A 144,179-nucleotide genomic window follows, 5' to 3' on the forward strand; every position below is an offset into this window, starting at 1 on the left:
GTATCCTCAAAGCAAGTGTGCTTAATATCCTCAACCACATTTACCATATAAGCATAATGATGAGTTACATAACGTTCAAAACCAAATCTTTTAACAAGGTATATGACCCTACTAGACCTATGCACCATTGGACCATGTACTAGAGGCTTTACATTACTATGTGCTCTCTATACACCTAGTGTCTTGACTAAAGGAATACCTCATCGTCCAAACTTTCTAAACCATTGGAATCTCCATCAAATTCCAAATGACTAGTAGATACATCATTACCATCCAACACTTTCTTCTTCTCTTTGTCTTTACCTACAACACTTTAGATGCACTTGAAGATGTGGGGCTCCTCCTTAGTCTTCTAGACCAAGGGCTAACTGTTTCTTTATACACATAACTATCATCATCATCATCATCCAATGATCACTACTAGATGCATACCAACTACTAATCTCATTTAAAAAAAACATCCTTGCTCACTTTGAACTTACCTATGACAAGGTCATAGAAATAATACCATTTTTGTTCTAAAGAGTATTCAATAAAAATACATTTTTTGCCTTTGGATCAACTTCTTGTGCAACTCATCTAGCACATGAAGACATGCAATATAGCCAAACACTTTCAAGTGTGACACATCAAGCTTTTTGCTTGTAAATAATTCTTTGGGGGCCATTCCATGAACTACAGTTGTGGGAGTTTTATTGAGCAATATGAACAGCTTCAAACCAAAAATATTTTGGCATATTCTTTTCAGCCATTAATGCTCGTATAACTTTTGTAATATGCCTATTTTTTCTTTATGTAATCCCATTTTACTATGGGGTATACTTGCAAAAGTAAACTATCTCTTTATCCCATGAGACCTTAGAAAGTCACTAAACTCATTAGAGAGGTACTCTCCCCCTCCATTTGATTTTAAACACTTAACTTTTAAGCATGTTTCTATTTCAACAGCAACCTTGAAAGTTCTAAAGTGCTCAAATACATCACTCTTTTTCTTCATGAAATATATCCGTAGCTTTCTCAAAAAATCATAAATAAATGTTACAAAGTATTTGCTATGACTAAGAGATATGTTCTTTGTAGGCCCCAAGATATCTGTATGCACAACACCAAGTATATTTCTACTCACATCTTTGTCATGCAAAAAAGATTATCTTACCCGCTGTCATGCCGCTACGTGCACACCATGTGAAAAACTCTAGAGTGCGGCTTTCTTATTGATCTAGAGAGCCAATACCATTTTAGATATTAGTGTTAGTGTTCATGGTTCAAAAATATTAGATTTTTGGACAAGTTTAGTCAATTTTTTATATTTTAGATATTATCTCTTGTAAAAATCCATAAAACTGTAGACAACTTCTAGGATGACATGTAAAAGAAAATAGGTAACTTTCAACCATTTTGAGAGGATTTTATGTAAAAAGAAAGATTAGTGAAATTTCGCAACACACGGTCATTGTTTTCAGGCAGTCAAAATGACTTTGAAGTGGGAGATGAAAAATGAGTGATCTGGCAGAATTCTAGCTAGGTGTACTGATATTTTACCCCCCTTTCGAAGCCAATGGAAGCATCAGATTAGTAGTCTGAGTAGCATAGAGAAATATATTTTTTTATGTACATTTTTTGTCTACAAGAGTTTTATCTTCTCATAATGTAGAAATAAACTGACAAGCTTCATCTCTATGAGTATTCTTCTACATCATCCATTTCTTTCTGTGGGTATTCTTCTACATCTCCTATTTCTTTAAGCCCCATCTCTTCCACCTACTCCTCTCCCTGAATCTCCCCTCACCCTGCTATCTCTTACCCTCGTGGTAGACTTTCGATCCCAAACACTCCGACGGTGGTGAACCCGACGTAAAAGTCAGTAGAGCAGAGGTGTGTAAAGATGGGAAATTCTGTTGGTTCAAGTGGTAGTGATGCTTTACAATAGATAATTGCTTTGTTGTAGCAGCAACAACAACAATAATTGTTGTTACAATAGCAAATGTAAACTCGACAAGAAGCAGAAAAATTTGATTTCTTAGCTATGAATGCATTGTAGGCAGTGGGACAAGAATTGAAGCTGTTTAAAGGTCAAAATGTTTCTGCCTTCATCTGGTAAAGATGTTATTTCATGGGGTACCGCAGTATGCATGGAGTCGGTATTTCTCCCATTTGGCCATGCATCCATTGCATGATCCGATTGATGAGTTACATAGAAGATATGCTGATTGGGCAGCTTTCAAGAAAGCTTTGAGAGAAGAGTAACTAAAAAGACATTTATAGATTGGATGGAAAATCCTAATAAAGGGTTGGCTACTACAGCTTTGCTCTTTGAAATTGAAAGTCGATATGTGCAATTGGATGCTGATGAGCAGCAATAATTGGAGAGTCAGAAAATTGATTTGTTTCTGAAGGCTGCAGATCCTGTTTTGCAGGAGAAGCTAACTGATCGTTTAAAAGATGCCTCTTTTGAAATGCGACTGAAGTTAGATTAATACAATATTAGTGAGTTTGGGAATCTCCAATTTTCTATTTTTTTAATAGTAAAAAGGTGGCACCCGGATAACATGCCCATAAGTTTCTCAAAACCATATGATGTGACCTATTATTGGAAAGTGCTTGAAAAATAGAATCTATTGAGCTATGGAGCACTCGATTTGCAGTTATAGTGTTCAAGTTATGACAAATCCAAAGATTTGACCATGTGTCCCAAACTTATGGAAAATTCCCATATTCCCTAATATGGTGTTGATTGGGCTAATGTAATTGAGGTAGTGCATATGTTGGTAAAGAGAGAGCGGATGAAATTAAGATGGGGTATAGGCACCACACCTGCTAGTACTCAAAAGGAGATTGAAATTGTAGCCAAGGCGCCTGTAGCTATGGCAGAACAACCGGCTATACATGTTGGTTCGGCTCTTAAAAGTGATGGTGTGGATAAATTAATCAAAGGCATGCATGATTTGAGGCTGAATTTGACAGAAATCTATGCAAAGGTAAAAACATTGGATGTCAAGGTAGAAGAGAAGGACAGGGAAATAGCCAAAAGGTCGTATAGAGAAGGATACAAGAGAAGATGCATTTGGTGTGACAATTTACAACATGAAAAGTGAGACTGTATAGCTTACCGTAAATCAGAAGCAAAAAGGTTAGTCTTTTGGAAAGATGGAAAAATACATACAATTGAAACTGGTCTTCCAATAAAGCCAAATTTTAAAAATGGTGGCATGCAGAAGAGGTTGGAAGATATGGTTGCAAGGACGACATTTGTTGCCATAGATGTAGCTACATATGGGTTGAGAATTGAACGGAATGATAAAGCTCGTAAGGGAGGCATAATTGAAGCAAAATCTCACATTTGGATATGCAAGCATTAGATTGCATAGACAAGGGAAAAACAACAAAGTCTGAATTGGCTGATGCAAGTTAGAGTATGCGAGGAAGAACAGGATGATGGAGTGCACAAGTGGATTCATTTTCAACCTATGCTTATTTGGTTGAGGCTCATAATCAAGAAGCTCTTGTGGAAGAAAAGAGAAGAAGAGATGAGGACACTCGTACCTCTTCAAGTCCATCTAAATGCATAACACGAAGTAAAATGGAGCAATAGAAAGAGGCTGAAAAAGCTATACATGAGCATGTTATGGAGGATGCATCTCAAGAGAAGAAACAAGAAGGGAAGAAAAGGGGCAAGCAGCCTGGTTACAGGTTGCAATCAGATCTTGAGACTACCTCAAACCTTAAAAAAGTCTTGGAAGATTGCATATTTGGTAGTAGAGTGGAATTCACACTTGACGAAGTTCTTGGAATCGCAAAGCATGAAATTCATGATGCAATTATTGATATACTGAAACAAAAAAGATAGTTTGATGGTGAAGTTTTGCAAGCATTGATGCATGTTGACAAATATATAGAGAAACATATTCAGAGGCAATATGATGATACATGTCATGCTGTTTTGGAACAGGTTGATGTTGAAAATGGGCTAAATGGGAGTATAGATAGCAAGCTTGTGGCTGAAAATGGTATCATGGGTAGTACAAAGCATAGAAAGAAGGCTATGTATAATAGGGATGTCCATCAACAAGCACATGAAGAAGAAGATGTCCATTTTATTCCAAGCAATCATTATTCATGAACGCATTGGGCTCATGCTACAAGAGAGACAATTGTTAAAATGGGAGAAAGAGAGAAGCCTTGCATAGCTATCTTAGATCATGATTTCGAAATCAATGTTATGTAGATCCAGGATGGCGCATGCAGGCAGCAAACAATTCATCAGGGGATCTTTATGTAGCTTGTCTAAATGTACCCATGACTATTGGAGATGTTAGGGATGAATATAATTTTTTTGTGTAGGATTCATGTAGTTATCCGGTGATTTTAGGGCAACCCTATATTTCAGAATCAAGGCTAGAAACAAAAGCCTTGGATGATGGTTCTTCATATGCTCGGGTTCAGAGCAAAGACAATACAAAGGCATTATAGTTTCTCACTGTTTGTGTACATCATCCCCACAATCGGGATATGCTACGGGATAATCCCATGCCACCTAATGCATGAGAGTTTAAGGGTTTTTAGATAGCATTGCTGTAAGTGAAGGCTATGGCAGTGCCTCTAGGAAGATAATTATGCCTCCAAGAAAGGGGGGAACTGTGTTTGTGTCTGGATTGCAAGAATGGATAGCATGTAGTCTTGGCAAATTTAAGAATATTTCAATCATGTGTATGGCTAAAAATAAATATGTAGGATGGGCTGAAAAAGAGCTGAAGACATGTGGTTTGATGGCTAAAAATAAAGGTATTTTAGGGCTATTTTCAGGGCTAGTTGATGTTGATACAGTAGCTAAAATTTTTGCAGCAATTAATGCTGAAAACAAGGTAGAAAAAGAGGTTATTTATATTGGCACTTTAGAGATGTATGAATTCATTCAGGAGTTTACTGAGAATGAATGTTATGGGCTGCAAAAAAGGGCTGAAAGGATACAAAGTACAAAACAGTTGCAAAGAAGGTTAAGCTTGTGGCTTTGCCTTTACCACCTGAAAGTGATGGGTTGGCTGAAAAAGTGACTCAACAACCTAGTTTACGGGATCCACATGGAGTAGGACATAAATTTACAATCAAAACTTTACAAAAGTTAAAAATTGGTGATGCAAGCTTTCTTTTACCTACAGAAAGAGATTATTTCTTGTAGATGTTGGCAAAGCATGGGAAAGCCTGTGCATTTCAGCCATATGAAATTGGATGTCTTGATCCGACATCTATGGTGATCTTTACAGTACCTCATGTGCCATGGAATTTAAAGCTTATTCCAATACCTCAGGTATATTTGCCTAAGCTGCTGGAGATTTTGAATGAGAAGATTAGGATGCAAATTTTGGAGCCCTATTCAGCTCCATATTTGAATCGGTGGTTTACTATTCGAAAGAAGAATGGTTCTTTGATGTTTATACAAGATTTACAACCATTAACAAGGTCGCGATAAGGAATGTTGAATCAGGCTCAATAGTGGATGAATTTCTAGAAGCATTTGCAAGCAAGGCAATTTACTCTATGGGAGACTTATATTCATGATATGAACAATTCCAACTTGCATTAGAAAGCTGGGATACCACTACCATGTAGACACAACCTGGATTGGTTAGGATGTGTATGTTTCCACAAGGAGCAATCAATTCACTGGCACATATGATGAATGCTATGCATAAATTTTTGAGAGAGTATATTCCTCAGTTGACCTTACCCTTTCTTGATGATGTGCCGATCAAAGGATGTGATATCCATGAGAAGAATGAAGATTTGAATGAGTAGGGATGTAGAAGATTTGTGGTTGATCATATTGTTGATTGTGACATGATTTTGAGCCATCTTGAAGAAGTGCATTTGACTCTGTCAAGAGAAAAATCAGTTTTTGGAGTGGAGGAAGTATTGGTTGTTGGGCACATGTGTGGAACATATGGAAGAAAGCCCTCACTACTAAAGATTAATACCATAAGCAGGATGCGGGAGACATGTTCCAATGTATTCGAGGTGAGAAGATTTTTGGGTGCATGTGTCTTCTACTTGATATGGATTCCGCATGCTCATGTGGTTGAAAGTTTCAATGTCTACACCTACTCTTGTGCCTTTAGTATACATGGTAGCATTCATAGCAAGAATTCCATCATCTAAGGTGAAAAACATGTGGCCAACGGCTACTTCTTTTTGTTGCGACCAACTTATACTTATCATTAAAATCTTCTACAAAAAAAAACTTTTGCATTAAATCAAACATGTAGACCTTGCTCTACCATTTGGCCAATAGATACTAAATTCTTTTTTATTGATGGCACATGTAATATATGTGACAAACTCTTTGTCTTGCCATCATGCAAGGACAAGGGAATCTTTTCAATGTGTGAAATTGGGTGGCATGAATCATCACCCGTCTACACATAACCTAGATTTTGTAAATCATGCATATCTCCAAACCATTCAACATGATTGATCATATGATTAGATGTACCTAAATCAACATACCATACATCATCATGTGTCCCCTTTTCTATAACAGCATTCATCATATGCTACATAACAAATAGATGCTTGTATTTATCTTCATTCTATTGTGAAGAGAATACATAGTTTTCTTGCTGCAATTTACCACTATAGATATCATCCTTCTTAGTATAGCAATTTGCTACAATATGAATTATTTTACCACAATAATGACAAATAGTACCAGAATTTCTAGAACCTCTATTTTTCCATCCACCTCTTCCTCTAGATCTTTCCTTGCCTCTAAAGTTTTCATGGCCTCCTAAAACTTGCATTCATTGAACTGTTGATTTAACTTGTTTTGTTGATTACCGCCCAACATGTCCCATACCATGGCCTCTTGAAGAGAATTCACCATGTTCCCTTCCTAAACTTGAGAAAAAAGCTTGGACATGTTCACCACTTTTTTTACATGATTCACCCTGCATATATTGATCTCTTTTGTGATCATGAGAATACCAACTCATCAAAATCTAGAAATGGCTTTTGTACATATATATAAGAGATAAATGATTTTCAGGCCTTCTTATTATTAAGGCTACCCAAAGTAGATGAAAACAAAGCATCATTATCTTATATTGCATCAATCATTGCCAAAGCATCTGCAATGCTCCTCATCTCCAAAACATACTCATTGATAAACATTTTTCATTTCTTCAAAGTATTCAAGTCTTGCTTGAGTTGAATCTGCCATGCCTCTGTATTGACTAAAAACATGTTCTTAAAAATTTCCCAAGCTACATGTAAAGTTTTTGCATTTTTTATATATCCTAGTGTAGTATTATCAATGACTATAGATAGCCAATACATCACATTTTTGTTCTTTGCATTTCATTAGTTCCACACCTTTAATTCATCTGTAGTGGTCACAAGGCTACTTAGCTATGGCTCCTTTTCTTTAGCTAAAATGAACTCATAAGGCCTTTTCCAATAAGAAAGTTCGTCACTTAAAAATTCCATGATGGATAATTGTTATTTTCCAACTTCTCAATTTGATGGGGTTTCTACTATTCTTTGCCATTATCACAAAATTGATACAAAATAGCAAGTAAGTCTTCTAAAACCTTTCACAAAAAGTACATAGCAATATACCAAGTAGTCTTTTTCACCGACTACTCAATAAATAGTACATGTAATCTATAACCTGTTTGTAGATAAAACTTGTGTTTTCTTCTTGGTAAATACATCAGAACTTATGAATTTGAAATCTGTAACACGTACACCCACTTTCAATTGACACAATTGAAATCATAGGATATCCTAAAACTATTATCCGCAACCTTGTAGGTCTAAAATAGGACCCAAAATAGCCTCAAATGGCAAAAAAAGAAATGGATAAGTCCTAAAGAGCTTGTTTGCAAAATATACAATGCTTTACTCACACACCAAATCTGACGGCAATTTGAGATTTTTTACTCTACCACCATGCTTCCAATACCTCCCCAAGCACTATCCAAGAGAAATAGTGGAAGAATGAGAGAGTTCCTTATCTATTTCTTGCTTGCTCGAATCCTTGCTTATTCTCCTTTACTTAAGCCTTCAAGACCAACCTCTCTCAATGGCATTCCTATGACACTATGTCACAAATCATGTGGTGGGGGGACTTGCTTGAGTTGCTACGCCACAAACACACACCATACATACAAGAGGAAGCTCACTCAAAAATACAAGAAGAGAGATGAAGGCTAAAACATTTTCTTGTTGTTTTTTTTTTCTTTTTCCATACAAAATACAATACATATAAATTATAGATAAGATACAATATAAAGAACAGTGGTCTATTAAGTCAAACAGTACAATACTAACTATATTAATCTATTGGCACTATAACTATGCTAGCTGTATAAGTAGATGAAAAAAACTAAATATAATTAGTGATAAGTTAGTGGCCATGTGAGGATTATAATGACCACCAATGTACTAAGTGTAGGAGTGTAGACCCATCTAGCCAAGCAATTTACATGTTTGAAATATGAATTAGTACATTACACTAAGTCATTCACTGACTTATTCTTGATAGATTACATTAAAAACACTTAATAACTCATACTATAGGGATATTATGAAATCATGTAACATTGAAATCTATTTGTTTTGACACTTTAGATATGTAGTGTCTCGACAATTAATAATATAATGATCAAACTTATGAACGTAAGTCAAAAAGACAAAGAGAAAATCCATAATTATGTTATCCATATCTGAAGTCTCTATAAGAGAATCCCAATAGCAAACAGATCAACACAAAAAGTCATCTCCACCATGCTCATTAGCAAAATTTGAAATGAGAAACTCTACAAGGCACTAGCAAGTTATTCAAGTCTACAAAGAGATGTGTTAGCAAGGATTTTCAAGGGGACAACTTGTGTAGATGACTTGTTAAAGGAAAGGAACCAGTCTATCTCAAATACTCTCAACTAAAGATAGAGCCCAAGTGAAAGCACACAATAGAAAGCAAGAGCAAAGCAATATCTATGGTGGATAGAGCAAGAGAGCAAGATAGAGTGACACTGTACATGGGAAATCCAAAAGTCACAATGTGTGACTAGCCTTCCCTTATTCAAGTCACTCAAAGAATAAAGAATAAAGTGATAGTGATAGGCATCCACCACCTAGAGTGTATAGGTGTGCAATCACAATGTGTGAAGTAAATATAGGATGGCATAGGCACAAGCACCTTTACCCCCAATAATACCTCCAACTTGAAGGCACAAGGAAAGAACAAGAAAAAGTGACAAAATATAAATTTACATAAAGTATAATAGGATAAGAAATAAATATAATCTCATTCTACACCTATCATCTTCCTAAGGAACGAAAAACATTCTAATGAGGCTTTTAGTAAGGAGATCTATATGATTTTTGTCAATTGAGATCTTGAGAAGCTTAATAGACTTGCCCTCTACCACCTCCCTACTGATGAAGTGATAATACACCTCAATGTGTTTTATCTTTGCATGGAAGACTAAGAATGGCATCATAGAATCTTAATGCACTATAGGACTAACAATAATACCAATGTCTACCTACTAAACATCCTAACCATAAGGCCTCCTTGTTGCAAACCTTAATGGGGCTGCAATATAATTTACCTCGTTAGTAAATAAAGCCATGCATTTTTTCACTCTAGACATCCAAGAAACAACACCTCCATCAAAAGTAAAGACATGTCCAAAGGTGGAGTTCCTACTATTTGCATGTCTTGTATAGTTAGAGTTAGTGTAACCCACAATTGTCGTATCCTAACCACCATAGCAAATGCTCATATCTATAGTCTCTTTTGGGTACTCATGATACCCTTTACAGTGTTGAAATGTCATTGGCTAAGTATAGCCATATAGTGTGCCACAAATCCCATTGCAAATGCTATATCAGTGCAAGTGGCTATCATGGCATACATCAAACTACTCATTGTGGATGCATAAGGGATCTTGGTCATCTGCTCATGTGACTAGGAAAAATCTTCTTGACTAACCTTCACATGGGAAGGTAAAGGATAATCAATAGACTCATATATTCTACATGGAAGCACTCAATGACCTTTTGTATGTACTCCTTCTATGATAAGTAAAAGGAATCCCTTAGAGTGATCGTGCATGTGATGTGTATCCCAAGAATATGTGCGAATTGTTCCATGTCCTCTATCTTAAAGCTCTTCTTGAGTTTATTTTTCAAAGTATCCAGCTCATCATGAGGTCTCTAGAAGCAATTAATATATCATTCACATGAAGAATAACAATGCCATTCACAAGCCTTCTTTGTGTAGAGACATGGATCCATATAACTATGGAAGTAAGACTATGAACACATAAATGCATCAAACTTATGATACCATTTCCTAGGTGGTTTGTTGTAGACCATAAGAGCTCTTTCTCAACTTGCACATTAGGTATTCCCTACCTTTTTTATGAAACCCCTTAGACTACTGCATATAAATCTCATCATGCAAGTCTCCATATATAAAAAAGCCATCTTAATATCCATTTGATAGAGATCCAGATCTAAGTGAGAAATGAAGGCCAATGCCAAGTGTAGAGACTGTCTTGACTATATGAGAAAAGACCTCATCAAAGTCAACACCATGCTTTTTCTTAAAACCCTTAGCAACCAATCAAGCCTTATATGCTAGCTTGGGATCCAGGGGTGCTCTTCAACTTGTGTATCCACTTGCATGGCAATGCATGTTTCCCATTGGGAAAAGCAACCAAATCCCATGTATGGTTTTTTTGTAATGAGTTATACTCTGATTACATGGCCCTCTCCAAAGAGTGACTATCACCTCTGTACATGGCCTCCTCATAAGTAAGAGGCTCACCAAAATCTGTCACCATAACAAAGTCCATGGTGGAGGGCTCAAACTAATTAGTTTGATATCAATGTCTAGTAGACTATCTCAAAATAGGATATAGGGCATGTAGATCCAATCCAATATCATGATCATGGGCCATTGGAACATCAACTCTATAGGCTATCTTGCTGGTTGCATGGTAGTAGGAGGCTCCTTGTAAAATATCACCCTACGTACCTCAATTATCTACTTAGGCTACTTAGGCATCTTCTCCTTATGGAAAACAACATCATGGATATGGATCCCCATCTCATATGCATCCTTATAACTAAGAAAGATACATTTCATTGATTTAGAATCCAACTTATTGCATCTATCCTTGGGAACATGGCAAAAAACTTCACATTCAAAGTCACACAAATGAGCATATGACACTATATCTCCTCTCTAACCTAACAACCAATAGCAGTGCATGGGGATTTTTTTATCAAGTGTATGGTAGTAGTAACTTCCTGAGCCCAAAAATATTGCAATAAGCCTACTTGGTTGAGCATACAATAGAATCTCTTCTAAATCATCCTATTCATACGCTTTGTAATATGGTTTTGGGGTGGGGTGTAAGGAATGGTCAACTAACATTGTTTTGCGAGCTGTGATCAATGAGAACTCACTCACACAATTGGAAAATGAACAACATGGAGTGCCATTGACTTTGTCGAAGTATAACTCCAAAAAAATAAAAATTTTCTTTACAACTACAACACAACCAAAACACCAACACAAATGAATAGTTATGCCTCTTGTAGCCTTAATTACAACAAAAACATGCTCAATGTAGAATATCTAAGACCTGCAACAATGTTCAAAATGCAAGTTTTGAAAAATTAATTGCATAAAGTCTTCATATCTCTTTTGAGTTGTGATAACAGTTTGAGCCTTAAGTATCAAGTTTTTGAATCTCCAACGAATACAAATGCGTCTCCACAAGCTTATGTGTGAGACTCCTTACTTCTCACATAAGAAACAATAAAATCCAAAGCTAGAGAAGGGCCCCATCTCATTGTAACTCTCTCCTTATATAGTTTTCTTAACAAACTGTTATCCATGATGAAGATATCTAGTCTTTTCATAGCTCCTCCATGTTACTCGTGCTATCATTATCTTCTTGATGGCTAGCTATCTTTTCTTGCATGCCTTGTGACCTTACTACCTTGACCATTTATGGTCCCCCAAGATTGGTTACAGTTGCCCCTGCCACCCAACTTCCTCACAAAAATAATTGCATGCTTGTCTACTTTTACACTCCTCAAGCAGCTCCATGAGATGAGCCACTCAAAATGGTCACTGCCTCTATTCAGCCTTCTCATTAGTCTTGAGACTTGGTAATCAATTCCTCATTCTGTGTAAGTTGCACGCTCTTGAAACTTGGCCACCTTCAAACCTCAAAGACCACTGTATCTCTCTTACAAAAGAAAGCCATCGTGTCACATTGCAGTCGTGCAACATCAACACAACAAATTGCTCCCTCTAGATCACAATGCACAAGACACTCCTAAATTTCACAGGAAAATCACCCCACCGCAGCATCCTCGCTACTATCTGAATATCACAACAAGCACCATCCCTCCTAGAATAGTGCCTACTACTACATATAGAAATTCTTCTCTTGTATAGGTAAGGTGAGCCTCCATAGACCTTAAGCTCCAAAGTAATGTCACTAGATCCCTTCCCATCAGGTAAGACACTAATCGCTTGACTAGAATCATCTATGGTCAATGGATAAGAACTCACACTCCTAGATTCTTCACTCCAATCTTATTCAGTCAAACAAATATTATTCTCCTTAACTACCCTAGGAATTTTCTCCTCACAAACTTTGATTAATTCCTCACAAGTCAACTCATCTCTCCTATATAAAAATATAGTAAACTTCTCTCAGGATAAGCATAACTAACTCTCTTCTCCTCAAAGACTTTTCTCTCAACTAACATTGAACTCAACCTCTCCCATGGTTCTTCAAACCCCAAGGTTAATCCTAACTCTTTCTTTCTCTTGGTCTTCTTCTCTTAATATTTTGCTATCCTCATTGTCTCTTCAAAAGTTTTAGGGTTCTTAACCTCTATATTTACTCTCTAGTCTTCTGACTTTAACCCATTTACAAAATAAAAATATCTTCAATATACCTAGGGGCTATCTCACCTTTTGGCAATGTCAAACTCCAACATTCCCACAACCTTTCAAACTCCCTAGCAAAGTCCTCTATACATTGATTCTCTTTTTGCACATAAGTTTCTATTTTTGCTAAATCTCACTTTGGCTTTCTCTTTTTTTAAATCTAGATAGAAAACCAATTCTAGTGATCTAATAGTCCAACTTCTGTCAAGGTCTTTTCAATTTTAGGCTTCTCTCAAAATCAATTAACCAATTTCATGCTTCTCCCTACAATTGATACGTAAATATCTAAAGTTCATTCATGAAAGAGAGTGAGAGAGATAGTGAGAGAGAATGTAAAGAGAGAAAAATAGTAGGTACAAGGAGAAACTAAGAGAGAGTAAAGTGATGGAGCAATTAGAGAGAGAGAGAGAGAGAGAGAGAGAGAGAGAGAGAGAGAGAGAGAGAGGTATGGCCATGATCTACCATTCTGGGGTGATCACACAAATGTATCCATGTTACATACAAGAGAGAAAGAATTTTTTACACAACATAGAGTGATATTTGAGTAGATGTTAAGAGAGAGAGAGAGAGAGAGAGTAAGAATGTGAAGGAGATAGGTGAGGAGGAGAGAGAACAAGAATGAGAGATGAGAGAGAGGGTGTAAGCAATGGAATGAAAAAGTAAAAGAGAGAGTGTCTATGAGTGAATGAGTGAGTGAGAGGGAGGGAAACTAAGAATGTGTGTGTGTGTGTGCATGTGTGCATGTGATAGAAGGGAGAATGGCGAGCTATTTACAACAAATAGATAGAGATAGAGAAAGAGAGAAAGATAGATAGAAACTATGTCCAGATAAATAGAGAGGGGGAGAGAGAGAGCAAAGGGGATAGAGAGAGAGATAGATAGAGTGATGATAGTGGTGGTGGTGGCAGTGCTAGTGCTCGTGAGGTTAGTGGTAGTGATGGTAATGATACTTGAGGTAGTAGTGATGGTGATGGTGGTGGTTGTGAAGGTGGCAATAGCACTATTAATGGAGACGATAGAGTTGGAGATAGGTGGCAAAAGTGGATATGGAGGTGGATATATCTAGGGGTGGAATAAGTGGACTAATAGATGTTGCCCAGAAAGGCTCGCTCAAAAAGCTCACTTCTTGCCCTTTCCCAACTTCTCATATAGCCAACAAATCTTTGACTGAGGGAGATGCCTAGGATAACAAGGCACCCCAAATATAGATTGGCATGGTCTAAGTATCTTGAAGTCCTTCTCAATCAATGATATTGGGAGGTTGTCCTATGAGAGAAAGAGAACCTTAATTTTGTTGGAAGTTATTATGGGCCTTGAAGTAGTTGAATAGTCTTTGTAACCTTGTAGCGGAGCCTTGAGTGAGTTCTCATTGACCCCAAAAACGTTTATATTTTGGCTGCAATTTTCTAGGACACAAATCTCTAACCATTGGAGAGGGGTGCATTAACGATGCCACTTATTGCTTCAGTATATAGTGCTCTAAGGAGAGGTATTGTGGTTGGAAATAATAATAGTGGAGCCATTAAGCATCATTTCTTCAAAACAAAGCCTTTCGATTTTATACCATTGTTGGCCACTTGGATGATGCATTGGCAAACAAGACTTGTCTCAAGTTGCAAATAACATCAAATTGAAAGAACCAAGACAAATCCTAATGCTTGTGAAACCTTTATTAAAAACTTCCAAGATACTCTATCATAAGCTTTCTCAAAGTTGATATTAATCAAGATATATATTTACTTGATTGCATTATGTAATTGAAAACATTGACTACATTTAGGGTGGGATCTTAAATGCACCTAACATAGATGAAATCACAATGATTTGAATGTAGTAGCCAAAGCAAAAATAATTTAATATGTCAAGAAATGGCATACACCATTATGTTGTAAGCAAATTAGTCAGCATGGTAAGAGGGTGCCAATCATTGGGTACTCCTTTTGTGTTGCCTTTGCAATGACCTTGGTTAGCCCCTCATTGACTTTAGCTAATATTGCCCCTTTCACCCTAAACTAGTTGAGGAGAGAATATAAATCCAATGCCATTACATGTTACAATACTTGGAAAGATTCCATTGAAAAGCCATCAAGGTTAGGGGCTTTTCTTTTTCACCTTGTGAGCAATCAATTCAAGTATCTCTTCTATTAAAGGTCAATCTAGCCACCACCACAAGCTTTTCTCCTATGGGACTTGCAAAGAGATGTACTCTAGAAGGTTCTTGAACCCTCACACGGAAACAACATGGAGCTTGCACGAGAGTAGTAGGCATGATATTGATTTTGGAAAATTGTGACTAGTTAGAACATACCCCCTATATACCAATAGATGGTTTTTTGTTCCAATGACTACATGATTATCTTACACATCAAGAGTAGTTTGTTAATTCCTTAAGATTGATTGCTATCACATCACCTCATTAGCACTCAATAGTTGCACCATATTCCAGATCAAAGCACCAAAATTTTATTTTATCAATTAGTTAAAACAAGTGTAAGGACATTACAAACAATCTGAACATGATCCATCCAAGACATATTATGGCCTAGACCCTCACTCATGGAATAGTGTGATAAATAGTGCCTAGCCCATTTGAGTATAATGAGACTTTGAGAAGAACTAGAGGTGAAAGCCAAACTTTATGCCTCCCTTAACCTTTGGGCCACCTTTGTGTTAGAACCACCTAATCATGTGCCCTTGTAAAGAAACCTTTATATACATAATTGAGGTAATTGTAGTACCCCCTAGTGTAGAGAATAACCTTTTAATTAAACAATCCCTTTATGTCCTAAGGAAACCACTATTAAGAAACCTTCTATATCACATGTGTTCAAGCCCTTATCAACAAATTTGTTGTATAGTTTATAAGGGAAAAAAGCTCCTTTTATTGAAGGGTTTATGTCTGTATACTTCTCTCTTAGGATTTTACCTCTCTGGAGAAGAATCTAGATAAAGGCATCCCCTATGTAACTATAGGTCACAAAAATTAAAAATATGTCATATTTTCACTTGCATGGTATGTCATATTCAAAAAACCTAACCACCTCATGCTTTATATTATACACTTTTCCACTTTGAATTTAGCCACACCCCTATATAAAAGAATGAGTAGGAATCTACCCCTATGTATCTCTCGATCACATAAATTAAAGTTATATTAAAGTTCTCATTGGTTAACTTACATGAAAGCATACATTCACAAAAAGTGACCACCGTCTTGTAGCCTAAAGCTATATGAACAAGAACTATACATGCAGCAAAATCCTCTTGTGCAATTTACATCACATAACTTTTCTACTTTATCTAGAGCAAAATCCATTCAAAGAACCAATACCATAAATTCACATATGGACAACATCCAAGATACAAGGTGATTCTGTCGTAATTAAACTACTTTGATAGAGTTCATGGAATGAATACATTGTAGTTTTACTATCAAAACCTATATACTTAATAATATTGTTGCTCGAACTTTATGACCATTAAATACGATAGAGACACCTTAATAACACATTGTTGTTAGAACTTTATGACCATTAAATAGGATAGAGACACCTTAAAAACACATTGTTGTTAGAATTTTATGACCATTAAATAAGATAGAGACACCTTAATAACACATTGGTATGTAGCAAATAACTAGTTACCCAAGAAGACTAAATAAGTATCCTTGTAGAATGAACTCAAGTGAAGCTATTGGGGACTTCACCACACACATCATGCTAGGTCATTTATAAAAATGAGGATACATTCCTATCAATTTAGATTTAAGTAGTGAGTAGAGAAAGAAGGTGTTGGAATGCACATGCTATCCAAGGTCACATAAGAAGAGAGCCATGAATTGTACACACTTGTATTAGCACCAAAACAAAGTTTCCTTGTTTAATATCCGTATTAAATGTGTTTTCTCAATCTATTTATTTCATATAACTTTGTCTAATAATCTACTCACCACAAGACAAAGCAGATTAGTATCATTCCATCTATCTACCAAGCATAATGCGACCAATTTCACATGTGCATACTCATGCAACAAGTCATGAATCATGTGGCACATAGAGAAAAACTCAAAAAAAAAGTAAAAATCATATCATTTTCACAGTGAATTTTAGTAAATACTATAAATATAAAAGTTCCATGATAGCAACTTTGTTTAATCTATAACAAAAGTGGCCAATGACCATATGAGCAGCATTGAACGTAGTGTCTTATGATTATGTGCATAGTAGTTATCACTATGTAACTGCCAATTGTTGTTAGACATCTCAAATGGTGGCCTTATTCACAACATAGTCATAATTGCTCTCTCTTAAAAGTAAATTCACACTTTCCCTCAATCACAATATTGAGACCCAACACCTCCTTTCGATTAAGAAAAGTATCCGTCCTTGATCTCTAATCATAATCTTTATGGGGCTCTTTTTTTGTTCAAATTCTCCCTAATCTCTTAGGTATCATAGATTACCATATTAGAGAATTTGAAAATTTTCCAAGTCTTGATTTCAAATAAGTGATAAATATTTGACCACATGGCTAAATCTTGATCCACATTTGAAATTGGGATTTGGAAAGGTAACTTATATAGTATTTAGGGTCGACTCCACTTTAAGTAAGACAACAAGATTTGACCATGTGGTCAAATTATAAAGGTATTGGGGTTCCCAAAGTGCATGGAAATTCCCAAATTCCCTAATATAGTGTTATAGCCAAGGATTTATAATTACTTTCAAGAAAATTTTTGTCACATGGTAAGCTCATATGGAAAAGTCTGGCTAGTCTAGATGCACTCCTAGGCTATAGTTCTAGACAAATGGAAATGTAACATTCAAGTAGGGGGGAAGGGAGAGATCCTTAGGCTAGTCTAAATAAGGAATAGATGAGATACTGACAAAGGGGATTGGAAGAGTGAGAGAAGAAGTATAGGAGAAGAAAGAGATAGAGAGAAAAAAAACTTAATATATTGATTTGATTATTTGTATAGGTTGCTAATACACTCATCAACATGAGTCATCACATGATATATAAGGAGATACATTGCTTCATGGGTGGCATGGACCCCAAGACCGCACAATGAATTCATGACATTGCATGGTAGTCCATATTGTTATAAATGCCACATATAGAGTCATTACAACTCTGTCATAGCATATAGAGTTGGTGCACTCATTCCTATTGCTACTCAAGTTCTTGTAGCTTTAGTGGTTCTAAGCCTCCTGGAGGGCAACAACACTATTTCACCATCATGAAAATGTTCCTTTGCTTAGAGAAGCTCCATTTTCTCATCATTACAGGGCAAACAATTACCAGTATCCTGTTTAGTCCCTTTGTCTACTAGAATATAAAAGCCTCCTTTACTCAATCTTGCACTAGGAGAATCACATCAAACTTACCTCTAGGATTTGTCATCTACTACCTTGTATCAGGCTCCTACTCCCCCACCCCATCTAGACCTCCGTGCTTGTTGATGCCATCCCTAATAAAGCTAGTCCTATTGCAAGTGATCACCTCTCCTTGTCTTCTACACATGAAGGCTCGAGATACTCATGATTCCTCTTGGTTTCGTATACTTGATCAAATACCACATAAAGGCTAGCTCATCATGAATGACAAAGGAAGTAGAGTCATTGTCGAGCCACACAAGCTTGTCGTATAGGTATACAAGCATAGCATAATAGATAGATGGAGAGAGCACGACCTTAAAAAAAGAATTACATTATAAGCACTCTTCATGAAAAATTTACACCTCCCTTTCCCACAAATAGATTTAGGAATTCTCACAGTCCTTTGCCACATATAGATTTCTTGATGATTACATGTATATTTATCTTTTGAAACACCTATTCCAGCATGAAGAAGGAATTAAAGGAAAATCCTTGTGGGTAGAGGCAATAGAAGTGGCTCAACATCACATCTTAAGAGTAATGGTTTAGTCTCCTTCAAAATGGACTTTGTAAGTATATCTCTTCAACTTTTTTTTGTTTTGGATTTAGATTTTAAAGTTGGTTTAAATAGTCTATGATCCATTTCCTCCAATATTTATTGCAATTCTTATGTTTTTTTAGTATAGGGAAACTAGTCATATGATAAGCAAACTAGAGGAGTGTGCAATGCACATAGGATAATAGTCAATCCGCAACTTGAGAAGCAAGAAGGAGATAGGAAAATGCACCTTCACAAGGAAAAGCGCCACTAGAGGCACCAAGGACTTCCTAGGGATTAAAAGACTATAAAGCCATTGAGAGGGTGCACATCCTTGGCCTAGATCCTGCAAAACCAACGTGGGTAACAAAGTAAAACAGAAACAAGGGACTTGAGTGATAGGAGTGTTGAACGAGAGAAGGTCAATGTACACATCCAAGCCTTGAAGGGAACTACCATACTAAAAAAAAAAAAGACTTAGAGTGCCATCCTAGTTACCAAGGGCTGCAAGGCAACAAGGTGAAAGCACTTGCAGGTGCTAAGGCTACACCTCATTGAATGGAATTAGAAAGTATTCCAAGCTTACAAAGAATCCCCATAGAAACCCCAGCACCTTATCTAGGCTCGTTACCCTCATTGAAATGATTGTCACATAAGAACACCTGAAAACCATGGCAAGAGCAAGCTCAAACAACAACTCCTTGGAGTTTGATATAATGGAGTTTCCAATTAATATTTAGCAATTAGTGTCACTCTATGACAAGCATACTCGTGTTGAACATAGAGAAAGAGAGGTGGAAGAAATTTTCCACACACAATCAATGAGTAGACAAGCAAAGGAACGAGACTGAATTAGGACAAATCTAGTGCATCTTGGATCTAGCAGGAGGAATCACCACAAGACAAGAGACATGAGAATTAGGAATGCTTGAGGCAAACCTTAGCCCATCTAAGTTCTTGATCAAAAGATTGCTAGACTGCATGTCAATAGAAAAGGTTAGAGGTGCACTAGCTACGACACTTCTAATTAGCTTGGGGGCAACACCCGAGAGAATAGGAGCTAGACAAAAAATACCAATAGTCACAAAACAAGTGGACAAGTACATTGCAAGAGATGGCCCTTATAGCTTTGTTGAGTAGTTTGAACAAGTTTGTGATGCAAACAACCTCATGGATGCAAATAAGAGAGCGCAATCTTTCAGGTTGTGTCTTGGACAAAAAGGTCAGACTTGGTTCACAAGCCTCGATGACATTAAGAGAAACAACTTTGATACGCTCAAGAACTTGTTCATCAAGCACTTCTTAGAGGTAAGGTACTCTCATGACCTAATTTTCAAGCTAATGAATGTGAGCTAGAAAGACAATGAGAAGATTTGAGACTACGTTACCCATGTGAGGAGTCCCTATAAAAGAATCCTTGAACCTAAGAGACCTATGACCAAGGCAGTGTCAATAGTGTCTATAAGTGGGGTAAATAATGAAGAACTATATAAGGCCTTGGCAAGCAATTCAAGTCTGCCAACAAGATCCCTTGGCTAACATGTTCAATGAGGCAATAAGGGGTGGATGATCTGCTAAAGGAAAGAAGCAACAAAATCTTAACACCAATAGGAATCATTGCTTTCCATAGCAAAATATCCACCATTTGTAGCAAGCAGACAACCTTTCAAGCTCAAGAGAAAGACAAGAGTGTGGATTTCTTCTAGAAGATATCTAATCTCAAGCTCAAAGTGATGAAGCTTCAAGATGTTGTGCAAAGACCTACAAGGATAAACATTCAATATATGCACTATTTCAACAAGGGTAGACATCAATCCAACAAGAATACCTAGACCCTTGGCACCAATCATCACCTTGCCTCAGAGAAGTGATGCTCCCATGCATTATGTAGAGGAAGTCCTCAATGAGGAGCTGTATGTCAACCCCTACATCTCATATGATGAAGAGGGAAACCCAGTCCTTATGGACTACAAATCATCCCAATGATGGCAGTGGGTAGAGGAAGAAGATGTGGATCTAGAGGAATGTAGTCACAGGAACCAATGACATGCTAGAATTGTGATCACCCTGGACACACCTCCTCCCGATGCCTAGAAAAGGAACAAATGAACAAAGACAAGGCTCAGTTGTGATGCCCTGAGTGTGGCATAACACACTTATACATTGATTTCCCAAGAAGAAAGGTGTCAACAAGTGGATCTAACATTCCATCAATTCCCTTAGGACTGTTTGGGATAGAGACTCTTAATGATGATGCAACACCCTATACCACTTAATGTGATGACCCAAGCACAAGCGAAGCAAGCCGGGGTGACAGCGCTTGGACCTAGTAACATAGATGTATCTTCCATTGACAAGAAGAACAAGAAGAAGAAGAAGAAGAAGAAGAAGAAGAAGAAGAAGAAGAATAGGAAGAAGAGAGCAAAAGGAAAAATCAATTTAAAAGGCGATAGTGTGACAACATTAGCATAAGAAGATAAGTGCCTGATGTAGAACCCAAGATATCTACACCAAAGAGACTGAGAAGAAGGGAAGAACTAGTAAAGTAGGAGAGTACCCCAATCCTAAGCATCAAATGAAAATTATAGAGAACGTGAGAGGATGGGTAGAAGTGGCTCAACCACACATGGGAGAATCCTTACTAGATTATGAGGACCACGAGATATCTAGCATAGAGCCACCCTCCTCGCCAACCTACTTGAGAGAAGTGACTAGCTATGAACAAGAACCTCACCCTCAACCAAAGAAAACCACCTTGCAGCAGCTCAACCTAGGGATGGGAACTCAACCTCCAAGATGACGAACAACCAACAAGATTGATGCAGGACTGCTATCAATCCTTATGTCAACACAAGTCTCATTGCTCTTGGGGCACCTAATGAGGAAAAATGAGGGGTTGTAGAACACCTTTAAGGCATGGGTTGAGAGACAAGAGAAAACTATGCCACCAAATGGAGCCGATAGCGGCATCCACATAGTATGACACCATCTCCAATGGTAGGATCACTACAAATAAATGCCTTCTAGGAAAGGATTGAGATGCATGTCATCCCACCCATGATGGCATTCGGGGATACAACACGAAAAGGCATAGTAGACACAAGAGCAAGAATGAGCATCCTTAGCCACATTGCACTATAAGCTTGGGAAACTCCATAGATGGAAACTACTAGATTCAATGAACTTTGCTAATGATAAAAATTTCACCCATTCAGAGTGCCTAAGGTGGTCAATCAAGATAGCGAAGTGAAGTTTTATGTGAATTTCATCATGATGGCAGGCACATCAACTATGATATCTTGCTGGGAAGACCTTAGATGAGAAATTCCCGTGTAGTAGAGAACTAGGATAATGGACTAATGTTTTTTGGAAATAGAAAGGATGCATTGTGAGTGAATATGGGCACCCGGAAGACATCACTCATTGACCTTGATGCCATCTCAGCCATGCTCAAAGGAGGATCACAGAGTAGCCCCAACTATGGTCCATTAACTAAGTATGTACCATGTCCAAAGGATGAGTGGGATGGGATGCATGTGCTCACAACCATTGACTTGCCATTCTCTAACGATGAGGATGACCATAGAAGGGTTGTGGAAAAGACAAGCATCTTCACTACCTAAGCTAAATCTCATGTACCAAAGGATGACGCCTTGTCTATGTTACCTCTATGCATGTTGGCACGAAGCTCAAATATGAAACCATCATCCATGACTTATCATATTCTATCAAACAAACTAGAGCTCCACAAAATCCTTATCTAACAAGAGAATTAGCTTCCAACCTTGCAAGTAACCTAAAGCCTCCTAGGGATCTCCTAGTAGAAATAAGAGATGGAAATCGACCTGAGTGCATGATTTGAACCTACTATACAATTGGGCTCTACTGAGAGAAAATAAAAATGTATAGGATCATGAACGAGAGGAGGATGAGCCTTTGGAGCAGGAGAATTCCGATGATGAGTATGTAAATTGTGACTCTAGAAATGAGGAAAGTGGGGAAGAAGTAGAAACCATAAACTATGACGTCGATGGGCGCAAACCATTGAGCAGATAATTATGGACTCTAAGCCCAAAGGTACCAATGCATTTAGGATGGAGAAAGGGGTAATGAGGGTGGATTGCAATTGGACCTAGCTCAAACATCTAAATGCAGTGGATTACGAGTACATGGGGCTAACCCAGCTTGTTGCCACAACTTTATATGAAGTAGGATCAGCATCATCTGAGCTTGACCACCTAGTGAGACTTCTTCTTCTAGTGAAGGTTGTGAATTCAACTCCAATTTTGAAATAAGATATGATAGTGATCCTAAAATTCCAAAACCCCCTAGGACCCAACACACCAAGGCAAGAAAACAATATAAGGAGTCTGATGTTAAAAGAAAAAAGAAACTTTAGCATCTGCCCAAATGATTCAAAAAGTTTAAGAAGGGTGATAGGATAGTGGTGTTTCTAGGGACAAAGAGACAAGGTCAAACCAACAATCCCATCAAAGGACCTACCAAGGTTAAGGAGGTCAACTTGGCTAACGAAGGTAAAAAACCTCGATTAGTATTCATAGCAAATAACCTAACCATGGATAAGGAGGTTAACCTCGTTAGTCTCCTGAAAGAGTTCTCTTATGTGTTCGCATGGTCCATTGAGGAGCTGAAGGGTATTGATCCAAGCATATAACCCACAATATCCCTCTAGTGTTGGATGCAACACCTGTAAAGCAAAGACCATGCACCATGAATCCTAAGCATGCTCATGTGGTGAAGAAGAAATCGATAAACTCTTGAGTGCAAGATTCATATATGAAATCAAGCACACCAATTAGATATCACATATTGTGATTGTACTCAAGAAGAATGGTAAGATTAGAGTGTGCATAAATTGAGCATAAACTACATAAAACTCAATGCAATGACAAAGAGAGATAACTATCCATTGTCATACACCAAGCACATGCTTGAGAGAGTGGCAAGGAAGGAGGCATATAGTTCCTAGATGGGTTTCCAAGCTATAATCAAGTGCAAAGGACCTCGATAATAGGCACAAAACAACATTTGCCATTGAATAGGGGGTGTTTGCTTACATAGTCATGCCATTTGGGCTAACTAATGCCCCACCAGCCACCTTCCAATGCCTCATGTGTGCAATCTTCAAAGGCATGCTCAGGAAGTGATTAGAAGCATTTGTTGATGGACCTATGTGCTCACACTAATTGGGTAGACCATCTAGAAAAACTTTGTAAAGTCTTTGAATGGTGTAGACAGTACGGTCTCTCACTGAACCCTTTAAGATGCTAGTTTTGAGTAAAACACAATTTTGTCTTAGGGTACACTATGTCGAGGAATGGAATTGCCATGGACTTCTCAAAAGTGAAGGTGATTGTTGATCTTCCACCTCTTACTAACTACAAGGGAGTTCAATGCTTCTTGGGCCATATTGGATACTATCAGTGGTTTGTGTTGAACTATGCCCTAATTGCTAGACCATTATACAAACTATTGATTGTATTTGAATGGACACACGAGTGCCAACAAGCCTATGAACAACTTAAAGAGGCTCTATTATCGGCACCTATCCTATGAGTCCTAGATTGGACCATTACCTTCCATGTGCATATTGATCCATCAAAATTTGTAGTGGGAGTAGTGTTGTGCCAACCTAGCAAATATAACATGGTTTTCCTAGTGAGTTTTGCAAGCAAATAGCTCATTGATGTGGAGATGAATTACTCAACAACAAAGCGGGAAGGGTTAGCATTGGTGTTCGCTATTAAAAGTTAAGACATTACCTTTTGGCTACACCATTCACCTTCTTTGTTAATCATCAAGTATTGCTTTATCTAGTTAACAATCCTTGTGCAATTGGACACATTTCTAGATGGCTATTGCTCTTGTTAGAGTTTGACTCTTTAGTGGTTGTGCAAAAGGCCTACATAATCACAAGAGAGCTTGCTAAAAAAAGGAATCATGAATGATTTGCCTAATGCTCACCTTTTCAAAGTATCCAACAAAAAGGAGCTTTACAAAGCAAACCTCATGCCATACTAGGCAGATGATATAGTGCAGATTTGGAGAACGGGATCCCTAATTGCCTCATCAAAAAAGCTAGATTGAGATGACTCATCTTAAATATTCAACCATATCACATGATTGCAGGACAGCTTTATCAATTAGAGTAGGATGAGTTGACAAGAGGGTGTGTCGACGAGAATGAAATGCATGATGTTCTCACTAAAGCACATGGCGGATTTGTAGGAGGACACTGCTCCATGAAAGGTCTTACAGTCCCAATTGTGGTGGGCCACACTATTCCATGATGCTGCTAAGTTTGTTAAACACTGAGATGAGTGCCAGTGTACCAAAGTTCCCATACATTAGGACAAGATGGAGTTGATTCCAGTTATAGCACACCAACCGTTTGAAAGGTGGAGCCTCATCTTCATTGGACATGTTAGTCTTGCTGCTTAGTACTCATGAGCAAAATACATCATACTAGCCATAGACTACCTCACAAAGTGGGCATAGGCTAGGGCAACAAGAAAAAATGATGCAAGAACTAGCAAGTTCCTTTGGGAGCAATTCATCTTTAGGTTTGGTTGCCCCATTGAGTTAGTTAGCGACCAAGCCACTGATTTCATCAATGAGGTAATGAAGCACCTGTTGTCCACCTTGGTCATCCATAGAAAGTCACCATACTATCCCCAAGTTAATGGTCAAGTGAAAGCTACAAACAAAATCTTCCTCAATGTACTAACTAAAACTATCTCTACTTCACGAAGCAATTGGGGCAATAAGCTAATGGAAGTCTTGTGGGCGTACCATATGGCCTCTGAAACGGGAATGCCATTTAAGCTAACCTATGGAATGGAAGCAATCTTGGCAGTTGAGTTCTTTGTTCCAAGCTTGAGGATAGTTGTTCAAGATAGATGGGAAGGCTAGGAGGCATGGATTGAATGTTTGAACAAATTGAAAAGACTATCCAAAGCTCGGCTTATTACCACACATATGCTCATTTGCAAAAAGGCACAAAGGAAGGCTTGGTTTGACAAGTATTTCAAACAACACACTTTTGAAAAAGGCAATTTGGTGTTCCTATATTTGACCAAGGACCATAAGCAAAAAATGTAGTTTCATGGATTATGGCCATTCAAGGTCTATCAGATTAGTAGAACTAGCAATGTGGAGCTCAAAACACTAGATGGGGAGGGGATTGGCTTCTTCAATTGAAGTTGCATCAAGAAATACTATAACTCGCTTGCACACCCAGTGCATGACTCCCCTATGTTGCTGCCACCTATCAACATACAAGCTGTGTCAATCATTGAAATTGACTTGGAAGATGAGGAACCTATTGCACCAACTTATCTACGACTGTGTATTCTGATTGCACAAGACCATGTTCTTGATGCACTAATATATGAGGGAGTCAATAATAGCATACTCACACATGAGGATTAGACTAAGATAATCGGCTATCTCGACCAATGCTAGAATCAACTCGTATGGGGGAAAGCCATGCTAGGAAAGTACATGATCATGATTGCCATCGAGACTAAAAGCCTTCTTGTTATCTTTTATATGCTTCCAAACATTGAGGGAGTGGGACAAGAGACATTATTGAGATGGATCTTCAAGAAACAAACTTAGTGCAATGTTGATTATAATACCCAACATATTCATCTCGCTCTTGCGAATGTTAGGATAATAACGGCTTTTAGCAAGGGCATTCGAGAGGCCTCAGCCAAAACTTGCACTACCACCAAGGCTATCATCTATCACCAATTCTAATGAGGGGGTACACAAATACTGCATAAATTAAATCAAGCTCAAACAACAAAATGAAGGCACGTTAGTGAGCTAGCCAGTGGTCAACATATCCATACAATTAAACACTAACATAGGCTATGGAACTCTGATCTCTAAACCACCTAAGCCTCACACACACTCTTGGAAAAAACAATGTAGAGGGTGGTGCTATGGTCAAAGGACATATATAAGGCCACGATGGGTTCCCAAGACCTTCTTGTGTACCAAGGATACCATCATGAGCAAGACCACAACTTTCGCTCATCCATCTGCCAAAAAAACCACTACTGACCCTGTTCTTACTGAATTGAACTCTATGCTCCCTGTGTAGTAGCCAACGAGTCACCAAGACCCCACAACCGAAGCTAGAATGAAACGACTCCATGACACCGTAAGCAAGAGCCAAAAACTCACCATGCCACCTACCATTGCCATCTCCTCACAAGTGGAGGCCTAAGAGTCCAGAGGCTACAACCCTCCCATATACATCCACGCAAGCTACATCACTGGATTCCAACTAGCAAACTCTATAAACAACTACACCTTTACCCCCAAAAAGTGTGCCAACAAGCACCACCATTTCAAATTCACTACAACAACCACAACACCTCTAAACGTACCAACACTGGACAACAAACAAGCAAATCCTCCAAGTAAAGGTACATCACTGGTAAGTAACATTAAACCCAAACTGCTTGTTGAGCTCTTGTTGAGTTATTTCCCTCGTACTTAGACCTTCCATTGTAGAGTTTGATGAAGACATGGCTACTAATACTGGTGAGAGTATTGTCAATAGCATCTATTGTCTTGACAATACCTTCACCCTATTCACTCACAACTATGACTTCTTGGACCTTGCCTTATTAGATTAAGATACTACAATGGTAGTAAGAGGCTTGCCCTAACTCTTGGGAAGAATATGAATTCATCCATCTTCATCAAGCATGCCTCTATTTCCAAAGAGCTCATTGCCACTCAAGTTATTAAAGAACAGGCCATACACAGCCAATTGATCACATCTTTCAAACGTAGCCATGTGGAAGCCTCCAAGATAGAAATAGCATACTAGAGAAGCAAGTCACATCAGAACATGAATTCCCTCAGAAGTGGCTCACCTTACATGCACAATGGTGGGAAAAACATGGCTGTCAGATAAAGACAAATGTGGAGCAATGACAAGCCACCAAGACCATCGAGTACAATCCCACTTACACAATATCCAATTCTTTGTGTGTGCTAGCCATCATCCACAACACTCCTTTGGAAGATCATGTGCTGCTACATCCATACTTAGATAGAGTCCTATGTGAGGAGGAAATACGCATTGCCAATTGCCTAAACACAGGTGATTTCCTCATAGACATGCTCACTTATATCACACATCTGGGCATTAGACCCAATGACATGACCATATGGTGCCATGGAGTACAATCCAAATTTCTATGATTGGCTTTTGCATAAAGGTCCGGCAAAGTCTCCGTAGTATACATACTGTGTGCCTCTCACCCATTCACTTTTACAAACTTCATTTCCTTCTAATTTTTCTTTTTTGTTTGTTTATTTTTGTCAATCTGTAATAACCTGGTGTATTCAATGTTCTACCGCCCTACCATCCTCACCCATGCAAGCTAGGAGGCATTGCTAATTTTCCCGAGAGGGAAGGAAGTATTTAAATGCAAATACAATCATTTCAAATTCAGTCATTCCAATGCAAATGCAGTCATTTCAAATTTAGTCATTCCATAGCACTATTGAAAATTCTTAAATTTTGACAAGCAAAAGATGTAAGGTTATGTATAATAGTTCAAATCTATCTTAACCACAAATTTTCTCATTTCTTATAAGCATACCAAAAAAGGCCAGAGTCAACTAAAAGGTGGCCTGCAACAGACATGGAAAGCCCCAAATCCCTTTCACGAATGCAAAACATGCAAAGTACAATATGAATGTAGACATCCTACAAAACAAAGACCTGAGGTACAAGTAGAGACAAAATCTCAGAGAGGTGGTGGACGATGAAAAGAAGGCAAAGGAATTGGTGGAAATGTGCTCCCTAACAAAGTATGTGGAAAAATTTGGAGCTAGGGTCAACCACTCAAAGTGCACTAAGTTCCTTACAAATTATGATGGAGAAAAGAAAATAGGGACCATCACAGTGTAGAGTGTTAAAGGGCTGCAAAAGGTGAAGATTCCACTTTCATCAAGTTTAGTGCACAAGGCCTTAGGATTGCCACAATGCCCTTTCAAACCAAAGACAAAGAAAGATGTGGTGGCCCAATTCAATTTCATGAAGCAACATATGGGAAATGATGGAATCAAGTTTAAGGCTATACCAGACCCTGCCTTGCAGCTACAATCCAAGTTCATCCACACACTATTTTCAAGTGCTCGGCACAATGCTGCCATGAATAGAATCTACCTCACCATGTTCAAGGATTTGGTGTCAAGAGACCTAAAGGATGTGGACCTAAATGCTTATACAAGAAGCACCATCCATGTAGCAACTACACTAATCATTGAGCCTACGGGCTCTGAAGAAATCAGTGGGAAGTTGTAAACCTACCAAGGGAAAGGCCACTAGGAGAGCAGCTATGGTTGCCTTTGGAGTAATACTTATGGCCGTTATTAAAGAAGCATTGAACCATCTCAACACCCCCAAAGAAGTAGTGACGGGTGCCCGAGAGCATATGGCCACATCCAAAGCACAAAACTCCATGAGCAAGATAGGATCTAGTGAGTAGGGATGATGGGAGTAGACACATGAAGATGAAGGATCCTAGGCCACTCTTAGTAAGAAAAAGTAGAGAATACAAATCCAAAGAGAAAGGAAGACAAAATAAGAGAGAATAAAAAGAGTAGAAGAGCCCCAACAAGTAGAGTTGGAAGCCATAGAAAAATAGAAAGAAAGAGAAAGCCAAAACCAAAGAGGAGCCACAAAAGGATGATCAAGAGAAGAGCAAGAAAAAGGTCTCTAGAAAGACATGGAGGAGTCTAGAAAGATTGAGGTAGAATGGCAAGCCAAAGAGGAGAAAAAAGCTGAAAAGGAATATCACCTAGCCATGCAAAACTCAATAGAAGAGACATGTAGAAGAGAAGAGGCACCAAGGGAAGCTCCACCCGACATCATCCAACCAAGCATTAGTTCAAGTAGGGCTAAAAGTACAATAAGTGGAGAAGGATACAACTCAGTAGAAGGCAAGGGAAAGGAACCTATCCATCATTTGCCACCACCACCACAGCCTACTCGAGTAATAGAGAGAACCTGGCTACCAATTGTGCTATTACCATTACCACCACTTCCTAGATCGGAGGGGGTAGTAGCTAGATCTCAAATGAAGGCAGACAATGGGTGGAAGCACTCTACTCGATCTTGTCAAGTAGTCCATCAATAGGATATTTCCTCATAGGATCAAAAAAGGCCTACAATATGGAAGAAGAATAAAGAAGGTGGTGTCTAGAGGAAACACCATCCCAGATTTTCCTCATCATCAAGGAATGGGACAAGACTTTGATGACCTCCTTAAGACATTGGAAGAACAAAGGGATAGGAAGGAGGAAGAAAGAAAGCAAGTAGTGCTCGCATTGGACCATTCCATTTAGTATTGTAGAACTTCACCAACTAAGCACATATGTTAATTGGTGCCAAGGGCAACACTTCCTTATTGAAATTCTTAAGGTATGGATGATGCTTCTCAATGCTTTATGGCCAATAACAACAAGGTTCTTCAATGTTTACCCTACTAGAATAGGTTACAATATCTTATCAAAATTCTCTACTTAATAGAGTGTCATTCTAACACACTATCTACATGCAATCTTCCTCCCTTTCAAGAGATGCCCTTTATCTTCCACTATATCTGAAGAAAGACCTATCGAGATCAAGAAAGCCCCTCTTCTAGTTACTAAGCATGCCCTCTTTTAACATTTGTTGCAAACCCACCCTGAAGGCTAATAGATTGTACAACGGCCAATGCATTCCAATTATAAGTAAAAGATCTCAGTGGTCTAGAGAGTCATAAGCTAATTTGCTGATCAATGTATCCTCCAAGTTGAATTCCACAAACATACCACCTCCCATCCAATCTAAGATGCCGCTCTGCTAAACCAACACTCTTGTTGAAGGTGCTCCAAAGCCTTGCAATCAGATCCTCAAGCCTACTACATTGTTTTTTAGTCAAAATTTTAACATGATTAGTTTCTTGTTTTTGGTTGCTCTCATCTTGCTATTCAAGCTACATTTTTAGACTAATCTCATCGCTCTCATGGTTAATCAGCCCCTCCAAATTAGATCGTATACCCCTCCTTTTAAAACTTGACACCCTCAATACAATCTTTCAGAATGCTCTTCTAATCTTGTTGAGATAGCATAAGGTCACCTTGCAGAATCTAACCATGTATTCCTCTCCTCTTGACAACCACCAAGAACTCCTCTTTGCTTCTTGGATCCCCCCCATGATCAAAACCAACAGTTGTCCTACCTCCAATGATCATGTTGATCAAAAGTTGATAATCTTCAATATTTCCAAGCTGACCTTCACACTGGCATCTTTGGAAAATTGTCATTTTCATGCATTGTGGTGCAGGTTCAAGTCACTTATAGCTCCTTTCAAAGGATCATCCTTTTAAGCATGCAAGCAAACCTCACATAGACAACATCTCTCTGCAAAAACAAAACTTAGAGGAGAGAGAAGACTTGAGAAGTGAGAGAAGTAGAGTGTAGAGAAGAGAGAAAGATTGAAGAGGAGATGGAAATTCTAGAAATTGAGAGAGAAAGAAAAGAAGAGAAGAGAGAGATGGCTAACAACCATGAAAGGATAGAAGAGAAGCTTGGGAGGGTGAAAAGACAAAGTTGTATTATTCAAATGATGAATGTACAAGTGTCCTTCACACCTTTTATACTTAGGTCAATGTGACACTAAGTATTATGCCCCATGCCCCTAATTTAGCTCCTTACAATGCCACAAAAGATTTAAGCCCAAAACTTGCCTTTAAACTTGCTTCACTTCCCCTTGACAAGAAGCTTACTCATCAAAACATGCCTTAAAAGCAAATTTAGCCCTTGGGAAGGTGGAGAGGTCTAAACCTTGCCACTTTTCTCCTCCAAGAAGCATTTGAGTCTAAATGAAAAAGGTTTCTCTAGGAGTTAGCTAATTCAGAATCCAACCTAATATTCTTTATTGATATCGCACCTATGTTTGAGTTTCACTAGTGGCTTCCACTTGTGATTTTCTCTAATACAATAAGGGATTCTCAAAGCTTTGAACAAAGGATGTTTGCCGATCCCTATTATTATTTTCCAATAACCACTACATCTAAGCTTCCTCTTCATGCTCAAGATCAAACTCTCTAGCCACCACATTTCTTGTCTTAAAGACAAGATCACACTGATGGGCCATCTTCTAATGCTTTTCCTCTAGCAAGCAAAATGAGTAGTGGAGTTCTCCAATAGCGTGCCTAAAAAGCATAATTAGAGACTCGCACCATCAAAGCAAGTGAAGTAACACCCTTCAATCCATCTCTTCCTTTCCACATTTCTCAACTATGCAAATAGTTTTTTAATAGAAAGATTCCAACTCCAAAACAAGTGCCCAACAAGTATCATTAAAGCACTTGTTATGAGTATATACAAATATTGTAATCGCCTAATCAAGGGATGCTTCAAATTAACATACAGAAAATTGCGACTTAAGTTTTCAAGAGTCTTAGTGATTTCTAGTTGTTTATCTAATCCAAAGGGACAAGTATATACTTTTGTCTAAGAATGGCTTGTGTTGGTTCATGTTTATCTATCTAGCCGGAGATGACTTTAAAATGGGAGAAAACCTCAAGAGTTGCCTATGAAATTGAAATTTGTCTACTTTTCTAACTATCTTGATGAAAGGAGAAACACTATGGATAATGCTATTGAAGCTTGATTTACTCTTCTGTTTGCTATTTCTTGTATACCCAGTGGCATTATTTTGTGCAATTTACTACAAGAAGTGGAGTTATTCCTTGAAACTCAAGAGACCTATAAGGTTCAAGCTACAAAAGTGCAACTAAGTGCAAAAGAGTTTCAATGGACATGCTCCTATTGTAACCTGCTTTGATGCACTTAAGAAAAAGGCCAAATGTGAGTGAATATCCTAAATCAAAGACCAACTTGGCATATAGTCTCTACAATAGCAATCCAACATGCATTTATAAAACTCAAGGAGTAGACCGTCAACCCCCAATTGCCATCCTTCATGGACTTAAGAGCATAGCCAAGTCCTTCCTCCATGAAAGGAGCCTCTAATTTGTCCATGTGTTTCTTATTTAGCTTGCATGGGTAACCCTCAAAGAATGTTTTGATTCTATTATCATAGTCCTAGGGCTTAATATATGGCTAGCCAAAGGGTATTCTCTATGGCCATTTGGAGCCACAGAAATTCTTAAGCCCAAATTTTATTGCTTGTTAATAGGTTAAGCCTAAGTTTTATTGCTTGTTAAGAAGAAAGCCTTTAAGTTTTTGTTGCTTTTCAAAGACCAACCTACCACCAAAAGGATATGTATCATGTGACCACCTTGTGATAGTGTTCTTTGTGGACTATGGTCATTTGCATGATGCTAAGGCCCCATTTTGGAATATCATCAGAACAATTGTGATTTGAGCCATTTGGAGCCATAGAAATTCTAAAGTTTTTGGAAAAGTTAAAAGGTCTAAGCCTCTAAGTTTTGTTGCTTGTTAAGATGAAATCCTTTGTATTTTACATTGCTTAGGCAAGAAGATCTCTAGGTATCTTCTATAAAGGGTGTAAGAATTCTAATTGTGTTTCATTAGCAACCCTTGCCTCCTTTTTTGGGATGTAAATTCTATTTATTTAATACACATCACATTATAAAAAGCTATCTTGATGGAAGCTATTGTTTTTCTATCCAAAGCTCTCCCCATGCAAAGCATATACTCAAATTGTTTTGGTATCCAAAGCATGCCCCATACAAAGAATGCAAGGCAAAATACATGGTCTATGTGGTTCCACATGAGAGATCTCACACATCATATTAGAATATTTAATTACACATATGTGGATTGCCCTTAGTTTCATATTGTACCCATACATATATACATACATACATGTACATACATGCATATACATGGATATTACACACACACACATGCATACATAATATATATACAAGCATATACATGGTTATTATTTATACACATACACGCACACACATAGTATGTATATACACATGTACACATGCATATGTCCACATGTCACACATGTAAATACACATTCCACCATCTAAAATTTCTATGGGCCTACATCTTATTAGAAAGCTTAGAATATGTCTATTATCACATATAGGTGCACATACATGCATGTATACTTAAGTTGGTTACACACCCAATGGCAAAAGCCCAACCCGCACCCAAGTATGGGCATACACTTTTTTGAAACTGGGCGCACAGAGGCAATTGCCCTTTTATATATATATATATATAGATATATATATATCTCTCTCTCTATACTTCGATACAGAGAGGCAGTCATGATTAGTGTTCTGCAGCTTTGCTATAGATTTCTCCTGAGATGTACATAGTCATGATTACTGTTCTACTTCCCTCTAGCACAGCAGCCTTTCCCTCTCATCATCATCATCACCGTGGTCGTCGTCATCATCATCATCATTGAATTCATCAAGCATGATCAGCACCAGAGATGGCGTTGTTGTAGCTGTGATCAGCCCTCTCATCTTTCTCTTTCTCAGCATTGGAATGTTTATGTTTATCCTGCTGGGTACATTTGTGTGCTCTCATGTGAATCAGTCGCCTTATTCCACCATAGCTGGCCATGGTATATGCCTCTAGCCGTAACTCAGATTGTAGCTCAATCACCGAAACATTGTCCTTATAAGTTTTATCTGATTCCCTGTTTACTCATCACGCGCCTTCTCTGATGTGTTTGCTCCTAGCTAGCTTACATGACGAACAGTTTAATGGACGCATCAGTCCTTCCGGACCGGATTTTAGAAGAAACTACTCATGCAACTCATCCTGATCAAAGCACATCGGTGGAAAGAAGAAACGGAACGTTAACGCCAACCAGTATAGTAATATCACTGTGCTGTTATCTAATCTAGTGTTTAGTATTTGAATATACGAATTAATGCAATGATTGTTCCTTGATGATAAAATAGTGAATGTCCGATTTGATCTGTACTCATCCAGTGAGATAATAATGTGTTGCTTAATTATAAGCAAGCTTATCTAGATTTGCTGCAGTATAAGGTTTTCTGAAGCTTATTGCTTCGCTTGTATGGGAGCTATAGACTGATCGATTGGATCTATGCATGATCTTCTTCTTTGCAATGAGTCTCTAACAGTTGTGGTACAATTAATTGCTTGCATTATCAAAGTCCTGCACCCTAAATCCACTCTCATGAATGTACAGAACGACATGGGAGTCTATTCACGCTCCAAGTGATCAGCTTGCATGAGCTACTATTGTTTCACTTATGTATGACATTAGGGCTGAAAGATCTGATGATGATGAATGCAGGGAGCTGAGAAGAGGAAGAGGGTCTTGATAGGGTCTTCTCCTCCACAGTGTGTGGACCAATGCAAGCCATGCAACCCATGTGTGAGGGTCATAGTGCCCATCCGGAGTGCATCGCGGCGCCTGCCGAACGAGTACTACCCAGAAGCTTGGAGATGCCAATGTGGTAGCAATCAATATGATCCATAGGACATATTGTTTGATCTACATTGTACAAGCAAGTAGCAGTGAATCATTATGATGTGTTGGTGAATCTAAACATGCAAAAGGCCTATAGTGATACGTGGTCAATACAATTCAATATGACTATATGAATGATATTGATTGATGTGATCACAGTTCATAAAGTTACAATAGGTTAATCAACCCTTATACACAGATATGCCATTATCCATATATTAAACTTGCACAGTCTGATAAGTTATCCTAACGAGACCTTTGAAGAATCTGTGTGCATGTAGCATTTTATAATTGTCCAGCTTTAAAAAAGATGTGGCAGAAATTTGGGGTGGCAGAGCCGCCGTTTCTTACAAGAACCAATAATATAAAGATAATATAAACATATATTATTGCGAAGCGTTCTTTCTGTGTGATATAATATTTATAGATTATGCGCGGCGCGCTGCGCCAGCCCAGTATTTTGTTGTGTTGCTATCATTTTCCGGACAGCCGAAGAAACCTCGGCTCTGCGCAAGCGTGTCAATACTAACGACAATCTTCGCATGCGTGGTCGTGACTCGTGTAGTGCATGCCAAAAAATTAACAAATATTTTTCAAACGAATATGATAGCATTTGTGCTGTTCGCTTTGTTCGAGAGAGAGTTTGAATTCTTCCGCTCGAGCCCGGATCGAGCGAATGCAGAAAACTTCATGAGAGAGATTTACTGGCCACGCTCTGATCATCTTCTTAAGACACGCCTACCCGAACACCTGCAAGGGATGATGCTTTTGCTCCAAATACTAGCTCAGAGAGAGTAGGCAAGAGCCACATCGGCCTTTTCCCATGCGCACATGGGAATTGCTCACAAGCCGAATGATTAGCGGAGCTTGATTGCATTACGACCCTCCTCGGTCCTCAATGAACCTACTAAGGAGCACGATCAATTGAGTGCCTGACTAGACAAGCGCTCGAACTTACATGAACACATCATGTGAACATGGGTGTCCAACCAAGTGATGCGCCCACTTGGACTTGAACTCAAACCTTATGATTATGAGCCTTAGTACTAAGCACTATGCCATGGCCTGCCAAACAACCATCCATCATTCTTTGCAGCACTAGATTCTATTTTTGGCTCCTGCATATGAAATTCTCACTTCCTACATGTAAATCTTTTGGCCCTTGATAAAAATTTTAGTTTGTGACCTCAATCTTCATCAACAAGGCATTGTTAGCTACATAATGCTTCCCCTCAGGAGTGTGCACAATTGATAATCTTAAACCAACATGTGATGCCATATCAATGAAGATTCACCATGAAATAGCTTAGTTGTTCCACTATTGGTCCCTTATGTTATAGGAAGTATGTAAATCTGGTACACATCAACAAGCAATTGACTCCACATGTAGAATCTCTTTCCGAAATGATCCAAGAACATAAGACTTGAGCTTAGTGCACCACAACATGCACTAGTGCACTAATATTCTTGCTCATAAAAGTGAGCTTAAATGCACTTGCCTACCTCTGCCCTACTATGCTCGTGGTGCACTATGCCACACTTTAGCTCACTAGAACATTAGCTTACTTACATACCACCTTGTGCACTAGCCCCCTCCTCAATACACATGGCACACTACTCAATGCATGATGCACACCACTCATCACTGAATAGTACACACACACACACATAGTGCATGCATGAACAATACGATAGAACCCATCCTTCCATCAGTTTAAGTGGTTAGCCCACCTTACATAGCCTAGTGCATGTAGCCCGCAACTAGGGCTAAGCTCCCCACTAATAGAATAGCATCACATAGCGCACAATGCATACACACAAATAACTAGGACACACAACCCTTGTACATAGAAAAGGAACACATGCTTATGCACCTACTAGTTGTCTCTTTTTTCTCTCTTATTCATTGCGCCAACATACATCTCCACAATACATAGAAAAGGGATGCATGCTTGTACACCCTATTCATAGAAAGGGGGCCAAGGGGAATGAGGAAGAAGGAAACATACACCTCGCATTGCATCAACATACATTCCCACGACACATACATAATTTATTGCATTTAGTACTTGCATTTTCATAGAACACTTGCCATAGTTTACCTATAGCCCGTTGTTGCACCACCCCTAGCCTCTCACTACTACACTACACCATGCACTAGTACACCCATCAATGCACACATGCATTGTGGACATAATCTAATGCATATAGGCATTGTTGGGGTAGTCATCTTTAATTTACCTCCTAAACACCTATCTAGCTACATTCAAGGCATCCATCTTACATTGCACCTTTGTTCGTTGCCTCTTGTGTTTAGCCTCAACCCAGTGCCCTTGTGCACAATTATGACAAAAAATTATATCTAGAGTAAGCAAATTAGAAGCTTAAGCTTAAATTCCAACTACTTAAAGATTCTTAAGCCTTTTGCAATGTTGCATCAGTGATATGCTAGATAATGCATCCAAGCTCAAGTTTCTCAAGGAATCATTGAGGATCCTCTCATTTTGTGCCATGAAATTCAAGAAAATAACTAAACATCTTGAATGATCTACGGTCACAATTAGTGAATAAAAAAACTCAATCACAAGGCAAGCTCAAACAACCAAGACAAAGTCAATTCGGCACTCCTTAATAATAGTGGCACCAAAAAAAGATGTCACGGAGTGGTAATCAAAGATTAAACCTCTCCCACAACTCGAGGATAAGAAAAAAAAAAAGGAGTGTCGAATGGATAAATGATTGTGCCTTGACACTAAACCCAACTTAAAATCTTTGAAACCACATAATTGAACACTAACAAACTATCAAGTCGATGACAATAAGCCTCTTATAGCCTCACAATCACAAAAAAAATTAAGCATCTCTTTCTACAAAACAGATTGAATGAATGTCTTGAGCTCCGTTTTTTTCTAGTTTATTTCTACAAAAGTCTTATAAGAACAAAATAGTCACCTTAACTTTACAATTATGACCACACTACTGAACTCAACCTTGCATATGCTAGCTTTTTCTAGGACATCGATTGCTCCACAATATGTGCAATCCAAAGGCCACCCTCCTCCAACTTCTTGCCATGCAAGAGTCTTCACATTAGCTATCACCACAAGAGGAAAGGGACCCCCAATCGGCTAAACATCCTTCATTTATATAGCTTCTCTTCTAAAAATCTATTGTGCTCTTCAAATGAATTTTTAGCTTTTTAAGATTTTTCCATTTGTCCTTCGATCCAATTCAGTAATAGTCCCTTTTCCACATGCAACATCACCAAATGATCCCATGAAATTTTAGACACAATTGAAGACATATGCCTTTGTAACTCCATATTCGGGATTTTGGGAATTTCCCATCAATATGGGAAAACCAAATCAAAATGGATTTCATGAATTTTGGGAATTTCATTAATTTGGAAATTGGTGCAATTAAACATATTACTGCTTATGGTTGTTTCCAAGAGATTGAAAAAAACTCAAAAAGGCAGTGTTAATAAACATCTTAGTTTTAATATCCTTAAAATATTCAAGGAAAATCTTCAGTCGATGGATTCTTGTAGACTTTCTTTAGCCTTCAATACAACCTTTGGGGGAATTTTAATTTTTTTGGGAGATTTTGTACCTTTCTTCATCAAGAGAAGACAATGCTATCTATTGTTTCCCATCATTCAGGATCTTTTTTGTTACACATCCAATATTTATCCCAACAATTAAAATACACATTTGCATTTGTAGCATTTTGATGACTACAAACTGGTGCCCAATATTGTATACGTACCTTGTTGAAGTTTTTGGAATGTCTATTTGTATCGACCTCACTTTGTGCAACACCAAGCCATATTGGATATACTGGATCTGAAGGTCTAACAAGCACAAAGTCATCTTCCTTAACATCAAGCATTGGTTCAAATGCATGTTTGGGTTGTTTACTCAAAGGACCACAGTAGTGATCATTCAACTCTTCCAATCCAATGAAGTCATCTGCATTATCTACATCTATATTGGTTACATCACTTTGTGTTCTTGGCCAAAAATCTATGAAAAATAAATCTTCTTGGACATTTGGAGTTTGAAGAGCGTAGATCATATGTTTCCAATAATCAATCACTAGTGTTCTAAACTTTGTGAACTCTGCTTTAGGTCCTTGTACATTTGACCATCTTTCCCAATACTTCAAATAATCTTTAACTCCACTTACTACTTCTTGATGATCCTTAACGTACTCAAACATGGGCAGCAACATTGGAACACCCTTTGGAAGAGTAGGCTTTCCTACAAGGTCTCTCTTCCATAATTCAATGCCACCTTCTCTTGGTAACCAGTCTGGGGACTTTGGATGCATCTCGTATTGCATGACAGGTGTATCTCCATGCATATAAAATCGAAATTGAAGAGGTTTTGAGTGACCAACAAGTGTATCTTTCGAATCACACAAGTATCCCTCAATGTATCTCTTAAAGTCAGGCACATGTGTCAATAAGAAAGGTGTAGGACTAGTCAGCTGGCATGATTGAAAATGTTGCATAAGATGAGGAAAAGTGAAGGTCATGCTCGTCCTTAGCTTCTCTGAAAATTTGCTGAACATTGCATCGATGTCTTCATGTGTATGACCCACCATGAGAAACCCAAGCTGGATCATCTTGAATGTTCCTCGTGCAACAAGCAATGATAGATATGCAAAGAGATAGCGATTTTTGTTTCTGACCCACAATTATCAAGTTGAAGTAGTAAGTTCTCTGGCAATCGTTTGAAATGATGATGGTCATCATGCGATGTATTATCTTCCATGCATCATTTCTTTTGTGCAACACCTTGATGATGGTCTGGTGCTTTTTTCGAGTTGAGGACATTTAGTAGCACAGAGGTTGATCTTGGCATTCCATCTACTTGTAGATCACCGTTTGCATGCCTGTGTAGTCGCTCCAAGTTCCTAAAGCACAATGACAATGAGGCAATTGTGAAGTTAGGATCATGAGGCCATAGATCGAGTGAGAAATGTCCATATCTACCTTCTCCATGTCCATGTGTAATCATGCATGTTAAAGAAACTGGTAGTTGAGTAGATCTTTCAGTCTCTTTTGATCGAAGCCTTTGTCAAGATTGTGGGAGAGAAGGAAGGAGCTTCACTTGTAGCTTTCTTGCTTGCACAATGGGGGAATACACACAAAGGTGGAGGCTGAAAATTGTTTTTCTCTTCTTAGTTGTGTAAGCCAAAAAGAAGTCTAGTACAAAGAAATAGAAGAACCCTATATATGGGTCTCAAACCAAACTCAACTAACTAAGGTGGCATACTAACTGAGCCACAAACTAGAGTAGATAAGGATAGCTGTCATCTAGCTATTATTCATGGGCGGCCGCATCTGCAACTGACAAGTCAGTGACATAAATGCACAACGATCACCCTGGCATATCACGAGTGGAGCTCGATATCTCAACACTCCCCCTCGAGCTCAATCCCAATTCCTGCACACCAAGCAGGTCTCTGAACTTACGTAGCTTCTCTGCGCCCAATGCCTTCGTAAATATGTCAGCTACCTGATCCTCTATGCTGACATAAACTAGATCAATAAGACCTAGTAAAGCCCTCTCCCGCACATAGTCATAATGCACCTCAATGTGCTTTGTTCTAGCATGATAGACTGGGTTATTTGCCAAGTGTATACTACTCATGTTGTCACAATAAATGACAACTAGCCCATCTATAGGCTGATGCATATCATAAAGTAGCTTATGCAACCAAGCTACCTCACATGCAGCCATTGCTGCACCCCTGTACTTAGCCTCTGTGCTCGACAAGGCAACTGTAGGCTGTTTCTTGCTGCTCCAAGTGACTGCATCACTCCCAAAAGAAAACACATATCCACTGGTAGATCGTCTATCAGAAATACTACCAACCCAATCAGCATCAGTGTATCCATGCAACTGTATCTGAACCCCAGTCTCATAAAATAGTCCATACTGCAATGTGGACTTCACATACCTGAGTATGCGTCTAGCCGCATCCAAATGCGGTTTCCTTGGAGCCTGCATAAACTGACTTACCAATCCAACAGCATAGCTCAAATCTGGCCTGGTAATAGTCATATAAATCAAGCTTCCTACTATGCGCCTGTAAATAGTAGGGTCTTCCGGAAGCTCACCTACATCTGTGCTCAGCTTCACATTCTACTCCAAAGGAACTGAAATAGGCTTACAGCCTGTCATCCCATATTTGGACAACAAGTCCAATCCATACTGTCTCTGCAAGAGCTGTATCCCACTTGGTGATCTAATCACCTCAATGTCTAAGAAATAACGCAGCTCTCCCAAATCCTTCATCTCAAACTTCTGCTTCAATAGCATTTTCACATGAAGGATATCTTCATCACTATCACCTGTCATAATCAAATCATCAACATAAATGACAAGTAGCATAATACCTTTCTCTGTTTTTCTCACATAAAGTGAGAAATCTGCCTTGGAAATCTAAAAGCTAATAGTGACAAGATACTGTTCTATCTTGTCAGACCATGCTCTTGGTGCTTGCTTCAAGCCATACAAGGCGTTCTTCAACCTGCAAACAAACTCAGGATGAACAACATGCACATAACCTGGTGGCTGCTCCATGTAGACCTCTTCTTGCAAATCACCATGCAAGAAGGCATTCTTTACATCCATCTGATGTAAAGACCATCCCTTTGATGCAGCCATAGCAATGACTGCTCTTACTGTTGCCATCCTTGCAACCGGACTGAATGTTTCTTCATAGTCAATGCCATATGTTTGTGCATACCCCTTGACTACTAATCTTGCCTTGTATCTGTTCACAGAGCCATCTGCATTGTGCTTCACCTTATAAACCCACTTACAGCCAATTGCATTCTTACCTTTAGGCAAAGGTATCAATTCCCATGTAGCATTTGCTTCCAAAGCATCCATTTCTTCATCCATGGCTTTCTCCCATTTTTCTTTTCCTATGGCTTGCTCAAAAGAAGTGGGTTCTGGTTCCTGTATCACTTTGACCATACATGCATAGTGAATGGCTGTAAATCCATCATATTTCAGCCTATCCACAGGATACCTAACTCTGGTTGACCTGCGCAAAGTAGGTTCACTCCCAGGTGCTCTCAAAACATCCCTGGTCTTCCTTACTCCAGGTGTAACAATAGAAGGAATACCCAACTCATCATCAATGCTCTGTTCTGAGCCACTGGATTCACCATCCACATAAGAGTGATCTGCATTCACATCAAACATGGGCTGATCTACCTTCTCTTTTCCTTTTCGTGACACCTGCATACCACTATTTGCACTGCCTTGAGAAGATTCTCCTGATCTCGATCTGCCTGTCCATGGCGAAGAATGTGAACCACTGCTAGAGGACGCTCCAGGTCCACTAATATTTTGTGACTGCTGTTGTGAATTCTGTGCAGCATTACTGTTTTGTGCATCTACATTATCAATCACATTTACTGGTTTATACCAGCTACTCATCTCATCAAAGACAACATCTCTGCTCACTGTAAACTTACGAGTAGAAGGGTTATAGCATCTATACCCTTTTTGCTCTGCAGAGAGTAACCAATAAAGATGCACTTCTCAGCTTTTGGATCCAACTTGGATCTCAACTCATCTGGCACATGTACATAGGCAATGCAACCAAAAATTTTCAAATGAGAAATATCTGGTTTCCTACCAGTATACCTCTCCTCTGGAGTCATCCCATGTATTGCTGCAGTGGGAGTCCTGTTCATTATGTAGACTGCTGTAGCAACTGCTTCAGCCCAGTAAAAATTTGGCAAGTCTTTTTCATTGAGCATGGCACGAGATACCTCTCCAATATGCCTATTTTTCATTTCTGCAATTCCATTTTGTTGTGGGGTATGACTGCATGAATATTGCTGCTTTATGCCATGCTCCTGCAGGAACCTTGCAAACTCATTTGAGAGGTACTCTCCCCCTCCATCTGACCTTAGGCATTTTATTTGCAAACTTGTTTCTTTTTCAACCATAGCTTTAAGGGTTTTGAAATGCCCAAAAACTTTACTTTTTTTTTCATAAAATACACCCAAACTTTTCTGCTATAATCATCAATAAAAGTGACAAAATAATGACAGCCTCCAAGAGATGCAGCTTTAGTAGTCCACACATCAGAGTGGATTAATTCCAATGGCTTCTTACTCTCTTGAACATGTCTAGGAAATGGTTTCCTTGCCTGTTTTCCGAATTGACAGGCTTCACATATCTTATGCATTTCTGCAACCTTGAATTTGGGCAATCCTACAACAATATTTTGGGCTGCATTGATTTAAGTCGCTGTACATTAACATGACCAATGTATTTATGCCAGATATCAATATATGCAACTACACCGGTCCCATGTGCAAACATTGCTGCACTCAATTCAGACATGTTTGCATCCAACGTAAACATTCTGCCCTTCTTCTTTCCTTTTGCTATCAAGCGACCTTTATTTTTCATATCCTCAACAAAGCATCCATGAGGATTAAATCTGACCTGCAAGCCCTGTTCAACCATTTGACTAACAGAAACTAGATTCTTGGTGATATTCGGGACATGAAATACATCGGACAGGTATTTCTTTTTCCCATCCTGCATAGACAAAGGAATTTTTTCAATCTGCACAATGGGATGTGCAGTATCATCACCAGTCTCCACAAATCCTGGTTTTTCCATTTTCCTTGCATCCTCCATCCATTCTACATGACCTGTCATGTGGTTTGATGCACCTGAGTCAAGATACCATACATCATTGCTTTCTTCTGCACTTGTCATAGAATTGTTCATGTGCTGCACCATAAACAAATGCTCATTTCTGTCATCACCCTGTCTACTAGAAGATGCATAATTCCCTTGTTGCAGTTTTCCATTCATGATGTCATTCTGCTTTTTATAGCAGTCTTTAGCCATATGACCCATTTTACCATAGTAGTAGCATTCAACATTGTTGTTTGCATTTTGGCCTCTTTGCCATCCACCACGACCTCTTTGGCTCCCCCTGCCTCTAGAGTTACCACGTCCTCCTCCATAGGACTGGTTTTCTTGAGTTTGCTGCATATTTTGATTTCTACCACGTCCTCCAAATCGGCCTCCTCTACCTCTGCCTCTACCTCTTCCAGCATTTGAGTAGAAGACTGTTTCTTTTGAAGGTCCTCCTGAAGAAGATGCACCACCATTTCTCTGCTCCTCAGAAATTAGAAGAGCAATCAACTCCTCAAAATCAGGAAATCTTTCACGGACGGAAATGGATGTTCGGAACTGTGCATAATCCTTTCCTAGACCATTCAAGGTCACAGAAACTAAATCATCATCTTCCACTTGCGACCCAATGGAAGCAAGTGCATCTGCAATCTTCTTCACCTTCATGTGGTAGTCATTGATGCTCATATTTTCTCTTTGCACATTATGCAACTCTTGCTTGAGCTGCATTTTCCTGGCTTGCGTATTTGTGCTATACATTTTTGACAAAGTATCCCATGCCTCCTTTGGCATACTTGCATCCTGAATATGCACAATCATAGAGTCTGAAATACTAATAGACAGCTAGTACATAACTTTCCTGGCTCTCTCATGCCATGCTTTAAATGCCTGCATTTGCTGTTGATTGGGAACATCAGGAAGAACTGGTTCTTCTTCATTTCCTGCAACAAATTCCCAATATCCTTTTCCCATAAGGAAATTCGTCATTCTAAACGTCCATGCTTGGAAGTTGTTCTTGTCAAGCTTTTCAGTGACAATCTGTGAGAGAGAATCAGACGCCATTACAGAACACTACAAAAAAGTTCTGTCACTGCAAAGAACACAGCTTCAGCCTCACAAGGGCTAATCTGCAAAACTGACAAAAGTGGTATTTGACCACACAGTCACTTCCTAGTGACGATTTTGCATCAACAGGCAACAAGGATGATTCTGTAACTCCCAATGTCTCTGCACACAAGCATACGATGCAATTTCTACAGTAACTTTTTACCGACCTGTAGAACAGTGGTCGCACAGCATAAAACTGGGCCTTTTCCTGAGTGCGTGCAGAAAATTTTCGCCTCCAAAACAGGCCCCGAAATGGCCTCAAATCAAAAAAATAGGGTCGCCAAGGGCTAAAGCCCTTACCCGCAGCATATACTGCCCTCTTGCTTCACCGCGAAGGGCGTCTCAACCTGAGACAATGCACTCTTGCAATTTCCGGCTGTGCTACCTGCAGAGATCTACTCCCAAAACAGAAAATGAAAGCAACACTGCTCCTCTTACCAGAACATTGCGAGCTTGGCTTGCTTTCTTAAGCTCCTTACCACGAACAAGGCTCTGATACCATGTCAAGATTGTGGGAGAGAAGGAAGGAGTCTCACTTGTAGCTTTCTTGCTTGCACAATGGGGGAATACACACAAAGGTGGAGGCTGAAAACTGTTTTTCTCTTCTTAGTTGTGTAAGCCAAAAAGAAGTCTAGTACAAAGAAATAGAAGAACCCTATATATGGGTCTCAAACCAAACTCAACTAACTAAGGTAGCATACTAACTGAGCCACGAACTAGAGTAGATAAGGATAGCTGTTATCCAGCTATTATTCATGGGCGATGTACCAACCGTATCTGCAACTGACAAGTCGGTGACATAAATGCACAACGGTCACCCTGGCATATCAGGAGTGGAGCTCGATATCTCAACAGTCTTAACCTGGGGATAGCTGTCTTTTGCTGGTCCATTTTATCATTTATGATGCACAAGTTTTTATCTGGATATAATGCTGAGGCCAAGCGCCAATTGTAGTATATGTTCCGACAACTTTGTTGCTGTAGCATGTGACATTGACACTTCTTTAGAAGCACATTTCGCTCTTGAAGACACTTTGTTGCTGCAAGTTGCTCTTTGATCTCTGAGCAACTTGTCTTTGCTAAGGTTACATGCTTGAACTCTATGTTCCAAATACGATTGAAGGTGGACAAGGACATTTGCTTACATCCAATACCACTTAATGTTGTATTTACTTCTGCCCATATATCCACCTGCTTGTAAACATCTGGGATGACCAATTGTGTCTCCCTTGATCCATCTTGCATTGTTCTACTCTTGTGTGGCATTTGCTCTGCATTCTTCTTAACAAAGTCTCTAAGGATGGCTCTTCCCATCTCTATGTGATCCCAAGCTACTCTTATTACCCCCTTGTTTCCATGCATTGCCCTCCTCACGCCATGTTCAAATTGTGTTTTGTACCTGTTAAAAGATGTCTTTGGGATTCCATGAATCTCATACCATGCCCTTCCACATACCACTTGTCCATTGAAGATAAAGCTGTACTTCCTTGTTCCCAAGTAATCAATCATGCATGACGATTCAAACTTGTCATAAACATAGGTTGTACGGTCTTCAAATTGCAATCCCCAAAAGTATTTATGTAATTGTTGCATTACTTCTCTATCAGCAAACTGACAACACTTTTCTTAGCAACAATCAATCATGGAAACCTGTGAAATGGAGTCCATAGAAGTCCTCAAGTTTGCACCTTTAGGGGCAATAATTCGAGGCTTTCTATTAACCATACAATATGATCTCTTCTGAACAAAAATTGATTTTTTTGCAGAAACATAATCTTCATTGGTATCTTTCATGTTTTTGGCACAAGCATCTATAGAGACAAATTGCATATATGATTGTTGTTGTAGCAGTGATGCTCCATCATCAAAGGTGACTTGTTTAATAGGCCATCTTTCCAAAGTGACACAATGGAGGTTGTCATATATGTATGTTCCTGTGGTTTGATCAAGGGCTTTATCTACCACCACACCAACATCCTCTTCTCCTAGCAATATGGAAAAGCCAATAATATAACCCCTGTCCCAACACACACAGTGTTGCCTTCTGTCCATAGCATCACTCTACGTTCTCTCCAACTTTCATGAATGCTAAGCACATCAATATCCTCAGAAGGTAGGACATGATCTGATTCATAATCATCTCCTCCATCATACCACATCTTTCTTTCCCCATTTTGCAAAACCACCTACAACTTCATGAACCTTCATTGCATCAATTGTTGGGAATGGCAAATACGCTGCTACATTTAAACATTTATCAATAGCCACTGAAATATATCCATCTTCAAGTGTTTCTCCATGGCATGTCTCATTTGGATGTATTGCATGCACTCTACCAAGTGCAACAATCTCATGAACAACTAGCAAAATAAAATTCGTTATTCATGATACCTGTACAAGTGAGAAATTGGAGATTTTATCATTTGTATGTTGTCACCTCTCGGAAAGAAAAAAATAGTGATGAAATTGCTAAATACAATGAAGTATCAAATTTCATTGAAACAAAAAAAGTACTTAAACATTAGATAGAATGAGTCCAACTTCCATAATAGAAAGTATTAATGGAAACATTGTACAGAAAGAAGGGGATAGATTTGACCATATGGCCAAAAACAAACTTTCTCATGAACTGTGCCGGCCTAAAGTAAATAAGAAAAGTTTCTTCTATTATTTTTAGTTTCCTTGATTTTACTTTATTTTATTAGCTACCCTTTGAGTACGCAAAAACTTCCTTGTGTATTCTCATTGGGAAAAGATATAGCAGATGTTCAAAACTTGTACTATATCTATTCAACACGAGAACAATGATTAAAATTATTTATAATGTGTATAGAAAAAGATTTAGCCACCTGGTCAAAAATCTATTGTATGTATTTCACATGACAAAAAGGATAAAAGTTCATTGTGGTCTCCATAGAAAAATATTTATCCAAATGGTCAAAACTCAAGTCAAATACATATAACAATGATAAAAGTTCATTGTGATCTTTATGGAAAAAGATTTAGCCAAATGGTCAAAACCTCTATTGCAACTATTTTACACAAGACTTAGGATTAAAATTCTTTGTGATATCCACAAGAAAAGATTTAGCCATATGGTCAAAACATGTATTTAACCTAGATTATAGCAAGAATAATAATTGTTTCTGATGTCCATAAAACAAGATTTAGCCAAATGTTCAAAGCCTTTATTGTATGTCAACAAGAATTAAAAAAATTTGTGATCTCCATTGGAAAATATTTGATCAAATGATCAAAACCTTTATTTCATGTATTCCACATAACAACAAGGATAAATATATTTTTGAGAAACTTTGACCTTGTGCTTAAATGTTGAAACCACAATGACCTCTAAAGAATAGGAGATTTCATTCCCTATGACACAAAGTTATAAATATTGAGGAAATTTTAGCATCAATTAGAAGCTATTTGAGAAGGAAAGATAATTTTTATCATGGTTAAATATTTATAAATCTTATACTACCTACTTATTGATAATAGTAAAATGTATCATATTACATTTTATTTTTAAGTTATACTATTTTAGTTTAAATCATGTTATATTAGTATATCGTACTATGTGCATATTATGGAATATATTATATATATATATATATATATATATATATATATATATAATTTATTAATAATTAATAAACATAATTTAAATATATTAAATTATATTTTGTAAGATTATGTATATTTAATGTATCTAATATGTAATGTGTAATATCATTGAGGATTTTGAACCCACCTTAGTGATAGTTCGAGAGTAGAATCTCTAGTAGGGTAGGATAGAGAGTATGTAGGCAAAATCTCTAGCTATGGAAATATGGACAATATCCCAATGGTGGGTTCTTAAGGAGGGGCGAGGGGGAAGAAGGAGCTGGTCTAGGAGAAATGCCCTAGTGAGAGTTTGAGGGCAATGTCTTCCTCGGTGGAGGTTTGGAAGCAATGTCCCTGGTCGGGTTTCGAGATAGTACCCGTTATAGGGATTTGGGGGCAAAGCTCCCAATGGGGGTTTTAAGCGGTAGGGCCCTTGGTGGGGATATGCAGGCAACACCCCTAGTAGGGGGTTGGGAGTAGTGTCCCTGATGGGGGTTTGGGGGCAACGCCCCTAGCGGGGGTCTAAGGGCAGTGCCCCCGGTATGGGGCTTTGGGGGCAACGCCCCCAACAGGCGGTCCGGGGAGCAGCAACCCCTTGTGGGGGTCTGGGGACAACGCCCCCAGCAACGGGGGTTCGGGGGCAGCGCCCTCGGTGGGGGTTTGGGGGCAACGCCCCCAACGGGGGTTCTGAGGGGCAGCGCCCCCTTGTGGAGATCTAGGGGCAACGCCCCCAGCGGGGGTTCGGGGGCAGCGCCCCTAGTGGGGGTTTGGGGGCAACGCCCCCGGTGGGGGTTTGGGAGAAAGGCCCCCCCGGCGGGGTCCGGGGGTAGTCGGTAGACCCCGGCGGCCAATGATATAGCCATTATGTGATTTTTGGAAAAATCACGACTTGAAATCTTTAATAAAAGTAAAAAATAGACACAAAAATAAGATCTAAATCTACTCGTATTCCGTAACAAGTTATGGTTATTCGAATAGCGTGATACATTAAATGATTCATTTCATGAGTCAGTCTTTACAACTAATCATGATATTTTTCAAAATGAGTTTCTCTTCCCCTCCCTCTCTCTTCCACGCAACTCTCTAACCTGAGTGTTTTCTCTGTTGCGTTTTTACAGTTGTAGGTTTTACATCTCTAATCCTCTGTGTTTTTATCTCTGCTCCTGTCGCCCCTTTCTTACTACAGGTGTTGCAGCCCTAATCTTTGGCGGTTCTATCCCCTCCTCTTCTTTGACCACTCTCCACTGTTTCATTTTCTCAAACTGAAACAGATTGTGTAGTGCAATTTCTGGTTCGAATCAGGGTATTATGACCAAAACTACGTACGTCTTCAAATCAGAAATCTTGCTCCAAGGCTTCAGCAATTCAACAAGGCAGTGAATGATCGCCAGTCCACACCGTGCTTGCTCCTACTTCACGGGTGATTTTTGTTACGTTGGCACACATTACTGACCTACTAATTACAACAAGTTTTCAACTTTTCCCTACTTTATTTCTAATTTTGAGTTAAACTACATTGATAATGACCATTTCAATCCATACAATTACTACAAATCACACTATTACTCTTTTGTATGATTAGTATTAAATAATATGAAGATCAAACACCAAAAGCCTTTTCTTAATAAGAATCATGTATGAAAACTAAATGTAATAAGTATTTTTGTATATGTATTTCTGTAGCAATGAGATTAGGCACTCACTCTTGAGAATTAAATGTCTTCTTCTTCTTCTCGATTGCTTGATTGATCTCCTAGAGCGCTTGTCTTTTTTGTTGTCCAACCACTACCTTGCAAGTGATAGCTTCACTCTACGTTAATATTGAAAACATGACTTCTTGCACTGTTGAAAATACTCTTTTTGTTGTGAATATGAAATATATGATTTGTGTAATGTTGAAAAAAGTCTCTTAGATGTGGATATGGAATAAATGGTTTGTGCAATGCTTTTATCAATGATGAGGGCTTTCAAAATACTAGCCTTTCTTTCTATTCTGTGATGCTATATACCTCGAGATTTTGCCTCAAGGCTAAACCTAGCCTTATATTTGTTGTATTGTTCCGTAATATTAGAGCATTTTATCAAGTTCTTCTACATTCTATTATACTTTACTATATAGAACTTTCCATTATACTGTATTTTCATAGTAAAAGCATTACCATTAGATTTTATGGTTACACTCTTTATAATTTTGCAATAAGCATATGGCTATACAATACTTAATAAATACTCAATATGATTTTGCCATAGGATGTAATTTGATCTTCTAACAACACATATCATGATCTTTCATCAATTTATAGATTAGACCATATGGTCAAAAAATTTCTTGCAATATAAGAAGTACTTTTTGTTATTTTATTCAATGCAAACTGAGATTTGGCCATGAGGTCAAATCTTTTCTTATAATATAAGAAGTAATTTATGTTCTTTTTTCCAATATACTGTGAGATTTTGCCATGTGGCCAAATCTTCTCCTTAAGCTATCTCTTGGCCAAAATAAGGACTCTTGTAGTATCACAATATCTTGCAACCAATCAAGCACTTTGTTCATTTTACTACAAGAATGACATTTTGCCATTTGGTCAAATGCTTTCTTATATTATCAACCCTTACTTACTTCCAAAAGGAAAAGCTAGTTTCTACTTAGAATTCCTTAATTTCTATAATTTGGCCATGTGGTCAAATCTTGTCTTGCAACAAACAAACCACTTTTTTGGAATTTGATCCTAAAAATTTAAGATTAAATCTATGGTGGGTTCAATCACACAAATTTTGGGTATGCTAGATTTGGTTGTATGGAAAAATGTTCTAAGAAAAACATCTTCTACATTATCTCCAAAAAAGGAAGACCATGTTCTACTTGGAACACCTTGATTACCTACTATATTTATAGGAAGTTTTGCCATGTGGTTAAAACTTGTTGTGCAACAAACAAACCACTTTGTTTCCATAAACTATTCCTTTCATTTCAATTTTTCATAGCTTCCTATAAATATCATATCATTTTGCCACAAATTAGCCACTTTTTCCATTCCACCACAAAATAAAAATTGGCCATATGGTCAAATCTTTCATTTTGTTATCAATGCTAGCATCCAAGAATCCCCCATTCTTGTTTTGTTCAGCCATATGATCAAATCTAATCTTATAAATCTTGCAAACCATGAGACCACTTTTTCATTCCACTATAAAACAATATTTGGCTATATAGTCAAATCCAATTTCACATCATGTTACAACAAATGAATCACTTTCTTCATATGGTTATGAAACTAGATTTGGCTATATGGTTAAAACCAATTTATAGAAATAGTCTTATCTTGTAGGTTTCGCCATGAGGTCAAATCTCCACCTTTCAAGTATTTTTACTTTATCTTATATTGATATCTATGGGATTTGCTACATAGCTATATTTGTTTATATGTGAATCTCATATCACAATAAACAGCATCCTCTCTTTAACTAGCCTTTAAAAACCCTATGGTAAAAAACCATGGCAAAGTTTCTAATCTTATAGATAAGTCTTATAACTAAATAGGATTTGACCACATGGCTAAAACCAACGACAATGTTTCTACAATATAGCTCCTTTGAAGGGAAACTTACATGTGTAGTAATTAAAATGTTAACTTTGGATGGAATTGTGAGATTGCTACATAACCACATTGATATATAGGTGGATCTCATATTTGACTAAATCTCATTCTTTGATTAAATAGGATTTGACCACATGGCCAAAAATCTTAACAAAGTTCCTAGAGTATGATCCTTGCATAGAAAACTTACATGGAGAAGAAATCCAATATTAACTTAGGGACAAAATCATCCATGACATTTTCTACATAACCACAATGATTTTTCACTATATGTCATACCACACTCACACTCAACATTTCATTATCACTTGACCATTTGGTTAAGCCCATGGTCAAGTCTCACTATTAATAGAATTTGATCTTCTCACCGAAGTCCATGGCAAAGTTTTTACTATATAATTCTTGCAAGAGAAACATAATTAATGCTAACTTAGGGCCAGGATAATCCATGAGATTTGATACATAAGCACACATATTTATGGTTGGATCTCATACCACAGTTAATCTCAAATTTCAATATTTAATTTTATGGAAGAGTCCCTTTGGAGTACATTTGTCTTGTATTTCGTAAAATCTTGTGTTGTTGTGTTTTCAATTTTTAACTTAGAAATCTTATACATTTATTTGGGTTTTGTGAATTTTGAATATTTTTAAATCCAACTTTGTCTAACAACTTTTTCTCTTTGTAGAACTATTCAATGGCAAAGAAAGATGGCACATCCAAAAAGGAGACCCAAACCATTGATGGAGTTAGTGGTGATTTTGTGTATCCATGGTATGTGGATGTTTATGATAGTCAAGGAAAAAGGGTAGACAATGTTCTCTTATTCACTTTAAAGAGTGATATTGCATTTTATCAACAAGATGGTGTCATAGAGAAGATAATTGATGGATGTGCTAGGAAACAGGGAATACCATGTAATCTTGTTAAGGTCAAGGGGAAAAATGTAGTATACAAACTTGATCCTTTTTCATTTCACTTTGCCCGTATTAAAGAGGATGAAGAATACTCTTTGAAAACAATGGGATGGACCTTATTTGAGGAGGTAAAGGGCATAGAAGACATTATATTAGCATTCCAAGCTGTTCAAAATAGTGAGCTACTTTCCCTATCAAGAAAATGTGATCGCCCCAACAAAAAAATGAAGCTCCAAGATAAACAAATAGACTTGAGATCTTCACCTTCTCCTCAAGAAGAAAATAATTCATGAAATCCCACAAGCTCAAAGTCAAAATCACCTCAACAAAGTTCCTTGTCACAAGCTCTTGTTGTTAGTATGGTTGCTAACACTACTAAGAATGATGCCACTTTACCTTCCATGTTAGAAGTTACACCTGCAAAGCTAATAATTTCTCTTGAGGTCAAGGGAGTAGAAAGAACATTCGATTTTCCCGAAATAGTTAAGAAGAAGGGAAATAAGGAAGAATTAGGATTTCACACGTTTGAAAAATTCTTTCCATTTGGTCCAACAATACAATTTCCTATTCTCATTGATAGGTGTTATGAGGCACCTCCTTTGTACGCTTATAGGTCACTATGTTGGGATTATGTAGAGAAGCTAACCACGTCTTTCATAAAAAATCCCATGAACCCAACAACAACAGCATATCTTATGCCTTTTGTACAAGACAACAATGAGAAGAGACCCATGCATCGTGATGAGGTGGATGCTAATAAATTGGACACTTATAGTTATTGGATTATATCAGGGCTTCACTCAATTCATGCAGCAAAAAAATATATTCAGAGTAATACTACACGTTGTCTAGCAACCAAGCATTTATACACCATAAGAAATGCTAGAATATTAGTTGATTGTCCTGCGGAAATGTGCATTGAGCTTTCACGAATGACAAATATGGAATCACATAATGTTATGAAGAATGCCCCTTATGTTGAGCAACTTCAACAATTAAGAGATCAGTGGCTAGCATTTGGTTCTCCACCAAAACCCCAACAAGGGCTTTCTAAGACAAGCTTTCAAAGAGTACCATGGCAGGTAATCACATATAAGCTTACCTTCTTTTTTTGTGAAGATTAGTGTGATGCTCTTTCTTTTATTCTATGCTCACTATTTTGATCTTTTTTTTGCAGAGATTTGTGGCATACATTGGAGAAAATTGTGCATCTAGAGATTGCCATATGATTGTTAGCTCCCAAGAAATATCTGATAGTTGAATCAAAATCATGAAGAGATACTCTAGAGGTGAACTTATATCCCAAGAGGAGAGTTTGAGAAAAAAGGGAAGGCAACCTTCTCCTGCTGCATTTCGTTGCCTTATGGGTTTAAAGGATGGAGACATCCTTACACTACAAGAGGAGATCAATGAAGGTCATATCCTTTTTCTTAGAAACAAATGGGATAAGGAAGATATGATTGACATGGAAACAAGGGCTAAGCAAATCAAGCAAGATAGGGTCCTAAAGGAGGAATTAGTCACTCTTTTCAATGCTTCAGTTCCAGAAAGTAGCGCTATGATGAAGACTTGGGAAGAGCTTGTTGATGATTATGATATCAATGATGAAGTCTACACAAATATTTTAGGCATTTGCAATGATTGGGTATCAAAGAAGCTCACACGTGGAGCTAATGCAAGGTCCCTACCACATGGAGCAAAAGATATTGTGAACTTCCTAATTGGAAAAAAGCAAAATCCTCTTCAATCCTCCACTACTTCCCCTTGGCATGTATATGTTGTCAGATGCAATCTAGAAACCTTTGATCTTATACATAATGTTTACAGAGATCCAATTACCATTGGGGTTGTTGTTCTAGATGCAACACATGGGGTTGAGGGAATGAAATGGGACTCTATAAAGTTTGGAAAGGTTGTATCCACTCTACTACAAATGACATGTGAACCTAAATAATTCATGTTGTTATCATTTCTTGATCGAAAGCAAATGGCAGCTTTGGAAAATGCTCTTGAAAGCATTTCTTGCAAGTATCGCATGCTAGTTGGTAGTGTTGACTTCCTACCAATGGATAGAACGTTTGCTTTTGGATCTATAGATTCTTTTGTGGTTTTGACATTAGTGACCATGGAGAAAAGCTTCATCAATTTTGAGCGATATATAAACAATGTCAACAAGCCTTCCATTTTGGACTTTGAAGGCTTGGACAAGGAGTGCAATGATGAAGATCTTGAAGAAGAACAAAGGATTGCAAAGGCCGTTTTGAGAAAGAAAATGAAAGTTATGGAAACTACAATCAAAGCATTCAATGATGCTCATGAGGTTGTCTTTGATGTATATGCAAGTGGACTTGCATCTAAGGTGGCATTGGTAAATCATATGAAGACTATTGCAGTGGTTTGCAACACTCAAGAGCAAAGAGAGGTTGAAGCACAATTGTGGAGGGTCCATGAGAGTGCCAAACAAAATTCAAACTCCCAAGAGGTTCCTCCCACTGAAGTTCAAGTTCTTGAAGTACCACCCGAGGGCATAGAAGAATCAAGCCAAGATATAGCAAGTCTAATTATGAATGAGAAATTAAGGGCTACTTCATGTGTTTAAACTCCGTTCCTTCTCCTTTCATCAAGGAAGACACATTGATGTTAATTTTGATTTTTTTCTTGAGAAGTTACTTCCATTAGCATTTGCAATATTTTCTTTCTTTGATGATATTAATTAAAGAAACTATGTCTTTAGTTTTTTACTTTTTTATAAAAGGTACAAGCATGTTTGGTTTTAAAAATCTATTTAAGTAAATATTTTGCCAAATCGGTATTAAAGAGCTCATTAAAATTTATCATCCTTTGTAAGGATAACTATTTAATTGTAATCTAACGTGTAAGAATACTTATCATAATGAAAAGTTTGAGCTAGCTATGCAAAATTTACTTAAGTTTATTTTAGATCTTATTCCAATTAAACTCTTATATGTGTTGTGTTATGATCTTGTCATGTTAGTTTTTGTTAGATTTGTTCACATGGTCAAATCTCTTATCTCTTATAACCTCTTTTACTACATCACTAGTGTATGTCTATGCATGTACCTTAGGATAAGAAAGCCAACAATATATTGCACACCCCAAAAAAGATTCATTGCACCTCCCAAAGGAGTTTTACCTCAGTAGTAAATATTGCAACAAATATTTCTCTCCAATGTATCTTTTGAGATGTGTATATGGAATATTAAGGTAAAATCCTTGTTACAATTTGTGAGTTTAAATATCTATGGGATATAACTAGTTCAAAAATAGAATGGTTAGTCCTTAAGAAGAAACTATGAAAACTTATTCAAAAAGAGTATAACTTATCTCAATTAATTTGTCATGTGTCACTTATATGTGACATAGTTTTGGTCACATGGTCAAAAGTATCATGTTTAAATTTTCTTTTAATAATTAGGACTAATAAACACCTTCTTTGTACATGCCATTTTGAAGGCCTTTTTAAAAACTGAGTATGTTAAATATTATAATGATAATATAATTTGTACAACTAATTACAAGAATCTATTGTTAGTATCTCAAGTATACTTATAACTAGCGATAAAAAGTAGGTATGGAAAAATGACTTTATTAGAATAGATTTTACTTCAAAAAATCGTCATATATATTTTTTTCACATCATGATATTACTTTTGATTGGATTTGACCACATGGTCAAATGTCTCTTTTCTTAAGACATCATTTTTTAAGTAGTACCTATTTATGTATTTATCAATGTGAAGTTAAATTGCTTTAGTGTTCTATGCCAGTTTATAGCTCAAACATTAGGTAGAATGACGAGGAAGTAAATGAATCTAATGTGCTTCTTTTTCTTCCTTGTAACTTCAACTAAGACATCTATGGTTGGATATCTAATAGATTCAACAACAGTAGAGCACGATGATGTGATTGATGTTTCCTTGATAAGAAATGCAACATAATTATGTATAATACTTGATCTCAATGGTCTTCTTTTACAACGATGCTTTGCTAAGTCTAAAAGGTTTCAAAGCTTTCAAATGGGAAAGTAATGGCTTGTTCTTCGATGAGGATGTATGGAGTTTCTTGAAGCCTTATTTGCAAGATTCCAAGTGGGAGTTTGGTCAACAGCTTTACATAAGAATGTCATGGCAGTTATTAAGTGCTTGGATGTAACGTGTCCACCCGTTCTCTTGTAGGACACGTCTTAGAAGCCCATCGGGAAGAGAGTCTAGAAAGCGCTGCCCGGCACTTCCGCGGAATATTACGGGGTTTGCGATCTAGGTCTTCCCGAGTCTACCACATAGCAGAAGCATTCCAGCCGTTCCCACTTAGGACCGACCTGAATCAGGGTTTCCCTAATAGTCAAGTTCCTAGAGAGTAACTAGCATCGAATCCCAGGTGAACTACTTTACGCAAAAACGTCAAGGTCAAAGCGGATTCATGCTGCACTTGGTTCAAGGAGAATGGGAAACGAGAGGGATGCAAAGACCATGCACAAAGTCTTAAGGGACTTTATTCCACAGCTTACTCTTCCTTTTCTTGATGATGTACCAATCAAGGGATATGAAGTCTATGAAAAACATGAGAAGCTTAATGAACACGACTGCAGGACATTTGTGTATAAGTTAGCCATATTCATGATTGTGACAAGATTTTGATAAGGCTAGAGGAGGTTCATCTTACTCTTTCTGGAGCTAAGTCTATTTTTGGGGTTGAAGAAGTTTTAGTCGTTGGACACTTGTGTGGCCCCTACATATGTAAACCTTCATCGATCAAGATATATGCCATCAGTAGAATGCAAGAAAAATGCACAAATATTTCAGAGGTGAGAAGATTTCTTGGTGCACGTGTATTCTATCTTGTATGGATACCACATTCTGCTAATATAGCCGAAAATATTTATCAATTATTAAGAAAAGGCCAAAGATTCTCTTGGGGTAAAGAACATGCTCTCACTATATGCAAATTAAAGAAGTTGTTAATTTCAGCCCCCACTCTTAAAAGGACTGATTATTCAAATGGTCAGCCCATCATCCTTACTGTGAGTATAAGTCCCATTGGGATAGGATGGGTTGTTAGCCAAGAAGATCTTGAAGGTGACATGTATGCAATTAGTTTTGGAGCAAAGATTCTCAATGAACGTCAAGGAACGTATGCACATGTAAAAAGGGAATTGTGGGGAGTTGTAACATCATTAAAGTGTGATTGAGAATACTATATTGGTGCTTCTGTAGTGGTAGAAATTGATTGTCTTCCACTCTTGGGCACGATTGCCAACTGCTCTACACTCGATATTGCTATCCTAAGATGGATTGCATATATTAAATCTCTCAACCCCAAATTAAAGCATATTGCAAGAAAGGAGAATCCAGTTGCTGACATGTTATCCCGTGCAAGATATGACAATGAAGAGGAGCTAATGGAAGAAGATGAAGTTGAAGAATCTATACTTGCTAAATTTCATTCTATGAGTGATGTTGAGAATACCTTTTTAGGCTGCATATATAGAACCAAAGCTAAAAACTGCAAGTATGGCTGATCTTTTTAATGGTACAGCAAGAACAGGAAAATGTACTACTGTAGATCAGCAAACAGCAACAAAGATCAAAGATTTGTCTATAGAAGAAAGGTGGTCAACTAGAAGCCAGCATGCTCATTGCATTGCTCAAGTTCTAGCTCATTTCCTTGAAGAATACTATGAAGAAATTTGGCTCAAGATCTGAAGATCGGCCAATATTTGAGCATAATGAAGAAGAAGGAGACTTGGACTCATGAGGAATTCAAGCATATTAAGAGGAAAGCTTATGGCTTTTTCCTTAAAGAATGACATCTATAGAAGCACACAAAGAAGAAGAAATGAGTGCATGTCTGAGTTTTAGGTAACAAAAGATTGCAACAACAGGTAATGAAGGAATTTCATGAAAGTTTGCGGGCTGGCAATAGAGGTACATGGGGAACCTTTAATAAAGTCAAAGAAAAATATTGGTGATAGAACATGTATCGAGATATAAAGAATTTTGTTGAAATCTGTTATGTGCGTCAGATTTATTCTATGGTCAAGCATCGAGATGGGTTACAACTGACCTATCCCTTGTCTATACATTATAGATGGGTTATCGATCTTGTAACCATGCCCACAAGGGTATGGAATATGCAGTTTTAGTGCTTGCAAGAGAAGATCTAACCAATCAAGTTGACGGTAAAGCTTTAACAACCAAGACCACTCAAGCTGTTTGTCACTTTTTGCTTGAAGAAGTATTTTGTAGATATGGTTGTGTCGGCAAAGTAACTGCAAATAGAGGAGAGTTGGATGCCGATGAGGCATGCAACTTCTTTACTCAATTGGGTATTAAGTTAGCTTTGACATCAGCATACAATCCTGAAAGCAATGGAAAAAGTGAGAGAGGGCATCAACCTATTCTCAAAGCTCTAGCAAAGTCTTGTAGAGGAAAGATCAAAGAATGGCCCAAAATGCTACCTTTCGCATTATGGGCTGACCGGACTACTCACAGTAATGTAACTGGCTATATGCCAGCTAAACTTATGCATGGGTAGCAACCAATTATGCCAATTGAAGAATCTATTCTCACATGGAGTCTTCTACCTTGGGAGGAAGGCATTAGTAGAGAAGAGTTGCTGACTTTGCGCATATGGTAGCTAGAAAGAAGGCCTGCAAGCAGCTATTAAGAAGCTAAAAACAGCAAGACTAAAGAACAAAAGAAGATTTGATAGGCAACATCGACTTCGGCCAAGAGCTATTCAAGAAAACAACTGGGTGCTTGTCTGACAGTAGCCTAGACAATCAATACAGTGCTTCTAGGAAGATGATAAAGCATCGGTTTGGTCCGTATGTGGTTAATTTTTTTCATGACAATGCCACATATTCATTAGCTGAGTTGGATGGTACAAACATGAAGATACACATAGCCAGAAAAAGAATCGAGCTCTTCAAATGAAGAGAAAGCTCAACATATGAGTTAGAAGACTTGGATATAATCCAAGAGCATGAAGACATAGAAGAAGAAGAAGGATTCGAAGATGAAGATGAAGACATGACAAATGAAGATCTCTCTTAATCCTACAAATCCAAAGAAGTGGCACATGTCGGAGGATGTGCAGGTTAGGAGGGGGTGAATGTCATGGGAATGTATGCCCAAGGATGAAAAATAACACTTTTTGTTGTTTCTTAATCACTCTAGAGCTTTCTAGAGAATCCACAAAATAAGTTGTTCTACCTGCTTCAATTACTCTTATCCTTCGCTTCTATTTCCATTCCAACATTATGTGCCATCCTTTGGTTTTTTTTGCCATAAGTCAAAAAGTTCCCACCTTGACTAAAAGACAGTGTCATGACAACCTTGAAGTTACAACCCATTTAACTTTGCTTCTTTGACCACAAGTTGTATAAGTCATGTAAATCACCAAGCCTAATACAAGATGGAAAATTGGGTTGCTCGATCTTTAGCCCTTTGATTCTGCCTTGTAAGCTTCTTTGCCACTAAACCCGGATGGAAAGACCGCTCTCTTAAGCCTCTTCTAAGTTTCCAAAGTTGATTTGATTAACCTAGTACACACAAGACATTGTGTAAATAGCTTTCCATGACTTATGACACTTGGAACCTTTTGTGCATTGTGGAAAGAAGGAGCAGTCCGTTTTTTTCACCGCATTTTGCGGGCATCTTCAGGCTGAGACCAGGCGCCATGGATGAAGGAGAATGAAAGGTGTCCAAGCCACCACAACAAAGGGGAAGCTCAAGCCATGCAACCACAAGCGTCTTCAGAAATCTCTACTTGAATGGTAAGTATCTCCCTTCCTATGCACTGACGAAAACGGAACTCCACTCTTGGCTAAGTAAAACAGGGTTAATATGTATAAAAAGGAGGGTAGCGGTCCATTCAAAAAGGAGGGGACTCATGCTCGTGGAAAGAGAAAGGAGGAAGCTTTGATCAGTGCTTGTGTCTACATCTTTGGAGTAGCAATTCACTCCTTTGAAGGGAGCCCTTGTTCCACTTCTTGATCTTTTTTATCAAGATTTGTGGGCTGAACTGAAAGGCCTAGGAATGCTCTTTAATGGGCTGAATCTCTGTTTTGCAAAGCATCTCTTGTATGGTTCAAAAGATATGTGCACTTGTGAAGAAACAAGAGAAGGACACTGTCTTATGCATCTACCTCTTGAAGTAAACTCTCTTCTCTATCAAGAGGAGTTATTGGAAAACATAAAGCTTTGATTTGGACTATTATATGCTGCCCATTACTTTCTTTGTGGTTTGAATCATTGTTTTGCAAAGCATCTCTTGTACGGTTCATGAGATACATGTATTTGCGTAGATGGAAAGAAGGGCAATTACTTATATACCTACCGGTTGACGTAGACTCTCTTCTCTACCAAGAAGAGATCTTTGGGAGTCATTAAACTCTGATTTTGGACTGTTATATTCAGCCCATCCCATTCTTTGGGCTGATTCTTGTTGATGTTCCATTTTCTACTCTTATGGTTTATAAAGAGAACATGCTCTACTTTCACTTGAATTGTTGTATCTAAACACTCTTGTCTTGAAAGAGCATTGAAGACACTCTTTGGTATATTATTTGTGTCATCTTGGATTATTCTTGGCTACCCAAAACATGAAATTAATGGGCTGAAGCTTTATTTGTGATCCACTTCTTTAATCTTGGTAGAACATGGACTGCTCTTGGTTCATATGAGTGACTACGAGCTTTACTCTTTGTGAGTAAATTTCAAGGACATCTTTTGGCACTAACAAGTGATACTTTTGAACCCTTCTTCTCGACATAAAAGAGGATATTCATGGGCTGAATTTTGTAAACACAGATTTTACTTCATCTCCAAACATTGCAAATACAAACTAGACCTGTAATTCTCTCTTCATAGTATATTGCTTCCTCTTCATTCAAGGGAGGGTTTAAAGAAGTCTTTCAGTGATTTCTTGCCATACTTTGGAATCAAACTTGGATGTCCATAACAGTCAATCCATAAGCTGAAGCTTTTATGCATCTGCTTAATTCAAGCTACATTGACTTAAGTCATGAAACTCATGATCTTTTCATGATAACCCAACAATAGTGTTGCTAGTCCTATAACCTTGAATCATTCAAAGGCTGATATAGGCAGTCTTCTTCTTGATCTTCTATCTTCATTGTACTAAACAGTTGAAAAGAGAATGTATCTTGTAGTTATTCTTCATGCCTAGGTTGAAATAAGCACCTGCATTCATAGGCAAGGAAGGGCAAGACTCATCTTGTATCGATTGAAGTTTAGCTCCTGTTTGCAATTCATCCATCTTTGTGAGCATAAGTTTCAAGCTTTTAACCCATTTATTCAACCATCTTATGTATAAATCTATATTTCCAAGATAAGCCAAAGTACATGGAGAACTGAAGATTGTGAATGATCATCTTGAACCCTCAAACACTCACTCGTAACTACCCATCCCTTGAAATCACATCCCCATCTATCTTGCTCAGTTTTCTTGCCAAACCCCTGTGGTGACCTTCAACCCTATGTGCTGCGACAATGCAGTACAGCTTTAGAGCCATGCCACCTGAAGTTCATGACTTGAGCTGAGAATGCAATTGAACATGGATAATAGTAGCCACATGTGGGTAGAGTCGATAGTGGACTTAGAGCCTGATGTGCTATGCAAAGGAGAGAGAAACCATAATAAATAAAGAGAGAGACAATATGATGCTCAATAGACTTTGATGTCTATGGAGTGGATAGAGTAAACCCAAGGACCTCCATTTTTAGAGTTGTTTGGGTTATTGGACGAGGTTTCTTGTGTGTGATTAAAGTTCAGAGTTATTGGACATACGCTAGTCAATGGCCGCTCTCGTGACTTGCGCAGGACAATTCCATGATTTGTATGACTAAGGCAGATCAAAAAGAGCGCCATGGCGTCAGTTTTGAATACGAGAGAGAGAGAGAGAGAGAGAGAGAGGATGCCCCAATTTCTTGCACTGCAATGCTACAGATGCCAAATGATGCAGGTCTTTTCATATCGTTCCTGTTGTCGAGTTCGCCTATGGTTCTTTGGATTATTGTGGTAAAACCTTCAAGCCGTTTGGGAACCATGCGCGCAGGTTAAGCAGGAGAAGAAGTCCAGTAACAAGTGGAGCTGCAGCCTGTGCAACGAGAAGCAGTCGGTCCGCAAGGTCTATGCCTCCTCTGGAGCTGCCAAAGACATAAGAAAATTTGTGCAGGATTTCAATCTCTCTCATCATAGCAGAAAGGAGAGCGCCCTCGCTGACGCAGTTGCTGATTTTGCATCCCCTGAATCGGAAGATTTTGAATTTGTTGGCCCTGGCATTGCCTATGGTGATTCCACCTTATCACCCTTGCGCGAAAACAAAGTCTTCAACATCAACAATCTGCAGGCACAAAAACAAAGCAAGTGGGAGGAATATCTTCCAACTGAGGTTGGTTTTAGCAGCCAAAGGCTTGATCTCTAAGCTTTTTAAGTAGCACACATACCTAGCTCATTGGCTGCAATGTATGTCTTACTTGTAATGTGTATGAGCTTGCTCAAGACGTTTTTGCAAGTTACAGTTTTTCTATGTGAAGTAGTTCTATATACTATACATGGTTAATGTGATAATATGATGATCTACTGTCTTGGCTTCAAAGTGTCTAAGACTATTTGATGCCTGTAGTACCATAAACATGTGTACAGTAGATTTTAGTTCGCGGCCAGAAACTAGTCCACAATCTTGAGATTTACCCAAAATGTGCAATGTGAGGCTTATCTTACAAATGTCAAGGGTATTCACAGAAGGAGTACTTCTTTCATGTGGCTCTAACTTCAGTGTTCTTTCTTGACATTGTATAAGAGGTCCATTGCCTAGACTAGATGGAGTGTATGGAAGTTATGCATCAATGAAGGTGCTTGTGCAACATACGTCCTCATTTAAATGTTTGATTATATTCGAAGCATTTTGTATATTCACATAAGATTGCTTTGTCTGAACGATGTGTCTATTAGTGTGAACATGCCAAATGCTATTGCGCATGGCACACTTGAATAGAGGTACTTGCTTGACAATCCACTAATTTGTTGGACAAGCAATAGGCAAGTGACTAGTATAGTCAAGCACTTAGTTGCATCCAAATGTACTCACTTACAAATTTCATGCCAATCTAATTCTAAAGAGGTTATAAGACAATGGAAGAGTGGAGTCACAAATGGCTTGGAATGCGTGTTCTACTTGAAGAGGCTATTGGAAAGATCATTCATGGGCATGACGAATACTCGCCATTCCATCTCATGAGCAAAGCAAAGGTACGAAAATGACCTTGGAGACAGCTGCCGGTTCTCCTTATCCAGCTTGAACACTCCAATCTATTGGAGATTTGGATGACTATCTTTGGGCACAATGGCTTGCCAAGCCAGTCTTAAAACTACAAGGACATCACCCTCGAGATATCTATTGTTTCGTTCCTATTTCCATTTGGCCATGACCAATACAACATGCATTTTTGCATCGATGATTGTACACTTAGCTCTCATTCTATACATTGTAGAATTTGTACCTCTTGATGATGTATCAACTAAAGCAATCCGTTATAATCACAAACAACGCAAACTTTGCAATGGTCTAATGTGGTATCAACAACATGCTTGCAAAAGCAAAAGTCCCTGTCATAAATTCAACAAATAAAAGGTGAAAGTAACCAAACAAGGCTAAATTTTAAATGCTATGATCCTTTGCTTTTGACCATTCCTTAGTTTAACCTAATAGAGATGTTGCAAGTGATACAATGTGTACCTAAAAGAGATGTCGGGATTGAAGAACTTTGGAAGATCGAGAAGCAAAATGGATTGAGTGGATAGTTCCCTAATTAACAAAATGTTATAATAATTGCATTTATGACTTATTGATCCTTGACTAATATGATAAATGCTTAAGGCCCAAAAATAAAGTGGATGGTTTGAAAATATGGAGTGCAATAAATAGTCAATTAACTTGAGCATATGTTACTTATATAGTTATTGTAGGGCTTATAAATAGGAGATGGCTATGAAAGCATTGATTATGAAGAGACCTTTGTTTCTACTACATGGTCAATATCATTCCATTTGTTGGTGCACTAGTTGCTCACCACGGTTGGTCAATTTGTTAAATGGATGTCAAAAGTACATTTTTGAATGGCTATCCGAAGGAGGAAATTTGTGAAGCAACCACTTGGGTTTTCTTCTGTTGGTCGGAAAGATAAGGTCTTATGCTTGCGGAAAGTTCTTTATGGATTGAAGCAAGTATTGCAATCTTGGTTCTAGAGGATGGATAAGTTCCTTCAAACTCATGGATACTATTTTATCCTTAATGACCTTAACTTATATGTACGTATCACTTCACGGCTCACGTGGACAGGCGGTGACCTGTTCGACAAGTCACCCATGACCAGATGGGTCACAAATCTGACTTGACAGTCATTAAAAAAAAAAAAAACCTTTAATTTCTGCAGTTGCTTTACCGGGCATCCATACACAAAGGCACAAAGTCAAATTTTGCCCAAGTAAATTGGGGCTTTTCCCATATTTGGGGACTTTAATGCAAAAGTGGACAATCTGACTCAGAAATTGCAAAATTAGTGCACATTTGCCCGTGAAATTCGGGGCTTTTCACATTTTAGTGAAATTTCTTCAATTTCACTGAAATTTGTGCACATCACACCCAAGAAATTTGGGGCTTTTGCAAAATTTCATCAATTTGTGCAAGAATTGCCTAGTATATGCACTTGGGTACGTGTGTTGATGCAATCTGAACGGATTATCCTCTAGAATTTTGGGGCTTTTGATCCAAATTGTCAAATTTCTGCTCGGGAATGCCTTTGGAGCAGAAATTGCAGTAAAATTTTGGGGATTTCACATGTAACTGGTGGCTTGGTCTCTAAATGTGTCAAAAATTGCTTGAGGAGTGCAGCAAAAGACAATTTTTAATTCTGAAAATCTATTTGCAAATCTGCAATTTCTGCAATCTTGGGATTTTCATTGCTAGATGGTACTCTTGTGTACTGTGGCCACTTGTGTCACATTTGGGCTTGCCTTTGTAACTAGTTAGTCAATTTGGGACTACAAATTATGGTTGGAAACAGTGATAGCAGTAATCTTTTGCACATTAAGAAGCTTGAGGGTGCACGTAATTTTGCAATTTGGCAAAAACAATGCTACAACATCTTGGTGCAGAAGAAACATTCAAAGCCCATCAAAACAAAGGGAATCAAACCAACAAACATGGAACAAGACGAGTGGGATGACTTGGACGAGCTTGCTTGTTCTACAATTGAGCTCTCAGTATCAAACAACTTACTCTTTAACATTGGGAAGCTGCATTCAGCATATGCAATGTGGCAAAGGCTTGAAGAATTGTATGCTCAAAAAAGTGCAACTAGCAAGGTTTACTGACTGAAAAAATAGATGGACTTTGGCATGAAAGAAGGTACAGCCATGTCCGTACATTTCAATGAGTTTAACTCAATTTTCGGTCAGCTGATTGCTTTGGATTTCCATATTAATGAAGAATTCAAAGCTACTTTCTTGCTATGTACCATAACTGAAAGTTGGGATACTTTCAGGACAGCTTTGAGTAATTTGAATACTCAATTGTTATACTCTGATGTAGAGGCAGATTTCAGTATAAGAGTAGTTCTAAAAAAAAAGCACGCAGCAAATATCGTGGAAAAAATGTGGAGTACCATCATTGTGGCAAAAAAGGGCATTACAAGCGAGATTGCTTTCAATTGAAGAAAGAGAATGATAAAAACAAAAACAATGATGCCAACAAAGCTGAAAATAAGGACAAGCAGCCTGCCAAAAAGAGCAATGTGAAAATAGAAGAGGTTAATGTAGTCACTCATGATAATGACAATGATGGTGATGTACTTCTTGCTTCTTCTTTGGATGCACAAGCATTGATTGCAAATTCTGAGAATGATATGCACACTTGGATACTTGATTCAAGTGTGTCCTTTCATGTCACACCACATCATGAGTAAATCTCTGACTACAATGTTGGTGTACGTGGTGTTGTCCACTTGGGGGATAACTATGCATGTAAAATTGCAAGCATTGGCAGTGTGAAACAAGAATTTCAGCATGGCTCCATGTTTATTTTGCATAATGTGAGACATGAACCTCATCTCAAGAAGAGCTTGATAAGCACAGGGCAACTAGATGATGAAGGCTATAACACCACCTTTAGGGATAGCAAATGGAAAATTTGTAAGGACTCCCACATTGTTGCCAAGGGGTCCAAAAATGATACATTGTATCCTTTGCATGTATCTGGTGTGCGTGACCATGTTGTCGCCATAACCGAGCAGCCAAGTGTTTCTTTGTGGCATAGTCGGTTGGGACACATGAGTCAATCAGGAATGAAAGTACTCTCTCATTTGGGTTATTTACCATCTTTGAGGTATGCTAATTTTGAACAGTGTGATCATTGTATTTATGGTAAACATGCTCAAACATCACACAAAAAATCTCTTTCTCTAAAGTCTTCACCCTTAGAGTTGGTACATTTAGATATAAGTCAAATGCCAGGATTATCTTTAGGAGAAAATAAGTATTTCATTATCTTTGTTGATGATGCCACACGCAAAGCATGGGTTTATCCAATCTATCGCAAAGACAAGGCCTTGGATAAATTTAAAAAATTTCTCGCACATGCTAAAAATCGGACCAACAAGATATTAAAATGCCTTCGCTTCGACAATGGTGGGGAATATATGTTCAAAGCCTTTCAAGACTTTTGTGACAGCAAAAAGATTAAAAGGGAGTTTACTATCCCTCATAATCCACCCCAAAATGGTATTGCAAAGTGTATGAATAGGACCATTCAAGACAAGGTTCATACAATGCTATCACATGTTGCTTTACCCCATGGTTTTTGAACAGAGCTGGTTATGACAACCGTACACTTCATTAATTGATCACCAAACAGGCCTTTGGAAAGAGGAAAAGGGGGGGGGGGGGGATGTAAGGGGGGAAAAGAAGGCAAGGAGAGAGTCCCTCAAGAAGCGTGGTCGGGCAAGCCACCTTCATATGCTCACTTGAAAGTGTTTGGCTACAAGACATTTGTGCACATATGCAAGAAAGAACGCAACAAACTTGAGCCAAAGTCTTATAAATGTATTTTTCTAGGATATGGTGATAAAGGTGAGATGGGATATCAGGGGAAGGGAGCAAAGGGAGAGTCCCTCAAGAAGCATGGTCGGGCAAGCCACCTTCGTATGTTCACTTGAAAGTGTTTGGCTACAAGACATTTGTGCACATATGCAAAAAAGAACGCAGCAAACTTGAGCCAAAGTCTTGTAAATGTATTTTCCTAGGATATGGTGATGAAGGTGAGATGGGGTATCAATTATGGAATCCCAAGAAAAGAAAAGTAGTATGCAACAATGATGTCATCTTCCCGAAAAATCCCATGCATAAACAGCCCGAAAGAACAGAGGAGGTCAAAAGGTTGTATTTCGAGAGGATGTACCAATAGGACAGCAAAGAATGCCCACTAGACAACAACAAATACCTGCTGTAAATGTCCCTAAAAATGCAAGGAATGATGCTGAAAATGATTAGCAAGATCTTGCCCATGATGTCCCACAAATTCAGCAAGAACATGTGCACCTGGAACAACCTAAACCAACTATACAGCATGCTGAACCAGCACAACAGCAAGCTGTTAATGCAGATTTGCAGGCTGAACAGCCAGCAAATTTTGACCACTAGGTCTATCAGTCAACCAGAGTGCAAAAACAGCCAAATAGATTTGTTCCTAGTATAAACTATGTGGCTCATTATGTTATGTTAACAAATTGTGGTAAACCATCATGCTTCCAAGAAGCAATGGATAGACAAGATAGTAAGAAATGGCAAAAAGCAATGCTATCAAAGATGGAATCTTTAATGAAGAATTGCACTTGGAATTTGATACATTTACCAAAAGGACAAAAAGTGCTACATTGCAAATGGGTATACAAAATGAAAGTCACTTCTGGTTCTTTGCCAAAGTACAAGGCATGCTTGGTTGCTAAAGGGTACAAGCAAAAACATGGAATTGATTTTGATGAATTTTTTTCTCCTATAGTCAAAATGACTACTTTGTGAACCACCTTGGGCTTGGTTGCATCTGAGGACATGGAACTCATATAGATGAATGTAAAAAACTCATTTTTACATGGTGATCTGTATGAGGAGATCTATATGCAGCAGCCTGACGATTTTGTTGCAAAGTGAAAAGAGCACATGGTGTGTAAACTCCACAAGAGTCTATATGGGCTGAAGCAAGTACCATGAGAATGGCATCACAAATTTGATACATTCATGCAATCTCAGGGATTTCATCGTTCTCAAGTTGATCGCTGCTTATACACCAAGAAGGCAAGCAACCTTATTCTCTTGGTTTTGTATGTGGATGGCATGTTAATTGCAGGCAAGGATATTCATGCCTTGGACTCATTGAAGCAAAGTCTACACAATAGCTGTGATATGAAAGATCTTGGTGAGGCAAATCGCATTCTTGGCATGCGTATACTCAAAGACAAATCAAAGGGTCTTCTTTATCTATCACACCAGAAGTATATTACGAAAGTTCTTCAGCGTTTCAATATGGAGGGAGCGAAAGCTATTAGTGTACCACTGCCTCCATACGTAAAACTTAGTGTAAATGATAGCCCTACATCAAATGATAAAAAGGCTGAAATGGCCAAGATACCCTATGCTTCAACTGTTAATAGCTTGATGTATGCTATGGTTGCTACACGTCCTGACATTGTATTTGCGGTGGGAGTGGTTAGCAAATACATGGCATATCCTAGGAAAAAGCATTGGGAAAGCAATGAAGGGTATCATGAGATACCTTAAGGACACAAAGGATTTGTGTATCTACATTGGTAAGCAGAAGTTGCCTATTGTCAGTTTCACGGATGTAGACTATGCTGATCATCCTGACTACAAGAAGTCTACTTTAAGATATGTATTCATGTTCACTGGAAGAGTAGTCTCTTGAATATCTAGGCTGCAAAAGTGTATTGCATTGTCTACTACAAAAGCAAAATATGTGGTTGCCAAGGAGGCATGCAAAGAGGCTTTATAGCTTTCACATCTGGTGAGAGCTTGGGATTACAAAGGTTACTATCCTCCATTGTGACAGTCAGAGTGCTATCATGCTAGTATGGAATCCTATCTTTCACGCAAAGACAAAGCACATACAAGTAAAGTATCGCTTTATCAGGGATGTAATTGACACAACAAAGGCATTGAATTTGTCAAGGTACATACAGATGATAACCCTGTAGACCTTACGAAGAATCTTCCAACCAAGCAGTTTGCTCATTGTTGCCAGATGATGGGGGTTGGATAGTATATGTGTCTTTCAGCTTTGTACATACATAGACTTAGCTGATTCTTTTCTCTACCTTCAAGCACATTGCCTTTAGGTGGAAGATTGTTGGGAATAAAGGCTCACCGTGCCTTTTACCGTGTTCGGATATAAACGCACCCTTCACTTGTTGTACTTTATATATATTCAAAACCTAAAAGTGGTACACTAGACTTTGTACCGAACATCAAGTGTCGTGCTCACTCTTCCTCTCTACTGCTCTCAACTCTTTGCGCATTCACTCAACTCAGAAAACTATCCATCAGCCCACAGCATCAGTGAGGGCACTAGATCAAGCTGATGACTATGGCAACACCAAGCACGAAGGAGACAAAGAATCAAAGCATGTACCTACCAAGGAGGACAAAATACCAAAGAGGATGAATAACTACCAAGTGGAGGGCTAGCTACAAATAGCTATAAATAGCCATAAAAGCCCAAATTTGCCCGACTTGCACTGTAGGTGCAATAAATGCTGACCAACATTTAATGCTGGTCACCCTAGAAAAATGCCGAAAAACACTAGGAGGCCATAGAAAAATCGCAGATCACAAGGACAATGTCTGGTAGGTGGAGGCAAACTAGGAAAAGCAAAAACTGACCTAGAAATCCACACAAGAAGCCTACAATTGAAGTACCTGCACAAAAAGGAATGCTGAACATGAAAATCATGACTGCTAACACCCCCTGTCAAAAGGATGGGGGGTACGAGAGGACCACCGAAGTGTTAAGAGTCAGCTCCCTGCCACATCAACAGTGCCCAAGGTTCTCACGTCTGAATAGTACAGTCCGATGCTAGTACGATACTAATCGGACTAATAAATCTTGGCCTGGCCGATCTTACGTTCGATGAAGGAAAAAATACATATAATTTTAAAGGGAGAACTTGAAAGGATGAATGAGATGGTGGGGGAGGGGAGTGAATTTGTTAGTTTAAAACTTTAATCTTTAATCTTTTCTCTTGAGTCTTTGTGAGAGAAAGAAAAGATAGAGAGAATGAAAAGAAAGATAAGAAAGAAAGAAAAGAAGAATAGAGAAGGTTCAAGAAAGAAAAGAAGAAAAGAAAGGTAAGAAAAGAAAAGAAAGAAAAGAAAAAAACAAGTTAGGGGGACTAAAAGTGGCCAAAAAAGTGACCGCTTATTTGCCGCAAGGCCCAGGCGTATGGGACCTGTTGCCCGCGTTACAGTATACACGGGAGAGCGCGTAAAGAACCTTTACACCCAACACATGGCAGGTGACTTGGACACTCGTAGGTCCACCAGCGAGTATGTCTTTATAGTTGTTGGTGGGGCTGTTTCCTGGTGTTCCAGGTTGCAGAACATTGTTGCATTAAGTACCACTAAAGTTGAATATATATCAGCTACTGAAGCTTCTAAGGAAGCTATATGGTTGAGCAGACTTGCAGATGATCTCGACATGTCTATGGGTACTGCAGTTTTGGGATATGATAGCCAGAGTGTTGTGTATTCGGCTAAGAATGCCATGTATCATTCACGCACGAAGCATATAGATGTTCGATATCACTTCATCAGATAGATTCTAGAAGATGGTCAAATCACATTGACCAAGATTAAAACACAAGATAACCCTACAGATGTTCTCACTAAAAGTCTAAGCAAAGCTCAGCACGAGCATTGGATTCGACTAGTGGGAGTTGGTTAGCTAGAGGTTCATATTGGATCTTTAAGTAGGAGGTTGTTGGGATATAAAGGCACGGTAACCTCCATGTATAGTACACACACATTGTACATGTGAACGCACCCTTTACGTGCCCTAAGTATAAATACATTTTATTCTTTGTGTTGATACACTCTTATCGTCTCGTGCTTCCACTCTACTCACACTCTCTCAAGCTGTCACACTCACTCGTTCACTCCTGCTCGAGCTGCGTCCCTATCGCTTCCAACATCTTTTGCATTTGTGCAAGCATTGCAGGTAAAGATGTCTACAGAGACTTACATGGAATTCCAAGCGATCATGGACCGGAAGGTGCCTCTCCTACCGGCTATTCCATCAGATAAAAAGCTTGATGGTGACAATTACCGTATTTGGAGTCTTATGATTTGGCGAAACTTATAATGGAGGAGATCAACCGGCCCTTGGTGAGAGAGGAGTCCAAACTCGTTTCCAATGCTCATGTGGAGTTGACCAAAGCTCAATCTCATTGGGACAAACTGAATGCCAGGATTCGTTATTTTCTCTTTCTGTCTTGTACAACAACCGTGATGATCCATATCGAGCACTTGTTGGTGGCTCGGGAGATAAGGTTGAAACTTGACCAGATGTACAACCTGATGATCCTTATGAAGAGGATTTCTTTGGAGGTGCAGATGCGGACCTTGTCTGTGAATAAGTCTTCTTGACTTGAAGAACACATCAACAAGCTTTGACAGCTTCAAATGCAGGTTCAAAATGTGGGAAAGTCCATTTCCTCCGAAGAGATGGCGATCACTTTATTGTCCTAGCTACCGCCACGATTCGATACTTTTTATTCCGCTCTTATTGCATCAAGGAGTGGGAGTTGACTCTTCGATGGGAAGAGTTGGTTCCTATGGTCTTGGACCAAGAGGAACAATTGAAGGAACAAAATGCTTTCAAAACAGAGGCATTGGTTGGTCAGCCTCTCAAAAGAAGGGAAAGGACCAAAAGGAGGAAGATAACAAATCCAAGAAGGACAAAGAGAAAGAATCGGCATGGCATATTTGTGGTAAGACCGGCCATTGGAAGAAGGATTGCCCTGACAAGGATACCAAGAAAAGGACACAAAGGATTCTAGAGCGGTGGCTGCATCCTCATCAACTGCTTTTGTACACTTAGCGGTCATTGAGGACCCTACACCAAACAATTTTGATGCTGCGATGATAGCTCCCCAAGCTAAAGAGTGGATCGTGGACAGTGGTGTCTCACGGCACATGACTCCTTCAACAGTAGGCGTTGCCCATTTGTGATCCTCACGTGGGTAGATTCTCATTGGAGATAGCTCTTCTATATCTATTGCTGCACGGGGTGAGATGTGGCTAATTCCATATGGACGTGGTGGTACCCACACTTCCAAGGTGTTGCATGTGCTAGGTTTAGGGTATCATTTACTCTCGAAACATAAGATTTGTTCTCTTGGTCTCTTGGTGGAGTTTGACAGTGATGATGTTCGTGTTTTTGATCGTGGATCGAGGAAGGTTCTCTCTTCAGGGTATGAGAAGAATGGCATCTACAAATTGAAGTCCTCTTCCGCTCTTACCTCTCTTCTTCTTACCTCTCAGACACAGTCCAAGCTATGGCGTGCTCGGTTGTTGGCCATTTGAACTATGAGTATCTTCGGAAAGGCGTCGCGAGGATCGCTTGTTCGAGGTTTGTTGAACATCGTGGTGAGCCAGCAGCCATGTGTCTCCTGCATTCGTGGAAAGCAGCATATGAATGAGATTCCCAACAAAGCTTCGAGGCGGTCTACTTCACCTATGGAGCTTATATCTACAGATCTTTGTGGCCCGATGAGGAACGAGTCCTTGAAGGGGAGCTTGTACTTCATGTTGATTGTAGATGACTACAGCAAGATGACATGGGCCTACTTCTTGACGCTGAAGTCGAAGGCTTTCTCCCACTTCAAGGATTGGCTTCTCTTCAAGGAGAACCACTCTAGCTGGAGATTGAAGACCTTGCCATCAGACAAGGGTGGTGAATTTGTTTCCAATGAGTTTGCTCGTTTTTTTGCAGATAGGGGCATTCACTAGGAGTTTGCTAATACCAACACTCCTCAAGAGAATGGCATTTTGGAGTGGAAGAACCGAAGTGTGATTGAGATGGCGTGCACCATAATGGAGCACCAATAGACAATTCAGTTTTTATGGGCTGAGTCAGTGGCTACGGCAGTCCACATCCTAAATCGATCTCCCACTTCGGCTGTTGACAAGATCACACCTTTTGAGGCTTACTTTAGGACTAAGCTTGATCTCTTATTTCAGGATCTTTGGATGTGATGCCTATGTGCACATCCCGAAGACGCAACATGACAAGTTTGAGGCGGCTTCCCGACGACAAGTCTTTGTTGGCTACAGCTCCTAGTTCCAAGGTTATCACTCGTATGATCCCGTAAAGCAAGATGTCTACACGAGCCGAGATGTGCGGTTCGTGAAAGTTTCGGCCACAGAGGGGGGTGAGGAACACCCCGTACTTGGAGATCCATGGGAGAGTTGGACTCTCGAGACAGTTCCTTTGGAGCCAAGCCTCTTAATGGAGATTCTTCTTCAAACTCTGAGTCTTTTCTTCCACCGGCCACCCCAATGGAGATCCTACCGGTGGATGTACTCGAGTCTTCAATGGATAGAGAGCGCCAAGGAGAGATCCGGCTCCTCCTCGTTGGGCCCATGACACCCTTCGAGATTCAAGGATCTAGGAGGTCCCTAAGGAGTGGGAACCGCAAGATGGACCGCGGAGGTCACTGAGACACCAGGCATATATTAGGGAGCTTGTTTGCTCTAACTACTGTTTGATGTCTCGTGTTATACAGGATAGAGAGCCTACATCAATGAAGGAGGCTTTACAATCTAATCATTGGTGGAAAGCGATGGAAGCCGAGTTGGAGGCTATTGAGCGGAATGACACTTGGTTCCTTGTGCCTCGTCCCTCTCATAAGAAGGTGATTGATGTCAAATGAGTCTTCAAGACCAAGTACCATAGTGATGGCTCCTTGGACAAGCACAAGGCTCACCTTGTTGCTAAAGGTATTGCACAGCACCCAGGTGTTGACTTCCATGATACTTTTGCCCCTACAGCTTGCATGCCGACTATTCGTGTTGTTCTTGCTTTGGCTAGTCATAGGAGATGACCTGTTTTTCAATTGGATGTCAAGTTGGCTTTCTTGAATGGTGATTTGTAGGAGGAGATCTATGTAGAGCAGCCTCTTGGCTTTGGTTCCTCGGATGGGTAGGTTTACAGGTTAAAGAAGGCCTTGCATGGCCTGAAGCAGGCTTCGCGTGCTTGGAACGAGAAAATGATTCGTTTCTTAAGGCCAAGTTGGGCTATCAGCACTCTAGGGCCAATCCGCAACTTTATGTGCACACTTCTGAGGGTGGTCGTGTTTTGTTTGTTTTGTATGTTGATGGCTTGATTATTGGAGGTGCTCATATCCAAAAGGTCGAAGAGACGAAGGCAGCCCTACACCAGAAGTTCAAGATGATGGATTTAGGACCTCCATTTCTTTTTGGGCCATGAGATTTATCAGTCTCAGAGAGGGATTTTCATCTCTCAGCAAAGATATGCACAAGAGCTATTGGTGACTTTTGAGATGGAGGATTGTTGGTCCATTTCTTCTCCTATGGATCCAAACTAGAAGGCTACTTCACACGCCAATTCTCCTTTTGCGGATGCTACTTGCTACCGTCAGTTGATTGGCTCATTGATTTGGCTCCTCAACACACGAGTTGATCTATGTTTTGTTGTAGGCCTCTTGGCTAGGTTCATGAGTGCACCTCAACAGGTGCATTGGCAAGCTGCTCAAAGGGTCCTAGGGTTTCTAAGGGGGACCTCGGACCTAGGGATTCATTATCCAACAGGTGCAGATGCTTCCGATCTTGTTCTTGCCGGTTGGAGTAATTTAGATTGGGCTGGCGATGTAGATCACAAGCGGTCTACTACGTGTTATTGTTTTACCTTAGGTGCTGGTGCTATCTCTTGGAGTAGCAAGAAGCAGCCCACAATAGCCCTATCTTTGACTGAGGTAGAGTATCAAGCTCCGTCTTCTACCACATGTGAAGTTGTGTGGCTTCGGTGGTGGTTGGAGGAGCTTGGTTGCCCCTAGACTCGTCCTACTATCTTGCGGTGCGACAATGAGAGTTGCATTTTCTTGGCACAGAATCCCGTATTCCATGCCCAGATGAAGCACATAGAGATCCAATATCACTTCATCAAGGAGAAGCTTCTAGATGCAACCATTGATGTGGAGTACTATAAGACTGAAGACAATCTTGCAGATTTGTTTACGAAGGCACTTCCCCAGGCTTTACTTCATCGACATTCCAGATCCCTACATCTGCTACCTTGTCCAAGATCTGAGAGGGGGTGTTAAGAGTCAGCTCCCTGCCACGTGGCAATTTTGCCCAGCAGTCGGACTATCTGTGACTGCAGTTGGCTGCATTAAATGCAGCCGACTTGCCTATTTTGGGGATTTTTCAAGGCATTCTTTTCAGCCTTTTTAAGGCTGAGTTTCCAATAGAGTTCGTCACTTGTATCTGACAAATTTCAGCCTGCAGGTGACGGAGACAACACTCAAGGCTGACAGAGATCGAGGTCCTCAAGGTGGAGACATACGCAAATATTCTCTCTACACTCGTGTATAATTTTGCATCCTTATACATCATTATTCACTCCAGATTTTTGATGTTTCACACACACACACACACACACACACACTCTCTCTCTCTCTCTCTCTCTCCGTTCACTCTTTGTCACGGTCATTCAATTCCGCATTGCTTCACTCTGACATGAAGGAGAGGGTGGGGGATGGGAAGGGACTAGTAGAATAGATGGTACACAAGCAAGAATGGGTGTAGCAATAGACTGCCTCAGAAAACCCTACATCATAGAAGGGGAATGGAGCCTATAAAGCCCTCTCTCCTACCAACCTGTCAATAGGATAGCTCCTGTAAAAGAATTGTCAATGACAATGGCATGCTTAGTGAAAATCACATGGGTGCCAAGCCTCATAAGACCATAAAGAGAGAGGAGGGGAAAGCCCAAGTTTGGAACATGGAGGGCTTCCAAAAGGGAGCACAACATGTGGTCAAGCAATAATGGCAAAGGGCCAACACCACTAATAGACATCGAAATAATGTCACCAATAGTGACTAGACCCTCCAATGGATGGAGATCCTGTAACAAATCACCTCATGGAGTTGTATGACTCGAAGCATCACTATCCACCAACCAATATTGCTCAAAAGACATGGCAGCCACCAAAGAAGGTTCCTCCTCCAAAGCATGGACATGAAGGAACATTGACTCATGGGTAACACCGGGTGTAGAGGTAGAAGAAGGCTCCTGCTCCCGGATGAAGGTAAGAGTGCTTCTTCTAGCATTTCTCCTCAGGATGTGTCTCCCCTTCCCACAATGTTGGCATTTCAGCTTTTTTGAATCTAAGTCAAAGCTTGAAGAACTTTCCTACTTCTTTGCCTTTTCTTCCTTTCTTTTTCTTCCCTCCTCTTAAACCTGCTCCAAGACCAACGGTGATAACTCCTCCCATAGAAGTGTCTCGAGGGTCCCCGATGTGATAAGGCTGGTGTAGGAGACATCAAATTGAGGAAATGGCAGCTCAGTCAAAAGGATTATAGCCATGTCTTCAAAAGATATCACCTAACCAAGAGAGGTGAGCTCGCCCTTCATGTCCTTCATATTAGTGATGTGCTCCTTTATGGAAGAGAAGTCATCAATACTAAGCATCCACAACTTCTTCTTAAGGAAAATCTTGTGGGCAAATGTCTTCTGCTAATAAAGAGATACAAGCTTACTCCACACTTCCACTGCAATCTTCAACCTACGAACATGAAAGGACAGAATACAATGAACTCATAAAGATGAAGGATCATGCCCTAGAATTGAGCCAATCCCATAAAGCTATGCAATTCATAGATGTCCCTTCTATAGGATCCTCCCTAGGACGAGGGATAGGTTCAAAATCAAGCTCCCAAAGATCAAAGGAGTCCAAAACACACTACATCTTACAAGACCATTGGGAATAGTTGGAGCTATCCAACCGGTCCTCTTTACAGCGAAGGAAGTACGAGTATCTGAATAGAGGGCACCAAAGGATTCATCTTCACATCGGATGAAGCCTTCTTTGAAAGATGGATAGAAATGAAACAAGCACAAATAGGAGAGTCCTCCCTCCACCCATACTTGTGATAATAATCATGCCTCCGCTTAGTTGAGAACAACAATCCCCATCTGAGTCATCAAAGTGTTGGGAATAAAGGGCCATCGTGTCTTTTACATGTGCGAGGGTGTGAACATTCCCTTAGCACATTTGTACTTTCATATATATATATATATATATATATATATATAAATAAACCTAAAGAGGTACACGTGTCGTTGTACCCAAGAACATCGTGCTCACTCTCCTCTCTACTTTGCACTCTCTCTCTCTATCTCTCTACTATGTGAAACCTTTGCGTGTCTCGATCCTCGCACTCTGTCATAACAAACTAGTATCAAAGCTCACAAGTCGTGCACGCTTTCCGGAGTCATTAACAATCATCACGTTGAGTGACAAACGAGCAAGAGCTTACAGTCGTCAAGTGGTGTCACAAGCAAGCAGGAGTTGCACGTCGCGGGTTGCAGACGTCCCGCAAGCAAGCGACGGCAACAGCTGGGCGCGATAGAGCAGCATCATTAGTGGCACAAGGACACGGCAGACTGGAGTCGACGGGATGCAGGCGTTAGACGAGATTGACGCAACAAGCTGGTGACGACAATCGATAGGCGACGGTCTGTAGGCGCCGACGGAAGCATGGCGATCTGCATGGCACGTCAACAGACCCCCCCCCCCCCCCCCCCCCCGGGGTCACGTTTTTCTTTCCTCTAAAAAAAAAAAACAGTTTTTACCCCTTTCCTTTGTGGTCGTTCGTGGGTGTAAGCACAGTTCATGATTTTGGGCGTATCTATGCCAGAAACTTGGGGATTTGTCCAGATTTGATGCGAGCAAGACACAACAATGATATTTGTCTCAAAAATTGCAAGGATTTGTGACATTTTGCCTCCGATATTTGGGGCTTTTCATGTACATGCAAGAATTGGTTGAAATTTGCCCAATTTCTCGACATTGATGCACATTGGACCCCATGCAATTTGGGGCTTTTGCTGTTTGGGCAAAATTTGTGTGCCATTTGGTCGTTTTATGTACATGCGGGTTTAATTCCATGCAATTTGGACACCTAGCACTTGGAAAAATTTGGGGGTTTTGCTGAAATTGCTCTATTTTGGCAAAATTGACCTGTTCTATACATGTCAGAGACAGTGCAGATGTATGATTGATGCTTTGAGCACAAAAATTTTGGGGCTTTGAACCGTGCGTGTCAAATTTTTGCATGTGGGTGCATGTACAACAGAAATTGCAGCAAAAAATTTGGGGCTTCTCATGTAATGTGATGTATTTGTTCTTTTTTTTTTCCGATAAAATGTGGCTGATTATATTACTCAAGAAAACTGATTACAACGGAGAGCTCATGCTCAACAGACTAGCTGGAGCTGATGCAAAGTCACAAATACGTCATGAATACGAGCCTCTCAAGATGATCTGGGGGGGATGGGAGCAAGAAGCCATGGAGGGGGAGTGTATCGCCATCTAGGGCTGCTTGCCTCCATCACGAAAAACAAGTCCAAGCCACCCCAAGTATGCATGAAATGACTACGGAGTTCCTGACGAGCCCTAGACTCGCCCTGCACTTGATTCCAACGGCCGCGGAGGGAGTGGATGATGGAGGTCTAGAGCTCTGCTAAGGTCACATGTGATGAAAGTCTCTCTCCGCCGAAAGTCTCTTGACACTGCACCTTCCAGATATGCCATCCAATAAGACTCCCTATGATCTCCCATACCTCGAAGGAGTCTGTTATGGGCTCCAATACCTGGCGCAGATGGGTAGAGCCTCCAAGCCGACCACTGCACATGACCCTGCCTCGATGATGAATATCGTGTTCTGCATCCCGACTTCATATAGAAGGTGACGGCCCTGGCTGACTGCTTGCCAGCAGAAAGCTCCCCATGAGATACATCCAAGGTTGAGTGCTATATGGCAAAGGATGCGGCATGCTCCTCTCCACACAAGCTGCACCTCCTCAAATGACCAAAGGCAATGCTTTGGGGTTTCCAAAGGCTGCTGTATGCAGTGCTTACAACCTCCCTCCTTTTGCATCTGGGCAGCCAACTTCCCACCGCCAGGCCTCCATCTACCACCAGCCATAAGAAATACGATACCCTCCGGCATCCTACTCCAACTCATCAAGTGGTCTACCCTCCCAAATCCAAAGGCGCTACTCCTTGAGCTCCTTCCAGAAAACATAGGGGTCAAGTCGCCATGTTTTTCCCTGAAGGCCCACCACCTGAATCCTCCTCTACGAAAGGGCAACTATTCCCTCATCCTTCTACCCTCTGTCAAGGGCCACACGCCCCCCCTCCCGAACGGTGAAGAAAGTCCCCTGTTGCAGGGCGCCGCCCACTCTACTTGCCACCTATAGGGAGATGCCTGCTGGTAAGAACCTAGCGGCCCATACCTCCCCGCGCTCTATCGGCACTTGTATCGGGGGAGCAAGCCACTCCAAAGGTATTGCTACGTCTATCTCCCTTCGCCTCAACTCCACTCCTCTCTAGCAACCTAATACTCGCTGCAACACCTCCTCATCTGCCATCTTGTACACCTTCCGCCATGTCCTGATGGTACGAGCCAAGCTAGCCTCCCAACCAGCCCACTAGATGTGGGGGCACTCGCCAATCTGTGCCCCTTCCCAATCTTTGACCTGGGGGTTCCAGATCACCGATTGACAGTCTATCTCCTCCTGGCAGCCTAGGGGACTTTGGATTAGGGCCTTACGAAGGCCCTGCCACACGCGGAGTAAGCTGCATAGGAAAGGTGATCTGGGGGGCGTGATCTGGGCTAACATGAAGATCCATCTTAAGGATGGCCTCCACTCATCGCTAAGCCTCAGTTTGCAATCCTAAAGACCCTCCTGCAGTAGGACCTTCCAAGTCTGCCCTCCCGGTGTGAGGCTACGAACGACTAGCTTGCCCAAGAGGGCCATACTCTGAAACTGTGTCTATGATCCCGAGCCCTCCCTCTGACCAATGCCATATGATAATCGCCTACGCCACCTTGGCCCCGGAGTCTCGAGCCGTTAGACCCGGACCAAAGGAAGTTCTGCACTAGACAGCGAAGCTGCATGTGACATTAAAAGTGATATTTAATGTAACATTAAGGTCACAAATATTGAATGTGACATTAAAGGGACATTTAATGTGACATTAAGGTAAATCTAGGGGAACATGCACGAGGATGACCGTCCGGGCTCTTGGGCGCCCGAATGGGTTTAAGGGGAGCCTAGAGAGTAAGAGAGTCCAAGAATAGTAGGACTCACCAAAAGTGGACAGCTGGTAGAGGAAACGGGGAGAGAGAGGTGCCAGCACTTATCTAGGTGTAGTTGGGAGGAGAAACGAATCACTCGTGCTCACGAAGGAAAACTATTTTCTTCTGGCTTCATCGTCTTCTTCTGAGTCATCAGACATTGGTATTAGAGCCGACAGGTAGTGTCGTGTGGACTTGTGGAGTTCTTCATCGATGGTCTCGTGGTTCGTTTCAGTTGACGAGTTGCCAGCTAGGCTGCCAGTCACGTGAGGCTCACCCGCTAGCGTTTCAGTCAACGGGTTTCATACGTTACGCAGGAAATTTCAGTCGATGGGTTTTTTTTCGTTGACCTGTCACGAATCCGTGAAGTGGCTGGTCAAAGGTGTTGGGTGACACGTCATGTAAAGTTTGACGTGACGTGTATCTATGTCACGTCACTTATCGAGGGGGGCAGCTACCTTTTCACGCCTGTCCGTGAACGCCGTAGGCTGTTCGTGGGCCACCAAATCTTGTTCACGCCTGTCCATGAATGCCCCTCCATGAACACACCAACGAAACACACATTCTTCTCCTTTTCACGGGCTGAAGTTGAAGTTATTTTCTGATACGTGTTTGATCGGTCGACTGCGTGTTCGGAATTCTTCTTTTCAGCCTCGACTGCATTTACATCACAAGTACAAGCTCATCAGAGAGCAAATTCAAGAAAGGGGCATTGATGGCCTGCGTGATTATTAAAGAAAGGGGCTGAATACTAGTCGTTTCTGCAAAGAAGCTTCATTTCCTGCGTAACCAACTTTGTTCGGGCGATAAAATTTGTTCCTTACTCTTCGGGTTTATTTCCAAACCAACAACAACTGCTTGCCATTAAAATCAGGGAAGTACTTTACTTTGTATGCAAATTTTTTATCTTTGCTTTCCAATTCCAGTGTATTAATGGCAGAAAAAGGGAAAGAGAGAGTAATGGAAGGTTCTAGTTCTGGGGACCACCCTATGGTAGATCCCCAGGAACCAGAAATGCAAGAAGAATAGTGGGAAGAATTTTTTGCTACACGAGAGCAATTTGATGATCTTACTGCTCGTGTGCAAGCTCAGGGGGTTCAAATGGAATTTTTAACCCAAACACTCACTGAAATAAAATCTCAATTAACTTTATTGTTAGAAAGAGATAAAAATAAAATAGAAACCTCCGATGTCCCATCTTCATCGAAAGATTTAGATGTGACTATGCGAGATCCTAAGGAACCCCATCATAAATTGAGGGATAATCCAGTTCTAAAGGATATGAAACCACCTCAATTTCACGGGGAGGAAAAAGATAGGAATAAAGATACAATCTTTAATTTCCTCCAAAAATGGGAAGATTTACATAAACTAAAAAATACCCCACCACATCTCCAAGCACTGGAGGCTAGTTTAACTTTGGGGCCCAAAGCATATAAGTGGTGGCGAACTTTAAAGGAGGCAAATAAAATACCTGAAACTTGGGCTCAATTTGAATCCGTCTTTTTGAAAGAATTCCTTCCTGAAAATGAAATGAAAAGAAATTGAGAAGATTGGGATTATGTCAGACAAAAGGGAAGACCCCTGTTGACATATCTGGAGGAATATCGTGAGATAATCCTCAAATTGGAAGGAATAGATGAATTCCAAAAAACAAGAGGATTCATTAGGGGACTAGACAAAGCTTGTAAAAAGGAAGTAAAAAGGAGTTCACCTAAGACGCTGGAAGAGGCAATTAAATTTGCATTAATTCATGAAGATAGTATGCGTCCAGGTACACTCACTAGTCTCACTGATACGGAGCCCAAGTCTAAGGAATTGGAAACCTCAAAATTTGTGGGCAAATTTAAAAGGAAAATGCCATTCTTTAAGGGTAAAAAACAACCTTTTGAAAAGAAACCATATATGAGGCTAAAGTTAAGTCCTGATGACTTTGATAAGGCCAAAAAAGAAAGTTGTGTTTCAATTGCCTATCCCCTAATCATGCTGCTTGGAATTGCCCTCAAAAGAAAAAGGGGGAAGACAAAGGAAAGGATAAGGACAAGGGCAAGGGAAAATAAAAACAAATCCATGTAGTGCAGACCTTAGAATTAAAGGGGCATGAAAAGTACAAATCTTTAGAGGCCTTGCACATGGATGTACAACATAAGTGTTGCATGTCAACTTCTATGTGGCAGCCTACTTTTGGGCCACATGATTTACTTAGAGTACATGGATTGATAGCGGGAAAGAGGGTTAGAGTCATGATTGATGACTCTGCCACACATAATTTTATAAATTATGCACTTGTCAAAAAATTGAAACTTCCCCAACAAAAGAGTAGGCATTAATATGTTGTTCGTATGATGCAAGACCAAGACAATAAAATATGGGATACAATGGTATCCAATTTGGAAATTGAGATTCAAGGATATAAAGATAAACTTGATTTCCAAATTATGAACATGGAAAGAGCTGATATTCCTCTAGGGAGGGAGTGGCTATGGGGATTGGAACCATCCTTAAAACGTAGTTATCACCATAATACACTGGAATTTGAAAGGGATGGTAAGACTTTTGTCATTCAAGGTGAACATGAAGTATCTGATAATCCTTTGCTGTGTTCTACTGAAGTTCAGAAGCTGATAAAGAAGGAAGTTTGTGAGATATATATGTTATGGTCTCTTCCTGTACAGAATACTTTTACTTTCTGTAATATAAAGCAACAATTTTCTTATGTTTGTGAGTTGAATGTTAATAATGAATTAAGTAGTTTGTTAGATGATTTTAAAGATGTGTTTCCTTCTGATTTACCAAGTGGCCTTCCACCAGATAGGGGTGATATAAATCACCCAATTGACATAAATAAGGATACACACCCTATTTCTAAACCACCGTATAGGTTAAGTGAAACACAGCATCAAGAAGTTGAAAGACAATTTAAGGATTACCTGGATAAAGGGTTTATTCAACCCAGTAATTCACCTTGGGCTTCACCAATTTTATTGGTAAAGAAAAAAGACGGTTCTATGCGACTTTGTGTTGACTATAGAGCACTTAATAAAATAACGGTGAAGATAAATTTCCTATGCCCAGAATGGAAGATCTTTTTGATCAATTGCAAGGGGCAAAATTCTTCACAAAGATAGATTTAAGATCAGGCTATCACCAAGTAAGAATTAAGGCACAAGATGTTCCCAAGATAGCATTTCGTACTAGATACGGGCATTATGATTTTTTGGTGATGCCTTTTGGCCTCACTAATGCACCAGCTATCTTTATGAAGCTGATGAATAGTGTTTTACGGCCCTATCTAGGACATTTTGTAGTAGTTTTCTTGGATGATATCTTGATCTTTAGTAAATCAAGAGAAGAACATTTGGAACACTTACAATTAGTATTCCAACTGTTAAGAACACATTCCCTTTATGCGAAGAAAACTAAATGTGAATTCTTTGCACAAGAGGTCAAATATTTGGGGCATATTATCTCGAAAGAGGGAATCAACATGGATCCAGAAAAAGTAAGGGCAATTATTGAATGGCCACCTTCAAGAAACCTGGAAGAGCTGCAGATCTTCCTAGGTTTATCTGGATTTTATCGTAGATTCATTCGAGATTATGTCAAAATAGCTGTTCCAATGACAGACCAACTTAAAGGGAAAGGAAAAAGTTTTAATTGGGGAATAGACCAAAATGAAAGTTTTCAAAAACTTAAGGTAGCTATTGCTACAGCTCCAGTATTATTAATTGTGGATCCCAATAAACCATTTGTGGTTGAAGCTGATGCCGGTGATAAGGCAATAGGCGCAGTCTTATTACAAGAAGGTCGACCAGTTGCTTTTGAAAGCAAGAAATTAGACCGTGCAAAACAGAATTATTCTGTTTATGAGAGGGAGCTGTATGCAATAGTACATGCAATGAAGAAATGGAGGCACTATCTGTACGGTGCCAAACTTTTAATTTTATCGGATCATGAAAGCATTAAGTGGCTTAATGATCAACCGGATTTGCACGGGCGTAAAGCTAGATGGGCCGAACTCCTCCAAGAGTTCGACTATGAGATAAGATATAGAAAAGGAAAGTATAATATAGTAGCTGATGCACTGAGCAGAATGCTTATCATTAATGAATTGAGTTTTACTCAGTTCACTTCCAACTTGCTTGAATCTTTAAAAGGAAAATGCCAGCTTGATCCGGCATATTCCAACATATGGGAAGCAATAAAAAATGGGGATCCAAATGAAAGTGCTTCTACTGAGGAAGGAATATCTGAGGATGTTCAACAAGGAAATGGAGCATCAGGGGTTGCTCAAACTCGATTCAAGTGGAAGAATTTTACCATTGATAATGGTTATTCACTCTACAAGGGTAGGGTATGTGTCCCGAAAGATACAGAAATAAGGCGCCAGATACTCTTTGAGTGTCATGATACCCCTAGCACGGGACATCATGGAGTTATAAGACTTATAGTCTTATTAAACGGCAGTTCTATTGGCCTGGAATGAATAAGGACGTCCTTGACTATGTGGTCAAATGTAATAAATGCCAGGTTAATAAAGCTGAAAGACTGAAAATGGGAGGACTTCGAAGAGACATCTCCTTTGAAGAAGGAGAATTGGTCTATCTTAAGGTGCCTGAACAAACTAAAACTATAAAAAAGGGACAATGTCCAAAGCTTTCACCAAGGTATTGTGGTCCTTTCATAATACTTAAAAAGGTGGGAGAATTGGCTTACAAGCTCCAACTACCTGCTGGTAGTAAAATACATCCAGTTTTTCATGTAAGTAAATTAAGGAAGAAGTTGGGTGATTTGGATAATCTAATCTTAAATGATGATATTGAGGAGCTATTCAATGACCAATCTAATCCACATGAACCAGAAAGAATATTAAATGTTCGTAATAGACGAACAAGGAACACTATTTATCAAGAATGTTTGGTTAAGTGGAAAGATTGTTCAGAAGAAAGCTCAACATGGGAGCGAGTAAGTACTTTAAAGAAAAGGTTTTCCGATTTACAGTTAGGCCTTCCAAGTATCGTTTTCGAGGACGAAACCGATTCTTAAGGGGAAGGAAATGTGACATTAATGTGACATTAAAAGTGATATTTAATGTAACATTAAGGTCACAAATATTGAATGTGACATTAAAGTGACATTTAATGTGACATTAAGGTAAATCTAGGGGAACACGCACGAGGATGACCGTCCGGGCTCTTGGGCGCCCGAACGGGGTTAAGGGGAGTCTAGAGAGTAAGAGAGTCCAAGAATAGTAGGACTCACCAAAAGTGGACGGCTGGCAGAGGAAACGGGGAGAGAGAGGTGCCAGCACTTATCTAGGCGTGGTTGGGAGGAGAAACGAATCACTCGTGCTCACGAAGGAAAACTATTTTCTTCTGGCTTCATCGTCTTCTTCTGAGTCATCAGACACTGCACTACACAAGACGAGAAGCACCAACACGAGATGTACCAGGCCATCGCTAGGAGGACCTAGTTAACCACCAAGGCTCGAGCAGCTAGTGAGAGGCAAGCCGTGCTCCAATAGGTCAGCTTTCTCCGAATAGAATCGAGGACTAGAAGAAACTATTGGGTGGGAGTGATGTCGAGTCCCACCTAGAATCCTAGGTACCGGATGGCCTGCCCTCTGTTCACCCATCTAAATCCAAGGTGGACACCCCACTCTATGCTAGAGTCCGGGTCTGTAAGGAAACCAACAGACTTTCGCCAGTTAATTTTCGCTCCCGCTGCTGAACAAAACACCTCAAAAGCCAACCTCACTCTCTCCAACATCAAATCATCGTCCTCTATGTAGAGTGTTGTATCATTTGCATACTCTGAGTCTAGCAACTCAGTCTCCTCTCTCACTGGAAGTCAAAGGCCGAGTACCCCGCTCACATAGGACCTGAGGAAGTGAGACATCGCCTCTGCAAAGAGTAGGAACAGATACAGGCCCAGGGGGCAGCCCTGCCAAACCGATCTCTCCAGTCGAAACTCCTCCCCGCGCCTACCACCAATGAAAACCCTACCGATGGCCGATCTGTAAAGTGCGGAGACCCCGCAAATCCAAGCCTGGGGAAAACCCAACCTCACCATGGTGCCCTCTAGGAAATCCCAATCCACCCTGTCATAAGCTTTCTCGAAATCCAAGAGAAGTATGGCTAGTCTCTGCCCACTGTGTTGAGCCCACTCTGTTGCCTCAAAGAAGGTAAATACATTGTCCAAGATACTCCTATCTTGGACAAAGCTTGTCTGTGTGTCATGGATGATGTCTGGCAGTATGGGGCGTAGTCGCCTACCAATCATCTTTGCCAGTGCCTTACAGGCCACTGACAATAAGGTGATCGGTCTCCACTGGGAAAGCTCCAATTGATCTTCCCCTTTGGGGAGAAGAGACTGATAAGGCTTGCCGAAAGGCTCCCTGGCATCTGTCTTGAAGTGAAAATCTCCTGGAAGGCCATCAATAGGGGGTCTTTCACCACTTCCCAATAGGTAGTAAGGAAGGCCTTAGAGAGGCCATCCTCTCCCGGCGAGCATTTCTGCTCATCGTGTGTATGGAAAGCCTCCTCTAGTTCCTTCTCTGTGAATGGAGCTAGGAGGGAGCGTCCCATCTCCTCTGTGATGAGGGACGGGATGTGATCCTAGACTTGTTGCCCACATCACTGTCCTCTAGCTAAGGCTATCCCCTGCTAGAAAAGGCGACTGTAGTAGTCAGCGGCAATCTCTATCACCTCGTCTGGGCTAGAATAAGTCCTCCCATACTGATCTCGAAGGCTGCGCATCTGCTCTCCTGAGGTGCGAGGCAGGTGCACCTGGAAAAACTCCCTGCACATTGTATCCCCCTGCCGCGCCCACAAAGCTGTTGAGGTAAGGAAAGGGAACTCTGAGCGCCTGTCCTCTAGGCTAGCAATGGCTGCTCGCGCTTGCACCTCCTATGCGTGGAGAGTGGGATCCCCTAGTGCCTCCTGTAGTAATCTCTGCATGGCTGCAAGGTCCTGCTGGAGTGATCTCTCCTTCTCCCAGCTCTGCTGCTTGGCCTGTATGGCTGCCTCTTAGTAGATTCTGCTTGATTCAGCTAGGACCTCTGCAACCTTCTGTGTGATCCAATCCCTCCTGCCCCACTCCCTAGTCCAAAGCTGCTCTATCTGTCTCGTCACCTCCTCCCTCCTATAGATCGAGTCAAGGATCCGACAGGATGGTATATCTAGGGCAGATGCTAGGGGATCTAGTGTCAGGAGAACCGGGCAATGATCGGCCGGACAATGCGATGCCCGCCAACTGCACAATCTGGCCTCCACGAGAGCCTCCCCACTCTCCCACATAAAATCTGTCCAACCGCTCCAACAAGACTCCACCTAGCCACCTGTATCCCCAAGAGAAGTCCAACGACCTCTCCCTCCTTTGGAAGGCAAGGTCTCTCCAAGCATCGCGTGCCACAGGTCTGGAAGGTGAACTCCAATCCCCCATGGTGGCCCTCGGCCGGACCATAGGGGTGATAGATGCTCCAGGTGGTACTATCAATGTATCTATCAGCCATACTGAAAGTTGTGACTCTGTACACTGGTAGAAATGGGCCGTCTGTGCCAGGGACCACTCGATCACATCCCGCGGAGCTCTCCACTGTGGAGGGACTCGAAAGATGATGCTCAAGTACGGGACCTCAACACCAACCCACCAATTAATATCGATCATGCAACCAGGCCACTGCTGCGTCCTTCATCTCCCATCCACTGGGAGATGTGGTCCTCCACCTGACTCTTCAAATCCTCCTCTATCTGTGTTGTCATCCAAACCCTTGAGTGAGAGGACTAAAAGAAAAAAGGCGTAGTTTGGTCCATCTGGTGGTGCTAGTAGATGGATCTTGCCCCTCCTTGGCTTGCGAACCATGAAAATCCCCAGCTCTAGAGGTAGTGGGAACTCTCCGCGCACCGCAACTCTCAAGTAGGACCATGGGCCACTGCGGAAGAACTCCTGTAGCAATAGCTATGCCTGTCTCGGGAAAGTGACGAGCAACAGGGGCAGATGAGTTGGTGGCTGTATGGGAAGGGGAGAACTGCTAGTGCGAGGAGGATGTAGGCGTGTATGGCTCATCACCTCCTGTGGGAGGAAGGGGGGGCGGTTCTAGGAGGGATCACCAGAACTGGAGGCGGATCGAGGGGGGTGCTCTCTCAGGGGAGGTGGTGGGGGAGAAGAAGATCGAGGGGATGGGATGGTCGGAGTGGCCCCTGGAGAGGGGGGGGCGTGGACCTGAGTCAGTGGAAAGGGCATGGGAGGTGGGGGGGTAGGTGTGGGCTCTCAGGTAAGGTAGTTTGTGGCGTGGGTGGTGGATGTGGGGAGCTACGGCCCTATCGAGTGGACCAGGCAGGGGGGCTGTGGAGTGCTCTACCGAGGGGGCGTCGCTCGCCCTCCTGCTCCCTACTGTCGAGGCTGTATCTGCGGAGCTAGCTACGCCCCCCCCTACCGTCTCCCTCTCTGTCGTCTCTGGACCCGTGTAAAGCCATCAGCATCCACCTGTGGACCTGTCAACGCAGCCACCTTGGCTCCGAAGCGCGTACAGTCTGCTGCCTGATGCCCAAACTCATGGCAATGCAGGCACTGCCTTGGTTGCCCGGTCACAGTGACTTGCTGCCTAAAGGAGTGGCCTCCTGCCTCTATCTCCAAGAACTTGGGTATACCTTGTGTCTTTCATGGCCATTCGTACCTCGGGAACTCCTGCAGCTGTCACAGCAGCCGTGAAGGACGCAGGAAGAACTATGCCGAAGAGCTGACCAAAGTCCTCCACTAACTAGCGGTACTCTACTGCCAGTCCGGGAAAAAGTAAAGTGACTGGGTGTCTGAGAAATCAGCTGTGAAGCTCAAATAACTCCACTGTGAAGCCGCTATACCAGGGAACCATGTGAATGGCTCCCTTCATGAAGCATAGGGCGAGCTCTCCACTAACTCTCGAGCTGCGTCCGCAGAGGTGAGATAAACCATGAAGATCCCACAGCCCATGAGGACTGCCTCTATCGTCTGCGATGTGCCAATGCACAGCGTGGAGTGGAGCCAATCCCGAAGCTGGGCCTTGGCTAGAGAGTGCCCTACCACCTGACCGAAAATTGTTGTTTCTTTAAGCTCCAGCTCTGTGGTGCGGACGGCTAAGAGCTGCTCTTCAGAGAGAACAACGCACAAGGTATCTGACTAGGGGGCACTCGCAGAATGCACCGCCGTCTGACCAGAGGTTTCCATTTCGCTTCCCTACTAAGAACCTACCAAACACGTTGTTGTACTGTCGCAAGGGGGGAAGGGAGGGATTCTATTTTCTGATGTCGATAGAGGCGCTCGAGCGCCATGGATGGCAGTATGGGAGACGTGTAGGCAGGTGGCTGCAGGGTGGAGGAGACGGGAGAGAACGCGGGTGAGGTACCAGGGCAGAGGGGAGGGAGAGGGGGGACCAAGCGTGTGGCAGGTACCAAGGCGTGGAAGGTGACCAAGGTGGGGGGGAGGTACCAGGCGGGAGGGGGGGAATATCATGCGCGGGAAGGGGGGAGGGGGGGGGGGAACCTGATGGCGAGGAGGCAGGTGAGAGGGATGAGGAAGGCGCGACGGCCAGTCGGCAGAGGGCAGTTTGATGGAGCACAAGGCGAGGGTAGTGGCACGTTGGTAGAAGCTATGTATTTGTCCTTGGAACAGCTATAATCAATTGTGGAGTGTTGTAGCACAAGGTTTAGTGCTTCTAAAAATTTAATTGCAAACCTGAAATTTCTGCTTTTACATGGTTATTTATTGCTGGTTGATACTTGCTTGTACCTTGGTCACTTATGTGCAATTTGGGCTTGCATTTGCTGAAATTTTTTGTCACATTTGGGCTGAAAATCATGGCTGGCAGCAATGACGGCAGTAATCTCATGCACATTAAGAAGCTTGAAGGAGCACATAACTTTGCAGTCTGGCAAAAACAGTGCTATAATATCATGTTGCAGAAAAAGTAGGCAAAGCTGATTAAGACCAAAGGGGCAAAGCCTGCAGACATGGAACAAGAAGATTGGGATGAGTTAAATGAGCTTGCATACTCAACCATCGAGCTATCGATTTGTGATGCCTTGTTGTTTAACATTGAAGGTTTGGATTCTGCCTATGCTATTTGGACTCAACTGGAGAAACTCTATGCCCAGAAGAGTGTTGCAAGCAAAGTTTATTGGCTGAAAAAGCTTATGGATTTGCATATGAAAGAGGGTACAGCAATGTCTACTCACTCGAGTGAGTTTAACTCCATTTTCAGCCAGTTGGTTGCCTTGAAGCTTTTGATTGATGAAGAATTTAAGGCTACGTTCTTGTTTTGCACCCTGCCAAAGAGTTGGGATGCATTCAAGACTACTATGAGCAATTCTAATGCAATCCTTCTATATGCTGATGTAGAAAGTACTCTACTCATGGAAGAAATGAATCAGCAAAACGATGCATCCAGTAAATCTTCCAGTGCTTTGCATACTAGGGGTAGATCACAACAAAAAGGCATATCTGATAGCAAGGGACGCAGTAAATCACGTGGTAAGGATGTTGAATGCCATCATTGTGGCAAGAAGAGTCACTTTAAACGTGACTGCTACAAATGGAAGAAAGAGAAAGAAAAGGGCAAGAAGACAGATGATAGCAAGAGAAGAAAGAGAGTCAACCTAAGAAGAGCAGTGTCAAATTTGAAGAGATGAATGTAGTCACTCATGACAGTGACAGTAGGAGTGACGTACTCTTTGTCTCTTCACACTAGTACACATGCTTTACTTGCAGATACGAATGACGACATGTATACTTGGATTCTAGATTCAAGTGCTTCCTTTCACGTCACCCCTCATCATGAGTGGTTTTCTGACTATACAAGGGGTCGACATGGTGTTATTTATCTTAGGGACAACTATGCATGTGACATTGGGTATTGGCAGTGTGCAATTGCAGTTTCAGCATGCTTCTATCTTCACACTTCAGCATGTACGGTATGTACCTCAGCTCAAGAAAAGCTTGATTAGCACAAGGCAACTAGATGACGATGGATTTTATACCACCTTTGGTGATGGAAAATGGAAGATCTATAAGGGATCTAGAGTGATTGCCAGAGGTTGTAAAAGTGATACCTTGTATTCTCTCCATGCATCTAATGTGAGCGATCATGTTGTTGCCGTGACTGAGCAACCAAGTGTTTCTTTGTGGCATAGCCAGTTGGGACACATGAGTCAAATTGGAATGAAAGTGCTTTCTCGTTTGGGTTACTTGCTTTGTCTTCGTTATGCTAATTTTGAGCATTGTGATCATTGTGTTTATGGTAAACATGCACAGACGTCTCATAAAAAGTCTCTTTCGCTAAAATCTTCTCCTCTAGAGTTAGTACATTTCGATGTATGTCAAATGCCAAGGTTATCTTTAGAGGGAAAGAGATACTTTGTTACCTTTGTCAATGATGCTATACAAAAGATATAGGTTTACCCTATTCGTAGCAAGGACGAAGTGCTTGACAAGTTTAAAATATTATTAGCATTGGTTGAAAATCAGACTAATAAGACACTTGAGTGTCTTCGCTCTGACAATGGTGGGGAATATGTGTCCAAGGCCAAAGGGATAAAGAGAGAGCTCACTGCCCCTCATAATCCACCCCAAAATGGAGTTCTAGACCGTATAAATCGGGCCATACAAGATAAGGTCTGTACGATGCTTTCTCATGCTACTTTACCTCATGGTTTTTGGGTAGAGGCTCTTATGACAGTCGTACACTTAATTAATCGGTCACCAACCAGGGCTTTGGGGGGGGTAGGGGTTGTTGGGTTGGGTTGGGGAAGTTCCCCAAGAAGCGTGGTCGGACAAGCCACCTTTGAATACACACTTGAAAGTGTTTAGCTGCAAAGCACGAAAAACGCAGCAAACTTGAGCCAAAGTCCTGTAAATGTAACTTTCTAGGATATGGTAATGAAGGTGAAATGGGATACAGATTATGGAATCCCGAGAAAAGGAAAGTAGTACACAGCAATGATGTTATTTTCCAAGAAGATCATATGCACAAACAGCCCGAAAAGACTGAGAAGGTCCATAGGGTTGTATTCCAGGAAGAAATACCTTTTGGATAGCAAAATGTGCCCATTGTACAGCAGCAAATACCTGCTGTAAATGAACCTGCAAATGCAGAAAATAATAATACTGGAAATGATCAGCCAACTATTGCCCATAATGATAAGCCACTAGATGTGCAGGAACAACTAGGACAGCAAGTTGTTAATGTCACAAGACTGTGACAACTAGTACCTTTTTGTTGATTTCTTTATTACATATTTTATTTGGTTTTTCTTTTTGGAAGGATCCCTCTTGAAATCTAAACGCCTGAGTTGCATGGCCAGTTTGTGAAATGGACAGGAATGTCTAGTGAGTCAAGATTGGACAGTTAAGTGTTAGCGGATCAGAGACTAGCCGTATAGTCGGACTGCTATGTGGCAGTCCGACCTGTACCAGTACAGTCGGCTGCATTTAATGCAGCTGACCTGCCATTTATGATCGCCCAGATTCTGGCTATTTATAGCCGACTTTTCAGCAGTCTGCCTACACACTTCTGTACGCAGGTTCCAGGCTGGAGATACGTGCAGACTCTGTCTCTGTTCGCAGATTTCAGACAAGAGATCGTGCAGATTGCAGCGGACTTCGAGGTGAACAGCAGGTTGCATCGTCGAGGTAGAGACACGCAGTCCAGCGCACTGCGCCCGTGTACATATCTGCATATCTTTGTATACAGCACACTTATACAGCAGATCTTCATCTTCCACTGTCTCTTTCTCTCTCCTCTCTCTACGTTCTCTCTCTTTCATTCTTACGCTTCCGCACCGCTGCACTCTGACATGGTATCAGAGCAGTGTAGAAGGGCTAGCTGAGTGAAGAACCAACCTAAAGAAGAGTTTCCATCGCGACACAAGGCTGCGTTTTCAACGTTTGAGGGCAAGCAGGAGGGCTGCGCCTCGGAACAAGGCTGAAGCGAGCGTGGGCGTGTGGGAAAGGAGCCCAGGTGGTGGATTTGCTGCTGTTTACTGCTGTTTGACAAGCAGGAAGTTTGAGTTTTCAGCTTTCAAGTGCAGGTTTTGCTTTTTCATCGCCTCCGGCGGGTGAAGAAGTTTCGGGATGTGGAAGAGCCCTAGCAAGCTGCGTTTTCACACTCAGAGGGGGCTGCTTTTGCGTTTGTAAAGGCATTACAGATGAAGATGTCTACAGAGATTGACTTGGAGTTCCAAATGATCATGGACCGGAAGGTGCTTGTCTTACCGGCTCTTCCCGCATATCAGAAGCTCGATGGCGACAATTACCGCATCTAGCGCGTGATGATGTTAGCCATCCTTGAGTCCTACGATTTGGCGGAGCTTGTACAGGAAGAGATCGACCGGCCCTCGGTGAGAGATGAGTCCAAACTCTCTTTCAATGCTCGTGCGGAGTTGGCCAAGGCATAGTCTCACTGGGACAAACTGAATGCCCGGATTGGTTCCTTTCTTTTTCTGTCTTGTACTACAGCCGTGATAGCTCACATCGAGCACTTGACGGTGGCTCGGGAGATATGGCTGGAGCTTGATCAGATGTATAACCGGATGACCCTTATGAAGCAGGTTTCTTTGGAAGTGCAGATGCGGACCTTGTCGGTGAACAAGTCTTCTTTGTTGCAGGAGCACATCAACAAGCTTAGACAGCTTCAGATGCAGGTTTAGAATGCGAGGAAGCCGATTTCCTCCGAAGACATGGTGATCACACTTTTGTCCCAATTGCCGCCACGATTCGGTGCTTTTTACTCCGCCCTTATTGCTTCAAGGTGAGAGTCCACTCTTCGGTGGGAAGAGTTGGTTCCTATGGTCTTGGACCAAGAGGAACAACTGAAGGGACAGAATGCTTCCAAGTCGGAGGCACTGACAGGTCAAGCCTCTCAGAAGAAGGGAAAGTACCAAAAGAAGAAGAAGGGGGATAACAAGTCAAAGAAGGACAAGGACAAGGACAAAGAATCCACATGCCATATTTGTGGAAAGACCGGCCATTGGAAGAAGGATTGCCCTGACAAAGACAAGAAGGACACCGACAAGAAGGACACGAAGGATTCTGGAGCGGTGGCTGCACCCTTATCAGTTGCGTTTCTTCATCTAGCTGTCATTGAGGACTCTACACCAAATGCTTCTGATGCTGCGATGACAGCTCCCCAAGCTCGAGATTGGATCGTAGACAGTGGTATCTCCCAGCACATGACTCCTTCATCAGATGGTGTTGCCCAGTTGCGACTTTCACGTGGGCAAATTCTCATTGGAGATAGCTCTTCGGTGTCTATTGCAGGATGGGATGAGATGCAACTTATTCCAGATGGACGTGGTGGTACCCATACCTCAGAGGTCTTGCATGTACCAGGTTTAGGGTATCATCTACTGTCAGTTCATAAGATTTGTTTCCTTGGACTTTTGGTGGAGTTTGACAGTGATTCGGTGCGAGTCCTTGATCGTGGGTCAAGGAAGGTTCTCTCATCAAGATATGAGGAGAACGGCATCTACAAATTGAAGTCTTCTACCGCCCTCTCTACTCTTCTTCTTACCTCTCAGACACAGACAAAGCTATGGCATGCTCGGTTTGGTCACCTCAACTATGATTATCTTTGGAGGGCGTCACGTGGACAGCTTGTTCGAGGGTTGCCGGACATAGTGGTGAGCCAGCAGCCATGCGTCTCGTGCATTCGTGGGAAACAGCATAGGGATGTGATTCCCAACAAAGCTTCACGGCGGTCTACTTTACCGATGGAGCTTGTATCTACAGATCTTTGTGGCCCTATGAGGAACGAGTCCTTGAGAGGAAGCTCGTACTTCATGTTGATCGTAGATGACTACAGCAGGATGACATGGGCCTATTTCTTGGCGTTGAAGTCAGAAGCTTTCTCCCACTTCAAGGATTGGCTTCTCTTTGAGGAGAACCGATCGGGCGGGAGATTGAAGACCTTGCGATCCGACAAGGGTGGTGAATTTGTTTCTAATGAGTTTGCTCGTTTTTGTGCAAATAAATGTATTCACCAGGAGTTTGCTAACACCAACACTCCTCAAGAAAATGGCATTCTTGAACAGAAGAACCGAAGTGTGATCGAGATGGCGCGCACCATGATGGAGCACCGACAAAAACACCTCAGTTTCTGTGGACCGAGGCTGTGGCTACTGCAGTCCACATCCTTAACCGATCCCCCACTTCAACTGTTGATGGGATGACACCTTTTGAGGCTTACTTTGGAACTAAGCCCGATGTTTCTTATTTTAGGGTCTTTAGGTGTGATGCTTATGTTCACATTCCCAAGGCTCATCGTGATAAATTTGAAGCAACTTCTCGAAGACAGGTGTTTGTTGGCTATAGCTCTCAGTCCCAAGGCTATCGTTTGTATGATCCCGTCAAGCAGGATGTGTACACCAGTCGAGTTGTGCGGTTCGTGAAGGTTCCGGCCATAGCAGCGGGAGAGGAGCATTCCATTCTTGGAGATCCAAGGGAGAGTTGGACTCTCGAGACAGTTCCTTTGGAGCCCGCGCCTTTTGATTCCGATTCTGTTTCTGATATAGAGTCTACTGCTCCATCAGTCACCCCCGAGGTGTTACCACCAGTGGATATCCCAAAGTCTTCAGCTGATGGAGAGAGACGAGGAGAGGTCCGCCTCCTCGTTGGGCCCGTGACACACTCCGTGATTCAGGGATCGAGAGGTTCCCTGAGGAGTGGGGACCGCAGGATGGTCCGCGGCGGTCACGAAGGCACCAGGCACATTCTACGGAGCTTGTTTGTTCTAACTATTGTTTGATGACCCGTGTTATACAGGATCGAGAACCCACCTCCGTGAAGGCGGCTTTACAGCCCGCACCATGGAAGAAAGCTATGGAAGCGGAGTTGGAGGCTATTGAGAGGAATGGCACTTGGTCACTCGTGCCTCGCCCCCCGAATAAGAAGGTGATTGGCATCAAATGGGTCTTCAAGACCAAGTACCTTAGCGATGGTTCTTTGGACAAGCACAAGGCTCGCCTTGTTGCTAAAGGTTTTGCACAGCGCCCAGGGATTGATTGTCATGATACTTTTGCCCCCACTGCTCGTATGGCGACTATTCGAGCTGTTCTTGCCTTGGCTGGCCATAGGAGACGGCCTGTCTACCAGTTGGATGTGAAGTCGGCCTTTCTCAATGGTGATTTGAAGGAGGAGATCTATGTAGAGCAGCCTTCTCGCTTTGGATCTTCAAATGGGCAAGTCTATAGGTTGAAGAAGGCCTTGTATGGCCTCAAGCAGGCTCCATGTGCATGGAACGAGAAGATTGATTCGTTCCTTCAGTCACAGTTGGGATATCGGCGTTCCAAAGTCAATCCGCAGCTTTATGTACACACTTCCAAGGCTGGTTGTGTGCTTTTTGTGTTGTATGTTGATGATTTGATTGTCACAGGTGATCATGCACAGAAGGTCAAAGAGACGAAGGCAGCTTTACATCGGATGTTCGAGATGACGGATTTGGGTCTACTCCATTTCTTCTTGGGCCATGAGATTTATCAGTCTCAAAGGGGGATCTTCATCTCTCAACAAAGATATGTACAGGAGCCCTTGGTTTCTTTTGCGACGATGGAGGATTGTCGGACCCTTTCTACTCCTCTGGATCCGAGCTGGAAGGCCACTTCCCATTCAGTTTCTCCCATGGCGGATGCTTCCCGCTATCGTCAGTTGATTGGATCATTGATTTGGCTCCTCAACACTCGTGTTGATCTTTGTTTTGCTGTTGGGCTCTTGGCGGGGTTCATGAGTGAACCTCAGACGGTGCATTGGGAGGCTGCCCAGAGGATACTTCGGTATTCGAGGGGGACATCTGATTTAGGGATTCATTATCCAGCAGGCATAGATGGTTCAGATCTTGTACTTGCAGGTTGGAGCGACTCGGATTGGGCTGGTGATGTGGACCACAAGCGGTCTACTACAGGTTACCGTTTTACCTTGGGTGCAAGTGTTATCTCATGGAGTAGCAAGAAGCAGCCCACGGTAGCCCTTTCGTCTACTGAGGCGGAGTATCGGGCCGGGTCTTCCACCACATGTGAGGCCGTGTGGCTTCGGAAATTGTTGGAGGAGCTTGGCTGCCCCCAGACTCGTCCTACTTTGCTGCAATGCAATAATGAGAGTTGCATTGCCTTGGCACGGAATCCTGTTTTCCATGCTCGGACGAAGCACATAGAGATCTAGTACCATTTTATCAGAGAGAAGCTTCTGGATGAGACCATCTTTGTGGAGTACTGTAAGATGGAGAACAATCTTGCGGATTTGTTTACGAAGGCACTTCCCCAGGCTCTACTTCGGAGACATTCCAGATCCCTCAGGCTTCTACCCCGCCCAGGCTCTGAGAGGGGGTGTTAGCGAATCAGAGACTGGCCGTACAGTCGGACTGCCACGTGGCAGTCCGACCTGTACCAGTACAAATGCAGCCGACCTGCCATTTATGATCGCCCAGATTCTAGCTATTTATAGCTGAGTTTTCAGCAGTCTGCCTACACACTTCTGTACGCAAGTTCCAGGCTGGAGATACGTGCAGACTCCGTCTCTGTTCACAGATTTCAGACAAGAGATCGTGCAGACTGCAGAGGACTTCGAGGTGAACAGTAGGTTGCATCGTCGAGGTGGAGACACGCAGTCCAGCACACTGCGCCCGTGTACATATCTGCATATCTTTGTATACAGCAGATCTTCATCTTCCACTGTCTCTTTCTCTCTCCTCTCTCTGCGTTCTCTCTCTTTCAGTCTTACGCTTCCGCACCGCTGCACTCTGACATTAAGGTCCAGTATAAGTCTGGAAGAGACTGATGGCACTGTAGATTGACAAGCCTGCAAGAGACTTGTGAAAGTGTATATGGACAAGTGTATTGAAGAACTAGCCTGGAAGAGACTAGTTCAAAGTGAAGATTGACAAATCTTCAAGAGATTAGTCCATGTGGGGTCATTAGTGGAAATTCACTTTCACTTGAGCTACATTACAAATTTGGATGTAGCCATAGTCTGCAAAGATGGTCAGAAGACTAGTGGGGATGCAATGGAAGCAATTCCTAAAATTTAGGGAGTTACTATTTTTGGACCCCAAAATCTGTCCGCGTCATTATCTTCGTTTTTGCACGAGGATTAATCCTCTGGTTTGTGCGGAGGTCAAATTTTGAACCGAGGACGGAGAATTTCAGACCGAAAGGTTTAAACATGAAAATTGTTACATGTATGCCATGTGTCACAATTTGGGTATAAATTCCCAAAAGAGAAAGAGAGGGCAGCAGAAAAACGAGTTTCAATGCATGGGGGGCTCATTTTGTGAAAGGGAGATGGATAGCTGCAGATGGAGAGCTCTTGAGAGCTGGTCTATCTTGTCTATGATGCACAGAGGGTTGAGCTTGCTTTCTACTCTCTCTCTTCCTCTCCCTGACAGTATGGTTATGCTGCAGAATCAAGGGCCTTTCTTCTGATTCAGGTACAGCTGTGTGGAATATGCTCCTCTGGTCTGTGCCGAGGTCAAATTTTGAACCGAGGACGGAGAATTTCAGACCGAAAGGTTTAAACAGGAAAATTGTTACATGTATGCCATGTGTCACAATTTGGGCATAAATTCCCAAAAGAGAAAGAGAGGGCAGCAGAAAAACGAGTTTCAATGCATGGGGGGCTCATTTTGTGAAAGGGAGATGGATAGCTGCAGATGGAGAGCTCTTGAGAGCTAGTCTATCTTGTCTATGATGCACAGAGGGCTGAGCTTGCTTCCTACTCTCTCTCTTCCTCTCCCTGACAGTATGGTTATGCTGCAGAATCAAGGGCCTTTCTTCTGATTCAGGTACAGCTGTGTGGAATATGCTCCTCTGGTCTGTGCCGAGGTCAAATTTTGAACCGAGGACGGAGAATTTCAGACCGAAAGGTTTAAACAGGAAAATTGTTACATGTATGCCATGTGTCACAATTTGGGCATAAATTTCCAAAAGAGAAAGAGAGGGCAGCAGAAAAACGAGTTTCAATGCATGGGGGGCTCATTTTGTGAAAGGGAGATGGATAGCTGCAGATGGAGAGCTCTTGAGAGCTGGTCTATCTTGTCTATGATGCACAGAGGGCTGCGCTTGCTTCCTACTCTCTCTCTTCCTCTCCCTGACAGTATGGTTATGTTGCAGAATCAAGGGCCTTTCTTCTGATTCAGATACAGCTGTGTGGAATATGCTGTTTTTGCATGAGGCAAGAGCCTCTTTTCTCCAGGAACAGGAGCAGTTGTTTGCTGTCCCAGCAGGGACAGGTGAGGGTGGTAATTTCACCAAGCAGGTGTCTGAAACAGCACTGAACCAGAACTGATTCTGGACTGTTCAGAGCGTATTTCAGAGCCCAATTGATGTCAGAATCAAGGGGCACTTGGCCCAGATGATGCAGGACAGTGCAGGGAACAATATGAGCTGAGAACAGGTGTCAAAACAGGTCTGAACCAGTAATTACAGTGGGCTGAATAGTACAGGGAACAGTAAGAGTTGTAAACAGGTTTCAGAACAGGTCTGAACCAGTAAATACAGCAGGCTGAAATGGTCAATTCTGCACTCCAACCAATAGATTCAGACTTGGGCAGAGTTTCCCCTCTTGGTAAACTTGATTTGGGTCAGTAATTATACTGTTATGCTTTCAAATTTCACCTAGAATAGGTGAAAGACGGCCCATTGTACTTTCTCTTTTTAAAAATAAAGAAATACCGCAAGGGGCGCCTAAGTTAGGGGCCAACAAGGTGTCTGTGTGGCAATAGGAGCATTCTAGCTTCCTGTGTTTCTTCTTGATTCTGTGTCTTTAAGTTCAGGTAAAGTGGGCGACTGTTAAATTGGGTGAAAGCATTTATTTATTTTGGTTGTACACTACTGCCCTTCCCAGTGAACAGGCCGATTACAGTCAATGCTGATTTGCAGGCTAAAATGCCAGGACAGCCACCAGCAAACAATGATCATTCGGTTAGGAGATCGTCTAGGGCTACTAGACAACCTAATAGATTCGTTTCTTGTGCAAACAATGTGGCTGATTATGTCATGTTGACAAACTGTGGTGAACTGTCTTGCTTCAAGGAAGCAATGGACAGACAAGACAGCAAGAAATGGTATTAAGCCATGTTTTCAAAGATGGAATCTCTTGAGAAAAATGGCACTTGGGACTTGGTGCAGTTGCCTAAAGGGCAGAAAACACTTCCATGCAAATGGGTTTACAAGATGAAGGTCACTTCTGGTTCCTCGCCAAAGTACAAAGCAAGATTGGTTGCGAAGGGATACAAGCAGAAACATAGAGTTGACTTTGATGAGATCTCTCCTGGAGTCAAGATGACTACACTGAGAACCATTTTGGGCTTGGTTGCAACTGAAGATATGGAGCTCATACAGATGGATGTAAAGATTGCATTCTTACATGGTGATCTGCATGAAGACATATATATACAGCAGCATGAAGGGTTTGTGGCAAAAGGGAAAGAGACGATGGTATGTAAACTCAAAAGGAGTTTGTATGGGCTGAAACAAGCACCAATAGAATGGTATTATAAGTTTGATACATTTATGCAGTCTCAAGGTTTTTATAGAAATCAAGTGGATCACTGCTTGTACACCAAGAAGGCCGTAGAGGGCAGCCTGATTATCTTGGTTCTATATGTTGATGACATGCTAATTGTTGGCAAGGATACTCGTGTCTTGGACTCACTGAAGCAAAGTCTTCATGGCAACTTTGACATGAAGAATCTTGGTGATGCAAATCACATTCTTGGCATGCAAATACTCGGGGATAGGTCAAAAGGATTACTCTATCTATCTCGGCAAGAGTATATCTCCAAGGTTTTGCAACACTTCAATATGGAGGGGGGGAAAACAATTGGGGTTCCATTGCCTCCATATGTGAAACTCAGTGCAGAGGACAACCCTACATCTGATGATGAGAAGGCTGAAATGGCCAAGATACCATATGCTTCAGCTGTTGGCAGTTTGATGTATGTTATGGTTGCCACACGTCCTGACATTGAATTTGCAGTGGGAGTGGTTAGCAAATACATAACAAACCCTGGTAAAAAGCATTGGGAAGCAATAAAAGATATTATGAGATACCTCAAAGGCACAAAGGATTTGTGCATCTGCTTTGGAAAGCAAAAGGCATTTGTCGTTGGCTTTACGGATGCAAACTATGCTAGTCATGTGGACTACAAAAAGTCCACTTCTGGGTATGTGTTTACCTTTCCAAGAGGAGCAGTCTCTTGGATCTCCAACCTACAAAAGTGTGTTGCATTGTCTACTATAGAGGTTGAGTATGTGGTTGCCACTGAGGCATGCAAGGAGGCTTTATGGCTTTCACATCTAGTGGGAGAGCTTGGCATTATAGAGTTACCTGTTCTCCAATGTGATAGTCAGAGTGCTATCATGCTAGCACGGAATCCCGTCTTTCATGCAAAGACAAAGCACATACAAATGAAGTATCACTTCATTAGAGATGTACTTGACAGCAAGAGCATTGAGCTTGTCAAAGTACATACAGATGATAATCCTGCAGATCTTCTCACAAAGGGTCTTCCAACAGAGCAGTTTGCTCATTGCTGACAGATGATGGGAGTTGGATAGATATATGTATTTCAGCTTTCTACATACCTAGGCTTAGCTGATTCTTTTCTTCCCTTAAGGCACATTGCCTTTAGATGGGAGGTTGTTGGGAATAAAGGGCCATCGTGCCCTTTACATGTGCACGGGTGTGAACACACCCTTAGCACATTGTACTTTCATATATATATCTATCTAAAAGCCTAAAGAGGTACACTCCTCATACCCAAGAACATCGTGCTCACTCTCCTCTCTACTCTGCACTCTCTCTGTCTCTCTGCTGTGTGAAAGCATTGCGTGTCTCAATCCTCGCACTCTCTGTCGTAACACAAAGCTTGAAAAAGAAACAGACATGTTCTTCTATAATCACCCACAAAAGAAAACCCGTTTTCTATAAACAGCCCCAAAACAGAAGGAAGTGACTACAAGATACCAAGATCTCGATGTAGAAGCTCCACCTATGGGGAAAATACTATTGCACACTAAACGCTATTGCCTACCACCACAAGGATGCAACACAAAGCGATGATGGAGAGGCTATTGCCTAAGGGTAGCGACTGTCGCCAAGGGGAACTATAACCTGCAGCCAAAAGGTTGCGTTTCCAACAAAATTCTGATAAAAAACTACTACCTAGTGCCAAGAGGTCACCTCTACATAGAAGCAATCGACAAGGCTTCAAATGATGTCGCTCCTACACAAAACTTCAAAGATGGTGCATTTTCAATAAACGCAAGGTTGAATACTAGTGTTTTGGATATGGATGGTCTCCTCTACAAGAATCAAAACATTTGTGTCTCTCAAACAATAAAACCATGTGAGAGTGCTCAACGAAAAGAAACGGAAATACAAAGACAAAGGAATAGAGAGAAACTACGAAAAGAATAATGAAATCTACATTGAACAAGGAAGGATGTTGATATAAACGGGAAAGTGAAAGGGGATTGATCAATCCCTGCGCACAGCCCACAATGTCAATGAGGTCACCAAATCAGGCTTATGACGATAATAGCACCAAGCATGGAGGAGATGGAGTGTCGAAGTGTGCACCTACCAAGGAGGATGAATGACTGCCAGGTGGAGGGCTGGCTATAAATAGCCATAAAAGCCCAAAATTGGCCAACTTGCACCTGTAGGTGCAATGAATGCTGGCCGACCAGCATTTAATGCTGGTCGCACTAGAAAAATGCCAACAAATTTACCAAGAGGCCACAAAAAAATCCTAGATGGCAAGAATAATGTCTAGCAAGTGGAGATAGACTGGGAAAAGTAAAAATTTCCCTAGAAATGCACAGAGGAAGCTGACAACTGAAGGAAATGCATAGAAAGGCATGTTGAAATAGAGTTGCCTCCTCCATTAAAACACATGACCGACTATCAAAGCTCCTAATCTCCTCTTCTAATTCAAACTAAGGCTCACAAGCAAGAGATGACAAGGCATGACAATCATGACTGCTAACAGAGCATGCTCATATATGTCCCCTTTTCAAAAGCAAGCAAATACAACAAATCAAACAAAAACAACATACATAATAATAACCTATGTAATCCATAAACATTAACAAACCCTTTGTTACATTTATCCACATTTACACCCAACTCCTACTTTGTTGCATGCCGCAATAGCTCACCTACAAAGCATACTACCATCACACAAGTGGGCTGGTGCAAATGCAATATTATCTCCACCTAATTTGCGTGAAATGAGGACTACACACAAGAGAATGAATGACAAATGGAGAAAGTGACAAAGCTCCCAAATTCCTCAACTAACTAAGACTAAGCAAGGACTCCCCCTTAGTAAGTGAAGGTACATCCTCCTCATCTGAAGAAAGCTCCCCAACTGACAGTTGTGCATTCCCAAAAAGGTGAGGGGAGGCAAAGGGGGTAGGGATACTCTCTGAAGGAGTAGAGGAACCCATTAGCAGTGGTAGGGAAGCTAGAGTAGGAGGAGAACAAGGGGGTGGTGGAGAGTGAGGGGGAGGGGGAGAGGGAGGGGGGAGGACCGATAATGGAGGGGTGTGGAGAGGTAACCTAGGGGGAAGAAGAGGTATAGAGGGCGGGGGAGGGGCAATTGATGATGAAGAATCACTTGCACTTGAACCATCAATCGAATCCTCCAAGGTTACAGCCTCGTCAAAGATCACATCCCTACTCACCTCAATCTTCTGTGTTGTAGGATCATAGAGTCGATATCCCTTTGTGGTAGTGATGTACCCCATGAAGAGGAGCTTTCTCAACTTAGAGTCAAGCTTGGTCTTCCTCTTCTTCTTGTCCACATCGACAAATGCATCACACCCAAAGATGCGAAGTGAGACACATAAAGCTTTCGTCCAAAGAAAGCCTCATATGGAGTCATGTCCTACAAAGCTGAGATAGGAGAATGGTTAAGGATGTGAACCGCAGTCGCCACCACCTCACCCCACAGGAAATGAGGTAATCCTCGATGCTCCAACATCGATCGGGCCATCTCCAATATGGTCCGATTCACACACTCCATCACAACATTCTCGAATTGTATGTTCGGATGGGTATACTACACCCCAATACCGTGAGATCCCTACAAAACTTAGAAAAGAGGTGAGAAGTCAACTCTTTCCACCATGATCGGCTCGAACGCCACAAACTTTGAAGGTCGTCTGCTTCTCAACAAACACCTTCCACTCATAGAAACCGGAATACACCTCGCTCTTGTACTCCAAGATGTATGACCACACATAACGACTGAAGTTGTTAGCAATCAGCATCAAGTAATTAGCCTTCCCAAGGGAGGCCATTCCCATAGGTCCGCAAAGGTCGGTGTGAACCAACTTGAGTGGTGTAGAAGCCCTCCAAGTGGCAACCTAAGGATGTGGTTGCCGATGATACTTGCCCCTCAAGCAACTTTGACAAAGGGTGTGAACATGAGGGAAATCTCGAAATCCCTCCACCATCTTCCTCCAAAAAGCTCGCCGGATCGCATCCTTGTTCAAATGACCATACCAAGCATGCCAAAGTAGCCCTAGCTCGTGGGAAGACCTCCCGACTAAGGTTGTGAGTGTATAAAGCCCACCCTCTTGTGTGCATGTCCAAAGAGCTACGCCTGTAGATTCATCCTCCACTGTAACTACATCTCTAGTGAAGACCACACATATACCTAGCTCAGCAAACAAACAAAAAGTTAAAGCCCAACTCAGATACATAAAGAACTTTGGCAGATGAAGACTGCCCGTCTAGTAATAGGGGAATGGTCCCTACTCTACGAACTGGAATCATAGAGTTGTCACCAATGGTGACAATGCCCCCTCTGGAACTCAAGTCCTAAAGCCAATCCTATCAAAAGGTCATATGAGAAGAAGCTCCACTATCCACGAGCCAGGGCTTCTCTTAAGTGAAAGAAGCAAGGGTTGTCTCTGTGAGAGTGCGCAACGGAAGAAGAACACGAACACAGAGGAGGAGAGAGAGAAAGCAGAAAATGAAGGAAGAAAATCTGCACTGACTGTAATGAATGCTGAATACACCAAAGTGGACTGATCAGTCCCTGCACGCAGCCCGGAGCGTCAGTGAGGGCACCAGAACACACTGGAAGCAATGGCAGCACCAATGCCGGAGTGGGAGAGGAGGGAGTGTGTGTTGAATCTGCAGAATAATGTATGAGAGAATGACCGGGGGGGCTGCTATAAATAGCCCCAAACCAGCCAAAACTTGCCGACCTGGCTGAAACTAGCCGACTTGCCCAAATATGGGCCGACTGCACACAAAAAAGGGCCCATTTTGGGCTGAGTGCCACCCGAGAAGGGAATGCAGACTAAATCAGCAAACACAAAACTGACAGAGCTCCTCTGTCTCCTGCCGGACTCTGGCAGGAGCTCACAACCAGGAGATGACAGACTGAGAATGAAAATAGAGCAGGCTAACACCCCCTCTCAGATCTTGGGAGGGTCTGAAGACCTAACAACCGCATGTAATGGAGCAAAGAAGCCTGAGGCAAAGGCTTCGTGAAGAGATCAGCCGCATTGTCCGCCGTGGGACAATAGACCACCGCCAGCTCCGAATCCACGATCCACTCTCGAACATAGTGATACTGAACCTCAATGTGCTTCGTGCGAGCATGAAACACCGGGTTCTTTGCCAGAGCAAGAGCACTCTGGTTGTCCATGCGAAGCTTCGTAGGTCCTGTCTGGGAAAAGCCAATCTCCGCCAGCAAGCGACGGAGCCAAACTGCCTCCATAGCGGTCGAACATAGGGCCCGATACTCAGCCTCTGTAGAAGAAAGTGCCACAGTAGGCTACTTCTTGCTGCTCCAAGAGACAGCACCAGATCCAAGGGTGAAAGCATAACCTGCAGTGGATCGTCGCGAATCCACATCACCTGCCCAATCAGAATCACTCCATCCAGAAAGGGTGATCCCATCTCCATACATGATCCCGTAGGATCGAACCCTCGGTAAATACCGAAGAACACGCAAGGCTGCCCTCCAGTGATCCTATGTAGGAGTCTTCATAAAAGAAGACAACAAAGCCACCACAAAAGAGATATCCGGCCGAGTGTGAATCAGCCAGATGAGAGAGCCTACAAGGCACCTGTAACGAGTGGCATCTGTAAGGGGGACTCCATCTGCCAAAAGCTTGGACTCAGGGTCCATGGGGCAAGAAATAGGCCAACACTCGGCCATACCAAACTCCGAAAGAAGCTCGGAGATGTACCTGTGCTGCGAGATAAAGATGCCCTGTGCTATCTGATAGATCTCTAGTCCTAGAAAGAAGTGAAGGATCCCTAGATCCGTCATGTCGAACTCTTGCCGAAGAATGGACCGAGTATGCTCCACCTGCTGAGTGTTGCTCCCTGTAATGATAAGATCATCTACATACAAAATAAGGAAAACACAAAGAGAACCCACAACCCGAAAGTAGAGGTTGGGATCATGATCGGAGCGTTGAAAGCCACTCTGTAGAAAGAAGCAGTCAATCCTCTGGTACCAAGCACGAGGAGCCTGCTTCAGGCCATAAAGGGCCTTCCGCAGCCTGTAGGCATGATCCTCCTTCCCCTGCACAAGAAAACCAGGAGGCTGTGAAACATATATCTCCTCCTCAAGGACGCCATTCAGAAAAGCTGACTTGACGTCCATCTGATAAACAGGACAACGGTGGTGAGCTGCAAGAGCCAAAATAACTCGACTGGTAGACATCCGAGCTGTAGGAGTAAAAGTCTCGAAGTAGTCCAATCCTGCGCGCTGTGCAAAACCCTTGGCAACAAGCCTAGCCTTATGCTTGTCCAAGGAGCCATCTGTAAGATACTTGGTCTTAAAGACCCATTTCACACCTATCACCTTCCATTTCTTGGGACGCGGTACAAGCTCCCAAGTATGGTTCCGCTCGATGGAATCGAGCTCTGCCTGCATAGCCTGTCGCCAGATATCCTGTGCAAGAGCCTCCTCCACAGTGGAAGGCTCGGAATCCTGAAGAATCTGAGACATAAGATCATAGTTCACACATAGTGAACTATCCCGCTGGGCCTATAAGCGGGCTGATCTATGTGGACCTGTAGAAGAAGCAAGAAAGTGAGTAACACCTAAATCCTGCATGAGCCGGCGATACCATAAAGGAATCCTAAGAGACTCCTCCTGCTGCGAGGGAGACCGAGTAGTCTCCGGAACCTACAAAGCACCTGTGTCTGCGAGGGACTCCCCCTCACCAAGTGAAGGTAGATCCGCCTCATCGAAAGAAGGCTCCCCAGCTGATGGCTGTGTATCCCGAGGAGACTCCGGAGGAGAGTCTGAAGGGGTGGAAGAACTCGTAGAAGAAGAAGTCACATCCGCCAAAGGGGGAGGGGAAGCCGTAGTAGGAGGAGGAATGGGAGGGGGAGAAGGCGATGACAAAGGAGGGGTGCTAAGGGGTATCCTGGAAGGAAGAGAAGGTAGAGAAGGTGGGGGGTGGTCTGTCGATGTCGAAGAAGCACCTGTAATAGAACCATCAATCGGATCCTTAGAGGCCGAACCCTCATCAAAGATCACATCTTGGTTGTCACCTCAATCTTCCATGTCGTCGGGTCGTAGAGCCGATATCCCTTCGTGGTCGTGCTATAGCCCACGAAGATAAGCTTTCTCGACTTAGAGTCGAGCTTCGTCTTCCTCTTCTTCTTGTCCATATGGACAAAAGCATTACACCCAAAGATGCGAAAGTGCGACACGGAAGGCTTCTTCCCAAAGAAAGCCTCATAAGGAGTCGTGTCCTGTAAAGCCGAAGTCGGAGAGCGGTTGCGAATATGCACCGCTGTAGCCACCGCCTCACCCCAAAGGAAATGAGGAAGACTCCTATGCTCTAGAATAGATCGGGCCATCTCCATCATGGTCCGATTCGCACGCTCCACCGCACCATTCTCTGATGGTGTGTTCGGATGGGAATACTCCACCCGAATGCCGTGATCCCTGCAAAACTGAGAGAAAAGGTGAGAAGTGAACTCGCCACCGTGATCAGCTCGAACGCCACGAACTCTGGAAGTTGTTTGTGTCTCCACAAACACCCTCCACTCGCAGAAACGGGAGTACGCCTCGCTCTTGTACTCCAAGAAATAAGGCCACACATAACGACTGAAGTCGTCCACAATCAGCATCAAATACTTGGCCTTCCCAAGGGAGGCCGTGCCCATAGGTCCGCAAAGGTCAGTGTGAACCAACTCAAGCGGAGAAGTAGCCCTCCTAGAGGCAACCTGAGGGTGAGGCTGCCTATGCTGCTTGCCCCTCAAGCAGCTAGGGCACAAAGTGTAAAGAGGAGGGAAATCTGGAAGTCCCTCCACCATCTTCCTCCGAGAAGCCCGCCGAATAGAATCAAGGTTCAAATGACCATACAGAGCATGCCAAAGCAGCCTAAGTGCGTGGGAAGCCCTCGCAACCAAGGCTATGAGCTTATAAAGCCCACCATCCTGTGTACCTGTCCAAAGAGCATCACCTGTAGAAGCATCCTCCACTGTGACTGCATCTTGTGTAAAAATGACTCAAGTACCTAGCTGAGTAAGACCATGCACAGACAATAGGTTAAAGCCCAAATCAGGTACATAGAGAACTTTGGCGGAAGAAGACCGCCTATCAGAAAACATAGGTAGAGTCCCCACGCCTCGAACAGGAACTGTAGAATTGTCACCAATGGTGATAGTGCCCCCTCTGGAACGAAGATCCTGAAGCCAATCCTGTCTGAAGGTCATATGTGAAGATGCTCCGCTGTCCACAAGCCAAGGCTTCTCCTGAGTGGTAGAAGCTAAGGCTGTATCCTCCTCAACAAAAACATGTACAAATGCAGACTCTGTCGTGGCGGGGGCCGCCTTCGAGTCCTTCTCCTTGGGCTTCAAATGGGGGTACTTCTGCCAACACTTCTCCTCGAGATGAGTACCCTTCCCACAGTGGGGGCACTTGGGCTTCTTCTCCTTCGCATCCTTCTTGTCCTTGGCCTTCTCCTTCTGTTGCTTCTTCTTGCCGCCACCTGTACCTGCAGTAAAAGCCTTGGTGGAGCCACTGGCACCCACCTCTTTGAGTCGCTCGTCATGCTCCAAGACAAGCGGGGAAAGTTCCTCCCATAGGAGTTTCTCGCGAGTCCTCCAGGTGATGAGGCTGGTGTAGAAGACATCATAGCGGGGTGATGGCAGCTGAGTCAACAGAATCATCGCCATATCCTCGGACGATATCACACGACCAAGAGAGGCTAGCTCACCTCGCATGTCCTCCATCTTCGTGATGTGCTCCTTCATGGAAGAATGATCATCAAGACTGAGCATCCGCAACTTCTTCTCCAAGGAAATCTTGTGGGCAAACGTCTTGTGCTGATACAAAGACGCAAGGTTCTTCCACACTTTTGCTGCGGTCTTTAACCTGTGAACATGTACAAGAACCGAATCATGTAAACTCATAAAAAGAAAGGAACGGACTCGAGAGTTGAGCCTATCCTACAAGGTTGCACGGTCCATAGAGGCTCCATCTGACGAATCCACGGGAGGACGGTCGATGGGCGAAGAAAAAAGCTCCCATAGGTCGAATGTATCGAGGATGCACTCCACCTTGCACGACCAGAGGGAGTAGTTGGAACCATCCAACTTATCTTCCTTCGGAAAGGAAGGGAGAATCGGCACCTAAATAGAGGGAATCAAAGAAGGCATCCGCACATCTGAAGCAGTCTTCACGGAAGGCACCTTCACGGTAGATGGCACCCTCTGAGATGCATGGACTGAAGAGGGAAGAGTGCGAGGAGTCTCCTCCCGACGTCGAAACTCCTGATAATCCCGCTTCCGCTCAGAGGAATGATGAGAAAGGAGCTCATCCTCTGAGTCGTCAAAGCTTGAAAACTGGTAAGATATCTTCCAATCTGCAAAATACCAAACACCAAAGAAAACTGTGCCGAAGCCGAAGTATGACCAACAGTATGATCACCAACCACCAAAACGCAGGCTGTGATAGCCTACAAACACCTGGAGCTGCAAAACGCAAAGTTAGCTGATGAAGATCACCAGAACAGAAACCGCCAGCACCAAAACGCAGCCTGGGAGTGGGTCACTAGCAGGAGATGAGCCGCCAGGAGTGGAAACGACCACCAGATCAGGAAAACGCAGCCTGATGATATGTCGCCCAGCTGAAGGAGAGGCCGCCTGATGGTAAACGCAAGCAGGAGGGGTCGTTTGATGACGTGGCAGCCTCGGGAGTAGTCGTCTGCAGCAAACGCAAGAAGAATGGCCACCTAGAGGGGCCACCTGGGCAGTTGGATGTGAGGCAACAGCAACAGAAGAGGGGTGAGGTATCTCTCCACAAGGTTAGGTCCTCCGTGCTCTCAGTCAGGCTCTGATACCATGTGAGAGTGCGCAACGGAAGAAGAACACGAACACAGAGGAGGAGAGAGAGAAAGCAGAAAATGAAGGAAGAAAATCTGCACTGACTGTAATGAATGCTGAATACACCAAAGTGGACTGATCAGTCCCTGCACGCAGCCCGGAGCGTCAGTGAGGGCACCAGAACACACTGGAAGCAATGGCAGCACCAATGCCGGAGTGGGAGAGGAGGGAGTGTGTGTTGAATCTGCAGAATAATGTATGAGAGAATGACTGGGGGGGCTGCTATAAATAGCCCCAAACCAGCCAAAACTAGCCGACCTGGCTGAAACTGGCCGACCTGCCCAAATATGGCCCGACTACACACAAAAAAGGGCCCATTTTGGGTTGAGTGCCACCCGAGAAGGGAATGCAGACTAAATCAGCAAACACAAAACTGACAGACCTCCTCTGTCTCCTGCCAGACTCTGGCAGGAGTTCACAACCAGGAGATGACAGACTGAGAATGAAAATAGAGCAGGCTAACAGTCTCCTGCTTGACAAAGACATGCATGAAGACAAACTCTATCATGATAGGTGCAGCCTTCAAATCCTTCTCCTTTGACTTCAAATGGGGGTACTTCTACTGGCACTTCTCGAGATGAGTGCCCTTCTCACAATGTGGGCACTTGGGCTTGTTCTCCTTCTTGTTCTTCTTGTCCTCCTACTTCTTGTCCTTGGCCTTCTTTTTCTTCTTCTTCCCACCATTAGTACCTATAGTAAAAGCCTTGGAGTCAGATTCACTAGCCCCTACCTCTCTAAGTCACTCATCATGCTCCAAGATAAGCGGTGAAATCTCCTTCCATAAGAGCCTCTCACAGGTCCTTGATGTGATGAGACTGGTATAGAAAACATCGAACCTAGGAGATGGCAACTACATCAACAGGATCATAGCCATATCCTCAAAGAATATTATTTGTCCAAGAGAGACAAGCTCACCTCTCATGTCCTCCATCTTGATGATGTGCTCCTTCATAGAAGGAGAGTTGTCAAGACTGAGCATTCACAACTTCTCAAGGGAAATCTTGTGGACAAAGGTCTTGTGCTCATACAAAGGCAAAAGCTTGTGCCACGCCTCCATTATTGCGGTCTTCAACCTGCGAATATGAACTAGGACAAAGTCCTAAACACTCGTAAAAAGAAAGGATTGGGCTCAAGACTTGAGCTGATCCCACAAGGCAACATGGTCTAACAAGGTACCATCAACTGGATCCCCTTGCAGACGGGAAATAGGCTCAAAAATGAGCTCCCAAAGATCAAAGGTGTCAAGGATGCACTCCATCTTGCAAAACCACAATGAGTAGTTGGCACCGTGGAGTTTATCTTCTTTGGGTAAGGAAGAAAGAATAGAAACCTAAATAGAGGGTATCAAAGAAGGCATCTTCACATTAGATGGAGCCTTCCTTTCAGATGGGACCCATTGTGAAAGGTGAGCAAAAGATGGATGGGTTCTTGGAGACTCCACCCATCGAAACTCCCTATAATCATGTCTCCGCTCAGAAGAGTGTTGAGACAAAAGCTCCTTGTCTGAGTCATCAAAGCCTTGAAACTAATGGTAAGACATCTTCCAAATCTGCGATCACCTAGAATGCTGGATTTTGATGGAAATAGTGCGGAGGTCAAACAACAAATTGCTACAAGAGGTGTAGATAGGCCGTCTGCACAAGAAAAGATTGGCACCTACAAGATAGAGGGTGTTGCAGTCTCCAAAAGAGGAAAATTGGCTGCAAAAGCTGACATGGCAGCAATAAATGCTGCCACCTGGGGTATAGAAGCTACCGCATTTACCAATTAGTTGACGATTTAGCACCAAGGAGGATTGCCTCTACCAAAAACCTCCAAAAATGGCTGCATTTGCAGCAAACGCAAGGTGTTGGGCCTATGTTTGATGGCTAGGTATGCTCCTTTGCAATAGATCTCATCTGTGTGCTCTCACTTAGGCAATGATAGGATATCAAAGTGCACAATGGAAGAAGGAACACGAACATGGAGAGAGAAGGAGAGAGAAAGCAAAAAATGAAGAAAAAAACACTGCATTGACTGAAGATGAATGCTGAATACAATGTTGTGGACTATTCAGTCCCTGTATGCAGCCCGAGGCATCAATGAGGGCACCAAAGCAGGCTGAGATCAGTACCAAGTCAAAGAGTGTCTCGAAGCCAGAATGTACTAAAATCTACAAGAAAAAGTGATCAATCAAGTGTGGATTGTGGCTATATATAGCTAAATACTTTTAAAACTGGCCGATTGATAAAAAGGCCTCTAAATTTAGCCGACTTGCTAAAGTAGGCAATATGACTACAATAAATGCAATCTGACTGCACATAAAAAATGGGAACATAATGACAAAATATCCCAAGCAATCATGGAGCAAGTAGACATTGTCAAAGGGTGAAATTCAACTGACTGACAAGAAATGCACAAGAAATGTGCCTAAAATGGAGGAAATGTATAGAAACGCACACTAAACTATCAGAGCTTCAATGCCTTCATCAGACTCTGACAAGAGCTCACAACCAAGAGATGAAAAACTAACATGACTAAATATGGCAAGCTAACAAATCTAAGGGCTGTCCTGGGGTATCTTTAGACAAGTGGACAACGAGATCAAGTGTTGTGGCTACATGCCATGTTTGATCAATGCAATATTGTTCCACTAGCTGAAGAGCATATTTCTATTAAGACACAAAAATACAACCCTCAAAACAAACTATCTTCATTCCCAAGAAACAAGACAACAAATCAAGGTCTGCCATCTCAAAAGTAGCACAAAGCTTGGCCTTAATTTCCGCTATGGTAGCAGAATCTAAGCCAATAATCAACAAATTGTCTACATAAAGCAAGATATAGCTAACCTCTTCTACCGCCTAGGCAGTCCATGTGTCGCCTGCAGCGCGTGTGACCTGCTGGGGTTTGGTCCGACTGCTACCTGCTGGTCCACTGCTACCTGCTACTTACCGGTCGACTGCTACCTGTTGGCTTCGGGAAGTGTGCACAACCTATGCTCTGATACCAGTTTGATGGGCAATTTTCTGGGCTGAGATTGAATGCACAGAGAGCTGAGAGCAGTAGAGAGGAAGAGTGAGCATGACACTTGATGTTCGGTACAAAGACTAGTGTACCACTTTTAGGTTTTGAATATATATTAAGTACAAGTGAAGGGTGCATTCACACCCGAACACGGTAAAAGGCATGGTGAGCCTTTATTCCCAACATGGGCTGCATGCAGGGATTGATCGGTCTCCTTCTGGTTTCCTGTTTGTATCAGCATTCTTCCTTGTTCAGTGCAGATTTCATTCTTCTTTTCTTGCAGTCTCTCTTTGTTCCTTTGTCTCTATGTTTCTGTTCCTTTTTGTTGCACACTCTCACACGCTCTATGTTTCTGTTCCTTTTTGTCGCACACTCTCACACTCTCACACGTTCAGCAACAAAGTCTTGTGCTAAATAACTTTTTGTTCTAGGAGCTCAATATCTTAGTGATTGCTTAAATTGGGGTTTGCACATGGGAGAGACCTTTTATGTGCTTCCATTTCTGTCTGCATCCTTGGGATATGTCTAGTGTATTGGTTAACATGAGCAAGGGACATCCATGTGTCTAGTTGGTTATATTGTTCAATCGTGGTGTCCAGAGGCATTTGGTTATCTGCTGTCCTGTCTAAACATGCAACTGTCCACGTGCTATATATCCGAGTCTAGTTTCAGATTTTGGTAGGGTGCAGCTTCTTCATTAATACTTCTTTATGAGACCTCCATCACAGCATGTGTTTGAGGAAGACTAGTACTGTTTTCAATCAGATTAACTTTAACTGGATATATGGATTTTGCTAGCCTGATGTCAGAAACTTTACCAGTTCAGACTCTTGGGTCATATCTGATTGTCTGACCTGAAACAGATCTATAAAGTGCATGTTGAGTCATCAGAAGATGCATCTGAGAATATCAAGTTTGTGACTTCTATTCCTGAACCTTGTAGAAGAAAACGCAATCCTTGTGTGGCAGAAGAGGTGGGTAGAAAGTTTCAATTGCAAGGGGCTGACAAATCTGGTCCATCATCTTCAATCATGAAAGTTCACACCGAAATTTCAAGTCGAGACTCTGATGAATTTGTGAACAGGATGCCAGAAGGCAGGGAAGCTTCTATGTACTCCAATAAAATAGAAAGACAAGCCAGATCTGGATTGGATATTCAGAATCCTTTAGCAGGGCCAGTTGAGGGCATCAAATCAAACCAAAACTCGGAATTCTGTGCAAAGAAAGTACCTCAAAAAAGAGTTTCTGGAATACATTTTGAGAAAAATAGCGAATGTGTATCAAAGAGGTCTTTTGTCAGGTCAAACTTCTTGGATTCTGAAACTGTACCATCAGACACACAAAGACAAGGTGAAACTGTTGCAGAAGCAAGCAATAAGCCAATATCAAAGTGGGCAACATTCTTAGGAGATGTGGACCTGCAGCTTGGAAGAGAGAAACAGGAAAGCCCTATGTCAAAATGGGAGAAATTTGGGAATCCTGGAGAAGCATCCAGTCAGGTGCAACCAAAGCAGGCAGTCACAAAAGGAAAGAGCAAAAGTCAGATGGCAACATCAAAGTGGGAAGAATTCTTGTGCTTTGATGAGGAACCATTGTCCAGAATCAATCAACGTGAGGAGACTGCAAATATCTGGTCCATGAGAGCTGCTAGCAGTTTGCAAAGCTTACCTGGATCAATTAAAACGAAGCTAGATGAGCTAATAGATACAGAGATTCCAGCAGAATCAGTTGATGAAGAGGTTCATCCGCTCTTTATGTAACTGAAAATAACTGTGGGGTATAAAGAGTTTGTGATGTTGTAGACATCCATCTTGAAGCTGGCAGGTGGCATGGCTGCTGCCATTACTTTTGGGAATCAGTATGAATGGCTTCTTTGTATCATCTTGACTCACAGAAGCTGTTGCCCAATCTAATCTCAAGTTATCAGTTGATGACTCCTTATCTCTGATCATGTGGGTACTGAGTGATTTTCTTGTTCCATTTTGTCTCATAGAAGCGGTTTGACTGATGGACAGGCTCAAAAGTAGTGCCATGATGGCATTATATGCCCTTTTTATTGTTTTGGGGTGCTTCCATGGACCATGAGAGTTACTGCAAATGGTAGATCATCTGAAGCTTTTCCTCTTTTTACATCAATTTGTCCTGTGGCACCTCTTTTCTTTGCAAGTAGGGTTGTTTGGCTTGGATAGCCATAAAGGAAGAAAATAGTATTGGTATAGTAAAAGGGCTTAGATTTCCTACTAATTGTCGATGACATGATGGCCTTGTGCATAAGAATGATCAAGGTATTACATAACTCAGAAGGCTGCCCGTGCATTGCTCATATTGTCATCAAGACCATTTGAGGCCGTTATGATTTTCAATCTTGAACAAATGTAATTGCAATGTTTTTAATCAGACAGCTTTCTTTAGACTGGATGTCAGCTTCACTGAAAAAGAATGATACTCATCATTATCTGGAGGGGATGGACATGTCCTCTTAGAGCCATTTGGTAAGAAATCTGATTGCTTATTCTGGGAAACATGGTAAGGCAAGCCCTTGGGCTTTTTTCAAGCACCCTCACATATTTTCCCAGCCAACGAGAAGTTTCTAAAATTGCTGTTCAACTTATCTTGCCACGCTTCAAGAGGTTTCGGATGCTTCTATAAAGGCTGAAGGAAAGTTTGTCAAGCTCATGCTAAACTCAAACTTAAGCTGGGCCTCCACAACAAAATGGACCATAAAACTCTTATACCGGTGTTCACTCTTTAGGTACATTTAGCCACTCAAAATGGAGGAAACATTCTTTTATTTGCACCTGTAAGTTTAATATCATGCTTTCTACTCTTCTTACATTGTACTATTCAAAACTTGTGAAGATCCATAAAATGGCTTTGACCTTGTACAAGGCATGTAAACTCTAACACATCATTTATCCCCAAGCATACATGCTAATGGATGATGCACGCTACAATTGATTTGATGGGCAGATAACAGTCCCCTTGACCCACCTCAAATTATCTCTTATCATTCTATCCCTTATCATTCTACCCATCATTCTCAATAAGCACACCCCCACAAAGCCATGGAAGATTGTGATTATACATATGGCAACAGTCCACCAGCAATCTGCAAATTATACACAACGTGAGGGTGATTGCCAATTCATTTTAGTTTTTCTTTCTTGAACTGGATAATGCAAGGAGGCAATGCTGAACAGGTAGTTGCACTTCTCCAACTATGTGAAGCGAGAAGCCTGTCATGAAGCAAGAGATTGTAGTTTTAACGGATACTTCTATCAAGAGACTTTTCGATGTGAAAGACAGTCTTGAAGCTCAACTGCCTATTATAAAGAGAATACTTATAGCTTTATTCATAAGATCACATGCTTGCAACTTAGTGACATGAACCCAAGTAGGCCACCCAAGATGTCCTGACACATACCCAAGTTGATGACACTAACCCAAGTAGGCCACCCAAGAGGTGTTACCTCGAATGCTGCATCGAACTGCTCACAAGGGCCTTGCTAACTGCTCTATCTAATAAGAGATTGCTTTGATTGGCCCTAACTTGCACAAACGTACCTTACTTACCCAAGCGTACAGTCTTCTAACTTATCCCAATGAAGTGGTGGAATACTCGTTAGCTTCCTTAAACCAACGAACTGGTCAATCTAGTATCTACCAAGGTCGTTAGGGAAAGAAAAGGTACTTTAAAGAACACACAATATATCTAATTGAACGGTTTCGGCATTGACATACCCAAACTGATTTGATGGCTGTAACAACCGATAGGGTGTAGCACTCTCGGTACACCCAAGATACTTCAGTGCACTGAGCAGTTAGTGCAAGAATATCCCGACATTTATGAGAAACTTAATATTTCTGGATTCAAAAGGGGCAGAATAAGGTACGCATCTCTTCTGGAATCCTAAGCAATGATACGAGTGAAGACATAGGCTACCATTTGATGCATCCATGGCTAATCCACAAAACTTGACCAGTTGATTCTGCTGCTTTGCAATTAGTCAGCTCCTTTGGAATGATCGACCAGTGCAGCCTACTTTGGAGGCTGCTATCTCCTATGAAACCAGGCTTTCCATTGGCATCTGCCTATTCAATGCAAAGCGCTTACATTCTATATAGCAAAGAGTTTATAGAGGGCATATGCGCCGAAGTTGCTAAGATGATGGATGCACGATGGGAGTTGGTAACCATGTCCTATCTTGTAATAGCCTTACTTCATCTTCATCATTCTATTTCATGCACATAGACCAAAACCTCGAGTCTCTTTTCCCTTGAAATAGTTGTGTGCCCATAGAAGCAAAATGGAGAAATTGAGAGTGGAGTTTGCATTTGCATTTAAATACCATAGAGTTGTAAGATTTGAATGCCACTATCTCCAACTTGGTGGTTCTATCCTCGAAGATGTGGACGTCTTGGAGTTCTATAGTTTTTGCCAATTTGAAGACAAGTACCAAGTGCTATGGTCTCAACCATGGTCCTATTTACTACTTGGTTTCCTTTCTTCTAAGGAAAGCCTTGACCAAGATCCTCTCCCTCAATCTTATGTATATACTCGTGATTGAGAATATCTACCCTCAAGGTGGTATATAAAAGACTTGGTTATTCCTTTATTTTCATGATATATTTTTATGCTTGCATTAGATACATGTACCAATCACAAATCCATGTGCAAAATTACTTCGTCCACATATGGATCAAATTCAAAGGACGTTAAATTGTCTAGGATTCTTAATAGAGCGTTATTACCTTCAATATGAAGTAGAAAGAGTACTTTTAACAAACACACTTGTCATTTGATCTTTCCAACTAATGCAACTTATTTGTAGGAATATGATACTCCCACTATTGCATGGAAGAATCTAGCAAGGCTATTTGAAGTAAACACAAATGTTAGAAAGCTACAACTCATGAATCAAGTGAAAACCTATCCATTAATGATTATGCCTTGAAGATCAAGAGTATTGTGAAAGCTCTTGGACATATCATTGTGGTAGTTGATGATGATGATGTTGTGTGTGTATGCTTAGGTGGACTTAGAGATGAATATAAGAGGTTTAAGTCATCTATGAATATGAGGGATGATATTTTTGATTTTGCAGACTTGATTTCTATGTTGATACTTGAGGAGAAGAACCTCGGCTTGGATTTCTCTTCTTCTCAAAGCAAGAACAATTCTAAACAAGTGTTTTACTCTATTAACATAGGTAGAGATCGTGGCAAAGGCCAAGATGGTGATTGGTTAAAGTTATGATGTACAATAAAACAGAGTAAGATAGTCTCAAGGAAGGGGGAGTCAAAGACACTAAGTTGTAAATTTTAATAGGCAATAGAATTCTAGTGATAATAGGGAGTGTCGACATTATGCTTAGAAAGGCCATACTTCTAAAAACCGCTTAAAATAGAAAGGTAAAACAAAAAATAAAAAAAGCAACAAGGTAATTATACATCTAGTAATAACAAAAACAACGATGACAAAAGCAAATAATTATTTGTTATGCATCACTTTATAAATACTATGATTGCTAATGGTTCATCAAATAATAATGTATAGTATATAGACTTAGTTGCCTCTAACCACATGACTTCTCATCAAGAGTGGTTTAGAGAAATGTGTAGTCTAGAGTCTCCGGCAATGTGGAGACAAGGAATGATGCAACTTGGCCCATTACTCATGTTGAAAATGTTCATTTGAGTATGCATGGTGGTAAAACTAAGTACTTGGTTGATGTGCTATATATATCAAATATTACAAAAAATTCGGTTTCTATTGGTCAGATGGTAGAACAAGGATTGTAGGTTTGGTTTCACATTTGATGGTTGTATATAGAAGATCCTAAAAATGGTTGCAGGTTGATTGCAAAAGGAAAATGCATTGGCAGATTGTTTACTTTTGATGTATGTCTACCTGAAATGGATGCTTCCATGTTTGCACAATGTTTAGGGGGTTGTGATTTATATTGAAATTCCGTATAAGAGAATTAGTCATGTGAATGTGTAGCAATTAAAAGATATGCAATTAAATAGATTGTGGATGATTTGCCTAAGTTTAGAGTTGATGGGATGTATAAACTATGTGAGGTATGTCAATTTAGAAATTAAGCAAGGCATATATTTCCACATGAAAAGCATGTGTGCAAGAAGCCACTTAAATCGATACATTCTGATGTGTGGGATCCTACAAAGACTACAACTTTGAGTGGTTGTAAGTATTATGTTTCCTTCATTGATTATCATACTCGCAAAGTATGGGTTCACTTTATACGTGAGAAAAGTGAGGCATTTACTCACTTTAAGAGCTTTATGGCTTTGGTTGAGAAGGATATATGGTTGCATATTAAAACCCTAAGATTGGATGGAGAAGGTGAATATTTCTCCAATGAGTTTTTTGGTTTTTTACAGAAAAATGGTATATAGAGACAATATACATATAAATATACTATGTAACAAAATAGAGTTGCCGAGCATAAAAACAAGTATATTGCAGAGATAACTCATGCATTGATATCAGAAAGAAACTTGTCTCATTACTACAAGGCTAAAGTAGTTGCTATTGCTATATACACTATGAATATGACACCCACTTTGCTATACATGGTATGACACCCTAAGAGAAGTTTATCCCATCTAAAAGTATTTGGATGTATTACTTATATACATATTCTTGATGAGTTGTGTAGTAAATTGGATCCCACATAAAAAAATGTGTATTTGTTGGATATTATTTTGAGCACAATATGGATTGCCACAAAATACTTATGTATTGATGTACTGCTTTGTTTGTAGAACACTAACCTAAGCCACTCCCACAACAAATGGAGCATATAGATGACCTTTTCCATGATGCCCAAACTTGTTTTGGTGCATCCAATGAAAGCCTCTTTGAAATATATAATCTAGATATAATACACAGCAACATGTTTATCACTCTTTCAACTTCCAAACAAAGAATGGTTTTAGTATCTCAAAGAATTTAAGTGATAGCATAATTCTAGGATAACTGTTGTTGAATCTTTTGTAAAGCTTAGCCTATCACATGAAAACAATCCAACTTAGAGCTCAAACTTTCACGATAAAACAAACCAAATATTTTGATGCGAACCCATGAATTCAGAATAATATCAAAATCTGGTACTATTTACAAAGTACCATATTTTGGTATTGTTCTTGCCAAATTGATACAAAGTACCAAACTAGTACGAAGTACCAAACTCGAACCGAGTACCAATTTGGTATTATAGAATACCAACTCCAATTCAAGGCAGGGAACCAAATCTATTGCAATACCACTTTTGGTATATTATAGAACCAATGCAACACAAAAAAGCAACAAATTTGGTACTATGCATACAATTTGACATTAGCAAGGTACTTTTGATACTATATGTAAGTTGTACTATTCATTTTAGCTTTATATTTGGTGCACATGCTTGGGTAGTATATAGGGTACAATAAAGTACCAAATATGTTGCAGTACCAAGTTTGGTACTTTATAGAACTAGTGCAATACATACAAGTACCAAATTAGGTACTGCACATTTACTTTAGTATCCCGTAAGGTACTTTTGGTACTGTATCACTCTTGCTATTCAAATTAGTTTCATATTTGGATCATATTGCATTGTTGGGTACTACTAGGGTACAATACAACACCAAATATGTTATAGTTTGGTACTGCACATACATTTTGTTACCAAAACTTGTACTATTGATGTTGTATGTAACCACTCTTGCCATCCAGTTGAGCTTCGAATTTGCTGCACTTGATAGTTGAGCTCTCATACCATGATTTGTTTCCTTGCTTCATTGCTCCCACTTCTTTTTTGCCCAATAGTTGTGGATATAAGCTTGATTAGAGGGAGGTTCATGGATTAAAGAAGGGGCACCAACTTTCATGGTAGTCATTGTTGATGTAGCTTGCTCTGAGTAGACAAAGGTGGAGGGGTTGATGTGAGGTTCCATGCTACGAGAGAGAGAGAGAGAGAGAGAGAGAGAGAGAGAGAGAGAGAGAGAGAGAGAGAGAGAGAGAGAGAGAGAGAGAGAGGCTATAGTGTGCAGCAACTACAAAGACTGAGTGTGTGCAAAATAGGTTGAGCATTGCAACTCTCCTCACCCTCTAATGTTATTGAGGTCCCACCCTTTTGTTATGAAACATTTCAAAAGAGGTCACCTTTCCAACCCCCAGGTGATTTAATTCTTTTTTGTCTCTCTTTTCAACCTTTACATCTTCTTTAAAAAACACTTGGCTTTACACACAAAAACCACCAATCCAATGCGGTGTCAAGGACACTCCTTTTTGTCTCACCAAGCCTTGCTTTCAACTAGTTACATGGACAAATGTTTTTATGAGAAATCTCAAGGTCACATCAATTGACCCAAAAGATGAAGAGCTAGTTGAACTTGCATATGTTACAGCCAACATAACGACAGAGAGAGAAGAGAGAAGATGTCATAGATGCTCTTAGAGATGAAGGCTTTGATTTCAGGATTGTACTGACAATAGATACTAGAAGCACATTGCTCATGTTCTTTATACTTCCATATTGCGAGGATGTTGAAAAATGTCCTACTTCTAAGAAGCTTCAAGTGGATAGCTAAGTGTAATATTGACTTTGATACTAAAAGAATACAATTGAGCCTCCCTAATATCAAGATTATTAATACTTTTAGTAAAGGGAATATTTTATTCCAAAGGAAAAGCAATCAAATTGCATCAAGATCAACCCATAGTCTTTGAAAGAGGGGGATAAACAAGTGCTTTAGGAGTAACTTAAACTGTAAGAGGCAAAGAGGAAACCTATAAGCTTCTTGAAAAAACAAAAAAGATCACTAAGTGGATGTGCCTATTGCCAATAATGGCAATGTAACAGCCTCTAGCTTGCCAAATAGACATAGAAAATGGCCCCACCAAAAAAATATAAAAGATGAAGAGCGTTTCACTATGGTTATCAATGAACAATGATCTTGATGCCATGCTCGATTCCCAAATCCCTCTTGCATGGTGAAGGACATTATTTTGGCAATCAATGGATTTAGTTACCTAGACCGGTTATGTTGACAATCAATAAATTTAGGTACCCATATCATCTCAATTGACCCCTCATGGAACATAGTTTGTTCCATTTCCAAAATTGGCAAAAGATGATTTCAAATCAAATAGTTTTGAATTAGCACCATGTGTGAAGCCAATTAAGGAGATGAAGAGTCTTTCCTCGATAATATCATTGTGAATCTTGAAGTCATGTGCAATGGCTATATTGAACCAGATATGACGAGTAGTTGGGTCTTGGGACAAAACTTTGGAAATCTTGATGCCATAATGTCTCTCAAACCCTCCTAGCCATTATCCCACTACAATAATTCTTGCTCTAAGAAGAACGCCCATGTTGTAGCAATTCGACCTCGGAGGTAATGAACCACCCCTACAATGCATCCTTGTACAATACTCAAGGCCCTAGGTTGTGCGATAGGAGTGAGCCTCAATTTGTGATGGGCCCAAACAATTGATTCAACGAGTTCTTGCTAGTATCCATGACCATTGAATAGAAACATTAAGCTAAAGGCCCAAACAAAATGGGCTCCTAAAAATAATATACCATATGTTGAGAGAGAAGAATCGTATGATTAGGAAATCATGCAACCATCCATTAATTGTTGTCAAACACTCGCACAGAGTTTCCCCTGGTTATATGGTTAACTACTCCATGCTTACTTACATTACCCCCAAACATCGGATTGCATTTTCTAGCTAAAGTGGAATACTAGTTGTCAAAAGTCCCTTGGTTATCTATTAGAAGAAGTTACTAGAGCTACCCAAGATTATAGCACAATGTCCCATGATAGGTACCAACCCACATGAGAAACCAAATGTATCTAAGAAACCCACACTACCTGTTCAGATGTTTGCAATCACACCTACTTCAGTTTCTTTGTAAGGAGCATTGAGGGCTTAAGACTAGAATCCCATATGCATAGTAGAAGAAGTGCTACCATCCAGTTTCCTATAAAGCATTGTATTTGCTCTCTTTTCTAAGTAATGATAGTACTCTTTTCTTTCCAATAAAGTGTTTGTGTCATTGTCCACACACAAGATTGTGTTTATGAGTCCAAGTCTCAATCTTGGAACCTAATTCACTTGTGTGACAATTTGTCTTGTTAGTGTCAATGTCTTCATGAGTTCATTCTTCCTCTTTCAACCTCCATAGCTTGGGTCATAGCCATGTCCTAGATCCATGTTTCAATATGGTATCAGAGCCCATTTGGGCCTATTCTCTCAGTCCCTCTCCAGCTCAATCGAAGCTTGTGGTGAGTATCTAACTTCATCTCCATCCCTATCTCTACTTGATCTTCCATGGAAGCCATAGCCTGCAGAACCTACCTTGGTTGGAGCCTCTTGTTCTCACTCTAGAAGCCATAATACATCACGCTTTCTTCTCTGAATGTGTCCTTCTGCTCAGGACGCAGCATCCTATTATGCCATATTTCGACATTGGTGCTGTTTTGGTCCAGACATTAGCAACATTCTCCATGGCAGCACAAGTCTGCGTGCCCAATTTGGTTGTATAGTTGGCGATGGAGCTACATGGTACAATCTCGCGACTGAGCATATGGAAAATTTAGCCCATGGCTTGAGCTCCTTGGCCAGTAAGTTTTGTGGCAAATGCCTTCTCCTGTGACTTGCTGCAAACAAAAATGCAGACGGGTTTGAAACCCTAGAAGCAGTTTGCAATAGCCACTTTATCATAAGCTCATTTTCCACTTCTTCTTTCACTCCCATTGGGAAAAACTAACATGTCACTCTTATCTGCTTCAAAATAAGAGGTCTCAGCAAACTTTGGGCCATCAAATCATTGAGGAGAGGAAGTGCTTGAAGATCCTTTGAAGTCTTGAAGAAATCAAACCTCTTACATCTCATCCTTCTCATTCTTCTTACCCTACTCAAGGTTCTGCCACTTTGAGTTTCTAACAAGCAGTTCATCAAGCAAATCGAGGAGGGGAATAGAAGACCTATTGAGCATTTACCAAGCATTTGGCTCCATAAGTATCTCTTGATACTAATCACTTAGTACTTTTTGGCACTTGTGCTTATTAGCACACTCAAGATTATCTCTTGTGTTGCTCAAAATCTAAGAATTTTGGTCCTAATTTTCTGCTGATCCAGTCATCTAATATGGGCAAAGACTCTCCAACTGCTCACTTCAAAGGAGTCGGGTTTCACACTTGGAAGACCCGCATTAAACTCATCCTGATGAAGAAGGGCCTTTGGGTCATTACCACTAGAAAAGTAAGGCTCAGGCCATTATCAAACTGGAGCTAGACGATAGCTATATCCACCATGTGGATAACTGTGATAATTCACAAGATACATGGAAGAGATTTGACACCTTGTTTGGTGCATAGTCTAAATCATCAAAGTATGGTCTCTTGATTGAAAATTTTAGGCTTGAAATGAAGTCCAGCACATCACTTGCCACACATCTAAATTACATGGAAGGACTTCTAACCCAACTTGAAGGAATCAACATTAAAATGGAAGAAGATGTTTGCATTGGTGTTCTACTTAAAAGTTTGCCTCCTGAATATAATAATGTATCAATAACTCTAATGAATATGCCAAACCCTGAGCTTGTTGATATCCATGCATCACTATCAGAGGAGGAAAATAAGCTAAAAACTAAGGAAGAACCAAGCACCTCTAGAGATGAACAAGCATTATATGTTGGCAACATGTACAAAGGCAAGAAGAATAAGCTTTTTTGTGAGTTCTGTAAAAGGACAACATGACACACCGAGAAGTCTTGCCATGCTAGAAAGAGGTCCGAAAAGGCCTATCTAGTTGTTAAAGAAGAAGAAGAACATGGAGCAAAAGAAGAAGAAGAAGACCACCAAGAGAAGGAGAAACCTCATCATTTCTTCTATTCGGATAGACTCTTTCAGCCTTGCATTGCCTAGCCCTAATGCTTTGGACATAAACTTGTAAACTCCTCATGTAGCCCTCTACTACAACCTTTGTACACTTTGCGAGGCCCCTGTTACAGCCTCTGGATGTCCATCATGTTTTTGGTACCCACACTTAGCCTTTCCTGCAATAGCCTCCTCTGGTGTTTTTGCCATGGTTATGGTGTGCCCACACTTTGCAGGTGTTGCTTTCACTAAAGCCTCTATATGCTTTGTACTTTTGGTTGTGATTGAGGAGGGCAGGAGAAGTGCTACCATCCAGTTTCCTATAAAGCATTGTACTTGCTCTCTTTTCTAAGTAATGATAGTACTATTTTCTTTCTAGTAAAGTGTCTGTGTCATTTTCCACACACAAGAGTGTGTTTATGAGTCCAAGTCTCAATCTTGGAACCCTAATTCACTTGTGTGACAATTTGTCTTGTTAGTGTCAATGTCTTCATGAGTTCATTCTTCCTCTTTCAACCTCCATAGCTTCTGTCAAAGCCATGTCCTAGATCCATGTTTTAACATTACCAAACTTGAAGTTGAAAAGGAAACAACAATAGCACTATACCCCAACTCAACCCAAGAAAATGGGTCCTCAAGGGAAGATATTAAAACCATCAAACCCAAAAAAGCAGCAACCCATGGTATTTGTGAGTCCATGTGAATAACCAAAGGTTGCAAAAAGCTAACATTGCCAAAACCAAGATAGGAAATGCAACATTAGCATCACCCATGCTGTTAGTCAAACCAATAAATTGGATTCTAAAGGGAAAGCAATTGAAATACTAAAACTCTAATAACAATAATCCCATTTCACTATCAATTCTGCAATAGAGATTTCTTAAAAAAACATCTACTACTAATCCACTATTACAGGGTCATTCTCAACTACTACCACTATTAAAACCTTTAAATTGATAGCTATTATTTCTCCATCAAGAGTGGAATAAAAAAAATCCCATATCTTGATTGTGACTACATGCATCAACTCAACCAAGAAAGAAGCTTGAAATGCTTCAATGGGAATGCATACAAAACTGGAGTTGGAGAACAATTGATGCATCAATGTCGAAACATATTTATTGACCACAAACATTAGCAATCTTAAAGCCTAAGTTGATCAAGAGAGATATATTGAAAATGGTAGATGACATAGGAAAAAAGTAAAATTGGCCCATGATTAAGTGCCTCTAAGACATTGATGATACAATGATGATATTTGATCAATTCGTTGAGGAAGCAAGGAGTGCTACCCACCAAAAGATAAAAAATTCCTAACAGTGCCAATGACACAAGAGGGGCAATAATGCATCTACACCCATCAACTAATGATTATCAAGATCCTCTCTATAGGTACAACTACTAGTGTTAACTTGATCCCCCCTCTTTCTTGACACAATCCCACCAAACTAGCCTAGGGGAGATATAAGTGCTAGAATGGAGAGTAGAAGGATTAGAACTAGAATGGTAGAAAGTGAGGCCTAGAATCACTTTGGTACATAAGAGCTAGAATGGAGAGCAGAAGGATAAAGTCCATTTGAACTAGAATGGTAGAAAGTGAGAACTAGAATCACTCATACAAATAGTAATATCTCCTAAAATCATGGACATGTATGTATTCTAATGTTTCACAAGAGGCCCACAAGTCATGAAGATCTAAACACAAGTTTGTATGTCATGAGAGAAGTTCATGCCACAACTACAAAAGGTACCAGCATGTAAAAGAGAGGCGACCAAACTTGTTGGTGGACATGCACTGAGGCTATCCACTCAAGAAACCCTATGTATATGATGTGTAAATTGAATACAATCCCTCATTCTTATGTGTGAATTTTGAGTATTCAAGATTTCCCTTCATCTTCCTATTTCCATTGTCTTATCTATTTGATTGAACTCGATAGTGGAAAAGTGTTGAGGCTACCCACTCAACAAACCTTATGTATATGATGTGTAAAATGAATAGAATCCCTCATTCTTATGTGTGAATTTTGACTATTCAAGCTTTCTCTTCATCTTTCTACCTCCATTGTAGAGAGAGAGAGAGAGAGAGAGAGAGAGAGAGAGAGAGAGAGAGAGAGAGAGAGAGAGAGAGAGAGAGAGAGAGAGAGAGAGAGAGAGAGAGAGAGAGAGAGAGAGAGAGAGAGAGAGAGAGAGAGAGAGAGAGAGAGAGAGAGAGAGAGATTGTGATGGATTTGGAGATTGAAGCTCTCTCTCACTTTTACTCATCTCCTTCTCTTTTCTTCTTCCTATCTTATCCACCATGTTGATATCTTCTAGTCTCTATATCCATTCTTGAGCATGAAAAATAGTGGGATGGCAAGGGAGAGAGTCAAGGATTCTGAAGGGGAAGAATTCTCCTTCTCTTTTGTTTGTCTACCTCTTCTTGGTAGCTTGGAGTAGAGCATCATGATAAATTGAGAGCTTAGAATAGAAGAGGCATTTGCTTGGATCATGTGGTAACTTACTTTTTCCTTATATTGTGGATGACAACAAAGAAAGTGAGCATGCATATGAGACTACTACACAATTTGAATTTTCCATGCTCACTTGGTCTTCATGGGGATAGAGAGAGGGAGAGAGATAGAGGGGGTGGGGAGAGAGATAGAGAGAGAAATAAAATGTGCATAGAAGACATGGATAGCATTGAAACAAAGTTGGAGATATAGCTAAAAGGCCAAGTATTTAATTTTGTACCATCACGTGGATGTGCAATTGCAATAAATGGTTGGACAAGAAATCATTGTAAGCCATTGATTAATGTAGTAATTATATGTCAAAGAGAAACTATATGTAAGCCATTAATTAGTGAAGTAACTATACGTCCAAGAGGAAGTGTTTTTGTAGAAGTAGTTGATACATTCTTGCAAGAAAAGATGGTGCATTTCATTAAAATATTTAGGAGCGATTGATAGAAAAGTTAGGAGGTCTAAAGAATGTAATTGATATTGTATCCAATAATGCTTCAATTCATAAGAGTGTAGGTGAGCATGTAATGGCAAATTATCCAGTAGTGATTACTTGGGTTCCATGATCCATTCACACTCTTAATTTATTGTTAAAGTATGTGGGAAATTTTCTATTTCCACTAAAGTAATTTGAGCACAAAAGTTAATCAAAATCCATAAATATATGCATGGGGAAATTGCTCACCCATGCATGGGGGGAGTTCCCTTATTGTGCTATCCTCTATTGGAATACACCACTTAATATTTAGTAAAATTTACTTTTCTTATTTGTCAATGTTCATGATGTGCTACGAGTTGCAAACTTGTTGCATTACATTTGACTCTAAATGTGGGAGTTATATACATGTGAACATACTTGTTCAATCAAGCATATGAATCTTTTTAATATGTTATTTGTTTGACTTTTGTAATCACTATTTGATAACATGCACATACACACCCCACCACAAAAAAAGGAGGCTTGTAGGTAACAACTTATGAAGTGTTCAAGTTAAGTAGCATTTGTTGAATAGAAAAAGATTCTAAGTAATATTTTGACTCCTTTGATACTCTGCTTGAAATACTGACTCCATACATTTTGACTCCTTTGATACTCTGCTTGAAATACTGACTCCATACATTTTGATATAAAAGTTAACACCAATAAAAAATGAAGAACATCAATCAAAATTTAGAAACTTTTTCACTTTTTGTCTTTGATAGGTTTTGGCAAATTTAGTCTATATGCAATTCTTTTTTTCCGTATTCTCTATGTAGAGAGTAATTCCTAATAATGAAATTATCTATTCCAATCATCAATGTTGTTTTTGCATAAAAATGCATGCTCTTTATAAACACTTCTTAATGCTGGTAAAAGACACAATCTTTGATATTTTGCATATGTAGCATGTTGTACATATTGTATGTTGTAGGCGTTGCTTTGGAGATATGTTCACTTAGTCCCATTTCTTTTTACAATACCATGTCAAAGTTGGAAAGGCATACTATAGGGATAGTTATTTGTGATGAAAATTTTACTTTCATACATGCCCAACAACTTAATCATCATGAGCATTTTGTCATTTGGCTTTAAATTCTTGGTTGATCCTACATGAAGCCCTGCAATTGACCCAAGTAATTTGAGCAATTTACATACTATGGATTAACTCAATGATAAGTTTTTGAAAAACACATTACACAAAGTACAAATATATTATTAAAAAGCTTTATTATGGTCAATCACCACCATGAGAAAATCGTCAAAGTCTCAATGCCAAGAGAACATTAAAGAAAGTCATGGTGTGATGTGAATATAGCGTGGGATAAAGATGGGATGATCTCACTCTTGAGAAAATCATTGAGCTTAGTACGTTTCAAGAGTGGAGGTCAAGTATATTATGTTTTTGTCAAGCTCACATGTAGAATTCATGTTTGAAATAATGCTAGTTTGTTCATTGAAATAATCTCCTATATTTCAAGTCTAATCATTGAAAATTTGTAGCAATTTGATATGAAAGTCAAGGTAAGATGAAAACATAGACTACCTATGCTATCACAAGATCGACTCATCTCCACAAGTGTAAAGTGTGTATTATGTAATGTTATGGAGCTTTCAATGATGTGAAGTTTCCAAGATGTATATTGTTCATGAATGTAAAAAATTCATGTGTGTATGTACACATGTGTAGGTTTGTGCATTGAATAAACATGCTAGTAAGGAGGCATGACCCCATGGCACTCATGGTTTCCCCTCATTTCCTTTGCATCCAACAAGCCTTCTTCTTGTAGAGTTAACTCAAATGCCTACTTAGTCTTTTGAGATGTCACTATATGGTAGTTTATAATAGTTAGTAATAGTTCAAACTATTCAAGGGTGCAAACCAATGCAATGATGTACCTTTTCTAACATAAGTGCTTGTTCAATGCATTAGAGTGCAATTTTGTTCTTTTCTTTGAAACCTAAGTAATCCAACCTTAGACTCAAAAGTTTGGGCTCAACAAGTGTAGATGATCATCTACTACAATTTCACATCTAGCCTTAAAATAAAAACACTCCTTTAGACCCTAATAAAATCATACCTATCCTACATATGTGATATTAAAAACTTAAATTATGGGTGTAAGATACATTTGAGTAGTAATTATGGTTAAACGCTTATGCTAAAACTTACAAATATATAAGGAATTGAATATGGGATTTAGTTATGTAGTTGATTCATTTGGTATACCCTACCACTGAAGCACATGCGCACACATATCTACATATACGAATGACGACATGAACACATAAGCATGCACACAAAACATATAGTTATGTGTTGCATGCACACTTACACACATTTTCACACAAACAAACACACATGCATGTTCCATATTCCCTGAAATGTGCGTGCGTGCACGCACACACATACACATAGGTTTTGGTTGTAGCTACTAAGTTTTGAAATACAAGGGGCAATCACGACATTAATAACCCAAGAGTTACACATGAGCCCTCCATACTTTCCATGGACACCGTAAGAACGTTCCTCCACCAGTGTGTGCTTGTGGGGCACTATTGTCTTGTCTAAGTTTATTAAAATCAATGACAAACATGTTGCTTCAATAAAAGGTTTTCAACATATTCCAAGTATGCCCGAAGTCTCTGTGATAGGCCAACATTGCAACATATTCCAAGTCTACAAACAACTGGACTTCCAACACTCCAATTAAAGGACAAGAGTACAAAAAGGTGTGGGGAAGAAGGGGGCCTAGGGGAGGTGTGGTGTGCCAATGTGTGTGACTATCTATGTGAAAAGTCGTGGGGGTAGTGGGTTTTGTTTTGTGGGTTGGACTTAGAGGAAGGTTATAGTCTATATGTATGCATCTGAGAGAGAGAGAGAGAGAGAGAGAGAGAGAGAGAGAGAGAGAGAGAGAGAGAGAGTGTGTGTGTGTGTGTGTTTTCCATCAGTTTCTCCTACACAATCCCTTACTATATCAGATACCCTTACTGTTGAGCTGATCTAAAGTTCAAACGAATCCAATTAACAATATTGCATTCAATCAATCAGAATCTCTTGCTGTATCAGTGAGTTATCAAACAAGCAGACTGTCATTAATCGGATCAGCAGACCTGCAGTTGGCGAGTGCTCATATTCAGAGAAGCATGCTTAAAGCTGTGATGCGCCATTACCGCAGATTCCAGCTCCTGTTCCTTACGCTTCTTTGGGCGATAAACCTGGTCCAGAGCTCGCGCCTTCTGATGGGTAATTATTAGTACTGATCGCGCATGCTTTATAGCTTCTTCTAGCATTCATCCTGCGTGCTTAGTTAATTCTTCTGACTCAGTGATGTAATACTCTCTCATATACTCTCATACAACAACCAGAACATGATCCACTCGGTTCATATACAATTATCAGCAGCATAATCAAGGACTGCGCCATCTTCCATCCTTTGCCACTATTAAGCTCAGCTTTCTTCGGCAATAAGATCATCCCTCCTTCTTCTCGATCGCCAGCTTATGGCTGGCTATCAGATCAGAGTTTCTTGATTGTCTCGTGATTGTTTTAATATGCAGCAAGATAACCTTTCTTCTCTGCAGTTAAGATAATCTCTACTTAATTCTTCTCGCCTTATGACCCGCTATCAGACAGTTTCTCTTGAGCGTCTGCTCATTATGTGCTTCTGACTAATCGTTTCTGTTCATTCCTCCTCGTTTTTGCACATTATGATCATTTCTCCATCTCCCAGCATTACGCCGGTTCCTTGGTAGATTTGTTTCCTGTGTTCCCTGAAAATTTTGTCAATAATTATGCTGCAATATTGGGCGTTATGGTCCATTCGTATAATATTGTTTCTTCCGTTACCTTGATTATTTGTCAATTATTCTGATTCATCCTATATTGCAGCTGCCTCTTCACAAGTGCAACTACAAGTTGGTGCTTCTGCTGGCGTCCAAAGGAGTGGCCACACTGCCATCACCAAGCAGGTAAACCTCTCCTTAGCATCTCCCAAGTCAAAGAGCTTGTATATACATCTATCCCAAGCCAATAACTGATTAGGCTGTGGGACTCTTTAGGGATGATGGACTTCCACAATTTTGCTAGTATGTTTCATTTGAGAATCTTAGGACCCTACCTAGCCTAGTTTGAAGAGCATGCTAGTGTCATTTTTGCATTATGCCTCACTTAATATAATAAATTTAAAACTAAGCCACAACAAGTTGTTTCACCTTATGCTTAACATAATCTCATAGTCTTGGCTAACTTAATCGTAGCATTCCTTGATCTCTTTCCTTTACTCCTTTACTTCTTACTTGCAGCAAAAACTTGTCGAGCTCCTTGCTATTGCTAATTACAAGGATGAGATTGTCAAGGAGGTGCCATCAGCATCAAGTAATGAAGGGGAGTCACAAACATATACTAATATTCAAGCCCATGAAACCCATCTCCGAGACTCACTGCACAAGCTTCAAAGTGAATGCGCAACTTATGTGCACTCAATTAGGCCAGGTTCCCATGCTTATCATGAAGTTCCATCAGGTCCTAACCCAATTAGTAACTCCCTCCAAAACAAGTGAAAACTTGCTTATGAAATTATTTTGCATTCTTTCCACAATGTATTTATGTCATGCTTGACAAAATTGTCATAGGGGAAAGCATTTCCCTTCTAATGGCCTTAAAATTTAGGGTATTCTTTTTCCAAAATGGAAATAAGGAAGGAAAACCTGATACTTTGGGTGACTCCTAAGGTTCATGCAAGGAGACATGTCTCCACATGTTCTAAATCAATGGTATAAACCTAGATTAATGACTTCAATATTTTCCACATCTACCCAATGAGCTTTTGTTATGTCCATTCTAGGATTTCTAAATGTCATTATAGGAAACAAGATTTCTAAATGTAATCATAGTAAACATTGGATTTGTATATGCTTTGACAAAGTTAAATTCACAAAAGGACTTCAGCTTTAATCTATACATTTGTTTAATTGTCGCAAGGCCTTATGAAGAAAAGTATTGGAAGGATAACTAGCTAAAGTTAATAAAAATGATATTCTCATGAGTTTACCACTTGTACTTAAAAAGGCTAGGAGCAATATGTTGAAATATTTGGTACAGTTTGAGGGTAAGAACCTAAGCCTTGACTTTTACGTGTGTTTGTAATAAAGAGAAGATTGAGAAAGTTACTTGCGTTTAGGATGTCACATTGGGGCCAAACTTTGAGGTTATGTCATTTGAACTCAGTGTTGTGGTACCTATTAGGAGAACCATATCAAGCTAGATCAAGAAGAGGGATGTAATGCCTTTTGAAGCTTGCATGACTTTATTGTACTTGGCTAGGATCACATCACAAAGTTCTTGTCTGGCCACCTTGTGTTGAGGATTCATGTGATGTAACGAAAGTAGTTGCTTGTAAGAGGTGAGAGGAGGCAAATTGTGCAGAAAAAGCATAGAATGGTTTGTTTAAAAGTACATGTGTGTGTATGCATTATTGTATAATACATGAAGGATTTTGTATCTCATATGAGAGAGAGAGATCTCAAATATGTATGTTACGTTTTCATATCTAGTATGTGCATTTGTACTCATGTGTGAATGTGAGAGAAAGAAAGGGAGGCATGTGTATGGTGTATTTAAGATAGAGGCTAAAGATAGAAATATGAGAGAGAGAGAGAGAGAGAGAGAGAGAGAGAGAGAGAGAGAGAGATTTTTTATCCCCAAGGAATCAAAGTCAAACTTTCAAAGTAATAGGTTTTTTGCTCAATTTTATATACAAAAATGTTTGGTGTTCGTGCTCTTTTTGTATATGTATGAGAAGTTTTGAATTGCTATTAATTCAAAATTCTAGTTGGTACAAATAGAGTAAAATACTGTTTTTTGTGAGCACTTAGAGAGATGTGCATGTATGTACTATATGTGTATGTATATGTACATAGAGAGAGAGAGAGAGAGAGAGAGAGAGAGAGAGGGTGCATTTATCTACTTGTGTATGAGAGATATCTCTTAAGCATGTGAGTATTGTCTCTCAAATTTTTCTCTACACTAGCATGCAAGCATGTACTAGGCACATGTGCAGTATAATTACTAACAACAAGTGGCCGAGCAGATTGGGTGAGAGTGTATGTGAGTTATGGGAGATCAAGGTATTCGGAATTACGCAGCTCCATAGTGTTCCAACTTCAGGTAAAAAGGCAAGTGCTACCAAACCCATCAATAGGTATTGGCATGTGGATACAAATGGGTGATGTGTATGAGACCTAGAAAAGGGTATGATGGTGGAGTGTTGTTGTTAATTATATGTATGTATGTATGTATGTATGTACACATACATCACGAGACGTAATAATAGTTGATATGTGTATCACGAGAGAGTGAAGGAAGCAAGCTGGAATTTCATGTCACACCTCACCCGATGCCGCGTACGAAAGAGAGATTGTCTCCCCGCTCTCCCTTTTTGACACCTCACTGCCTTTCCCAACAGCGCATACACACACACACACACACACACACACACACGCTCACTAGTAATATTCTATTTGTGAGCATACGTTATCGTCTATCCACCCTCCCCTTTGACAAAACATCGCCCCTCGTACCCGACAGGAATCCCCATCGCCCAATTTTGACAAGTCTTCCTCCCCCCCCATCCCGCGTTCCTAAAGTCCTTCGCACCTACGCTTCCGATGGACCAAGTCACGGTCCAAGAAATGCTTTCCTAATAAACCCTTTATACATTAATTCAATTGTTCATATTACACTTGCTCCCTTTATGACTACTAGCTACCCTCCCTATCTCCTAGACCCCCTAACCACGCGTTGCATGATTTGCAAGCTCTCCACCACATGGGATTGCCCACATTATCGAGCCAAGCTACACTCATCACTTCCCTTGGATTAGTCTTAACACCTGAAGAATACAAATCTAATGCACAATAGTAATGCCCAAATTAATCACAAATCTTTCTGTATTACATTGTCTCGCATCCAAGAGTTCATTTAACACATATTTCAATAAAACAAAATCACAAAACATATCATAGAAATTTATCCATCCTAATGCAGCACCATCAAATAAAATAAGAGTTAATCAAATAGCAATGAAATGGATTTCAAGCAAGTTGTAGGTCACTTTAATTTCCCATACATTAGATAAATTTAGAGAGCTATTCGCTTTGTTTAATTAAAGAGTCTCTGAAATAGATCAAACTTCTAAGTGAAAAGAAACTTGATAATCATGAGAGGATTCCAAAAAACATTTAAAGCCATAGCCATGTCGTATCCATATCTCATCTTAACATGCTGTTCATGGCACAATGTAGCCATAGTTGAAATCAAAGAAGGTTTATACAATAGAAGGTTGCATGAAACACACCTCATGCATAGTGGTCTCATGACTATGCACCATCATGAATACTAGGAGGAATAACCTCAAGATCTCCATAGTGGGAGAAGCTACAAATGTATGTTCAAAATCATCAAAGATGTGTGCAAAGCCTAGGGTTCCACCATTCATACTAAGCCCTAATTCCCTAGGTTTAGCATATTTTTCATGCCCTAAAAAAAGCTATATTACAATCCATCCCCTCCCAAATATGCTTAAAGAAGAATATAGCAAAAATGGTGGAAGTTGGATATACTTGGTAGATTGTCACAATTTTCGAGCCATTTTAAAAGTCATTTTGATAAAATGGAGGCTATAGGACTTAAAAATAGCTAAAACCCACTTCTACATTTTGTAATACAAGGTTCTTTCTTACTTTCTCAAAGCTTTCCTTCAAGCTTCCATGGTTATTTCTTCTCTCATCTCTCAATCCATCTCCCATAAAATGTTGACATTGTAAGCTTCATGTCAATAACCATTGTTGATAGTTATTGCTTTGTGGTCACATAGCCATTTCATTAGTAGTAGATAGGTCTAACAATAGAGAAGAAACAACCACCATTCATGCTTAGTTGGTCATTGAGCTACCTACCCACCCAAGGAGTATTAGAGATGATGGGACTATGAATAGCAAGCAAAAGTGAATTTAGTCTAAAGCAAGTGTGGATATAATCAAATAGATGGCATTTGTTTTATGTAGCATTTGAGTGCATCTTCAATCATCTTTTATCTTGCTTTTTAGGTAACAACACAAGCTTTTTCTAAGGTTGGACATTATCATGTTCAAGACAACAGTAAGGGTGTTTTTAGTTAGAGCAACTTAGCATTGCTATGTGGATATATGTCTAATGGTTGAAGACCCTTGAAGAGTTTAAGAGCAATAATATCTGAGCTGTGTGCCCATGAAAGAAACAATTTTTATGGATATGCTATCTAGACATGGTAGAGCTTTATGGTAGAGCTTTTGCATATTAACCACATGAGATTGGCTAGGTGGATCCATGCATTGTTGCACCTATGGCCATCTTCACTATGTACCATGGAGCTTGTGACCGATTCCAGTGCCAAAGGCTCATTTGGCTAGGTACATGTACCATGGGGCTTGTGGCCAATTCTAGTGCCAAAGGCTCATCTACCTAAGCCAATTGATGTATTGAATGAAAAGATTAAAATGGGGAACTTGGAGCCTCCTTTAGCTCCTTATTCAAACAAGTGTGATTTATAGTGTCTAAGAAAAATGGGACCTTTGAGATTTATTCAAAATATGCATTAAGTTAATAAAGTGACCATTAGAAATGTAGAGGCAAGTCTTGTTGTGGATGAGTTTACATAGGCTTTTGCTGGGAGAGCTATATACTCTTTGGGTGACTAATATTTTGGTTATGATTATTTCATGTTGGCAATAGAAAGAAATGATCTCACTACTATGAAAGCACCATTGGGATTAGTGTGGGTGTGTACTTTACCTTAGGAGGGCCAACAAACTCTATTGCTCACATGATGAATGCAATGAATAAAGTATTACGAGATCACATACCACATCTTACTATTTCTTTTCTAGATGATGTGTTGATGAAAGGGTCCGCAAAAGAGGATAAATATGAAGAATTGGATGAATAAAAATGTAGGAGATTTGTTGTACAACACATTGCCAACTGTGAAAAGATCTCAACTAGACTAAAAGAGGTGAATCTTACTCTTTCTAGAGAGAAGTTAATCTTTGGGGTGAATGAGGTTTTGATTATGGGACGCATTTCTAGTCCTTTGTATAGTAGGTGGCCATCTCTAGCAAAAGTGGATATTACTGATAGGATGGAAGAGACTTGCTCATCAATTGTATGTTGAAATAGCAAAGTGGGAGCATGAGAGTGTGCACAAGAGGGAGAGAGAGAGAGCTTAAGTACAAGAAGAAGATCTTGCTTAATGAGTTGTTCACAAGTACAAATAGTACACTCTCTTCTACATTGAGAGTGACCTTTAGGCTATTTATATAGCCTCTAGATGGCTAGGGTTAGGGTGTTCCCCCTACCCTCCCTCATTCACACCCAGCTACCCTTATCCACCGTTGCATACATAGGGTTCACATGCCTATCTCTCTCAACACCCCCCCTTAATGCCCGAGTGGCATTGGACTACAAGACATGTTAATATCCCCCCCCTTTCAACAAAGTGGGATGCCTTTATAAATCACACTACAAGAGTGCTTATAAGTAGAGTATTTTTAGATTTAGAAAAGTTGATCATATGTGGGTTGGAGACAAGGTTGGCCTCCAATGCTTTTGGTACTTTAGGAATGGTATGACATTTTCTTACATTTTTTACACTTCATTTTATCAAGATATTTTTTCCAATAGTTGCTGACAAGATGTCCCTTTTTGTGGTAGAAAGAGCATTTAGTGGATACAATATGAACCAAGACTTAGTCACGGGCTATTGAAGTGGATGCTTGACTAGTGCTATCTTCTTTCTGATTTCTGTTCCCCTCATCTAAACAAGATTGGATGGTGCTTTCCAAAGTTGGATTAAGGACATTTGTAAGAGTAGTTACAAGGGTTGGAAATACATTCTTTACAGCCTGAATTGAGGATAGTTGTGCCATGAGCCCCTTCATGTGAGAAGTGAACTTACCTAGGTCTTCTCCTTATTTATACTCCAAGCTAAAAATTTTGATCTTAAGGAAAATTTTACAGTTGTTTCCTATAGCACCATAAAGCTCTTCAAGCTTATCCCATTTTTCATTGGCAGTGGAGAGTCGATCAATATGATGGTAGGGACCCATTCGGATGAAGCATGATGATGGCTTGGGCTCTTTCATCATCTTCTACATCAAGTGGATTTGATGGATCAATAACCTTGGTCCCTTTGATGAAGGGCCAGTAACCCCATTCCATCATTTTATATTTCACTAGTACGTACCATAGATGAAAGTCTTTTTCATCAAACTTACGAATTTGAGGTCTAACATTGGCATAAGACATGGCCATCATAGGAAGGTCTTACAATTGATCTAGGCAATGGTAGTGTCTAGTGTTGATATATTTGCAATCACACCTACTTTAGTCCCTTTGTGAAGAGTAGTGAGGGCTCAGGACCAAAATCCCATATGCACAGTAGGAGAAAGTACCACCACTCAAATCCTATAAAGCATTGTACTTGCACTCTTTTTCTAATGCAATGGTAGTACTCTTTTCTTTCCAGTAAAGTGTCATGTCACTGTCAATACACAAGATTGTGTTTATGAGTCCAAGTCTCAATCTTGGAACCTAATTCACTTGTGTAACAATTTGTCCTAGTCAGGGTCAATGTCTTCATGAGTTTCTTTTTCCTCTTTCAACCTCCATAGCTTCCGCATCTACCATACTCTAGATCTTGCATATTTCACATCTAGTACTTTACACAATGGCCAATAAGTGCAAACCAAATGAAGAAAATGATCTATGTGTTCATAGATGCCACATAGCCTCACAATTGTGTAGACTTAAAACTGCAAGGATGAGAAAGGTTGAAAGTAATTGTATGATATTTGAATACCTTGACAAGAAGGAAAGGATGGTTAGATGATGAGTTCAAGAGAATCAACAGAAAGTCATATGGCTATTTTCTAAAGAATGGGTTTCTTTGGAAGAACCTAAGGCATAAAAGAGCCAATGCTAGTCACAATCCTCCAAGAGGAGGAGACTTTAACAATAGAGTGGAGATAGAGCCTATGCATGTGTTGTTGTGGTTGATGAAGTAGATCCTTCTCAAAGAGAAAGTCAAAAGAGGATCTATCCATGTAGTTGTAAATAGCCAAAGTGTGGGACCTTGGTTCTTTGTCATCCAAATCCCAAGAGATCATCAAGCTGTTTTTTTCCAAATCTTAATTGATTGCTACCCATTTATTTATTTCTCCTAATTTGGTGAAAGATCTTATGTTGAATCTAGAACCGACAAAGAGACTTTTGGTAGAATTAGCAAATTGAAGGGAAACATTATCAACTCAAGCAGTCAATAATACCCAATTTCAATTAGACAAGGGAAATAACTCGAGCCAAATTTAGGGTTATACCACTAGGATTTTATCACTTTCAATTAGAGATGGATTGGTTAGGTTGCAACCAAGAAAACATACATTATAGGGAAGTGCAAGTCACTTTCAAACATTAGCTAGGCAGAATAGTTTGAGTCACAAAGAAAGCCACAAAAATCTAGAATCTAGCTAGCTAAAGCAAGTTTAATCTTGAAAGGAACGAGGAAAGGACTCCATGCTTATCTAGTTAAACTCAATGAAGCAGAACACTCTAAGGATGAGGCAAAGCCATCGTGGTTAAGTGAATATGTAGATATTTTTTCTAAGGACTAAACTACACCTTGAGCATAAAGTCGACCATGCGATCAAACTAACAATTGAAGCAAAAATGGTCACAAAAGACCTCACAAGATGTTTATCCCTAACGCAACTAAATTAAATGAGCAATTAAAGCAATGAGTGGATCAAGGGTATGTACATCCTCCTAGCAATTCACCCTAGGGTGCTCTTGTTCTATTCCAAAAGAACCTTAAGCTTTGCATTGATTATAGGGGATTGAATCATGTTATTGTATATAATAAGTATTCCATTCACAAAATTGACAAATTGTTGGATAGCTTACAACCTACTGTGATCTTTTCAAATATCAACATAAGATCTAGGTATTATCAAATCCAAATCAAGGATGAAATCATTCTAGAAAAGCCAGCATTGGCTAGGAATGAAAGTTGATGTATTAAGATATGTAACTCAATCTTTGAGTTGCCAATGGATCAAAGCTAAAAGGATCAAGCTACCAGGATAGCTACATCCACTTGATATTCCATAGATGAATTGGGAATATATTAGTATGGATTTTGTGGTCAGTCTTCCAACTGTGCATGGAGAATATGACAATTTTAGTAATTGTGGATACATGACAATAAAGGGAGTGCATATCATTCCTGTAAAATCTACTTTCAAAGAATCTAACATCCTTAGATTATTTGTCAAAGAAAATTTCAAAGTGCATGATTTTCCAAAGAGATTTGTCAGTGATAGAGATTCATTGTTCACTTCCGAATTTTGGACATATCTCTTTCAAGCTATTGGTACTTACCTTTGTTTCAATAATGCCTATTATCCCCAAACTAATGGGAAAATTGAACAATTCATCCACGTTCTAGAAGACATTCTAAGGGCCTGCTATAGTAGGGAGCCAAAGAAATGGATATCACTAGTAGAGTTTGCCTATAACACTTCATACCAATAAAGTATTGGCATGACTACTTTTTGAGTATTTTTTCGGGAAGCATATCTATCTCCTCTAAGTTTTTATGATCCTATCATGAGGATCAAGGCATCCACAAAAATGTTGGAGGAGATAAAAGAGCAAACCAAAGTAATTTTCTAGAACATTAAAGGAATCCAAGGCATATAAAAGGCCTATATAGATCCCAAGAGAGCTCGTTGGACTTTCAAGGAGGAAGGACATGGTTTTCTTGAGATTTCAACCATAGAAGAGTTCTTTGTCCCTTGACAAATATCAAGAAAATCAATCCAAGGTGCTTGGACCCTCCAAGTTTGTCAAATGTCTTGGTAGGAATTCTTACAAACTAGAACTTTTGTCTCATCTCAAAGCATACAATACATTTCATATGAGTGTTTTGAAAGCCTATATCCCTAACCTTGAGCATGTCCTAGATGATGGAAGAATTATAATATCGACTGAATACGTCCACTGGTGAGCACAAAGTGGCAAGAGAGTCAAGCTCGAGCATGTATTTATGAAGATTTGGCAAATATAGTTTCTTGAAGAAAACAACCATGTGCTATTATCCATGAGGTAGAAAGCTATATGATGTAACATAGTTATTGGCAACCATAATACTTCCACTACAAGTACAGGAGATGGAATCTTAAGCATATGAAGCACTTTCACCTTTCTAAAAAAATAAAAAAAATTTGTTAACCCTAATGCGAGATTGAAAAATTCAAAATTCAAAATAGGGAATAACGCGGAAAAAGGCAATGTCAAAAGCGCAAAAGGTCAAGTAGTCGAAGGTAAAGACACATTTTAAAATACAACGGCATCACCAAAGTAGAAGAGTTCTAGGCTCCCTCGTGTGAAAATTATAAAATCTAGACAAGCATTGAAGAAGGAATAAGGCAACAAGAAGGGAATAGGGAAAGAGGACCTTGACAAGATGCCCCCGGTCATGTAAAAAAGGGGGATGGATGCCCAAGGGATTTAGAGCTTGTATATAAACTCAAAAAGTGAATGAGAAGATCATTCTTTGGTGTGTGACTAAAGTGGCTTCTTCTTCCTCTCTTCTTCTCTCCTTCTTGCTTGTGTGTGCTTGTGCTTGAGAAAGGGAGTGTGAGAGTGTGAGGGAGTGAGTGTGTGAGCGTGTGAGGGTAAGGGACCGTGGAGGAGAAGCTCTCCATCTTCTCCTCTCTTCTCATATTCTCTTCTCTTGACCCATGCATGGCTATGGAGGATAGAGCTTAAGGGAGGAGGCATGAGGTTGCTTAAGCTTGCAACTAGGATCGTGGAGCTATCGGAGTGCTTGCGGGAGGAGGCCACTGATACAAGCATCAAGGTAAGCTCACTACACCCGTGGGATTGAAGCCGTGTTGGCTAGGTGAGAGATATCCATTAGAGCTCACTTGAAATTCTTGAACAATAAGTGGTCCATGGGTC

General features: G+C 40.7%; 2 protein-coding genes across 2 annotated transcripts; both read left to right on the top strand.

The window, feature by feature from the left end:
• Positions 1-63,116: 63,116 nt before the first annotated feature.
• On the top strand, positions 63,117-117,944 carry LOC148008602 (uncharacterized). The gene is made up of 3 exons (XM_087674178.1): positions 63,117-63,332; positions 63,426-63,761; positions 116,095-117,944. The coding sequence occupies exons 1-3, from the start codon at positions 63,237-63,239 to the stop codon at positions 116,989-116,991; spliced, it is 1,329 nt and encodes a 442-aa protein (XP_087530304.1). The 5' UTR covers positions 63,117-63,236; the 3' UTR covers positions 116,992-117,944.
• Positions 117,945-133,042: 15,098 nt separating this feature from the next.
• On the top strand, positions 133,043-135,011 carry LOC148008603 (uncharacterized). The gene is made up of 3 exons (XM_087674179.1): positions 133,043-133,367; positions 134,013-134,092; positions 134,426-135,011. Exons 1-3 carry the CDS (start codon positions 133,268-133,270, stop codon positions 134,681-134,683), a joined length of 438 nt encoding a protein of 145 aa, XP_087530305.1. The 5' UTR covers positions 133,043-133,267; the 3' UTR covers positions 134,684-135,011.
• The last annotated feature ends 9,168 nt before the right edge of the window (positions 135,012-144,179 follow it).

This window comes from Lygodium microphyllum, unplaced genomic scaffold (assembly GCF_053477565.2).
Source record: "Lygodium microphyllum isolate KBCC unplaced genomic scaffold, Lygodium_microphyllum_v1.1.10 scaffold_120, whole genome shotgun sequence".
Lineage (NCBI taxonomy): Eukaryota > Viridiplantae > Streptophyta > Polypodiopsida > Schizaeales > Lygodiaceae > Lygodium > Lygodium microphyllum.

Coding starts and splice junctions, on each gene's coding strand:
- LOC148008603 (XM_087674179.1), top strand. CDS start 133,268: ATGCTTAAAGCTGTGATGCGCCATTACCGCAGATTCCAGCTCCTGTTC. Junction 133,368..134,012: donor GAGCTCGCGCCTTCTGATGG/GTAATTATTAGT, acceptor CCTATATTGCAG/CTGCCTCTTCACAAGTGCAA. Junction 134,093..134,425: donor ACACTGCCATCACCAAGCAG/GTAAACCTCTCC, acceptor TCTTACTTGCAG/CAAAAACTTGTCGAGCTCCT.
- LOC148008602 (XM_087674178.1), top strand. CDS start 63,237: ATGGCGTCAGTTTTGAATACGAGAGAGAGAGAGAGAGAGAGAGAGAGG. Junction 63,333..63,425: donor ACAGATGCCAAATGATGCAG/GTCTTTTCATAT, acceptor CCATGCGCGCAG/GTTAAGCAGGAGAAGAAGTC. Junction 63,762..116,094: donor AGGAATATCTTCCAACTGAG/GTTGGTTTTAGC, acceptor GACCTGAAACAG/ATCTATAAAGTGCATGTTGA.